The sequence below is a fragment of the Acomys minous genome, assembly GCF_964271855.1.
Source record: "Acomys minous genome assembly, chromosome: 6".
Taxonomy (NCBI): Eukaryota; Metazoa; Chordata; class Mammalia; order Rodentia; family Muridae; genus Acomys; species Acomys minous.
This window is the reverse complement of record NC_140487.1, coordinates 21,498,643-21,642,821: the sequence shown is the minus strand read 5'-3', so window position 1 is coordinate 21,642,821 and position 144,179 is coordinate 21,498,643. Positions and strand designations below refer to the sequence as shown.

The window sequence follows — 144,179 nt, the reverse complement described above, 5'->3', positions numbered from 1 at the left end:
TGACATATGTGAGAATGAGATTAATATGAGAATGAATATAACACGAGAGAGCAGTGCATGAGGATTTAAGTGTTGGACATGCTAAGCCTGGATCTGTTGGACCCTCCTCACATGGCTGTAAACTGTGAGAAATGCCAGAGTTCAGGCCTATACACGTGTGCCAGCTCACGATGTTCAGGGTGGCTTCCAATCCTACTGCTAAAAATAAGAATTTTTGAAAAATATCCTTTTTTTTAATAAGATGAATCAGGGGGTTTTATTTACTTGATTTTTTTAAACTCACAGATGAGGTAAAAGCATGAATCATATTTAACAAGAGAGAAGGGCATCAAAGAGGAATTGATGCACTGGACAAGATTTTCTGGTTCAAGGGTGGCAATTTCTTCAATACATTTAAAAATATTCACACATTATTGTTATATTTGTCCAGGAAATAAAAAAAAATCACAAGTGACATCCAGATAGCTAGTTTTGTTTCTCTTCAGTGGCTTGGATTGAAAAATTTCAATTTGAACAGGAAATTACAAAGGAAAGAAGTGAAGCCACACTGAGAAGGGCCTCAGCTTGGTCCTGCTGCTGGCCTCCGCCTGCTGGGTAGCCGACTGGTGGGCGTGCTGCTTTGCCAAGCTTTGGCTCCTCATCTGAGAAATGAGAAAATTAAACTTGCTTCACAGCCTTCTGAGACCACTGATGAACACCAGACATTGGAAAACTGACTTTCGGGAAGTCCCAGGAGCCACTGAGTTCACAAAGCTAGGACAAGGAGGGGCCAAATTCAAGGCTTGCTCTAGTCACAAAGATGATGCCCACCAACCACACCTACATGGTTTTTTAAACTTGGGGTCTCCTGAAAGGTTTTTAGCTAGGAAAGGTGAAAATAAACATACAACATATGTTTGTTTGTCTTCTACATTTACTGGATTTCCATACAATTTTGTTCAAGAAATCTGTCACAGCCTGGGAAGAGGGCCCAGTAGATAAAGTGCTTGGAACCTCAGCCACATTTGTCAGCACAAGCTGATGACCTCAACAGAGGCAGGAGGATCCCAGGAGCTCACTGAGCACGCAGGCTAGCCAAAACCTGAGCTTTAGTTTCAATAAGAGGCCCTATCCCAGAAAGAGAGAGAGAGAGAGAGAGAGAGAGAGAGAGAGAGAGAGAGAGAGAGAGAGAGAGAGAGAGAGACAGAGACAGAGACAGAGACAGAGACAGAGACAGAGACACAGAGAGAGACAGAGACAGAGAGAGAGAGACAGAGGGGGGGGGAGAGAAAGGGAGGGGGGAAGGAGGGAGTAGATTTCGAAAAGACATCTGGGTGTCAGCCCCTAACTTCACACATACCCAAACAGGTGAGCTCACCCGCAAACATAGCGTGCACACACAAACACACACACACAATTTTAATTTATAACTTTATTTTGAATGTTTGATTTTTTTAAGGTTTGTTTTTATATATTTATTTGTACGTGTATCATGTGTGTGTCTGTGTGTGTGTCTACGTGTCTGCATGTCTATGAACATCCGTTTCTGGTTGTCCCCAGAGGCTAGAAAAGGTGTCCAATTCCCCTGAAGCTAGATCTATGGATGTTATGAGCTGCCCAGTGTGGGTTCTGGAAACTGTACTTGGGTCCTCTGAAAGATCATCACTCTCAACCAGTAGGCTCTTTCCAGCCTTAGTGTATGTGTGTGTGTGTGTGTGTGTGTGTGTGTGTGTGAATCAAGGAGAGGGCTCACTGCATAAAAGGCCTAGCCATGCAAGCCTAACATCCTGAGTTCAATCCCGGAAACCTAAGTTAAAAACAAGATGCAATGGTGTGTATCTATAATCCCACGGTGCCTACTACAAGGTGGAAGGCAGACAGTGGAGAATTTTCCAGAAATTCAAAAGCCAGTGTGCCTGGAATTCACAGCACAATAGTAGAAACAGTTTGAGCTGAGGCTCCTCAGCAAGGGAGACAGTGAGAACAGAATGCCATCCTCACACACACCTTGCACGCATCCTGTGGCACCCTAGCACCCACACTTACACACACACACACACACACACACACACACACACACACACAATCACAGAGAGGGAGAGAGAGAGAGAGAGAGAGAGAGAGAGAGAGAGAGAGAGATGCATAATACAGTGAATTAAAGCAGGAAAAATTATTCTTAACTAGAAATACTCCTGCACCACAACATAAAGCATTTTTCCATAGTGGTGCCATCCTAGCAGCAGTCTCAACGACAGTGGACATGCCTCAGGGTTTCACTGTTCAGCAGAATGACCCAGAGCCATTGTGGCAGTTGCACATTTACCAGAATGAGTGATTTTTGAGCATGTGAATTATCTATTGTAGTATATTTTAATTTTACGCTTAAAAAAACCACACGTGCAGCCTGACTAATATCAGAAAGTCTGGTGGAATAATTTAGGGGGAACGTCCAGGGGTTACCAACAACTTAAACATATCAAGGACAAAACTTTCAGTTTAAGGTAATGAATATTATTTACTAAGAAGAATGGAAAGTCACGGCTATTTCCCTTCAAACTAGGAAGAAAACAGATAGTGTGTTTTTCGTTATGATTTGGCTTTTGATTGTGTTATTTTTCCTGAAATGGATGAGATCTATTTTCCTACAGGCAGGTGAAAGTAGAGCTGAGGGCGCCTGCATTTTCTGCACAGCAGTTTGCCTCCCCTGAAACTGGCATTGTTTGTCATAGTGTTATTTTATATTCAGCTTGACTATAAACAAGTATCAATATTTTCTCTTTGGATGGGCTAAGTGGCAGCCTGATTTCATGTGCTCACTTTGCACTGCTACCTTGTTTTTTGTTTGTTTGTTTGTTTGTTTGTTTGTTTGCATTCTCAGCAGTCCCACGTCTTCTCTAAGGCTGTTAGTGTTCGTCCATCTCCCTTGGAGAATGTTCGGGTGTCTTAACACTCTCTCTCCACTCAGGAGCTTTCCCCACTCTACCAGAGGAAGGCACTGAGGTATGGGACAGCCCAGAGAATCAAATCAAGGGGTTACCTAAGGGCAAAGTAGTCAACTCAAATGCCGACCTCTAAAGGTTATTATTACCATTGTGCTCTTTCCCAGTGGCTGAATAAACATAAAATCATATATCATTTTAATTCTTTTGATTGTTTTCAGAGCAACCAGTGCATTCACACTTCATTTCTCTGCCCATGGGCACCTCCACCCACTCACTTGAGATCCCAATAGGTAGCCCACCTGATGGCAAAGGCAAGAAAAACATTCCTCATATTGTCATTGTCAGGCATTGAGTGAATGCCTGAACAAATATACCACTTAAACAAAGTCTGAGACTCACGACTTCAAAATGCCGACATTATTTCTCTCCGAAGTTCCACGCTGAGCCTATATTAATTCCTTCAGTCTCACGAGGATTAGACATTAAAATAAAAATAATTAGGCCCAGATTATTCCGTTTATTGGAATGAAAGGAAAGGCCAATGGATCATACCTGGATGGTATAATGTAGTGCCCAGAGAGGACACAGAATCTCGAAGAGCAGTGCTCACTCAGCATAACCCACCAGAAACTCAACATTGATGAAGCAGCCAGCAAACTCAGGCTCTCTGCACTCTCACTGTGCTGCTCCCATATTTAATGTGTGGTCAGGGTCTGACACACACACACACACATCCTGAAGGGTCACAGGAACATCAGTGGACAAGATTAGTCTACACACTCACAGAGCTGAGACTTATTTCATAAAGTAATAGATTCTACCCACCATAGGAGACAAGAACAAAAGTCGAGTGGTGCCATGAAGAGTGAAATCTTCCAATCACATTCTGAGGTAGTAGGGTTGACACTAGGAGCAGGTTTGAACAAGAATGGCCCCCACAGGCTCACGTATTGGTGGGTACTTGGTCCTCAGGGGGTGGCACTATTTGAGAAGGATTAGGATGTCTGCCCTTGTTGGAATTCTTGGGGTCTTGTTGGAGGAAGTGTGCCACCGTAGATGAGCTTTGGGGTCTCAAAAGCCCAAGCCAGGCTCAGTGTTGCTCTCTTCCTGCTGCCTGCAGATAGGATGTAGAACTCTGAGCTGCTGGTCCATCACCACGTCTGCCTATGCACTGCCATGCATCCTTCCATAAGGACAATGGACTAAACCTCTGAAACTGTAAGGCAGCCCCAACTAACTGCTTCACACGGGTCGCCATGGCCATGGTGTCTTTTCACAGCAACAGAACACTGACCAAGACACAGTGCAACTCTTGTGGTCTCTTGAGGGACACGGGTCCAATCAACCTCAAAAAAACAAAAGCCTGACTCAACACAGAGACAGCTCTGATTGAGGAAAGGTGACTGCGGTGGCATGGCAGAAGAAACACAAAACCATGACAATGGTGAGCTGGAGAGACTGTTTAGAAGCACAACAGACAGGACCCTGGTGGCCATGTGGAGGAGGGAACAAATGTATCCCAGGTCCCTTAAAGGGCCTGGTTAGGAGAAAGGTGATGAGCACCAAGTGGTGATTTCTTAACTTCATGATTAGTCCGCCTGACTAGAGAAAGTTCCAGGCCTCTTTGTGTGATATGTCTGTGGGGCCACGTGGCAGGATCCCCAGAGGCAGGTCTTCCTTCCCTACTCCTGCTTGATGGACAATCCTTCGATGCTCAGTTGTCATTTACTTGCTTGCTTTCTAAAATAAGATTGCTTCTTTCTGTACAGCTCCATATTCTCTGTATTTTCTTGCTTTCTTTCAGGTGAAATCAGATTTCACACAATGAGAGGGCCTTTCTCTGAAATGGCATTCTTTCTCTTAGTCCTCCTGACTCCTCATGGATATTTACACTTTATCCATCCTTTTATTGAAAGCTATAATCACCACATGGCAGACACAATGCGCATTTTGCTATTGATGCGTATTGCTGTCCAGCTTGTTGTATGCCTCCCACAACAGAACACTGGCTCATGGCGGACAGGGTCTTTTTCTGTGTCCGTCAGTCTCCTTGTTTTAGAAATGCCTGCTCATGCGGTAGAGCAGCCCTCCCTTATCTTTTACACATGGGATTCTGCAGCTGTGAAGGCTCTTACTTATAAGTATCTTCTTTGATGGAAATTCCATTGTCAAGAAAACGTATATTTTGCTTAGCCTCTAAGTTCAAAATGGCCGCCTCACCGTGTGCATGCACTACCAATACGTAAATCAGCAAGAAGCAGAAACTTACAGAGTAGATATGTATTACAATCCCAAGGAGAAGCACCTACAGACCACTACACTATGGTTTTCTCAAAAGCAAGCATCTTAGTTACTTAGTTACTTTTCTGTTGCTTTGGTAAGAAACCATGACCAATACAAACTATAGAAGAAAGAGTTTATTTGGAGCTTACAACAACAACAAAAAAACTTTTAGAAGATTAGAACTCATGCCTGTCATGGCTAGGGCCATTGCAGCAGGCAGGCGGGTATAGTGCTAGCACAGCTGAAGAGAGTTCACATCTTGAGATACAATCCTGAGGCAAAGAAAAGGGAATTCAGAATAGCATATCTTTTGAAACTTCATAGCCCACTCCCAGTGACATTCCTCTTCCAACAAGGCCACACTTCCTAATCCTTCCCAAGCAGTTCCATCATCTAGAGGCCAAGTATCCAAACATATAATCCTACGTGGTCCTTCTCATTCAAACCACAGAGTGGGCATAATGCTGATCAGAATTTTTCCATGTCTAAATGAGACTAAACAAGGCGTACATATGCAAAATCTTCACGGAGAGTGAAGGCCAGTGCAGTGGGCATGGAAAACCAGAGATCTCCCTTTTGTCAAAGCCAGTCTTGGCAAAGTTAATGCTGTTAAATGGGGTCCCCAGTGTGCAAGGGTGCCACTCCTAGATACCTTTCTTAACTGTCCCAGTCTGAGCAGGACTTCCATAGCATTCAGAATTGTCATTTTGCAAAGAATTTTTCTCTCCAAGATTGCAACATCTTAGGAAGTTGGAACTGTACCAAGCATTTCTCCTGAAGCCATGCTGGCAAAGTAAATGGTAGACAGTATTTTCTGGGCATGCTCTGGTTCACTAACAAGTCATCTCTTTTTTTTTTTCCCACATTTGTTTCTCTAATCCATCAGCAACAAGTTTTTACCACTCCCATCTGCATAGCTATTTACAATGATATCGTGTTTTACATATATATGCTCCTTTTGCTTAAACAAAGTGCATTTATTTTGCTGCAATTGTGAGAGAAACGTTAACATCAAGAGCCTAGAATGTCCCATCTGGTGGCAAGTCTCACAGCAAGGAGCCTTCTTGGAAGCAGAGTTAATCCTTTGAGGAGATGTATTTCACAACCCACTAGGATCTGATGGCAACAGAAACACATTTTTGCAAAATGTGGCTCAGATGCCACAGTGCCAAATTCTTAATTTAAAATATAAAACATGGGCGAGGTTGTGGATATTTTTAAGTGAGAGAGAATAGCCTAATTATCAAACACCTCCTTAGCAGCCATGAACCCACGAGCCCCTAAATTTTTAAGTGTCTTGTCTGGAAATGATTCCTGGCTGGAAGGTTAGTGAGAGCTGTGCAGTTGGAGAAGGTAGACTTCACAAACAAATAGGAGAGCACTTCCTTTCTTTCCAGACTACGGTTCAACTCTTGTGTTCTTTTCTCCAGATTCTATGCCCTTTCCGTACTACTCACTCTCAGTTGAACCAACATCTTACTACACACACATACACACACACACACACACACACACACACACACACACACACACACACACGGAAAAAGAAGAGAGGCTGGGAGGGGAAAGGAAAGAAGAGAGAGAAAAGAAACTAGGAATTTCCAGCAGCAGCAGCAGCAGCAGCAGCAGCAGCAGCAGCAGCAGCACTGACTTTTCCAGCAGATCTCCTGAGCTGCCAGCATCAAGGCTTATTCCTCTGTCTCTGTCTCTGTCTCTGTCTCTCTCTCTGTCTCTCTCTCTCTCTTTCTCTTTCTCTCTCTCTCTCTCTCAGCCATTACTGTGGATAAACAGATGAGGATAAACCTAACCATTGTGACCCTCCCTCCTATCTGTTCATGGACAGAGCTTCTTGGAGAGTGTAACCCTTCATCTTATAGGTCTCACTGTCGAAATCAGCCCATGTCCATGCAGACAAACGCAGGGTCTCCCACTCAGGTCTGCTACTGCCCCTGCCTGAATTCTCTACCTCTCTCATACTACAGTGCTACTTAATATTGCCTGTTTATGCCGCCTTCACTTTCTTTCTTGGACTCCCTTCTGTCAGGCATCTGGCAAGCTGAGTCAATCATGGATGATGTCCCTGATGCCTATCAGTACAGATGCGCAGGTGGGCTCTTAGACTTCATCTTCCTTGGCTTATCATCCCAATGACAAAATTGGACACAATAGTCATTTCTGAAATACCTTCTGCACTTAACACTGTCCCCTGGGTCTTCTACCTGCCTCACTTGTCATGTTATTTTCTTTGTTCATTTTCCCTTGTCTTTGCAGCATTTAAATGACTCCAGGGTCCAGCCCACAGATTTCTTTGCTATCCTTTCTCACTCTGAATTGATCTAACACATTTAAAATGCCAAATAAATATGTATTTAAATATTCTCAAGTATTCCAGTATATGCATACTTGATTCATGAATCTATCTATAATATCATGTTCTACAATGCCATTTCATAGTCAACAGGTCAATTTTTTCTTTTTCTTTTTCAGTTAATGTATGTATTAATGTTAACAAAATTGTAAATATTTACTGTGTGCAATATGATGTTTTGAAATTCCCATGCATTGTGGACGCACTTAATCAAGCTAAAAATATGTGCATTGTCTGTCTACTGATCATTTTTGTGGTGGGAACCCTAGAGACCTCAAAGTGATTTTCAAGTATACATTATGCTGTTATTAGTATAGCCACATTGCTGTACAATACATACAAAATTCATTCCAAAACGGAGTTACTAAAGTTTCCCTCTGAAGCTGCTCCCCTCAACAAGTTTCTCTAAAAAAAAAAGAAAAAAAGAAAAAGAAAGAAAGGAAGGAAGGAAGGAAGGAAGAAAAGGAAGAAAATTAATTGTTGTAGTTGCTCAGGGACAAAATACAGAGTAGAAGCTGGTTGTGATTGGATGCTTTTCCTTAGTCCTCCGTACCCCATATTTCGAGTGGTACCCAGCACGTGAGGAGTGATACATCAATAGCTATAAGGTTACAATAAAGAATATTTGAAATAATGGACACCTATTTTTTCTTTAACATGGAAAGGGTTTATTTGCAGAGGAGCAGGAATTCAGTCAAAGAAGCCAAATCCCATGTCATCATCTGATTCCTTGGACTCCTTCTTCTTTCTTTGCCTCTGCTGCATCAGGGACAGAACCAGCAGCAGGAGCTGCAGAGCCAGGGACAGCAGAAACAGCCCCAGCCCCAGCAGCAGGCACCCTGCTGAGCTTGCCAACACCCTGAGCAATGACAGCCTCAGTGATTTTTTTTTCCATTAACTCTCTGATGATTTTGTTGACCTGGTCATCCTCCTCCTCATTGCTCATGCTATCTAGTATCTTCTTGATGTCGTTGGAGCTAGGAGAGAACTTGATCACCAAAGGCGGTCAACAGGTAAGAGGCGACATAACACAAATTGGCTGTCGGACAGGCCACGGCAGCATCGGGCAGTGGAAACACTAAATTAAAAACAAAGCCAAAAATAAGCAAACAACAACAAAACAGTCTTGAATGATATCAGGAATGCAACAGCAAACATACAGGAAGATGGTCTCACAAGAAGAGCAACAGAATTAATAAGTATAAACATTGTGTGGGAAAGTGTGGTACTTTCAGACAGTCAAGCCATGGAGGAAAAGGTCATAAGGTAAACAGTTCAGAAGGGAATTCTCAAAAACAAAGAAAGCTGTAAAGATTCTTTTAAAAGGATAGTAGAAGAAATAAAATTGGTTACCTGAGTATACTGGGAGTGCAGGTTGGTAGCTTTCCAAATGTGAAGATGACAGAGACAGTTTGCTACCTGAATAGTCACCTAAAACTCTCTATAACATTGGGGCATCATTTTCAGCCTTCTGGCCCAATATATCTGACAGACATATTTGTGAAGCAGGAAATATGAGGACTTCCTTACCCTGTCTTGGAAGAGTTTGGCCGTCAACTCTGCCTGCATCCAAGCTTGCCCTTTTTTAGCCAGAATTCTGTCTGTGGTAGAAATGATGACATTTTGCCCAGTGGCTTGTTTGTCACATTTGAAGCCATCTCCATAAGGAGGTTCTTTGATGCTCATCATCCTCTTTGAGTTAGGCTGGGTATTGCCAGGAGTTAACATGCCCCATTGTCAGTGAATCTTTAAAATAATAAAAACATTTTAAATGCTGTATTCTGTATGTTTCTGAGATTTTTGAAGACCTTCTCTAAATATTTTAGCTTATCTTTCTATATAATCATATAGATTGTGTTGTGCCTAAGATATATATTCTTGTGCTAAAAATAGACTAGTAATTGATATGACCATGATTTGATCAACTAACAATTAGCTTCCTTCTCAAGTCTCTGAAGGGGTTGAAGACCAGATAGTTTAAGGATTAAGGTGTTTTTAGGTCTAGATAGATGTTTTAAGTTGATAATGACAAGATATGACAGATATTGATTTGCATTCAGAATTTTAGAAGCACCAAGATAGAAAAGATGTTTTATTCAAGACTGTCAAATACAAATAGCCAAAACATTAAGAATGTAACATTTATACAACTCCTGATTGTGTCATTGTTCTTCTTGTTATAGTTTATTGTATATATGTGTAATAATATAAATGTATAGGTAAAATATTAAAAAGGAATAATTAAAATAGCTGCAAGGCTCTCTTGCATGTAAAATTCACATTGCTAAAGTATCTTATGTTTGCTGTGCATGAAATAAATTCTTTCCATATATGTAAAAAAATGGACAGTAGATTGCATAGAACATTAAGGGTATATGAATGTGCTTGAAGAAACAAAGTGGACAAATGGTAGGAGATGAAGAGATAATGTGGATGGGACATGAAAAGATAAGATAATACGGATATTTGCATCTGTGGTAGCAGTCCTACAGCATACACCATACTACTATGCTAAGGCCTACACCAAGGTGTGATACTGAAATTGGCCAGTAGAGGGCACAAAACTCTTCAACCTCCACAATTCTTACCCCCAGAGCTGCCAAATCTTTTACCACAACTGGAGGAAGTGCACTCTAGCCCTAGCCCTCTCAACTGCTGAGAACCAGTAAGCAAGAGAACAGCCCCAGACAAGGGGCTCTGTATGAGTTCATTTCCTTTGCTAGGTGACCCTATGTGGAAACAAACTAGACATTTGATTCACCATCTTGGCGTTAACTTTTGACGGGATTCCACCACAATGTGCCTTGCTGACTGTAACAGAAGCTGGATATAAAAGACTGGAGGTGAGATAAGATTTTTGCCAGCACTAAAATTTGTCCTCTAGTCAAACTTGCTTCATAGGGGAGGGGAGTAAGGGGAAAATGGGAGGGAGGGAGGAGTGGGAGGATACAAGGGATGGGATAACCATTGAGATGGTATAAGAATAAATTAATAAAATAAAATTAAAAATTAAAAAAGAAGAAATATTAAAGTAAAACTTCAAAGAAAAAAAAAGAAATGAAAAGTGTTTTCTTTCTCTTCTGCTTTCACTATATAGTATTGTGGGGACCTGAGCACCCAGCTCTTACTTGTCCCTATTAGTTTTGTACTGGTCTGTCTATATTCAAGCTTAAAGTAAATCTTAAAGCAAGAGATAGCTTACAAAACTCAATGTAATTCACAAAACTATTAGTTCTGAGAAAGATGCAGTGTTTCTAACTATTAACAAACAAACTTTTGGTACTTTATTAGTGCAGAGAATGGGGTTTCTTGGCTTCATGATTCATATTTCCACAGATCTGTCAATTATTCATTATCACACAGCTTATAAGAGGGCACGAAGTTAACAATAACAATTACATTAATGATAGAGTAAGTTATTAAAATTTATTTTGATAGCCACTATATTTGTGATGGTAATTATGGTTATGACTGACTATGATTACAGCAGCCATTGTAATCATAATAAGCTCAAGGATGGTTTAATGCTAATTACTTCATCATAAAGAAATTACAATATAGTACTATAAGTGAAGGCAGCTATGACTGTTGGGCGGAGGAATGTTTGTGGATATTGGTTGCTGGATATTAACCTTCTCCGTGAAATCAATGACATCTTCTAATAAAACGAAGTTGGTTCAGATGCTATGAGCCAGAGGGGGGAAATGGATGTCATTCTTAATTTTAAAAGTCTTGAATGGAAACTAGTTTGAAATGTAGAAAATATGCTGAACTGATCATGGTGTTTTCTTTAATTCCATATGATCAAATTAGTGGGAGTCATAGAAGGAGTGAGGACAAGCTATCATGGTCATATGGAAATATCCATACAGGGAACTTCTTGAGGAAATGCCTATGGAAAGGTTTTCTGGAATGTTCTCCTGTTTTCACATGAAGAAGAAAGGTCTTCTTGTTAGCTATGACAACGAAGCAGTGCACGTGCCGAGTAATCACAAAAATGGATGTGTGTGATTTAACAATTTATTAGTCTTACAAAAGTCAGTACAATTGCCTTCTGACTGTCTATCCTCAATTCTCCCAAACCATATTTTTCTTCATGTCTCAAAGGCATGTTGTTTTGCAAGATTCCTTGAATAACAGTGTAAAGCTAGCAATGTGGAGCGCGTTCACCTTCAGACACACAAGGTAGTGGAAGGCAAGCTGAGCCAACACGGTCTTTGTGGGGGAGAAGGAAATGTCAAGTGCTGCGTTTTATAATAAACACAAGATACACTCATGTTCGCGCATATTTGTTACAGATGGAAATTTCATTTAATGATGGCTGGTTGTGGAGTCCAGCCAAAGGTTTGTAAATACCAAGAGGATGTCAGTGTGTGAGATATCCTCGCTAATGAAGTAGTCATCCGAATCACCAACAACACCATCAGAGCTGGCTTCTAATAAAACATCTGATAGAGATGATACCAGGTTACTCTCTTCGAGCCCACATTCACTGTAATAGAACCATAGTGAAAACCTTGCACAGTGAAACTTTCCAAGAGAGTTACAAACAAGAGCAATTCCTAACGGGAAAGATCTGGGTAGAAAAGGGAGAAAGGAATATGCCCCATGGTAAGCAATAGAAACCTCAATTCCCAACCTGGAATACAAATGTCAGCCAAGAATCTTCCAGACCTTCCTTGAGTTTCCACCCTCAGGCCACCTCGGCAGCTCTCTGACCAGCAGAGGATGCTGTTCTTCCATGCACAGTGTAGTAGCCCAGGCCATCCCACTACCCAAAGGCCAATCCCAGCAAAAAACGCAGAAGAAAGCATGCTTTCCGCCCAAGTTGTAAGTGTGGTTTTCCACATCAAACAAAGAACAGGACTCCTGTACTGCCTACAATTAATTTGAATATTTCAGTGGTGGCTCTGCAACCTACCGTATTTTAGGGAAGGTTATTGGAGTGATGTAAAAAGGGCAAACGCTGCTGCTGTCTGAACCAGGAGCTTGAGGTGCCGGCTTCTCCCCTGTGGCTCCATAGCTCCTGTTGATGCATTTCCGTAGAGGGAGGGTGTTCGCAGACTTGATTGGACTTCTCCCTGCGCCCCCCCCACCCGAGATTAAATGAAGCCAACGTGAGTTGAGTGGCCTAAAAACAAATGGAGAGGAACCAACAACCAAGTCATTCAAAAAGCTAGAGAAGAGGAGAAACTGATCTCCAAGGGGACATCTTCAAATGAAGACACCATTGGGCAGAAGAAACACCGGGAGAAACTGCGTGCAACAAAAGGGGAAGTGAAAAGGGACTGGTCCCTGAGACGAAGGGCTATGAAAACACAAGCAGGATAGAATTAGATAGGTGCCCTTTCTTTCCCAGCAGAGAGCAGGACACACTTGTCCTGGGAATGTGACTGACACCTGCAAAGAATTCTATGCTGCTACAAGCGGAACAAGCCCTGGCCTCTGGCTCCTGGTTGCAGGCATTGCAGAAACCAAGAAAAGAGATTAGCTGTATTATAAAAAATTTAAAAAAAAACCCTAAGTACAAAGGGGGAAATAATAATTCAAGTGTGGTGGTGCATACATGTAATATCTCTGCCAGGGAGAATGAGGCAAAAGAACTTCAAGTTCAAAGCCAACCTGAGTACAGAAGAAGAGTCTGTCTCAGAAAGGGAGGAAAAAAAAAGCTCTTTTATTTCTTTTTAAAGAAGAAAGTAATAAGTGTCATGAGGAAATAGTTATTAGGTATATAAGTGACAAGAAGAGAGGGGCCATCACCTCAGTGTTGATGGATGAATCAAGGAAGACTTCATAAAAGGTGCAGGCTTTCAGTTCAGCCGCTGAAGGATGACTAGGGTGTCAATAAGAGGATTTCGACATTTCTTATAAAGAGGAGAATGACGCGAGTACAGGTTCAGAGTTGGGAATGTAATTTGTTTTTCAGCTGAGTGTCTGAGGCAAGCAGAGAGAGATAAAAGAGTGCTGAGAGGCTCTCAGAACGCACATCCTGGGGCCTCGGCAAGACAGACTGAGAAGCGTGAACCTCGTTCTTCAGGCATGCAGTCTTAATTTTGCTTTGCACGTAATTTTCAAAGGGCTGGTGAACCTGTCACGCGTTTCTGTGATTGCGTGTTTTTCCTAAAAAAGAGAGGTGCCTCGCTTCATCAGCTTGCAAACCTGGACTTTTCTCAACTTGGAAAATAGCCCAGCCCTCTGATGTGCCCACTCTAGGCGTCTCTTCCCTTGGATGCTGACCTTAACGTACAAACATCAAGATCCTATCCTCTAGAGCCAGGGTCCTGCCTGGTCCCAGGGTCACAGTCCAGTGGTGCTGGGTCCCAGCTCACTTAAGTCTGCTAAATCACAACCTGATGCGTGTAGATGCCTTGTAACCAAAAAATGTAGATTCAGGAATTCAATTTCCATCAGTACCGCGCAGCAGTGAGGGAGTATTGAGATATTTGGTCGAACACATGGCATTGCATGAATTTAATAATCATCACGTGCAATTATAACTAACCGCAGAGCTGAAGAGATGGCTCAGTGTCTCAAGTGTGTGTTGCACAAGCATGAGTTCAGATCCCAAGCATGCACTTTAACACTCAGGTATGGTTAGCACATGCCTGTAATCCCAGTGCTGAGACACAGAGATGAGGGTTCCTGGGGCATGCTGGCCAGCCATCCTAGGATAGTCAGTGAGCTCTGGATTCGGTGAGAGCCTCTGGCTGAAAGTGGAAGGTAGAGAGCTACAAAGCATGTCATCTGACACAGACCCCTCACCTTTGCATTTGCCCACAAGTACACACACACACACACACACACACACACACACACACCTTCAGAAGCACCAGAGTTGCCCATTAGTTCCTGTTTTCCTACTGTCAGTTTTTAGCATTGTATCAGAAATAAATGCAGCCATTTTATCTGTGCAAGGTGTCAAATAGTCATTCCTACCAACAGAACCCCGACTCAGATCCTGTACCATTGAAATGAACATCTAATTGGTTCCTCTTGCCAAAACATGCTTCTCACTGCTCACAAGTAGATTTTCCAATTCACGTAAGATTAGATTGCATATGTTGAAGTAGATATCTTAGCTGACCCATTTTGGATGAAAAGGTCTAAACTTTCAAAGCATTCAAAACATTTCAGAGTTTCGGTCATTGTCTACCTTTTCAACAGTACCTTCCACAAACATTCAAAATCACGGCACTTGAAAGCCCATTGGACTGTATCTCCATAACTTTGGGGCTCTACACCTACTCCTATGTATAGTGGGAATGCTATTTGTTTTCTTGATCTGGTTGTTCACTGTCCATGTCACTTCTATGGCTCTTCCCTTGTCCTGGTGAATTCATCATCTTCCTTGTAGATCCTTGTGGCAGGAGATTTATTATGATTAGAGTCCAGTACAACTATTACTTACTTGTGCTTCCCTTCAATCTTCTATATTTTTATATTTACGTTATAAACATAGATACTTGGGAAATAGGTGAAGTTTCTGCAGAAGGTATCAGTAGGCTAGAGTAAATGGAGATAACAGAACAGGCAGCTGAGACAAGAGGACCATAGGTTCAAAGCCAGCCCGTGTGGCATATTGTGAGTTCCAGGCCAGCTGAGCTACAGAGTACAAAACCCGTCTCCAACAAGAGAGCCATAGAGGAGATCCGGTGAGGTCACGTGATTACTCTGAAAGCATGGCAAGACAAATAAATGGCTTGGTCGTCAGTGTTGGTCTGGAAAAGTCCAAGAAAGTATAAAGTGCTCATTGAGCTCATGAATGAGGGCAACTGCTATGATGCATTGTTATTAGTAATACAGAGAGGAGAGGCTGGAGAAGTGAGAACACAGATGTTGGTGGGGGCAGGGGGAGCAATAGAGCGAGAGAAACAGCATAAGCATTCAGGCAGCAGGAGCACAGGATTTGCAGTCGTAAGGAGGCCTGGACCTAGAGAGGAAAGCCAGCCTGGGGAGACTCAGCAGTGTCAAGAAAGAGAAGAGTCCCTTCCCTACGATACAAAATGGCTATGGATTCAACAATTACTTTGTAAGAAAAATGAGGTCTATTAAATCCAGGAAGGGATTAAGTAGAAAGAACAGGTCCCGGGTGCAATCCATTATCACTCAGTGGTACGAAGAGTTATTTCCATGGCCCTTTATTAAGAACAATCCCCCAAGCAAAGTTCATACAATATAGAGTCAAGACAAAGGTAGGATAACTATAATTTTATAAAGCGGGAGCAGGCATTAGGACATAAGGGCAGTAAAGATCACTCGAACTGTATCTGTTTTGTGTCCAGGGTGCCTATATAATTACATTTAGTTACACATGGGCAGGCTGTGGAAACAGCTGGGTGGGCCTTAATTTAATTTAACTAATTGATTTATTGGTTTCATTAATTGCTGTCAAAGGATACAAATACTGTCCCCAGGGGCCACAGTTTAGTTGGTCATCACTACAGCTTCTAGAAAGTAATTGGATTTCTTAGTTTAGCCCTTAAGGTGAGCTATCAAGGAGCAAGCAAGATTTAGCAATATAGTGCCACTACAAATAAAGACAGAGGACTGCCTACTGGTACAGAAAGTGGCTTCTGGCTTCTCAGTTTCCTCCATGACAAAGTCTTTTCCCATCAGTCTTCTTTAATTCCTTTTCATCACAGCAAATTACTTTTATTTCAACCCCAAGTGATTGCTTGTTCTCTCTCTCTCCCTCCCCCCTCCCCCCATTTCTCTTATCCTTTCCATTGGATTTCATTTTTCAATTTCAAATATGACTTTCCTATGTTAGTTGGTAAACAATTGATAGTGACTAGTTCAGAATCACAGACTGACTTGGTTTTCGTTGTTAAATTTCAGTCTTTGTAAATACTAAAGCTCAGAGTGTTGGGTGGCTGGTGACTATTGTCACATTAAGCAAAACTAATAGTTACTCAATTTCAAAGAAAGAACGATCTCCGAGTCCTATATTTCTTGTACTTTGATCGTTTGTTTTTGCATATAAGATGGAATTACAATGAAGAACAAATCAGAAGTAAAACTTTTGAAATGCTTTATTCAGTAACACACTGGGGCACAAACAAAACCAGGGAGAACAAAGTTTACTTTTATTCTTTTCTCCCACTTCCCTGTCATTCTGTTGTTTCTCAAGGTTGGCATCTTGAGGATTCTAAAGGACCTGTATCATTTATAAAATATTAGCATGTGACTGCTGGCAGCCAATGTGCCCAGCACAGCATGACCACATGAGAAACTGTGATGTGGAGCAATACAGATAGGGGGCGCTGCAGAGTGCATCTTAGGATCTCAGGTCAAGGAAGCAGCTGTTATTTCACACAAGGGAACCATTTCTTGGAGACCTGTCCAAAATATTTGGCAGGATACACATTTTGCAGATGCTCAAGTCTAACATCATTCAAATAAACAATAGCCAATATGAGTGAGATGATACCCATTAACGGGGCCTCCTTTATAATCAAAGACAAGCAGAATCCCAGAAAATTCAGGCATTAGGAAACATATTCTTCGTGGTAGCCTGCTATCCTCCCTCTGAGTGCCATCAGGCCTCCCCATCCAGGGGATGTGGTCAAATATAGGGCACCAGAGTTCGTGTGAAAGTCGGACCCCACTTTCCACTCAACTGTGGAGAATGTCCTGTCCGTTGGGTAGATCTGGGTAGAGGTTTGAAGTTTACTGCATGTATTGTCCTTGGCTGGTGCCATAGTTTGAGCAGGACCCCTGGGCCCAGATCCGACCATCATAATGTTCTTCTTGTAGGTTTCTAGGACCCTCTGGATCCTTCTATTTCCCCATTCTCCCATGCTTCTCTCACCTAGAGTCCCAATAAGATGTCCTCCCCTCTGTCCCACTTTCCTGATAAGTGAAGACATTCATGGCATATGCCCCTTGGGCTAGTGTCCAGATACAAGTGAGCATATACCGTTTGACTCTTTCTGCTTCTGGGTTAACTCACTCATTATTACCCTATGAGCATATACAGGGGGAAGAGGTCCTCCTCAGTCACAGTCATAGGGGAAGGGAGTAAGGGGAAAATGGGAGGGAGGGGGGAATGGGAGGGTACAAGGGATGGACTAACAATTGAGATGTAATATGAATAAATTAATAAAATATTTTTTAAAAAACCAAAAAACAGGAAACATTCTTTCTGTTGTTTTTTTTTTTTAGACACTCAAAACATCTTATTTTATTGTAGTTATTCTGCTATGTAGTATTAAAGGGGAGGTTTTTATATTTACTCTTTTCCTCATAATTTCTTCCTTTTATTAAGAATAGATTTTTTTCTTGTGTAACATATTTGTATTATGATTTCTTCTCCCACTACTCCCACTTCCTCCTCATATCTATTCTCTTGGGATCCACCCCTTTCTGTGTCTCATTAGAGAAGAAATAAACAAGCTTGAAAGGCTAATAATAAAATAAAATGTAATAAGACAAAACAAAAACTAACACATTCAAACTAGACACAACAAACAAGCTGAAGAAGCCCAAGAGAAGACACAAGAACTAGAAGCCCACTCGTGCACACACTCGAGAATCTAATAAAAACACTAAACTAGAAGATATAATACATGTACAAAGGAACTGTAGTGTAAAAATGAGAGGAGATAAATATATGTAAATGAAAGTAAATTGAAATTTTAAAAAACATTTTTTTTAAAAAATGAGAAGTCCTGACACAACACTGTAAGACAGGGACCCACCAAAAATGCTTGAATTTGTAGGGAACACATTCTTTTTTTTTTTTTTAAGATTTATTTATTTATTACTGTGTATACAGTCTTCTGCCTGCATGTACACCTGCAGGCCAGAAGAGGGCATCAGATCACATTATGGATGGTGAGCCACCCTGTGGTTGCTGGGAATTGAACTCACAACCTCTGGAAGAACAGTCAGTGTTCTTAACCTCTGAGCCATCTCTCTAGCCCTCAGGAACACTTTCTTGAACTTCAACAGCACAATAAACTTGGGCTTCCTTTCCTAGTGTATGCTCTCTCATTTGTTATACCCCTTCTATAATTAACGCATGGCCCCCTACAAAATTATATTTCCTTTCAAATGTTTAAAATTATTGTTTCTGAGCTAGTTTAGGACCCCATCTGTTCTGAGATAATAGAGAAAATTATCTTTTTTCTTTTTTGGGAGGGGGCTAGGTAAAAATGTTTTACATATACATTTATCTTATTACACATAAATCCAAGAAACTACATAACTACATACCACAAAACAATTAGGAATTATAGTAATGCTACACTCATAATATTTTGGCTACTTGAATTTGGCGGCCTTGAAGAAAACATCATTCCTATCTTGGTGTGTCTTAAATTCTGAATGTAAATCAAAATCTGTCATATCTCATCATTATCAATTTAAATCATCTATCTAGACCTAAGTATATCTTAAGTTCTAACCAACTAAGCTTAATTGTAAAACTAAACTATCTGGTCTTCAACCCCATTAGAGACTTTAGAAGAAATGAAATTAATTACCTGAGTATACAGGGAGTGCAGGTTAGCAGCTTCTTAAATGAGAAGATGACAGAGACATTTTGCTGCCTGAACAGTCACCCAAAACTATAATGTTGAAGCATCATCTTCAGCCTTCTGGGCCAGTATATCTGACAGACATATTTTTAAGGCAGGAACTATTGAGGACTTGCTTACCCTGTCTTGGCAGTGTTTGGCAGTCGACTCTGCCTTCATCTAAGCTTGCCCTTTTTTAGGCACAGTTGTATCTGTGGCTGAAACAAGGACATTTTGCTTAGTGGCTGATGTGCAACATTTGAAGCCATCTCCATAATGAGGTTCTTTGATGCTCATCATCTTCTTTGAGGTAGGCTGGGTATTACCAGGAGTTAACATGTCTTTTTGTCAAAGAATCTTAAAAATAATTTTTAAAAATCTTTAAATGACATATTCTGTAGGTCTCTGAGGTTTTTGAAGACCTTATCTATTTTACCTTATCTGTTTATATCTCTCTGTAAAACCTAGGATGTATAGTCCTGTGATAAAAATAGACTAGTAATTGACATGACCATGATTTGATCAACTAAGAATTAACTTGTATTACTTAATTATCCTAAACAGCCTGCAATAGCACTTGCTGGCCACAGAATTCCTGTGACTTATTATTAGATGCCATTCCTTGTATGGCAGGAATGAAGATTTACAGATGTCTTTCTTCTGCTCATACAAAGAACAGAGAACCAGCCTGAATTATTCTGTGCATGCCACACACCTCATACATTTATCATTTTAGGACTGTATAATGGTTGTGAGAAATTATATATTTTCAGAACATACCTTTATTCCCAGTACTTGGCAGGCCAGCAGAGACAGATGGATCGCTGTGAGTTAGAGGCCAGCCAGGGCAGCCAAGAGAACAGAGAAACACTGTCTCGAAAAACCAAACCAAACAAACAAACAAACAAACACAAACAAAAAAGAACAAAAGAACAGGACATTGAAGGACATCAGACCTGACAGGACTCATTCCTCTCAGCATGTTGGACACTGACATCCTGTATCCTTCATGTTCCAGCACCAAACGCTTCAGTTGCTGTTCCTCATCAGAACAGGACAGCTCCCGGGACAGCTTCGAAGAAAGCTTCTAATCGCGATTGGTCCAGCATTACAGACTGTACCACACAGGACTTCTATTAAGCCTGGAATTTCTCAACATTTAGAAACTGGACCACAGATGACACTCCTAGCTTGTTTAACCATTTTCTCTACTTTTATCTGGGCCCCTACAAAAGTATTATTCACCCTAAATCAGCCCAAAGAAATGTTAAGAGAAAGATACCCCATTTCCCCTAAGGGAGGTTGGGTAGGTTTTTGGTTGCTCACTTGGGCTACAGAGGTTTATTTTCATTGGGAGTTGGTTATAAGTTATTACTGGTCTTATTCAGAGAGAAAACAAGGCTGGGCTCAGAGATATCCCTCTTTTTCTTTATCTATCTTTCGTAGGTATGGAGATAGAGGTTGAATAGAAAGAAGGGGGAATATAGAAATATATAGGGTTGATAGGACAAAAAGTAGATTATTGAATCTACTCCTCAACTCAAGGCCTTAATTATTACTCACAAGTAAGGTTGTTTTTAATTCATTAGTATAGAATTTTGTATATTGATGTAAAATAAGTTTAATTTTGATACAGCGGTATAGAATTCAAATTTTAAGATCATTCTTCACACAGATTATATACATTTCTACTCTGATATGTGGTATGGTACCATACAAACAACTCAATTATAGTACAAGTTTTACTTCCAGTGCTTTGAGAGAATTATCTTAAGCAGAAAGAATAAATATAGCAATATGCACTGTGATTTAACTCAGGAGTACAATTCCTAAAGGTACAAGGGTGTTCCCAGTATCGTGGCATGAGCTCAGTAGAGAAAAGAGAGGAGAGAGGTCTTGGTGTCCAGAGAATATTCAAACAAGAAACATGCAGGATCTGCTTACATCCTTGGTTCTCAGTCTTCCTATTTACTGTGTCAGCTAATACTGCCTCCCATGGCATCTTCCACTTGAGCAATTTCATTATGTGCACATTCTGGCACTTTGACTATGAAATTGTATTGTTCTCATAATCATATGGAGCTACCAAAATAGTAGATTTAAATCCTCATAAAATAATAATATTACCTTAACTGCCCATAAAATATAGTTTGCATACTGTATTGACATTCATTCACATTTAATCACAATCTAATTTTGCTTCCCACAATTTCTTGAGACCTTTAATATGCTCCTGTACGTTATCATTGTGATTTGCTTTTAACTGTACCTGCACAGATGTAGATATGGTGATTGTTGATAATATGTGTTATATAATGGGCCACATGGTCTCAATGTGTTTCGCTACAAGGCAACAGAAGCTTTGAAACCTGCCTGCGTGGTTCCAAGTCAATGCATTTCCATATCAACCTCAATGTCAATAGCAGGATGACCATGGTTGGGTGTCTTTTTTCTAAAGGACTTGTAAGATAATGTCTGGTGGAAATAGCAGTATACTAAGCTATCAGGTGATCTAGACTCTCTGGAGTAATTAGTCCTTTATAAACATAAATATGAAGATTTGCTTATAGGCTTTCAGAAGTGAAAGAGATCTTAAAATAAAAATCGTCTCTAATAACTTGACTCACTAATAAGCTGAGCCCATTTCTATCCCATACAAAGCACCAGTGTCCCCTTTGTGACACTATCACCCCCACTTCCTGCTGGAACCCAGAACTGCTGCAGCAGTCCAAACACCTAAGGTCCTTCCCAGTTTCACTTCGTGTTTATTTAATGGAAAGCTGGCCTTCTACCCATGTGGCTCTGACTATTCCATGTGAGAAGTAAAGGACACTGGAGTAAAGTAGAGCTTATCTGCAGGAAAATCCAAGGCTGCGCATCATCATCAACAGCAAACAAACAAAAACAAAAGCCAGCTGCCCAGTGCTCGTGCCTTAATAGATTTTCCCAGAGACTGGAACCTGAGCAAACTGATATTGACTAAGGGTCAGTCAACCATGTCATGCCATGAATTGCCTCTAATGAGGAGTCTAACTTGTGCTTATACTTCAGCCCACACCTTATCTTCCTTCGTAACCAACACAAATAATTAATAGTATTTCCTCTGGGCCCTAGGAGGTATGTATAAATCCCTATTGTCACTAAGAGTCTGTCATCCAGGAGGATGATATAGTCTGTTGAGAGAAGTGACGCTATCTTATCATTTTTTATACCTTCAGTGCCTGGAATAGAATATTTAACAAATGTCTGAATGTAGAAGAAAAATGTCAAAGAAAAACACACACACACAAAAGATAGCATACTCTTTTTTAATTGAACATCAGGGGGTATCAAGGAAAGTATATGAAATCTTGTCTCCTCTTTTTATGATTATAAAAGTGTGTGAAAATAGCCAGACAATCTTAACTAGTATTGTAAACTCATTTCTAAAAACAAGGCAAGTTTACATTGCTCTTGCCTCTCTGATAACTCTGGTGAATGTTATTTCAATTGTTTACTGTTTGTTCTGTTAAATTTCAATGAAACATACTGTGTTCCTTCCCCCACCCGCCCAAAGAAAGAATGTTAATTAATTCCATACCTCCGATGTGTACATAAGATGTAGTAAAGTGTATGCATTTCTTTGGTTAGAAACCCCATATAGAAAATGGCGTTTTGTAGAATACCACTTCAACCACGTCATTTTAAAGCATATCGATTTTCCAGCCACTCTCTACAGTTCTTTGCAGCTGTGGTCCTCCGCCCAGCACTCTGTACTGTAGGCTTCACAAAGGAACACTAGAGGGATCAGCTTCATATTTTTCAGAGGCCTTTGTGTCAACCAAGCCAAGTACAATTATGGCTGTTCCCAGAAGAAGGAGTGGAGAGTGTTGGCAACTGGGCTGTACCACCCAGAACCACAAAAAAGAAAAAGCTGCAAATGTAACCAACTTGGGTTCCTCGGCCTTCATAACGGAGAAAAAATCTACGTGGCATTTTTCTAAGGCAAGAGGCAGCACTTTGGGAAATTATCATTTTAAAAAATTGGCCCGAACTCTCTCGGGGCTCTTTAAAGAAAGCTTGCAACCTGGGGGTAGGAGGGGCCTGAAGAAATAAATAAGCGAGCTTATTGCTTAATAATGCTACCAATTCTTTCTCATTCTTCTTCCTCTCTCTCCTCACCCTCCAACCCCCACTCCCAGCCCCGGGACAAAATCAAGAAAGAGTCATATTTTTCCCAGCTGCTAAACACATTTAGATTTCAGAGGACACCACCCCTACCCTGCAAAAAGAACTGGGGCTGAGGATGAGAAAAAGTGAAAAGCTCACAAATGCCTTCTTTTCAAACTAAGGTGGGGAAAAAAAAATTCAGTAACCGTTGGTCTGGACTTTTCGCTCTTCATTTTTGCTTAACCTGTGGACACCACACACACACACACACACACACACACACACACACACAAACACACACGTGTGGAAATGGACCAAACAGGGCTGTGCTGGCATTTGTAGACAGATGAAAGGGGACTAATCAAGCTGGGGATCCAAGTCTGTCAGAACTAACAAGGTAAGTGAATCAGATAAAATTAATGAAGGGGAAAAAAAAACCGTCTCTTGTCTGTAATGTCAGACAACACTGTAGCTTTAATTTGTCGATTTCACAAAGGCCTTCTGGGTCCAGAGCTTATTTGGTTAGTGAATTACCTCGCTTGCCGATTCTCTCCTCCCTCTGGTCCCTGTGGTCTGTCCTAATTAATATAAAAACCATGCTGCTCTAATAATTTGATCATACCATTTCTCTCCTCAAATCTTTGCAGTAGCTTTTAATTGCACTAAAACCGGGAATCCAATTTAAAATCAATACGCCCGGCTCTCAGTCTGAGCTTCGAATGTTCTCGAGCCTCTGACCCTAGCACTGGCCTCCCTGCTCCGCGCCGCCAGGCCTGTCACTCCAGGCACTCAATCTGCTTGACTCCAATAACATCTTGACGTGAGCACCCACCCACGCCCCCCCCTTTAATTGTACCTTCCTCTTCTCCAATAAATAAACACCCATCCGGAGGAGGACGGTAACAGTGGTCTGCTTATGCTGGCTGTGCTGGTTCCTTGTATATAGGATTTCGTGTACAATAAATCTTGTTTTGTTTCTTCTAAACTCCATGGCTTTGTCCCCATTTCTTTCTAAGTCCACAGTAACTAACGCAACCCTGCGGGCTCCATGAAAATGGAGACCAGACAATGAGCTCAAGTCTTTGTCATTATAAGTCAAGAGTGACGTAGATAGAGAAATTTGAGGGAAATAAGCGGGGCTCCCTTCAACCACTCCCACCCCTATCAATCACCTCCTAACGTGGTCTTCCAGTTTTCCTCTTCCGTAAAACACACAGAGCTAGGCCTGGCTTTCCTTCATGATGGAACTTTCCAGCAATGCCCTTCCATAAAAGGAATGGGTCTTGTTTCCGAGCCAAGGATCTGCCTTCCACTATTTGGCCTGGATAGCGGAGGGATATTTTTTTTTCTCCTTGCTCTTTTTTTTTTTTAAACATTCAGACAACGTGGAAGTATCTGGAATGATGCCTGCAGTCCCAGCCGTCTCTGGAATTACTCAGTGTTTCAGGGCTCTGAGCCAGTAGCCACCTCCCAGCCGCCTCTGCCACGTTTACTGGGTTCAGAATAGGGTCTCCCTCACTGAGAAACCTTCCCTTGAGATCTACAGTGATTCCCACAGACATCAGCACACCCAACTCCCAACTGCAGAACTGCAGAGTGGAGCTGCTTTCACTCTGGTCTGGAAGTAGGACTCTAGGAAGCCAGGTTGCAGCCTACCCCATCTCTCCAAGCACCCCTGGATGCTCCACAGAAACAGGGCTGCCAGCCACCCAGGGCAAGGCCTACAGGGGGAGATCTTTTATAAAGTTCTTCCAGAGGTAGGCCCCTTGTGTCAATCACTGCACCTCCCAGAGTTCGCCTTTCCTAATCTTCTTCAAGAGGTTGCCTAGGTATCTCAGACCTACCTTAGCCTTCCAGAGGAAACTGAGTCTGCACACATCTGAATAAGGTCACTTTTCCTTTTCCTTTTCTTTTGAAAGGATCATGCCTGTCCTCAGTGCTAGTGACCCAGTCTGTAGACACCAACAAAGCAGGTACGCCTTAACACCACAGGCCAAAGGGACAGGCTGGAATCAGATCTTTCCATTTAAGATGGTGGCCACTCCCCCAGTAAATGCCTTGTTTCACAAGCACAAGTGCCTAAATTTACTCCCCTGAACTCAGGCCTGGTGCTGCGTACTTGTAACTCTGGGTGCTGGGAGACAGAGATGGATGAACCCCTGGGCCTTAGTGGCCAGCTAGCCTGAATGAATTCTGGGCCAGTAACCTAGTAAGAGAAACTGTTTAAAAAAAAAATAATAGTAGATTGCATCTGAAAAGGACAACCAAGTTGTACCCTGACCACTGCACATATCACATACACATGTATACACATCACACATGTGCCACCCCCAATATAATAGGCACAGGAAAAGGTGAGGCTTTGCAGACTACCTGAGTTTTGTTGTGCACAAGAACATGGATCTTTCTGATTCTAGACAGTCTGACATACAGAATAATCTGTGGGTTCAACCAGCCTCACTAACACACATACACACACACACACACACACACACACACACACACACCTGTACCCCAGGAAAAAAAACTGGGGTTTGAATCTTGCTTGGGTCTAACCCTTATAAATTACACATGTTATTTCATGCCGTGGAACCTTAGTGCTTTCCTCTGTGAAACAGGACAGAACTGATCCTCAGCCTTTCCCCTCTCCCAAAGCCCACGCCACTTTCTAGTATTTTAATAACGGTATTAACTTAACACCTAGTCTATTATCAAGTTAGGCTTCCCTTACCCCATGGTTTGATGATGAGAGTAACGATGATTCAACTCAAAAGAAGAGTCGGGATGGAGAAGCGATGTGCTTCATGTCAAGAATCAGAGACGTGTACCGAAGTACTAGTCCTTCGGTGAGAGCTTATGGTTTTCTTTCCTGAAATGTGAGCTTAGGTAAGCAATGGTGGCTGCCCCTAGGACTCCGAAGCCCCACTCCATTTTTATTTCAAACTATTCCCTTTTAAACTAGTGGAAGTATACCTGTAGCCATCTAACTGGATACCAAGTATGAGAAGAAAAAAAAAAAGAAGAATGAGAAATATGGATCATTTGAATCATCCATAGCATTTATTAAAAATATTACTAATGATATTTTCTTAAAACCCAAAACCACAAATTGAAGGATTTCAACCAGTCACAGCCCTCCCTGGCCTCTCTCTTGTGTATCCACACACAGGAGATCTTTATTTCCTCACACGAAAGGTTAGCTTCATTATTTTCCATCATCAAAGGAATCAGGAGTGAGGATCCATCAGCGGAAATGATACACTTATTCTCTCCATTGTCACTGTCACAGATTTCTATCTGGCCACAGCCACAGTGCTGGGACATGCATCTCCTTAGGCAGGATGTGGTCATCTTGCTCCTCCATAGAGTTTGTAAGACTGACACGGAAGAGCAGTGAACTGTGGATAACCCATATGCTGCTAAATAGTTGCTACATTATTATTTTTCTCACAATTATTCTATCAAAAAAATACCGATTTATTTGGGAAGGCTCAGAACAATGAAATAAATACAGTGCTGATTTCAAAGGCAAATGCCATGTCATTTTGAGATGAGTCATCCCGGAGAAGACAATGCTAAATCAACCAGATAATTTCTGCATGTCAAAGAGTTTTAAAGGTGATAAGCTAGTAAATTGAAGTACACATCAAAGTTTCTCAAATAAAAATGTTAAATATAAGTTACTTCTTCATACATATCTAAAACCTGTCAAGCCGAGGAGAAAATAATCGGTCCTACCCCCACCCATCACCTGAACAGATCACAAAAGTAAATGCATTCTTTCCATATCCCAGGAGTGGCCAGAAGACAGAGATGCTATAGTCCCAGCTGTGTACGAGTGCCATGGACTGGCTTCTAGCTCATCTACCACCAATTGTGCCGTGACAAACGCATGTCCAGACGCAGGTGACAGTGCTAAACACACAGTCAGGAAGCTACTAGGTACAAAAGGTACCCCTAGATCTCTCAGGGCATTAAGCCTGCTGGGGAGCTGAATGGTCAAGAAGTGACACCGTGGCTGGCACTATGGTGACAGTGAGGTGCTCTGAAGCACCGTGCTTCTGCAGGCGGCAAGCAGGATCTTTGACTTTAAGGTGTGGGTGTTTGAGCTCATGACAACACCTGTTTTCACCAGCTGTTGAAGCCTAAGACCCCCCCAGCTTACCTGTGAATGACGTATTTTGAGAAGAGATTTGATGCTACCTGTTGTTAATTTTTGATGTGAGTGGGCTGAGAGTGAAGGAGGAGGAAAAATCGTGACATGCAAATGATTGTTCCTCCCCCTATGGATCAGAGCTTTAATCACACAATAAATATTCTTATTCTTCACGTGGAAGATCCAGGTGACCTTCATTTCACAAAAGCTTGTAAAATCCAGTTTGTGTTTTTCTCTGTTCCCAGGAATCTGTGAGGGAAGGAGTGCGCGTTCACTAAAACTGATGTTAATCATAAACCATGAACAATGCTGCTGGCAAAGGACCAGTCCGGTGTGGCCTTCCCAGCCTTTCAGTTGAATGTTGATACTGTGTCTTTAAGGCAGTAGGGGCTCCCGAGCTTCCTGAGGTTGAACTCTGCCTTCTCAGGCCAGTGAGTCAAACTGTAAAGCTCAGACAAACGGAATCTTTCACTAAAGAGTCCAGGGCCTGAGAGGAGTATTTCCCCAGCCCCCCACCCCCACAGCGAAGCACACAGGCCGTAGCAGACTTCACAGGGAAGGCCACCATGTTCTAAAATTAAAAACATAATTCAGGACAGAAGCAAAACTGATCCGTCGCTCATCATTTAGGACTGTCAGGGGGACGTAGGATGGATGGAAGGGGGCAGCTGTCAATGCTCTTATCGGCCCCTCTAAGTGCTCTCCTTACACCATGACACTATAGCTCTCTCTATATGTTTTGAGGAGGACAAACTGTCAGCACAAATGTCAGGATGAAAATGTGTAAGGAACTATACCTCTTTCCCCAACATGAAAATTAGGAGAAAAAAAAAAGAGAGAGAGAGAGAGAGAGAGAAACAGAGGGGAGGGAAGGGGAAAGAAGAAAGAGAGGGAGGAGAAGATGACAGAAGAAGAAGAAGAAGAAGAAGAAGAAGAAGAAGAAGAAGAAGAAGAAGAAGAAGAAGAAGAAGAAGAAGAGAGAATAAAATGAAAGAACAAACGAAACAGTTTCTTCTCCCGCCCTCCTACATACACATCTACATGGGAGGGGGGCACTTCTAACATTTCCATGGTCAGGTTCTGAAGAAATATTCAAAAGGCCAGTAAAATTCAATGTGAGCACCCTGAAATATCCTAAGATAACAGTTACCTATCCCATCAAGAATGGAGAGTTATAAAACTGGCCCAAGGAGGAAGAGGTGTTCCAGCAAATAAAGAGGAGGGAAGAAAAGAAGAAAAAGAGAGGCAGGACAGGAGAAGGGAGAGCCAGTGGGAGAGAAAGGGGACAAGAGAGAGAGAGAGAGGAGAGAAGAAGAGGAGAAAGAAGAAGGGGAAGAGATGAAAAATAAGAGGAGGAGATTAAAAAAGGGGAGGGCCATGCTTGCCACTCTTGCTTGCAACTCTGTAGCCCTGGTACTCTACTTCTTCTCCCTCTGTATTTTTTAAAGCGCTCTATCCTACAAGGGTAAGGGGAGAGTATCACATATTGTTCTTAAATGTTTCTGTCTTGTATATTCAGAAAGCCTATCAGAACAGAAACAAAACAAAACACATCTCCCAAATACAAGGAAATAATCTGTGTTAACACAAATCACTATGTACAAACTGTGACCTTATTTCGTGCCTCCAAACTGAATAAATGAGACAGGTTGGTAGCAGAAACCAAAGGTTTTCCTGAAGGAAAAAGTTCAAGTTTAATTAATTTGAGAAACATGAAAGTTTTGGGCAGCGCTACCGTTGTAAACTTGTGTTGATAATTAGCTATTTCTTGTCTTGTTTTTGTTTTGACTTGAGGTTAAACAATTAAAATGACTAACAAAAGTCTACTAATAATTCGTTCTTAATTAAAAGAAGCAATCTGAAGCGTAAAAGTATAACTTGTGAGCTGGGGACAGGGTTATCTTCTGTGGTTGCTGTCTTACCAGCTGAGGGATAAATGTATACTCTGCTGTAGTCTGTTCTGTAACTCTATGGGGAAATTCAGGGGTCAGTATGATGGGCTCTTGACCTTCTTACCCATCCTTTCTCCTCCCCAATACTTAACCTGGAACTGAGATCCTCAATGATGTGCCTAAATGCTACCCTGGTTTTGTTTATTTTCCTCCTCCTTCTATTTGTTAATGTTCTGTAACCTCGGAACCAGCCGGATCTATCTATCTACTTGCTGTTTCCTTTTCCAAAATGATGCTCCTTCTACCCCCACCCTCTAACCATTTTGACGTTACTCTTTCTTCAAAGGCCTGAAAAGCTACCCAAGTTCTTCCCAGTGTCTTTTCTTACACAGATATACAAGTTAGACTCCAGTGTGTTCGTGTCTCTATCTTACACTGGTCAGTCGATGCTACTTCCTTTGTCCTTTTCATTATTATATCCCCTAACTTACTTATCATAATCTTCAGTTCTTAAAAAGTGCATAATTTCTTAATGGCACCCCAAAAGCAAAACAGAAAATACTGGTCATCTTAATGCTGATTTCCTCATAGAGCTGATCTCACCATTTAGCAGAAGATTCCTTAGTGTGCACAGATAGCATCACTGGGCATACAAAGCAAAATGTTAGGTCTGGGCTAGACAGATTTGTCAACTGAAAAAAAAAAACAAACCAACAACTTGAATAATCAGATCAAGCCAGATTCCCAGAAATGCTAATCCCCCTTTGTCACCAGACCACCACCTTGTAACTGTGGTGATGTGCCCTGGAAAATTAAATTGAACAAGTGTATCTGTTTGTCTGATTTGGTTTGTCTAATCAATACAAAATAGGTTTCCTACAAAGACCCAGAATGTTCTTGTCTAGTCCTCTAAAAATCTTAAACCTTAATCTATTTTCATCAGAGCATCTACCGGAAATCATTCTTTTCCAGTGTCTCGCACTGGGCTTAAGAAACACCCCACCAAATTTTCCAAAAGGTGGGAAACAATTCACTCGCAAGACCAGCACTGTTTTTCTTTTAATTAAACACCATCTTCCGGTCACTCTTCAGAAGATGGGACCCTCACCCCCCTATAGCTCCCACAATGAAGCCGGTGTCTGCAGGAAGGTTCATGCATTCTGTGAGGCTTTGACAGGTTTGTAGGAAATCGCTCTGCCCCCAAGCTGCCATCTCTCCTGAACCTGGCCTCTCCTCATGTCCAGGGCTCTCTAGGCTCTCTCCCGCCCTAGGCATACTTTCCATCTCTGTTAATGCTCTTTCTCGCTTTCTCTCTGCCTGCATCCTTCCATTCCTGGCCCTTCACTGCCAAGCAACCAGCTACGGGGCTCAGGCCATACAGAACACACTGGCTTGCTTGAGAAGACAGGAGAATTCACCAGTAGTCAGGAGTAACCAAAGAGTAACCAAAGGAAACATACAAATATAGTTTGCAAACAACTTAAAATGACAACCGGTCACTCCAGCTCTTTTGAGAATAAAAAGAGTGGCCTGGATGGGGAAAATAGCATTGCCTCAGGACTGTCCAAACTACAAAGTGTAGATTTTCCTGCATAAAATCCAGTTTTTGGAAAAAAAATATATCGACTGACATATATATATATATATGTGTGTGTGTGTGTGTGTGTGTGTGTGTGTGTGTGTGTGTGTATACATATGTATATATGTATGTATATATACACATACATATATGTGTATATGTGGGATATATGTGGGATATATATATATATATATATATATATATATATATATATATATATATATCCCAAATAACTACCAACTCGAAGAAAAATTTAATTTGCTAAAGTCAGAACATTCTCTGTATTAAGAGATTGTCCTCTCTTGGTATTAACTATTTATGTTCTTCCATGGCCTCAACTGTTCAAAAAGATATCATCTAGAAATGCAGGTAATCACATATAGTAGAAGACACTAGTGTATGGTGTGAGGACAAAGCAACAGTGATGTCCCTTGAGGGTTTGTAGGTGGTACCGACTCTACAAATCAAAGGATCCACAGAGTGAATATCAAAGTTCCCAAACAGAGCAAGGCAACTGATGTGGTGTCACCCTCATGGAGCGTGGCCCAGCTGCGTGTCCAGCTGCCCTTCCCCTGCACATCATCATCTAACAGCAGAGTCGCGGTGCTTCCAACGCGTGGCTGTTTTGACAAGGAATGAAGAAAATCTCTGCCCTTGGGAAGGCAGAGGAAGAAGCAATAAACAAATAGGGTGGTGAGAACTCAGTGGGAAGGTGATGCTGCTCTAGGTAAGTTACTCAGAGAGGACCAGCCAAAGCAAAGACCTGAAAAGATAGTAGGCAGAGGGAAGAGCATGAATGGTGGCCCTAACCTATGGCTAGAAAGTTTTAGGAACAGCAGGCAGACGTCACACTGAGTGAAGGGGACTGTGTTATAAGTTAAGAAAGGCCACACGATTGGGAACGCAGCTCAGTGGCCAAGCACTTGCATAGCATGGACAAAGCCCTCAACTCTGTCCCCATGATACATGCATACAGATACAGACATGGAAGCTACTCATGATTGGATGGACTTTGGACTTCAGGTAATATGGGAAAGTGTTGGGTGACCTTAGAACAGTGGCATGGACTGGAATTCAGACTGAGGCCCTTACATATGGCAAGCAAGCACTGAACCACTAAGCTAACTTCCTAGGCCCCACTTGCTGAGATGATTTTTTTTTCCAACAACAAGCCAAGGCTGGTTTGTGGGATCAGAAATTTCTGATTTCTGAGAACTCACCTCTCTCTTTTTAATTATTCCACCATTCCATCTCTTTCTTTCCAAGACCTCTGGAACCAACGCCCTGAGTTCAATTCCCAAGGTATGAAAGATTTTGGCAAGTTCTTTTGTTGCTGATCACTTCTTTCTGTCTGATATACTCCCAAAACACTTAACCTCAGCTATCAGGAGTTTTGCCTCCTTCCTTTCTTAATTAAGTTGCATCTCCCTATACTTTACCCAGTGTTTGGCTGTGAGACTCAGCATCTATTTTTTTAAATTTTATTTTATTAATTTATTCATATTACATCTCAATGGTTATCCCCTCCCTTGTATCCTCCCATTCTTCCCTCCCTCCCATTTTCCCCTTACTCCTCTCCCCTATGACTGTGACTGAAGGGGACCTCCTCCCCCTGTATATGCTCATAGGGTATCAAGTCTCTTCGTGGTAGCCTGCTATCCTTCCTCTGAGTGCCACCAGACCTCCCCATCCAGGGGACGTGGTTAAACATGGGGCACCAGAGTTTGTGTGAAAGTCAGACCCCACTCTCCACTCAACTGTGAATAATGTCCTGTCCATTGGCTAGATCTGGGTAGGGGTTCAATGTTTACTGCATGTATTGTCCTTGGCTGGTGACATAGTTTGAGTGGGACCCCTGTGCCCAAATCTGCCTATCATAATGTTCTTCTTGTAGGTTTCTAGGACCTCTGCTGGATGGAGTCTCTCAAAGGACAGCTGTCTTTTGTCTATTATAGAGTATTGTTAATAGTGTCAGGGGTTGGCTATCTTCCATGGGGTAGGTCTTGGATTGGTCCAGGCATTGGTTGGACACCCCCTCAATCTCTGCTCTATCTTTATCCCTGCATATCTTGAAGTCAGAGTAATTTTGAGATCAAAGTTTTTGTTCAGTGGGTTGGTGTTTCCCTCCCTCTAGGAGGAATCCTTTTCAGCCTTCAGTCTCCATCACCTCTGCTATTAAGAGTCTTAGCTAGAGTTCCCCTCATATACTCCCAGAAACCTACCCAGATCTAAATATTGGGCAAAGTATAGGGAGTCTTGTGGAAAAGTGGGCAGATGTATATAAGGCCCTGGAGGTGACAGGAGCTCCACAAGGAGACCAACAGAGCCAACTAACTAGGGCCAAGAGGGGCTTGTGCGGACTGAAGCTCCAACCAAGGACAATACATAGACTGAGCCCAAGTCCTTTACAAAGATGTAGTTGCTGTGCAGCTCAAGCTCCATGTGGGTCCTCTAGTAAGGAGAGTGGGGACTGTCTCTGACATGGACTCTGTTTGCCTGCATTTTGATCACTTCTTCTTGGCTGGACTTCCTTGCCAGGCCACAGGGGAAGAGGACAGGCTCAGTCCTGATGCAACTTGATGAGATGGGGTGGGTGAGTATATGGGGGCTCCCCTTTTCTGAGGAATAGGGGAGGGGAGGTGGAGGGGGGAAGAGGCATGGAGGGTAGGACTGGGAGGAGAGGAGGGAGGGGGGCTAAGATCAGAATGTAAAGTAAATACATAAATAAATGAATTTTAAAAATTAAGTTGTATCTCATCCTTGGTGTTAATTTTTCTACAACACAACCATGCATCACTGTTTACCTCATGTTCTGACTAGTACACATATACAGTGAAGGGTCTCAGTGACCCCTGATATTGCCTTTAGACCAATATCCTCCCAACCTGTGTTCTCAAATCCTGCTCACCAAAGCCACTCTATTTGTTCTTACTGTGCTTTAGCCACCCTGTTTTTATTCATGCCACCCCTCTGTCATCTCATGTATGTAGTCAAAAGCTTAGGCGTCTTGACCTGAATGGTTCTCACCCAAGTCTTGTTGAAAGCTGGAAATCTCTCAGTAACCACACAGACCTCACCTTTGCCTGTCCAACATAGTGACCACTCAATTTTTTGGCCTCAGCCCCTTCAATTATGTCATGACTTCCTTTACCAGTTTCACAGAAAAATCACTAGCTCTTCCACCACCCTTCTGTGGTGGTGTAAAGTGGATTAGGTATCCTTTGTCCTTAATTCAACATCACCTGCACCTCCAGTGCACCGACCCCTGTTTCCTCCCATTTAATCAATGATGTCCACCCTTATTTCCCTCCTGAGATAACTTTATTTCATTATTTACTGTTGCAATTGCACGCTTGTCAATATCTTAACATTCTTGGATTTTATCGGCTAAATCCTGCAAAACCCTAATTTCCAGATGACCAACTCCCTTTCCTTCTCCGCAACCAACTACCCACACAAAGCTGAGTATGCAGACAAAGAGCTAGCCACTAAACATATCTGGCTCTAGCTATCTTACTATTTATTTCTGATCTACACCCTTGCTTTCCCCAACAAATTTGACTAAATATTTTATGAAAATGTTCTCCAAACCTTTACCCCATCTTATAAAGACCCTCACTGAGCACATGGTGCTCTCATGTGTGAATTACAGAAAGTAGATGTTTCTCCATGAGCTTTCCTCAGAACTTCTTGACATCACATGCACAAGCAAATCCATGCCCGCCACCTTCCCTCCTTCCTTCTCTTTGCAGTGAAAGGCTATTTCAGAGACTTATTTTAGGCAAGTCTCTCAAGGGTTGCTTTACTCCATCGGCTACCACTGATTTGCCACTCATTTTTAATTATGTCTGATTTCCACTTAGTCTTTCCAATGATTTTAGATTTTAAAAAGCATCAGTATGATTCACACTCACAATTTCCAGTTACTCCAAGGGATCCAATGCTGTCTTCTAGGCTCAGCAGATTACTGCACACACATGATGCATATAGATGTATGCAGGCACACATACACACACACACACACACACACACACACACACACACACTTAAGAATAATTAATTAATTAATTAATTAATTAATTAATATAGAATTACCCATTTACTGGATTTTGGTTATTTAGAATATAATTAAATAATACTCATCTCTAGTTTCAAAACATTTCCATCACCCTCAAAGGAAACCTAATCCTCATTAGGCAGTCATTGTCTTGAACTGCTCACAGCTTTCAGGAGACACTCTTCTGCATTTTGTCCCGATGGACTTACTTTTTCTAAATATGTCACTGTAGGAGAATCATATATCCTGTGACTTTTGTGCTTGGCCTCTATTGTTTCATGTATTTTCAAAGTCCATCCCTACTGCAGCATGTACTAATATTTCATTCGGTTGTTGAATAATATACATCTCATCATAAATTCATGAATTGAACCCATGACAGGTGCCCCAGTGCATTCACCCATTCATTAGTTGATAGATGCTAGTATTGTTCCTTTTCAGTTACACAGAAGAGTACCAATGTCTTCAGTACCTGTGATCCACCTGCTGCAGCACATTCCTATAAGAAGTACTAGTGAGTCATACTGTATAAATTATTACAAGAATAGCCCAGATCATCTGAGTCTCATGCCCACCTCCAGTTTATCTCTCATCTGTTTCTCGGGGCAACGTCTTAGGAAACATTGTCTATTGATTGATCCTTTACACACCCATCAACTATGGAACACCTCCAGACCTTGATCTATCCCTTTCTCCTCTTCTCACCGATTCTGGTATTCCTCCAGTTTCTTCTTCAAATTGCAATCAGTGTGACCTTTTAAAAATGCAAATCTGACCACCCTACCCACATTTCAAAAATTCAGTTGCTTTGGGTGAACTCCAAAGGCGCCCAACCTGCCTAACCCTGTCTAGCTTCCCATTGCTAACCTCGTAGCCATCCTTGACACATATAATTCTAGAACATTTTTTTTAAATATTTTATTTAATTTTAACTTATGTGCATTGGTGTGAGGGTGTCAGATCTTGGCGTTACAGACAGTTATGAGCTGCCATGTGGGTGCTGGGAATTGAACCCGGGTCCTTTGGAAGAGCAGGCAGTGCTCTTAACCACTGAGCCATCTCTCCATAATTCTAGAACTTGGATCCATGCTTTCCATCTCCTACAGGCCTTTGAGCTCACTGTTTTCTACCCCTGGATCATACTTCTATCTACCTTTTATTTTCATTTCTTAATTTCTATCCTTCACGTTTCTACTGACACATCACTTCTCCTATGAAGCAATCCCTGACTTCTACTCCCTCAAAAGTGACTGTGTTTGGAGCAATAGCTTTCAAAAAGGAAATCTGGTAAAAAAAAAAAATAGAATGCTACAATGAGCCTCAATCCAATCTGATGGACACCTACTCCCTCAAAAGTGACTATGTCTGGAGCAATAGATTTCAAAAAGGAAATCAGGTAAAAATAGAATGCTACAATGAGCCCCAATCCAATCTGACTAGTATCCTCCAAGAACTTAGAATGAAGACAGCCTAGAAGAAAGCAGCTAAGAAAAATACATGGAAATCCAGGCAGTGTAGACTGAAGGAGCTAAATACTGATTTGGGGTTACATTAAGGAATTCTTAGTTTGAGATTTGCCAGGGCAATTTTTTTGTTTTGCTTGTTTTGGTTTATTTTTGTTGTGGTTGTTGGTTGTTTTGTTTGTTCCTTTGTTACGAAAATGTTTCCCTACATAGCCTAGGCTAGCCTTGAATTCATGACCTTTCTATCTCAATTTTCCAAATTCTGTGATTATGGGTGAGCCTCACTACACCCAGCACTCTAAGGAATTTTCCAGCATTAGAATTCCATTCTTCAGAAGTTTCTACAGTTCTGTAATATTTCTGAAAACTAAATTTAAGATAAAAATTTGACAATAGCAACTTAAAACTAAATACATCTTTTTATCACAGGATTTTCCAGAAGCCTTTATAAAAAGGATGCATTATTTCTCAATATATATGAGTCCTTGATTCCTTTTTCTTTACAGAGTATATCTAAGGTCCCACTAATATATTTTGTACACTTTGGGAAACCCAACCCCAAAGGATGGTATATCAAAAGGGGAAATAAATTATCATCTAGAAAACTAGGTGTGCATTTGACATAAATCAAAGAATCTGAAAAAATCCCCAGAATACAATGAAATGTCATTTAATTATCATAAAGAATTGTGATCAGAAGTAGGAAGAATTTTAATAGAATGACTCAGTAAATGTGTTATTTGAATATCACCAGGCAGTGAAGCACCTGGTTAAGAAATTGCAGCTTTAGATCACATTTTAAAATTAAATCATTTGGTAACTTTAATTTAGGAACCTTTGGAAAATACAGAATGTACTTAGACTAAAAATCGGTAAAGTTCATCATATCATGTCCTCTTCAATTCAGTCAAGATCCAGCACTCAGCAGAAAAGTTAAATGATCAATTACTTAGGTCATTCACATACTTTGTATGTAAGTCAGACCTGTACGTGGAAATGGGCAACTCCATTGTTTGGAAAGGTAAAATAGCCCCTTTGGTAAGCAGATTATCTCAGAACAGAATTGTTATGTGTAGAATTGGTTATATGTAACAAATAAGCACAAGTCCCTTTTCTTCTGAGAGAAGACAGCAAATAGTCAGTTCAGAAGACGTAGATCTATGGTGACCAAGAGTTCCAGCTCCTTCTACATCACCATCCTGGTACTTGGGTTTTATCTTCCAGGTCAGCTCATAGTCCAACCTGGCACCTAACAGAAGGAAGAAAGGCAGAGAGATAGAAAGATTGAGCCCAGCTTCCACAGAAGTTCCACAGAGCTCATTTGTACTTAGTAGTTCTCTAGAGAGTGACACACATTGCTTCCATTTTTCTGGATGGATGTTGGTCTCACGACCACTTCTAATTCCCACAAATTTAGGAAATGTCTTTCATCCATCCTGCTGCTCCACTAAATGCAAACAAGAACCTGTCACTAGAAAGCTGTAGGGCACCTGGCAGCCATTGAAATGTCACAGATGAGACTACACAGATGAGTAAATAAACTTAAGGCATAGTATTGATTTGGAAATTATATACAGGAGCATATATATTTAAATACATAATAGAATTTGATACATAAAATAACCTATTAATTATTTCTATAATATTCACTTAAATTATATAATTAAATAACTCATTTTAATTCAAAAGCAAAAGAGACTTTAGAAAGTTTATAAACATTACTAAGGCATTTACAAAGAACTTAGGCTTCCCCATATTTGAAAGTTTAATTTAATGTAGTTAAGATTAACTTCAGTAATCTAAAAGACATTATTTGTTAATTAGATAGCTGGGGATTTCAAAAACTTAGCCACTTTAAATTAATAAATTTAGCTTAAAATAGTTAAACAATTTTAATTAATTATGTTTCAAAGAATTGCTTGAAGTGATTGCTGAATTGCTATATTTTAATACAGTGATAAGATTTCTAAATTGTATGTAAAAGATGAAGGGAAAAAATTAAGACAAATCTGCAATACGTTAAGTAGTCATTTAAAAATCCAAGGTTTGGAGTCAGAAAGTACAATGGGGAACATTTGGGTTTCTCTGGGAGACTCTTCCAGACATTTCAGCTCTGTTATTTCCTAAGTAACTGTGTGTGTGTGTGTGTGTGTGTGTGTGTGTGTGTGTGTGTGTGTGTGTGTTTGTCTCGTGTGTGCCCATGTTTACAATAGAATATATACATGGAAGCCAGTAGTCCACTTCAAATGTTGTTCCTCAGATCATGTCTTTAAAGATAAGGCTCTTGCTGGCCTGAAGCTCACCAGTAGGGTATGAGGGCTGACTATGGCTCCCCAGTGAACTGCATGTCTGGTGCCACCATGCCTGGTACACACACTACCAAGACTGGGTTGGATTGGGTTGGGTTGGGTTTTAGTTTCTTATCTGTATTCTTGGGATTAAACACAGATCCTTGTGTTTGCACAGCAAATACTTTACCAACTGAAGTATTGTCCTTTCCAACACATCTTAAAGCATCCATGCCAACACTACCTCCTTTGTAAAAGTCAACAGATAGAAAATCCCAGGCAACATCTCCTGGGCACACCAGTGCATTCAGCCTAGATTCCATTGTGGTTATCTCTCCAAGTAAATCACAAAGCCAAACTATCATACACATCTGAGAGAGAGACTAATACAGAACCGTGTACTTTATAACCAAGCACTCTAATTGCAATTAGAGAGAATGCAATTGAAATGAAATCTTAGGACTCCATTCTGAATCCAGTGCACTCCCAACAAGGGCCAGACATTACCCAACACCATGCCTACTCAAGAAAGGGCAAGTTCTCCTTCCCTCCTAGTTTGCAGTTTCTGTTGCAAATATAATTAAATAAATAAGAAATCTAATTATTAATCATTTTTTGTCCATGATGCAACTAGCATGCAGAAAAAGAAAATTGTCTCTTCCAGCATCTCCTTTCAACAGGCTTTTTAGCTGTGCGCTCACTTGCAAGTCGTTACACATTCTCACAGGAATGAAATGTGTTTTGGTTGGAAAAGATCCTAGCAGACCCAAAGGGTGGGCATTTGATTCCTTGGTAGAAAGCCAAATCCACTGTCTGCAAAGGAGAAAATGAGAAAAAGGCCAAAGGACCATTTGCTTTCAGGGCCTAAAATCACACTGACTTCAGCAACAGCTCTGAGCATGGCGGTGCAGCTCAGCAGAGGAGAAAACTGACTATCCGCAAGCTCTTTATCCACAGCAGAACTTAGAAACCAACTTCAAGTAGTTCCCTAACCCAAGACAATATTTTAAGCAAGAATATATGGGGAGGCATCTTGGCAAGACGCTTTAAAGAACATTTAGGGAAGGAAAAGACGCCACAGTTTCAGATCTCAGAGAGGAAAACAAATATTCACACGACAACAAAGAGCCGTCGATGTGCCTTTTACTGCTGAGATTCTATTCTGTGTGTGTTAGTTCTTCCCTTTTGTGTATACGCATGTGTCCCTTTGCCATCCCTCCCCTCTCTGTGTGTCACTTAATTATACTGTAAAAATCAAGCCAGCAGGAATTGCTTCTTCGCGTTTAATCATTATCCTCCCCGGCTGTTGTAATTTTTTTTCCCTTTTCTTATTATAAAGAAATTTTTCTTTCTATTGCCTATACTGCTCTCCAGCACATTAATTATCTTTCCTGTGACAAGCCCCTAATCCATGTTTCCCCGTGAAACCCATAGCACTTAATGACCGTGATTCTCACTTTGCGAAAAGCTTTAGAAGGAGAGTTTTTCAGACCCTGCCTAAATGAGCCCTCTTAAGTCATCTGATGAGCTTTGATTGGCGGTCAGGTCTCTCAGATTTGATTAGCAGATCCCGATGGCCTGCTACTACTTTCTGAGGCTCTGTGATTTTAGGAGAGGGGGCCAAAAAAAAAAAAAAAAGGAAAACAAGAGTAGCTATCTGGATAATAGCAGGAAGCAGCCCGAGAAAGGAACATACTCCTGCCCCATGCACTCTAACTGAATACAGTCATTAGCCGGAGCTGCCTGGTCATTTGAAATAGGGACCTTTACGTCTCTTATCGTAGGTAGTCTCTGAGTTGAGGCCGGTAAATAAGAGCCTATTCATCTTCCAACAGGACTCGGATTACTCATCCTAGCCTGTGGTTCTCCTTTCCTGAATCTTCCCGACCTTTCTGCCTCTTAAACAATCAGTACTTCGTGATTACGGTACGCTTAGGTCCATGCTTGCTGTCCTTGCCCGAGAAGAGAAAAACATAACGCATTAAGGACAGTCCTGAAAAAACAGACTCTGGTCTGAAATAAGAAGCCATTCTGTCTCCCACAAAGGACTTTGAGGACACTCTCCCCACCTTCCCTCACACTCATAGGAAAGTTTTATTTCCAGCCATATGCATTCAGGAACAAGTACCTTACCAGGTACTAATTAGATTTGAGGCTTCCAATATTCCCTCAAATTAGTGGCTAACACATATCCAAGAGTGTTAAGTCAGATCTGTGTATCTGGCAACTCAGAGATGAGAATGGCAAAACCAAAAGCTGGGGATGAGATTTTGACATTGATTTCTCTTGCCCTGTGGAATCAGATGGTGAAGTAGGGAGTAAAATAATGAGAGAGAAAATAATAATAACAGCATTATTGAGTGTGCTGTTTGTTGTTAGCCTAACTCTTTTGATCATTGCACCAAATCTGTAAAGAAGTATTTTCTGTAAAGAAGTATTCATGTAAGAGATCTGTGGGACGTGAATAACCAAGTTTTGTTACCTTGCTCATATGTTTAGGCAAATGAAATAGAATTGAGATTGGACTCCTTATGCCAACACTTGTGCTCCTTACCACCGTCTCTTCTTCCAGGGTCGCACTATAACAGATACCCAAGATTTTGTGAACACTCCATCCCCCAAGCTAGATCTAGCCCAGGCCCACACATCTGATGGAGTTGCACTAGCCAAGCCATACAGAAGCGAAATATCTATACTACAAAAGGTTTATGGTATAAAGGAGGCATAAATCAAAAGCTAAGCAAACAGGAATACTACCACCTTCAGAAAATTCCATCCTTGGGGACTGCCCAGGGACACTGAGATCCTGCCCTGTGGAATGAGCTCAAATACTAAGCATTGAGATTCCGGCCTTGCACAGCTGTGCCTGTTTACATGGTCACTTGCCCATCACGTTCCCTCACCCTAATGCTGACTTCACTTGAAAGCTCCTGGTTTTGATTCATACTCAACATATAAATCTTTTCCACTATGAATCGTAGCCTGATCCTTTAGGCCAGGAGCAAAGTCCCCATTCCAGGCTCTTCTACCTCCTACACCTGGCGTATTACAATATATATTATCTCTGATCGTGTGTTCATGTTTCTTCATCCTTCTTTACTGGCTTTTAAAATTCTAATCGTCACGTCTGCTTTATTTCCTATTTCAGACTGGGCCCTGCATGAATAACTGCTGAAAAAGAGAATCGGGACTGACTGAAGAAACACTGCCCCTCTTCACAGCACCAAGCACTGAATTTCAAGACACTTTCTACAAGAAAAAGATAGAGATGTCTGCCCTCTGTAAACCCTGCCGAGAGCATCAGTGGTTTCTAAGAGATCCATCTATAATTCTCTCTTTCTCTCTCTCTCTCTCTCTCTCTCTCTCTCTCTCTCTCTCTCTCTCTCTCTCTCTCTCTCCCTGTCTCTGTCTCTCTCTGTCTCTCTCTCTCTCTCTCTCTCTCTCTCTCTCTCTCTCTCTCTCTCTCTCTCTCTCTCTGCCAACACAATTTTTAGATTAATGATAGCACCACGGTCATTATTTTGCCACTTGAGTAGATGAGCGTCTGAGACAATGAATGGCAGGACCAGCCGTCATCTAATCAAGGCCCAAGCAGCACTTGTCACGAGGTATGATGGCAACCGTTCCACTTCTCAACATTATTGCCATTAGACCAGAGAGGCAATAAGGAGTGGGGGGTGTTAAGTAGAATTCTTCAGACTGTGTAATTTTACCCTTCACCACTGATTAATTTACCAGCGGCACATCCTTTGCTTCAGAGTATACAGATTTAGAAGAAAATAAAATCCATGCGAACTATGTGAAGTTGTGCACAAACAATTCTTTTTGTGTGTTCACCTTACAAAAGTCGCTAATTCAGGACATCGCTTTTAATCACTTCAATCAATACTGCTGATTAATCAGCAAGTTTCTCGGAGTCAGATAACTGGACAGACCAATTTCTTAGATATATTTTAACATAATGGAAAGGATATTATGTGTGTTTCCAGATGGATTACGGTCTTTTGAGAATGGATGTTTGTATTCTTTTTCTGTACGACTAACTATAGGACTTGATGGCCCATTGTTGAGTATGCGAACTGGAATATTCAGCAAAATCTAAAACTGAGAAAGAGATGCTACTAACAGAATGCCCTCCTTCTAAATCCCCACAATTCCCAAAAGAAGCCACTTCAACTCATTTTCGAATGAGCAGGCAGAGGCCCTGGTGGAGCCCTAACATATTTTGATAATCTAGTATAAAGAAAGAAGCTAGGCTTTGTGATGAGACTATACATGGCTACAAATGAGTTCCTCTCGATGTAGTGATCACAGAGGAAGGCATGCCTCTCTCCTGGCACCGACAACTAAAAGCTGACAGTGGGATTCTGGATATTGGCCAACCATTGTTACCAAGAAAAAGAACCACTCTGTTCTGGGAGAACCATAGGTATCTTTACCAAAATAGGCACCAAGGTGATTTCTTAAGATGAAAAAGGATGCTGTAGAGGCAGAGGGCATGGGACAGTCCTGTTATCTCTGCCCTCGGGAGGTTGGCACAAGAAGGCCACAGGTTCAACGTGAACCCAATCAACATAATGAGAGCCTACATGAAAAGAGCTGGCGTGGAGGTGCTATTATCAGGAAAGAGAAGGACGTGATAGTTTGGGAACAAAAGATGGTGTCCCATCAGTCATTCAGTTCCTCGGTACTCTAGAACCATCACTAGCCTTCAGTTGTAGACATAATCATACTAAGCATAATGTATCTAGAATATGGTTATATCAAGATAGGTTGAAGTGTCCCGTAAACCAACCTTTCTTGTAGCTTCCTGAAAAACAAAACAAGAAGAAAAAAAAGGCAGTTTCAAAATCTGAATCTTGATGAGATTTTTAATTTCTCATTACCCACCTGTTACTGGAAAAGAAATGAATAAATAAGTAGGAAGTCGACACTAACCAAATCACTTGAGGCAGGAGCTGTTTATCCCTCAGGTGTCAAAACAATGATAATTTCAGTCATGTGTGAATTTGAACCTCCAAGAAAAGGGATAAACCACATCGGTTTTCTTCCTGTTTATCGAGATGGACATCTGTGAACTGGCAGGCAAATGCTCTCTCTCACATTCCTTTGATTTCCTGTTCTCTATGGCGCTGCTTGGCATCCATCCATGAAACACACACTGGATGCTCTCGTATGTATGAGGACAAGAATTAAGACTGCTTTTCAGAGGCAAATAACGGAACTTGAACTCTAAAAGTCAATACTCTATTTCACCACTAACAAAAAATAAATAAATAAATAAATAAATAAATAAATAAATAATGCTAGGCTAATGAGATGGCACAGCAGGTAAGGGCACCTGCCACGAAGCCCAAGGACTTGAATTCATCCCCCAAATGCACCTTCCAGGAGAGGACTATGACACGTCAGATTGACCTCTGACCTCTACATGCCCACCTCCACTGAAAGTTTAAATAACTGTCCTATTTATTTAAAGAAATGCTGGGAAGGGTATTCTCCCCCAGTGGTCTGGCATTACAGTTCATCTGTTTACATTTAGTATGGCTCATCTGTAGAGCAAAGTCTATCTCATCTTTGTCACAACTTGGAGTCACACACATTGTTAAGTCCCAGAAGAAAAAATCCAGAGACCCACGGAGTAAAAATAGTAGTAGTAATAATAATAATAATCCATGAAGAAATTAGGTAGAAGAGAACCCAAATAAAAGTTCAGCTCAGTTGGTCTCCGTGTTCAAGAGTTATTGCTTCTAACTCGTGAACAAGGTGTCTTAGATTTCATTAAAGATTCCTCAGTTAAGTTATGCAAAGGGCTCAGCAATCAGAGAAGAATATAAAACAGAAATAAACTTCTTTCTGCCTCCTCGGAACTACTGAACTAAAATGCAGTCCTTTGAGCCTTTGGCCTCCTCTGCTACAACCAATTAGAGGTATTGCAAGAATACAAGACAATTATTTCTAAACTTTCTCTCTGGGCTTACCAGGGGTGGTGGGACTCTTACAGGCTGTGGCCTCTGTGACTTTCTCTCTCTTTGGTTCAACTGTTACTAAGTCTGTTCTGGTGGGAGGTTTAGCAGAGAACGGACTAACCTAAGAGCCAACACCACCTAAGAATATAACTTTGCCTTTTTTTTTCCTGACCGCAAATAAGGAAAAGGCTATTTTAGTGGTTAATAATTAAATACGACTCCACCTTCTTTCCCGTTGGGCAGACGAGGAAAACAGCAGTGGGATAGCACAGTCTGTAATGCTGTGGTTGGGAAGGAATGAGTGCAAACGTGGCCTCCTCCCTCTTGGAACCAAACCTATATCATTTGGAAAACCTTCACTCCACTGTGCAGAAGCTGCCGAGGGACACACACACTATATTTCTGCTGGTTTAAGAGCCAAACGATTCCAGCAGCCACGTCGCCTTCTCCCTTCCTTCCTCCTCCTCTCTCCATGAACATTTGTTTCCTTTTCCTTCCTTCCAGAAGATTGAATTTCACCTTCTGGAATTTATATTTTGCACAGCCTGTGCTTAGAGAGCTTTTTTTTTTTTTTTAATGGTAAGACCCAGACCCCACTGGACAAATTCAAGCTTGAGGACTTTTTTTCTGACACCTTGCCTTAAAGTGATTAAAAGGCAGGTAGCTGAGCTGGCCCTGGTGGGAAATGCCTGTAATCCCAGCACTCTCAGAGGCTGAGACAAATGGATCGCAAGTCAGAAGCCAGCCTGAGTTATATACCAAAAGCTAAACAAGAAAGGAAGGGAGGAGGGAACGGCTCCTGATGCTCCTGATCTAGAAGGCCTGCCTGCCTGCACTTTGTAGTTAGAACCAGGACACAGGAGGTAGAGGAAACAGCACCCAACTCCCAGGGGGGACTGAACTACCAAGAGAACAGCAGTGTACTCTAGCCCAATAAGATCAAGCACTCTTAAGTTTTTTAGTGTGACCTCATGCAGGACTGAAGCAAAAAGACGTTTAACATGGAGTAATAGGCTAAGACAAAGAAGAAATGCCATAATTTTACAATTATGAGTTTGTGTTAATATATACAAGAGGAAAATAGCTTTCACAAGGGGAAAGGAATTTTAAATGGAATACAACTGAATTCTGCAAAAACAAAACAAAACAAACAAATAAAAACAACAAACAAACAAAAACAAAACCAGAAAGCTCTCAAAAGCCCAGAAACTCACAACCAAAAGTGTTTCTCGGACTCTACCACTGCTCATGAGTGTTTTAGTCTTCTTTAGACCCTGCCTGGTAATAAAGAAAAAGACTTTAAGAGCATCAAGGTTCTACAGTGCAGCTGATGCTGGCCTGTCTATTTGGAGATGCCAAGTGTAATGACATATGATTTCAATCAGGCCCACAGTTCCACAAAATGTTCTCTGTGGAAGATGGGGAGAGAGTTAGAAGGGCTTACTGAGGAGGCATGGATTTACCCATGGGCATTTCAATACATACTCTTTGATAGGTCCCGAATAACAACATGCATCCCCTAAATCTCAGTAAGACTCACATCTGACCATTGTCATGGCGTTATCAGGATGACAAATGGATGTCTAAATGAGTGAATGCCTAACACTGTCTTAAGGCTCAACAGAAAATCAGACTGTGAACATCTGGGTTCAGGAAACACTGGCTTATTTTCTAGGTGTCAAGATTTTTGTCCTATGGATAATGGCCACCTCTCTTTCTTATTCTCGAAAGATCTTTGTGAAAATTGTAGTGGTTAAAATCCCTTAAAATACTTTAAATACAAGAAATGCAAATTTAAACGTACTAGCCTATGAATACCAAGCTTACATTAGGTGCCACATTAATTCCATAATGAATAAAAATGGAAATATTTCTACAAGCTTTTTGGCTAGTCATGTAATCATACCCCAGATGTCTTAAATAGTCAGTTGTCTGAAAGGTATCACTGACAAAACACATTTTGTTCCAATTCTATGCAGAGGTTATCTTTATGTGCCTGTTAAGATTATAGTTTGATAATTATGTTTAAGTAGAGTATCAAATATAAGCCCATTTGTAATTCCTTTCTAGAATGCTGATTTTAGTTTGACATTTAATTACAATTTTCTTTACATTTCATGATCTGAGAAAATCAAGAGATGCAGATGGAAATATGCGAGAAGACACCAGTTGACAACAATTGAGCATATAAAGCATCATGCCTTCTTCCTCGAAGAGCATTTTAGGAAGCACCTGAGATGTAGTTCATGAATATGTAATATCTGTTTTAAAAACAGTATAAGTTAATTAAACATGAAACTTTCCCCTCTGATTATTTTGGCTTATATCTCTATGAGAGTCACTGATGAAAGTCACACATACTAGGGTTTCATCTCCTTCAAGAGAGTACATGGTAAATCCTTAATGAATGCATTAGATCCCTATAGATGCATTTAGATCTCTTACTTATACAATATCTTAATTAACAACCTCCACTTAGGCTTAAGGACCATACTCCTTTAAAAGGGGAGGGGATATTATAGTTAATATGTAGTCGTGGAAGGAAAATCCTCTTAATGCTTCGATTCTAAACGGAAAAAAATATGAACAATTAGAATGACATTGAAGGAGACAGTCAACATGCCAGGAATCATTTTGAAAGAACTAAAATTCATTGTTCCACCCAGAAACACTTGACAATTCATTCTTGTACTGGGCTGATTGACTTTTGCTTTCTCTGCCAAGTCGGCTTCTCACGTCCACTAAACCCTATTTATATTTAAAGGAAACAGAATCTGCCAACACGGGCCATGCTCTCACCAAAGCCATGAAGAAAGCAGCCTAGCTCATCATCGAGGAGTATTATAAGCATATTAGTTTAAGGAGATTCCCAGCCATAATCTCTGAATGAGATAGCAGGATCTGGTTCCTTGGAGAGGTGTCGCTATTGTGTTGCAGAGGGAAAGGGAGTGAATTGACAGTTATGTTCCTGAGATCTCAATCCTGGATCAGGTCATCATGGAAGTAGACCCTGCCCTAAGGCATCGCTGATACTTCAGAAGTTGAGATGACTTTTTGAAATGCCACAGGGAACCATTTGAATCTTCCCTGCTGTTTTGTAATATTGTCAATAAACCTAGAGACACGGACATTCTCCACAGTTGAGTGGAGGGGGAGACCTGGTGGCACTCAGAGGAAAGATAGCAGGCTACGAAGAAGAGACTTGATACCCTATGAGCATATAAAGGGGGAGGAGGTCCCCCTCAGGCACAGTTATAGGGGAGGGGAGTAAGGGGAAAATGGGAGGGAGGGAAGAATGAGAGGATACAAGAGATGGGATAACCATTGAGATGTAACAAGAATAAATTAATAAAATTTTTTTAAAAAACCTAGAGACACCTTAAAAGAGAAAGAGCGAGAGAGGAGGTTGTAAAGCACTACCCATGGCAACCCAAAATGGAGGCAGCTGTTGGACTTACTTTTTTTGGCAGAAAAAGGTACCTAAAAACAGAAAGGCATGTGGGAGGAGGGAGAAAACACAAACAAGACTTATGAGGACATACACCAGCCAAATATGCACACGAGAAATCAAAACACTTTCAGCAGAGACCTTCCTCAATGAATAAACAATCTGTAGATGACATGTGTTTCCCTTTCCTATTCTCAGTGTGATAGACTCAACTGCAAGGCACTAGTCACTCAATGAACAAGGCCCCCTAAGCTTCTGCTCTGGGTCTGCCTGTGCTAGGAACTGCAGGTCCCACAGAGAACCATCTCTGGGCTCTCAGGCAAGGACACAGGGTATATAACACGATGGAGAAGGCTAAGCACTCTCCAAGAGAATCTAGGACTCACTGCCACTGCCATATCACACTTGCATCTCTTCCCAGTGTCTGCCATTGCTCTTAAGCACTTGCTACTTGACCATTCCCTGGTGTCCAGAAGCCTACTGCCTTGGCAGATGATAGTAACACCCTCATTTCTTTCTGCACACCTTCATAAACTACTTGCTCAGAGAAATTCATGCCACGTCCATGTCTGCTCCTATGTTCAAGCTACTGGAAAGAATAAGCCATGTTGTCTGTTATTATGAAGCTGACCTCCTGAGTAGGCTCAGATATGAGCATGAATAATTCTCAAATATAGCACCACAAAACAGCACATCCCCAAAGTGATGTCTAAATGACATTGTTTGAACAACCCAAGGTTAAGGGAGGAAGCATTCAATACAAACAGAAGGACAAAACATAAATGAATCAAATCTGAGATAGACTATTGCGGTGCTCAGAATTTCAACAAGCAGAGATGATAAAGGGCAATCCAATCTAGAGAGACAAACACGCAAGCTCACAGATAGAAAACAGAAGAGAGTGTGGGAGTGTCAAGGACCCCGGGAGAGCCAGGGCATGAAAGGGACAATACACTCAGTCTGTCTGTTTGTCTGTGAGTGCTTTTGAAAATGTACTGTCTGAATATTGTCACCTCTATCACTTTCTGAAAGTATTTCACTGATGAAATACTAGAAGAAAGCTCACTCCGTAAAGTGTTTGCCTTGTCCTCTTTCTAAAAAACAATAAGGCAGGCATAGTGATCAATGTTTGTACCAACGCTTATAATTCCAGCATTAGGGAGGGGAAGAAAGACCGATTCCTAGGGCTCCCAAGCTCCCAAGTCAGCCAGCCTAGCCAACTTGGTGAGCTCCAAGGCAGCTAGAGAACTGTCTCAAACAAACAAAAAAAAATGGCGGCCAGCACCTGTGGAACTACACCTGACTAGACGTTGTCCTCTGGATTACACGTGCATACACATATGCAAACACCTGCACCTACACACACACACACACACACACACACACACACACCCTAATGGAGCACTACCCTAATACTCAGGAAAGCTAGGATCCAACCAGAGTGTCTAGGTGAGCAGAAGTGCATCACGCTGTCCTTTCTGATATCAGATTCCCTTTCTCCTATGAAATAAAGATACTCCTGTCTTACCAGGGCCTGTGGACATAGTATTCTAATGCCTCTCACAACATCCCCACACCACAAACACTATGGCACTCCTTAAGGGACCTTTCCTTCAACCGAGGTACCCAGAAAGATGCTAAGACAGTACAACTACAGGCAAAAGTCTTTATTAAGTCTCAAGTTACCAGAGTTACTTGACAGTTCCACCACAGATCACTTTGTCATGGAGAAGCTAAACGCATTATGACACTTCTGAACATATTCTATTTTCACAAAGTACAGACAAACATATCAACATCATATGCAATATTTAACTGTATTTAAATTTGTGGCTTGAGATTTCTGTTAAGGAAAGATGGTATATCGCTTTTATTAAAAAAAAAAAAAAAGCACAGCATCTAACATGGATGTTATTGCTTCCTGCAGAAATATTACAGTTTATGAAAGTTCAGGATAGTGCCCATAAATTCTTAAAATTAAGGAAGAGGAAGAAGAACTTAGGCAGGATAAAGGAATGGTTAAGCAGCAACGCTCTTCCGTTTCATTTCCTCTCCATATCTGGAAGCAGGCTCCTGCAAAACAGAGAAGTTCAGAAGCAGAGATAAGAAACTTGTTTTCAGCTCATAAGTCAATGCAAACTGATAATCTAGATTTAATAAAGACTCCAGTTTTTAAGTACTCAACTTAAAAGTTGGAGTGTTTTCCCCTTTTCTGAATCACAGAGGCTCTGTGAGCCCGGCCCCCATCAGACTGTCTTAGGAGCAGCAACAGTGGCACTGCATAGACCAGTTTCGTTTTCTACTTTCAATCAGGCCGGAGTTCAAGTTCACATTCTTCTTATGATTCTACTGTAATCATAATCAGATACTGCTAAATGTGGTCAGCTTCCCTTTTCCCCTGTCTAAAAGGAGACCTAAATCTCACTGAAACAAATGGCATTTCGTATGTGTCATGCTATCAGAAGGCTGAACTAAAAACATTTGGTATGAGCAAATACAATAGTTACTGTCCAAACTTTCTGAACACTTGGTATAATACAATGCTTGACACAGAACTCACACAGATTACATAAAGCCCCATGTGGTGGACAAGAAGGTCACACAGAGTCTCTCATGTTGGCACATGAGCTAACGCTGCAGGACATCATAGAAAAGGCAGTAGTTTGGAAACCAGGAAACACCTGTTCTTCCCAAACTGCATGAACATGAGAAAATTCTTATGTTTCTGGGACCTGTTTTCCTTGTTAGCTAAATGAGAGGCTACCCTGGCAAAATTCTCCAAAAGAGATTTACTGCGATTACACTTATTGTTTATTTTCAAGTCATAAACAGGGAAGAGAAGTTCTACAGCCACAGAAAGTTCCAGAACCAAAAATCAGAGAGGAAAGGAGGGAGGAAGGGAGGGAGGGAGGGAGAGAGGGAGGGAGGGCAAGAAAGAGTCATATTGTAAGATTTGTAAGCCTTGGTTTCCTCATCTTTTCTCTCTGTTGTTTCTAGCTATTGGTGGCGTTGGAAAGTAGAGGAATAAAAATTGTGAGAAGAGTTCTCTGAGGATCCTGAAAGACGTTCAAAGGAGAAGCTGCACTGCTGAGCTCCTAGTGGGTCAGCACGCACCTTCTTTTACCATGTCTTCTGCAGAGCAACTGCCTAACATGATGTGCCTCTTCGGGGTGGGATATGGTCCCCAAACGCTCCCCACTGTGGGTTCGCCTACCTCAGGAAGTCTCTGAGCAAGTGGAATGTATTCATGTCCCATAGGGTATATTTTAAAACTATAAACAGTGCTTAAACTTCAAATCAAATATGAAGAACAAAGCATCTTCTTTGCATGGGGAATCTTCTGAGACTTCAGTTTGTCAAGAGGGACTTTTCCTTGCTTACTTTAACAAATATTTGCTTAGGAGCTAATCAATTTATATGGTTGGGAGATCCTGTAACACTTCCCGTGACACTTACCTCCATAAATCAGCATTCATGACCTTGTACTGTCCTCTCCCTTTGACTATAGACTGAGCCCAGTGACTGTGCTTTAATTAAAAGGACATGGGGAAATGATGGGCTCTCACTCCTTGGCCTAGCTAATCCAAGAATCTGGTTGCCATGTTGCTTGGCATCAGAGTCTCTCAAAGCTCTTAATTAAAGAGCTTGCAACCGTGTTGCAAACAGGACCATCGGGAGGCACACAAGGCACAGAGCAGGTGCCTCTGGCCAGAAAGTGCTGTAACCCTGACAAACATGAAAGGGAGCTTGGAGGAGGATTCAGCCTTGAAAGGACCAAAGCCTAAGCCAACGTTTTGCTGTACAATTAGAGTCTAAGCAGAAAGCCCAGTTAAGCCATGTCCAGACTGATGTCTCATGCTATTTGAAATGGTAAGTCTTTTAAAACGTCTGTCTGGACTCAAGGGCCAGTTTACTTAGGGATATGTAACCAATGTAGTTATCAAAGCAATGTGAATCTCAAAGAAAAAGAGGCCGTTTATGAAGGTAATGTCCAGGGATATATAAGCGTTAAGTATTGATTTGCTTTGAAGGTATATTGAGAAAAAAGAAAGAAATCCCTTTGCTAGTCTCCTTCCCACTACTCCAAACACATACATATCTTCAATAAAAATGGGCCCCCAAACTCTTTCTTCAGTGAGCGTAACCTTTTACATCCCTATGCCTTTAGAAGGATCAGTCTTTGCGATGGACAGCAGACAGAGAGCGGAAAGGTCTATTATTATCTAAACTAATGAACTTCTTAAAGCTACGCTCTCATCCACATGCACTGTCTATTGAAGAACAGGCTTTGCTGCTACGGCCCAACCCATTCTGACAACCCAATAGCCGGCCGCACAGTGCTCATGGCTCAAAGCCTTCCCTGTACTGTGCTGGAATTGCATGTTATTGGCATGGTAAACAGCCCAGTCATCCTACAATCACCCTAAACCTACAGAAATGAAGCCTTACACTAATCCTTTTTCTTTGAGTCAAGCCCATACATTCAAAGAAAAGACAGCACTACAGTTGGTGGCAGTCAGCCCTTGAAAGAGCTATTAAATATATTCTTTCTGGGAAAGAAAACAAGTTGGGGTGTGGTGGGGGAGGGAAAGGGAGTAGGGAAAGAAAGGGAGAAAAATGAAGAAATAAACATCTGTGGTTTTCATGAAGGCCCAGTAGTCACACAGCTGCTTTCTGTTCACCGCCTGCTTGTTGCTGCCTCTTTATTTCCTTTGGAGTTGTCTTGACTTTATCTCTGCCATATCCCTCCCTCACTCACCTGGGGGACATTTTGGTTCATATGTGCAATATTTTGGAGCCAGGACATCCAGGCTTAACTCCCTTGAGTTTACAAAGTACACCCAAAGAACAATGGCCCCAGTTACTTATTTATAGGATGATGAGGAACACACCCCCTCCACCCATACCCCCTCCCCCCCACAACCCCTCTCACACCCCCATCCCCATCCCCACCCCCACCCCCCCAACCCCATCTTGGTCTGAGTCTCTGCTGTGTGTGAACTTCTCTGGGGGAAGCTGCCTTGCTGTTAACTCCTGGGCCTTTACCCTAAAGCCATCTGCACTAGAAGCTCACAAAGCTGAAGGTGTGACAGGTACACAGATCCACAGCTCAGGCCAGGGGTTGTATCTTCACTTCCCTTTTCAGCATAACTCCTTCAGCCACTATGAACAGTGCACCACTGGCTGATTCTGAGTCATGTGCACATCACCATGGCGAGCTCTTCCTTTTCCACCTGAAGCCGTTGTTCCCTGCCCTCAGCTTTAAAGTGTTGGTTGGAGCCAAAAAGCACTTTCTCAACTTTGAGGTCTGAGCTTGGAGAAAATACATCTCCTCTGGTGTGTCAGGTGACAGTTCTTGTTTCTTAATAGCGCATTCTGTCACCCTAGCGCTTAAAGACCCTTTAGAGGACTTGGCTAGATTTTCTACAGATTGTGTGTGCCAGGAGGACCAGATGCTATCTTGATCACCACTGTACCCCCAGTGCCCGCAGCGGGTCTGCCTCAGGGTTAACAAAACATCCAGGGCGCTGCAACTGTCCATGTTTTCCAAGCATAACATGGGGGCTAGAGAATGGGAAGTCAAAGAAATTACAATCAATCAAATCTACGCATAAAAACTAAGACTACCAAGAAGAGACTTGATACCCTATGAGCATATACAGGAGGAAGAGGTCCCCCTCAATCACAGTCATAAAGGAGGGGAGTAGGGGGAAAGCGGGAGGGAGGGATGGGAGGATACAAGGGATGGGCTAACAATTGAGATATAACATGAATATACACACACACACACACACACACACACACACACACACACAGGCCTGCAATAGCACATGTGCCCTGCTGTGTACATTCGTTGTCCTCTGCTCCAAGAGTCACACAAAGAGGGAGGCAAACAGCACATTAGCAAGAAGAAGGGCTGGAGTCACAGTGGGGAACTAGGGACTGGAAGACTGATGACAAGAGATGCAGTATTTAAAAAGTTGTGTCTCTGGGACTTAGTGATTTATTATAGGCAGAGGCAAGGGAGTTGAGGAGCATGATGACTCAGAAGATTGGTAAAGCGGGACTACTATGGGGAATAGCTTTGTTTTGCTCTTTTACATCAGAGAGATGAGTAACATAAACAGTGGAGGCTCTGGGTTTCCAAGACTGAAGATGTGTCTGTTGTTTATTTCCCTGAATCTTGATATTGGCAATCCGGTAAGCTATGGGAACACCTGCGCCCCAACAGTCAGAGAATTCAAATTTTGAAAGAACTGCTTTGTAATTAAAATACCAGAAAACAAGCTAGATACTGTCACAAAAAAAAAAAAACAGCCTAAAATCAATCATCCTTAAGTTCTTTAAGGACTGGGTTGTATGTGGAATTGAATCAGTAAATCATGACGCAGAAAAATAACACATCCTCTGCTTCTACCTTCAGATCACAAAGGACTTCGCCGAAGTGAAAAGGAAAATTTTACCCATGTAAAAATGCTGAAGAAAGACTGTGCTAGGGACAGGGAAGACACTTGGGTTGGAGGAGGAAGAGTGAGGAGATCGTTTCCTGAGTACATTTTGAAGAGACTGAAGAGAGCACATTACAGGAAGCTGTTGGCACAGGGGCAGCTGGAGAGCATGGGCAGAAAGCAGAAAACCATCGAGAGTCCTCGTCGTTCTGCATGTGGCGGATGGGTGGCCTGGGTAACACTTCCGGCAGGCTGGTGAAGACACTGCATGCCTCCGGACCAAGAACGCCGCACAGATCTTGGGATCAAAGGTCCCAAGGGCCTGTTTCTCTCTCAGAGGTGACTATGAAACAGACCCATTAAGGCTTATATTAGTTTCCCCTCACCTACAATTACAAACTACCATCAGCTGGGTAATGTGAGCAACAGCAACTTCTCTTACCGTCTGGACGCTTTGAAGCCAGGACCAAGGTCCGGCAGGATCAGTATCTTATAAGTGTCTTACTTCCTGGCACTCAGATGGTCACTGTCACTTTTCTGCGGGGACCTCACATCACAGCAAAGAGTGAGTTTTCTGTCCCCCAATCTCATGGTGGTGGTCAATCCTACAACCTCTTTCATGCTAAGCAAGTACTCTGCCCCTTAGCTGCCTTTGGGAATCTTAACAGCAATACTAACCCGGAACTCTACTCTTATATCCTCATGGGACTTTCTTTAGCCTTGGTCATCCTCATCAATCCCCCATCTCCAAATTCAGTCCCACGAGGACCTAAAAACTTAACTGAGGTTGGGGGGGCGTGGGGTAGGGGAGCGGGGAGGGAGGTCAGTACATAATAAGGGTGTTATAAAATATAGGTAATGGGTTGCCCAGATCACTCAGCAGGAAGCCTGCTGTGCAAGTCTGAAAAATCCAAGTTCAGTTCCTGGTACCCATGTCAGGTGGAAGCAAAGAACTAATGCCACAAAACTGTCCTCTGACCTTCATACATATTCCATGGCACATATCTACCCCACCCCTATACAACATACACACAAAACCAAAGAATTAATAAATAAAATTTGCGAAGATATGAAAAACACGCCCTGTAGCCACGCTTCTTCTCACACATTCACAAACATACAGCTGAGTTAGAAAAAAAAAAATACACTTCCCGGCACTAGAGAGACAGCTAAGAGACTGAGAGGTGCGCTGCTCTTGCAGGAGACCCAGTTTCTGTTCCAAGTGCCCAGATTTGTATGTGGCCACAACTCCAAGGGCTCCAATGTCCTCTTCAGACCTCTATAGACACATGTACATACCCACATACAGGCACATGCACACGCATATGCGCACACACCCAGATATAATTTAGGGAGAAAATGAAAGTAAATATTTTCAAAACTAAGCTGGCACCTCAATGGTACTCACTGGGAATCTGTACTGAGGAGGAGACAAAGTGCAACATTACTAAGACGTACTGGCATTCCTTTCAGGCTAGTCCAGTCACAGAAACTGTGACAAGCAAACAAAACTAGCCTTTCAGGAGAAGGCAATCTCAGTAAGAACATCATTGACTCGAGGAACATCATTTGGCTTGAGATAGATGCTGCTCCTTTTATTCAACATCAACCATGTATATTAGGCTCAAATGTTTAGGCCAAGAAAGACCTGGAGGGACCACTGAAGTACAGAACACACTGTCAGAGAGACTTGGTGTTTCTCAGCTCATATCCTAGAACTTTAAATGAAAATATAGATAGAAAACCACTGTGTTGAAAATCTAGCTAGATGTAGTTTATTTAAGAGACTTAGGCTCTTTCAAACCTACCATGATTTGTTTTTAATTCTGCCTTTGAAATGTCCTAGTTGAAATAATGCCCCACTTGGTGCCACTCTGAATACAACAGTCATCATTTATTTGGCGCCTAAGGTGAAAAGCACTTGACAAATCCCCATCTCCTTTGTTTACTCTTAAAACTCCTGTTGGGTCACTCATTTTTCCCTCTCTTTACAGATAAATAAGCCAAAGCACTTGCCAGAGGTAATGCTACTAAAAGAATCCAAACTTTGTCTGACTGCAAATACGTCTTCTGGCCTTTATGCCAGACTGTTCACCATCCTCAGGGTATAAGAATGCATAAATATGAGTAGGGAAAAATAGCCAGGGTGGTAAGAGTGAGATTGGGAGAGAGAAGAAGAGGAAAGGAGAGAAAAGGAAGGAAAGGGAAAAGGAAAAAGGGGAAAGAAAGGGGGGAGGGGAAGGGAAGGGAAAGGAGAGGAGAGGAAGGGAAGGGAAGGGTAGGGAAGGGAAGGAAAGGGGAGGGAAGGGGAGGGAAGAGAAGGGAAGGGAAGGGAAGGGAAGGGAAGGGAAGGGAAGGGAAAGGGAAGGGAAGACAAAAAGCATAGTGGTATGCATTCTTGAGTAAGTGTATTTATTTTCTAGAGTCATTCTTATGAGTATTTACTAGTTTTTTTTTTAATCACCAGAGAAATGCTGAAGAATCATTTCACCCTTGTAGTCACTTGATCATATAATGGGCTTTTTCGTTCAGAGTCTCCAGCTGAAGAGCCAGGGTGCAATTCAGCATTACTATTTCTAAAGTTGGTGATTTCAGGCAAATTGCTGATATCCTCCTAGACTCCATCTCAAGGGAATTTTATCACCTGTGTCCCAGGGAGAGTTTGAAAATTATATAAACTAAAGTGTGCAAACATGTAGTAAGGTGCCACATTAGCACACCATGTTTATATTTTTAAAGTTAATTAAAAATCACTATCTGTATCTCTATTTCTAAATAAGGGCAAGCAAAGGAAATTGTAGGAATTTCTTACCAAGAACCTCAATGCCCAAGAATTAGGGTTCATTAGCGCATAAACTCCAGACACAGACACAGCTGTCTTCAAGCTTCACCATTCCGATCTAGGTTTTCACCCCCCCAATCCCTGTTGTTTTGATGCATGTTTCACAAACTATGCAGACTTCAACAACACACTCTAATAACACACTCAAGATAATTGGTAGTTTCGCGAAATGCAATTGCCTATACTTTGAGCTATAATTAAAGGCATTACTTAAACCCTCAAGTGGTCTTTGCAAATTTGGAACTGGAAGTTGAATTCATAAATGCTAGAGGGGAGTAGGAAATCCCGGAACCCTAAATCAACAGACCCAACTTCCAGTGAGAATAGCTGTTTCTGGGCCTTTCTTCCTGCCTGGTTCCAGTGGCCAGACTTGCACCACCATCAACAACAGTGCTGCAAGGACTCAGCAGGAAAAGACACGCAGTTCAGTCTACGGATGGAGAAGACTGTATGAACCCACTGAACAAAAGAAGTGACGTTTTACAAGTGAACCTCTTTACTAAGGGGCAGTTATAATTGTGAAGACAGTCCAAATGGGCCTCTGTGGCCTCTGCAAGGCAGTGGTGGGTTTTTCAAATTAGGAATCCATCAGTTGGTCAATATGGCACCATTTGCTTAAATTTCCACAATGGTAATGGCTGCTGCCAGAAAATGACTTGAACACAGTCATGTAGAAAGACTATTAATCATCAGTAAAGACAACCTGAGTTGACAGCAAAATGATGACACACTGGCAATTTCCAATGAAGTTAACGTTGAATCACCACAGTTCCTGGACCAAGCTTTATCTTCCCACCTGTGTGAGCTTTAATTGTCTATGCAATGCAGATATGTATTCAGGTAAATTACATACAGCCTAATTCTACTCTTTATTTATACATAGACCAGTAAGATATAAAATTTAAATCTCTAAATATTTAACTAAATTTCCTTTCTCTGATAAAAACACTGGTTCTTACTTTTCTAGAAAGTTCTATTCAATACACATTAACTTTTTCATGCTAGCACCTAAGTAGTATATTGGGGCCAGGTACACCAAGTAGACTAAGTCATGAAGTTCAACCTCAGACATTCCTAGAAGGCAGGGCGCTTATAACAATTATACTTTGTGGGATACAGTTGCCATGTTGAGTCATACTGTTGGCATCTTTTTTCCACATCTCTCTTTTTTTTTTTAGCTTGTCTCTTAGGTTATCTAATTAGAATTAGGCAGACACAGCAGGAAGACCATAGGTAGATTTCATCCATTTATTTCACCAATGAAGAAACTGAAATCTTTCTGATTCTGATAAGGCAGACGTTAGAAGAAATAGAAACTCATTCTTCTTAAGTCAAGCAGAAGTATATCATAAAACAGAGTAACCTGAAGCAATTGTTCCATACACAGCATGCTGCAAAAGAAATAAAATGGAAGCCCTACAGCAAATGAAAGAGAGAAAGTTCACTCTAGCAGGGATAATAAGCTCTCAGGAACTGCCAGAGTTCTAAGGGCTTCTAGGATGCAGAAGGCAGATGTATGGTTCTGCTGCCCTTTGCCAGCCTGTGGGGACCAAGATAATCACTGTGCATCATAGAAGCTCTTGCTGAGCTCCACTTCTGGGGAACTATTTGAGCACTTAGGTGCTCGCCCCAGCTAATTACTTTCCCACCTGTCTCCAGTCTATGTTAAAATGTGGTCTAAGCAAGAGTTGACCCATTCCTACTTAAAAACTTGACTTTTCCAAACAACAGCCTCTGACTGCTGAATCTCTATCAACCTGGTGGATATTTTCCTCAGAGCCATGTTGTGATCTGAGCCTCTTCCAAGTCAAGCCACCACGGCCTCTATTCTTTCACAGATGTCAAAGTCAAATGACTGAAGAGTCTCGTCACATCAGACACCTTCTACCTCTATTTCTCTGAGGTATTTTCCAAAATAAATCTCTCAGATAGCCAGTTCTCTCCTGGTATTTATTTTCTGAAGACCTATATCTGAACATACCTTTAATACAATCAGGAACATTAGCCAAGGACTCGGTACAGTCTCCTCTGTTGACACTTTCAGACATTCATAGTGCATCTATTAGGCAATAATGTGATATAATAACAAATCAAAAACAAGAATACTCAAATGCTGGAAAAAATAAAATTGAGATACACTTATTTAATGGTGAAGAGAATAGAGCTATAATGTTAAACAAACAAAAAGAAGTTTCAAGCAAAGCCAAAATATGACATAATTTGTTTAAATTTAAAGACAATAGCAACTGTTAAGTTGAGGCAAAGACAATATGAACATGTCTTATAGCAGTCTCTGAATTTTCTATGTATTTGAAATTTTTCCAGATTTTTAAATGAAATTAAAAAATATATTTTATTATAGTGTGTGTGTGTGTGTGTGTGTGTGTGTGTGTGTGTGTGTGTGTGTGTGTACATGACATGGAGGAGTGGAAGACACTTCCACAGTAGGAGTATAGAGGTCAGAAGACAACTTTGTGGAGTTAATTCTCTCCTTTATGGGTTCCAGGCATTGAACTCAAGTCTTGGAGAAGGCAAGGCAAGCACCTTTGGCTGCTGAGCTATTTTGTCCTCCTTGAAACAAATATTTGCTAAAAATAAATAAACTGAAAATTTAAAATATTAAATACTTTTCTTGGCAAAGCAAATTAGGGCTCCTGTGCTGGTACAGTGGCTAGCAGCTTCTGCTGCCTCTGTCCCCATGTGTCTGTCAAGTTAGGAACACCACCAGGTCATGGGCCTTTCAAAGGATTTTTGACTACAGTAGGTGAAGGAAAGCAATCTGTATATCCTGCTGAACTGAGTAATTAGCATCAATATTCCAATGTGAATTTATTGTCCGATAGGAGCTATATTTGGAAAGAAGAAACCCCTGGCTATAGCTTGATGGCTGGGTGGTCAGAGATAAATGCACAGAAAGGAGAATAGTTGGCCTGTGGCCTAATTTCTAGCCTAGAGTTTATGGAAAAGCATGGAGGAGGGATTGAGAGACAAAGATAACTGTTCTAGAGGCAGTTAACGTGCAGCTGCAGTATGCAGGTGCTTATAGAAAACCCACCACCTTCCTCTGCCACTTATGTTGGTTAGAGACCCCACACATCCGGAAGTCATACTCAGGAAGCCATTATACTCAGGAAGCCATTTTGTCCAGAATCTGAACAATACAACTGTTCTCTTCCTTACTATCTTGAGGTTGTCTCCTTCTCCTAGACAGAAAGTGGGAGACATTCTGAGCCTACAGTGTCCCCCAGAGACCAAATGGAGACAGGTAGTGATGCCCCTGTCAAGAAGAATCCAATCCCCAGTAGAAACAGGCACAATGGCAGTCAAAGCAAGGCATACTGAAATATGTTAAATATGGGAAGCAAACAGGCTAATTACCACATACTGAAATAAACAATAAGCATACACTTGTATTCGGGTCTTTTTGTGTGTTTCTATTGTTCCAGGCAATTATTTTTAAAACTTTAAAAAAGCTGAATGTCTCTATACTACTTTTGATTGCATGGGAGTCTGAGGCAAGCATGTCCTTGAGGGTAAAGCTTGGTCTCTTCTCATCAGTAGGTTTTTAAGGCTGGCAAAGTGCTCTGCACATTATTAATGTTTGTTGATTGAATGAAAGGATAAATAAATGAATGTAAGTGAAATTAAGACATATTTCTTACTGACAGACACTAATGACCAAAAAAAGGCTTCCAACAAATGAGCAGAGTTGACAATTAAAGTGTAAATAGGAATCTAATGAATGTTCTAATTGATCTTCACTGCTTTAAAATGTAGCCAGAATTTTTTAACCTTGAGATAGAATGCTCAGCAAATTAGTAGACTGTCCTTGTGTGAAAATCTCTTTAATCAATCTAATAGTTTGTCTGTTCAACTCTAGACTTTAAGTCTGCTGTTGCCAAATTGGTGTTTTGTTTTGTCAGCCTTAACAAGAGTTATGTATTAATAATGTGTGTGTGTGTGTATATATATATATATGGAGCTGTATTTTATACTTATATATGTTTGGTTTGCATGCTAGACTTTTATGAAAATGTAGAATATGGAATACATGTTTTTTGAAAGCTCATTGAGGGGGATAAAGCTAAGAAGGAAAATGAAATTCTTATTCCTTTCTGATGATTTTGCCTGAAAGAAAACAATAAATCAGGCTTTAACAGGAACTTCGAAAATTGACTCTTTCTCTAGTTCTTCAGAGGTCTCAAAAGAACATGGCTCCTCAATGTATCTTTAGGCACTGAGAAGTTAACAGCATTTATAAAAGAGGTATGCTTTTTAAAAAAAAGTTATTCATCCTAACTAGACTACCGACTTGCAGGCAACAAAGGTTGGAGGCTAACTGGTGAGCTGAGATTTTAAACTTGGAATCTGTGGGTGTGGAGATGATGACCCTTGTGCCCCCTTACTACATTCCAGGGAGAGTTTCTGTGTCCCATGTGCTGATAGTGGGACATGACAGTCTCTAGCTGACTTCTGTCTGATGGAAGACACTAAAAGTTGACCCAAGAAAGATGGCAACCATTTCTTGATGCAAAAATTGTGTGTTGTGATTAAGCTAGCCAGATCCCAAAGGGGTCAACCCTAAACACACATAAACACCAGCAACTCTAAATAGACTCAACAGGCTTGCTTATATATACATTTGTATAACTGTAAACATATATAACAGTGATGATTAACAAAGAGGTCATTATCTTGAGTTGGAATGGAAAGGTGCTAGATAAGTTAGAAAGTGTGTGGCATGAAACTATAAAATTAATAATAATAATAATTATTATTATTATTATTGTTGTTGTTGTTATAACAGCAATTACAATAACAATAATGAGCCAGCCTTGGAATTTTCTAAGTACTACCCAAAATAACTGTTAGGGATACAAAACCCTAACACACTAAGTACAGGGAAATCTTCATACAAGTGGGCAACTGCAACTACAGCCTACAGGAAGGAACTCTCTATAAATCAAAGGCCTGAAGATAAGATTCCCCAGGGATTTGAGGCTTGGAGGTTGGGAAGCTTTCAAACAAAGCATTACAATTTGCCACAAGAAAAGAAAGTGTCAGTTTAAAGATCTACCAAACCCTGAGAGAACAGCGTTCTGTAAATCCAGGTGGGATGGATTAAAGCCCTTGTTTTCTTTGAATCCTCCAGCAACCCCCGCTCCCCCTTTCCCAGGCCCATGCCCCTTCCCCAAACTGCAGTTATCTGGCCTAGAAGGAAGTGTGTGGTAGGAAGGAAGTTGGAGGCAGACAGCTGCAGATAGCTGCAGCCCACTGCAGTTGCTTTCAGTCCTTCAGGCCACTCCCCCACCCCACCCCCATCCCCAGTTGAGACTATCACAGAAACTACAGCCTCTAGTGACCAAAGTACCCACCCACCCAGGCTAGAAGGGCACAAAGATGGCTCAGTATCTGAGGATAACCAAAAGAGCTATTGTGTTGTTTCAGGAATCCATCCGGGGGCAGAAACGAGTTTGTCTTACAGAGTGGGTGAGAGGGCAGTGGGGAGTAGAAAAAAGACCTTTGACTCCCTGTAGGGACTTCACTTGTTCATTACAACAAGGATGTTTTTCCAACATCTAGGTTCCAGAACCTTCTGTATGCCAGTTGTCAGGGAAAAGTTGCATTTCATTGTTTGCTGTCTATGTTGTCCAGAAATGCTAAGAAAGTTTGAGAAAGACCCCTGGCCAGTGCCTCCAGCCCCTACTGATCTCCGGAAGCCCAGTTTCTCATTAACTCTCTCTCAGGCAGTTAAACAATAGCATAAATTCATTTTTCTGGGAGCTCTGCACTCCCCCGTCCACCACAACTTCTCCTAGTGCCCCCACAATAACTGAGAAGCTTGTTTTCAGAGGGTAGGCAGGAGAAACCTGGTCTCCCTTACTCCGCACCCTCCCATCCCAACAGGCTCCTCCCTGACATGCTCATTGCTAGTCAGCTACCTCGCTTCTTTTTCCATAGACTCAGCCTCTTTCAGGAGGCTGGTTTGGACTCGCCACACCCACAGGGGTAGTCCCAGCCCACCAAGAAGTTGGGAGTTCAGCCCCAACCCAGCAGATTTAGCGACAAAAGTCTCTGTACGCCTGGAGCCGAACCCCATAGAAAGCCAGGACAACAACAACAGCACCCACAACACAAAACAAAACAAAACTTGGAACTTAGAGGATCTCATTTGCAACTTTTTCTTGTCCTGAAAAGTAGTGCAACAGTTAAAGAAGAAAAGAAGAGAGGGAAATTAGGCTCTTAAAAACTAAGCTCCCATTATTATGTCGAACTAGGAAAGTAACCACAAAGTGTTCTTAATGTTCCTCCAGTGGTTATCATTTCAAATCAGAACAGGACCAGGAAGATGCCAGATAATCATGAAATAAGAGGCACGCCGCGGCGGAGCACCAGTTAGTTCCAAATGTGTTCATTTATTCATTTGCAGTAACGGCCTCGGAAATCAGTGGAGTGGTCTCCCGCATGTAAAGGGGGGAAAATACTTTTCCAACCTTCACAGGCACAGGACTAATTCGAATTTCAAAAGGCACACTAACTTGCTTAGGGTACTATAAAAGAGAAAAGGGGAGAGTGCAAATTCCACCCAGCTTTAATCACCTTCCACAGCAAGTTTCCCTAATGACTTCCAGCTGTCTCCTTTTAGCTGGTTGCTTTGACTGAACCTTCGTACAAACTTGGAACAATTTAACAAGGGAGGGGAAAAGGAAAAAAAAAAAAGGTTTACTTTGCCTTCCACTGCAGTCTAACCAAAAGCAGATTTTTCTTGGATTATATAAGAATGTGATGAGTTGGAATGGGGTGGGGGAAGGGGAGGGCGGAGCCAAAACCCCAGGCTCTGCTTTTTGCGTCTGCACAAACCATTCCACAAGAGGCAAAGAGGAAAAAGTGCAAAGCCTGGAAGCCCACACCCTTCCCTTGTCCAAGCCAAGGGCTACTTTGACTTCAGTGTACTCCTAATTTTTGAAATGAAGAGACCGTGCAGAATTAAGTTTCAAATGGTGTTCATTTAAAAGCTTCCTCCCTCCCTCCCTCCCTCCCCCCCTTTTTCTCCCCCCACTCTCCACCCCCGTTCTTCTCTCTCCATCTCCATCACAGTGTGTAAGTATTTACAGCCCAAACTGTACTAGTTGAACGGCGTGGAGCTAAGTCATCTCCTTGTCTGTCTGCATAGGGGAGGGAGCAGAGAAAAATAAAATTATGGAGAAAAATATTAGAAAAGATGAGATATTAACGTTTTTATTAATGCAGATCTCTCTCTGTTTTTTTTTTTAAGAGTTCTAGAGCTTGACTCCAGGGCTTCATACACACCATCCACACACTCTGAATTAGGTAGTCTATATGAATCACGAGCTGAGGTTTCAAATCCTTTTAGAATTGTTATTTTCTTCCAAATCAGATCGCATACTCTTTAAAAGCAAAAGCCATCCTGTCTTAGGGTTCTCTGCCCTCCCCACAGCTTCTAGCAGTAACTTCACACATTAGGTTGTTCTTCCATGAAGATGTGTTGGAGGGGAAAAAGAGCTGTTGGGGGTGGATCTAGCAAAAAAGGAAGAGAAAGACATTGTGTTTCAATGAATTGATAGGCCATTTCCACCTGTGGTCCCAGCACCTGTAACTCTCAATGTACAGATAAAGTGCACATTTGTATTTGTAGGACAGACAGAAAAGAACTTTGGTGGATCTTCATATTTCTCTACTAAAAATTACCCCAGACATCTGAAAAGGCTATTCATCTTCTGAAAAATTATTGAAAAATTAACCTATTACTACATTTACAAACTAGGTCAGTAAGAAAAAGCTACTTATAATCTACCTTGGATCCTTTATTAATCGTTGCCTGCTTAACACTTAATCCCTGTGAGTGGGAAGTTTTTTAGAAAACAACAAGTTTAATTCTTGGTAGTACAAGGAACAATAGCTAAGTCAGTCTTGGAGACACATCTGCTACTTACCTACTTTATTTTTAACTGTTTTTTTTTTTTAATATTGGGTGAAAGAGATATTGAAGTCCCAATATATTTTCCTCATACATCTCTTCAGAATTTAGGAACATCCAAAATTTAGGCTCCGTAGTATTACATCTGCCTTTTAAAAAAGGAACCTGAGGGTAAGGGTGCTGCTGATTGGCGAGCGTGCCAATGCTTGGCCTCCAGCACTTATATTCCATTGTAAAGCCAGGCTTCGCTCACAAACTGATCTTTCCTTTGGAGAATTCGGGGAGTTATATCTCCCTAAGACACTTGAACTTCTCCCTGGTATAATTTGTTTTCATATTTTTAGTGTATATATTTTAATATTTCCACATTATCTGCATGATTTGCAAGTTTACTGCCAAAAACTTGTGCAGATGCTCTCAAACAGGAGAGACCCTGAGCTAGAAGCAAACAAACCTATCGGTTTGTAATGGCTAGGTTTTGCCAACTGGTAAACCTCAGAAGTTAGGCCAGCTTTTGAATAAATTCTCGATTTCTTTATGACTAGATAATTTCAGCACAGAGTGTCAATCATGCAACTTCTTATTTCCAAAGAAAGAATTATGCAAATGAAATTGGTCAACAATGCAGAATGTCATTGTGCTGTTTTCTACTCAGTTTCTTCTGATTGGTCACTTTAAAAAAAAAAGTATTCTTAATCCTCCTATTTCTTCCTCCATCTTATCTTTCATTAAACATACCAAGTATACAGTATTATTTGAAAAGCCCTATCTCATATTTCTTCTCCTTCCATAGTTTATATGTATTACCTGAGTTCCTTAGTTACGAAGGTAGTGCCTGGTCCACCATTACATCCCAAGGGCCAGCAGCTCCCACTAAGAACATTAAGAACGGCTTCTTCAGTGAGTAAAAGCATTGAACCTTGCACCCTGGGAAAAGAGGTAAAAAAAACAAATATTGAAAGCATTATTAACAAATTGACTCAAAAGTAGTTTCAAATAAACTATTGTCCAGTTCTCGAAGTTCTAACACTTCTGGAAGGTCCACTAAGGAGAGTCAACATAAGGCCGTGGGGGTGTAAACAGCTGAGCTTCTCCCCAGGTTATGATTAGTTTTGATTTATTGCACATGTCCGCCTCCAAGGCTTCTCAGAGCACATGGAGTCACAATCTCCAAAGTCACCGAGTGACAAGTGAGTCCCCGGGCTCCAGTGTTCACCTGGATCAGCAGTCCTCATTTATCTCCTCAGCGTCTCAGTCCCTGGCCTCAAGGCCTAAGAATTTAGGCATTGTCAAATCAAATAGGTGATAGATAACATACAATTTGGGTATCTGATAATTGGGAGGTGAGTTATTTCTATTCTTTTTTGTCATTTTTTTCTCACAAAATAAAACTCTAAATTCATATAGATTTATCCTAAGTTGTCTTTCTTAAGAAGATATATGTGTAGCCTTTGACGCCCAGCACTCAGGGAGGCACAGGAAAGCAGATCAATGTGAGTTCAAGGCCAGCCTGGTCTACAAAGCAAGTCTAGGAAAGCCAGGGCTACACAAAAAAAACCCTGTCTCAGAAAACCAAAACAAAGAAGGAGGAGGAGGAGGAGGACGTGGAGGAGGAGGAGGAGGGCACACACTCACATACACACTCACACAAACACACTATTTACAATCCACAGAGGAAGACATGCTCTCCAAGAAGGTAAAATGCTAAGCTCTGAGCTTTCAAACTCATCCAGTTTTAGCCAGATCAAACCACCTTATATTTAATAGCTTACCTCTTCTATAAAATTTATTTTTATTTTGAGGTAAAATAATTCATAGACAATGCTCATCCATCTTCAGCGGATGCCATAAATTTGAAGAGAAGTTAAACTTTGTGATTTCTCAGTGGAAAAACAAAGTTACCATACTTACTCTTCCTTAATACTCCTTTCTGCACAGTGTTCCTGGACAAACCAAACTTGGCAATTAATAGTCTCATCAATATAGGTAGACTTTCTCTTCTCATCCATTCTTCCTAGCCTCTGCAATGAGAAAAAAGAATGGCAAAAATCAGTTAACCAAGAGCCAAAGAGAAGGCTCAGCAGGTAAAGGAGCTTGCCATCGAGACTGATGCCCTGAATTCAATGCCCGGAACCCACGATGGAGAGACCCAATCCCTGACCTCTTCAGCTTTTCCTCTGGTCTCATGGACTGTGGTGTGTACCACCATGGCACTCATGCCTCCTTCAAAAAATAAACAAACAAATAAATGCAAAGCATTTAAATCTATTTGCCCATCAAGATAATATATGTATCTCCCACTTGACAGGTGGTCAAAGCAGCCACCAGTTTTGAAGGATTTTGTCACTACGCTTCTCAGTCACACAGCACTGACTTCCTTGTACTTAGACACACGCTTTGTTTGGTAAAGAACCCAGAACTTGGAATCAAAATCTGTGTCCAATCCTGGCTCAGTCTATTACTACAGGTGTCATGTTGAACTAATTATTTAAGATCTGTTGCATTTATTCAATGATAAAATGAAGGGCTGACGACAGCTGATGATACTGGCAAAGGTCACCTCCCATATTGTCGAGTGAATCTAACAAAACAAGGGAAATTTTAAATAAGTTTTGTAAAGCTGAAAGGACCATGAAAACAGATTTGTTGAACACATTTGCTAGAAGAAATACTTTTAGAAGGATTTTCTATCATATTAAAGAAAAATATTTTAAAATATGTCTTATAAGAAAGCATATAAATGAATAGTTATACCTGATGCACAGGAGCTTTCTCATTACTAAACACTGTCTGTACCTACTAAGAACAGTTACTTTAACTATTATGATAAACAAATTCTTCCAGAACGTTCCCGTGTTTTGCTTCATTGAGCTTTGGGGAAATATTTTATAAGTTGTAGTCTATTCCTGTTAACCAGGTTCTAATGTGCCTATGAAAGATAACTCTCTGGGTACTCACTCTTTTCAGAAAGTATTTACTTAGAGAAAATTAGAATTTAATTTATACTGGATGATCAATAAAGACCTTTATGCATGCAATACATCTAGTACGCCACTGCTGGATTAATTTCCCTCGTCAGTGATTAATTGCCTACCCTGTCTCTGGTGCTGGCGCAGGTGCCTGGAATACAACTGAGAGCATATTGGGCAAGGTCTCTGCCCTTTGAAATGTCAAATCCATAGTCTCCTCTCAGAGCTCATCTTTCTTGACCCCTTTGTGATGTTTGATTTGGTTGCCACTTTACCTCCTCAAAATGTCCCCCTCTTTCAAATCTGAAGGTATTCCTTTGTCTTCTTTGTTTGCTTTCTTGCTTGTTTGTTTCTGTAACTGACTATGTCCAGTTAGTGCTAGCCACGCATGTGTGTGGTCATCCCTCAGGGCATGACCAACCCACCAATGTCCTCTCCTTTCTTCTGTAGCCATCCACATGAAGGCATGATTCTTGTTCAATGTAGCAGGCAGGTGTAGCTATCAGTCAAATACTCCAATCCTTTCTCCTAAATTAGCAGCCTGCAGTTGGTAGCAGTACAACACAGTTCTTAGCAATTCAATATCATTTCTTCTTCTTCCTCCTCTTCCTCTTCTTCTTCACCATCATCTTCCTTTTTTCTTCCTCCTCCCCCTCCTTCTCTTCCTCTACTTCTTCATCTTCCTCTTCTTCATCTTCCTCTTCTTCTTCCTCTTCTTCTTCTTCTCCTTCTTCTTCTTCTTCTTCTTCTTCTTCTTCTTCTTCTTCTTCTTCTTCTTCTTCTTCTTCTTCATTATTTTTACTGAATTTGAAATGGTGACCTGACTAGAGCTACCCCTGGGCAGCTAAGGGCAATGGTCAGCAGCAAGGGAAAACCAGGTGTCATTGCACTTAATCTGCCTAAGTCTCCATTAACTCTCCATTTCAGAACTTCTTGTTTAGCAGGAAAACAACAACAACAAAAACACACCTGCTCAATTTGGTGGCACACCTCCATCAGCACAGCACTCAAACGGCTGCAGAGAGAGGATCACAAGTTGATAAACAACCTGAGTTACATGGAGAGAGCCTATCTCTGAAAAAGAGTAAAAAAAACAAACCAAAAACACCTTCTATTTGTTTAAGCTACTGTGATCACGTTTTCCTATTACTTGCAGCCAAACATATTCCTAATTAGCACAGATTATCTTTTTTGTCCTCTTAATATTTATTTTCTCCAGAAATTTTCCATTTTTTTTCTCCCTGTTGTTAAAAAAACCAGATTTCTGTGGTCTCCACTGTTCTCTCTATGAACAGTCACAGTACAGCTATTTTTCTCCTGTTGCTGCTGTTGTTCTTTCATTCACTTATTCCACAGATGCAGATGACAGGATGCCACATGCTGACACTGGTCTGTGGATTGGGCCTAGACAGGCTGGCAGTAAAGGATCTACTTTGGTGGCAGTGACACTCTAGGAGTAAAATATATACATCTAACTCCAGTTCACTGCCAGTCTCCGTTTAATTCTGACACCCCAACTCCAAACACTTCAGTTTAAAATAAAAGCATACAGCTCCATACCCTCACAGCATCCTTTGATCGTCGTCACTAGAGCTTCTGCAGTGGTATAATGTGTTAGTTTACCGTGACATGTTCCTCCCATTAGAAAACAACAAGGTAATTATTGTTTTCTATTACCTCACCCATTATCTAACACAGCCCGTGTGCTCAGCAAATACTTGTTAAAATTTGCTCTCTTTCTCTATGGAGGTTCCAAGTTTCATTCTTAGAATCTCTGCCTGAATATTTCAGGGGAAATTTCATTACCAAAGATCAGAAGTAGATGATATTTTCTCTCTGAATTTCCACTCTCAGCTTGCAGCTGCATCAGAGGCCAAAATCAGAAACCTCTAGGTCACGACTGACTTCTCTGCGGTCCCCTCACGTCCAGCCGGAATCCACATTCTGCACCTCCACTCTGTCAACCGTGGATTTCTTAGTTTTCTTTGTCTCCATTAGTACTTTACTGCAGAAACTCCTTATACCAGCATAACCTTCATGTGGCTGTTGTCGTCACAACAGACCACTCACTCACAGAGCATGGAAGTCTCTCCCCTCTACTCTTCAGGCTATACAAACATTATGCACAATTTATAGGTTGAAAACATAAGGCTAGCAGAATTTAAGCAGTTCATTCTAAGTCACCATAGTAATACTGGTGTGGACTGGACACTGTGGTTCCATACTCCTAACTGTAATGTGTGCTCACTTAGGGATCCACTATGATGCCTGTCACTTTTCCTAATGTAGGTCTTCCTCATCTCCTACCCTTGCCTGGTAGAGTAACTGTTTCACTGTAACTATCCCAGGATGAGATAAAATGGCAGAGAAAAGAAAAGGGAGAGATAAAGACAAGGGACTCCACCCAGGTGAGAGCAAAGGAGAAGAAACTGCCTGATAAAGCTTAGGGGAGGAAGTGATGGGAACAGAAGCCTGTTAGCTGTGTTCCACCAAAGAGGAGTTGGCTAATGGTTTACTTGGTTCAACAGGAGGAAAGCTTCAAGTTGGCATCTTCCTCAGGAAGATTTACAAGGGTCAACCCTTGGAATATCCTCACCCAAAGTCAAAGTTAATAGTCACAACTCACTCACCTCTGCTCGAAAAGCTCCGACCTCTCCCCTGGAGATGACAGTACTCTGAAAAGCCAGGCCTATGTGACATAATTCTGATTTTTATCACTTAGAGCTCTGAGAGTAATTGGGGGTCTGTGCTCAGCATAGTAATTTCTCCTCTATAGCAGCTAAAAGCCTTTAAATAAATCAGATAATCAACCTCCTATGCCATTTCACGCAAATACTCTTCTGGAAATTTACCAGGATACCCCCACCCAAGCACAATAATTTTAAGGCAACACTGATTCACATAGTATCATGTTTGTCACAGGAGATGGCTGAAAGGAAACACACCATGGAATTGAAAAACAATGCCGGCTCAATTGGTAGTATGATTGGCTGTTCTTCCTTGTTGGAAATACAAAGACAAAGAAGGCAGTAGGGATAACTACCTACTCCCACACAAAAAGAAGAACTACCATTACAGAGGCACAAGGCAGCAGTCGGCCTGAGTCGGAGGAAAGCTGCTTAGCTCTTGGTCTTCAGGACCCTCAGCACCTTGACACCAGACCATGTCAAGAAAGTGGTGTGGCGTGCAACTACAAATGAGTCCTAAGTGTCCCCACTCTGTGGCTGTACTCCCTTCCTCTTGCTCTGCTTTTCACAACAAATTGTCACCTCTAGCCAAAGGGCCACATGTGCGAGGAAGGCACACATTCTGTTTTGACTTTTTTGTTTGTTTGATGCTTCTTTGTTTCTGTAATCTCAGTAATAAAACACATTAACAGGAGGATCTTCCTCATTGTGCTGGGGTTTATGTGAGAGATGCTTTAAATTTTTATAAATTTACTATCACTTTTATTTTCAGTCCTATATTATTTAGAATTTAAGTGTCCCATTCATGAAATAATAATGACTGACACTTACTGGGCTTTCCACGTGCCAACCTCTGTTCTCAGTGCCTCATGCATATTAATTTTGTCTTCAAAACAATCCTATGAGGTGGGTGCCACTCTTATCCTTCCCCTCTTTGCATATCGAGTCATTGAAGCACAAGTGTTTGAATCGCTTGCTCAGGTCATTAGTGCTTGGAGCCCATACTACAGAGCCTCCTAATTGCAGGCCACCATATGGGTGCCCAACGCTTGTTTTCCGTTCTCCCTGTGTTCATTTTAATGACATCCAATTTTCACCTTTAGAGAACAGCATCCATTTATGGAAAAGACACAGGGACAGGGACGTGTGCCCCAGAATTATGGAACTGCCCCAGATCATCCTTAAGAACCTTTGGTAGAAGCCATAGATTGTTCCTGTAGAGCACTGGAGACTTTGCCTTTCCAGTTTTGCTTGGAGCTGGATGAAGCCATGTAACAAGTCTCTGATGATAGTGTGTGACAGCTTCAGATGTTCAATGTTAGATCAAATAAGGTAAGAATTCATTCTGGGATATAGTAACCATGACTTACTATGGAGGAAAGTCATTGGTGATAGTGGTTAAGAATTTGCCTGTGAAAATTCATTAGAAGTATTATTGACTTGGTAATATAGAGTTCAAGAAATTACTTCAGTAGTGATAACAGAAATAATGTTTAAGGAATCTGGCCAACTAATGATATAGACCCCCTCAAGGCTCTGCCTCTCTTAGCCAACCCACTCAGAAACCCATCTTGTCCTTGTCCTCCTCTGTATTCTCACACATATAGGTCAAGTTCTCCTAAAGAAAACTATTAACCCATCTTCTTTACTACTGCAGTAGTGCCTACCCACAATGTTAGGAATCATAATCTTCAGATGAATGGAGCATGCTTCTGAGAACATTAATTGTGGACTTGGTCATGTTACTGGATTTGGCCAATTGGAAATTAGCAGAGAGAATCTGGAATTTTCCTGAGCAATTCCACTGCATGCACATATCTCCTTGAGTTAGTCCATACATCAAGGATTGCTCAGTGGTCCCTCCACAAACCACAGCTAACTACAGCCTGGAGCCATGTCTGGATACATTAGGTGCTTTAGCCAATGCACAATTGTACTGAGAAGCCAATAACACTTTCATTAGAAGCTATTGATTTGATAGTTACATTGCATAGCCTTATTGTGAATAAAGTTGACTGTGACATAATTTGATTTAGAAAACTTTCAATTCTTCCTTCTAAATAAGGTACCATGTTCTGTCTGTGCGTTCCTCTACTTAATTACAAGTGTCAGATTGTTTCCAAAGTACCATGACGCTGCTCTAACCAAACTCTATACCCCAACCGTGATGTTGGCTCAGTCTCTCTTAAAAATCCGTAGAGTTAAAAAACAACTTGAAGAGAGATTAATGGCTCTGCCCGATCTCTGATCTCCCAGGCCATCCAAGGGGCAAAATGTACATCAAGTATAGCATTTCAAATTATTCAGGGCAGCAATTAAAATCATATTCCTGGCTGCCTTTACGCTGCCTGTGCTGGCTCCTGGTTGAGGCCGTCTGTGTCTAAACTGTATTTATAAATAAAAGGACAACTCAGCATTATAAACAGCTATTTTGTTGCTTCCCTTAGTATTCATGCTCTTTTTTTTTCTAAATCTCTTCCTCTGGTGTATTTGAAATACCTACCACCTGAGAGCGAGAGTGTGGCAGGCAAGGTAGGATTTTATCCTTGGCACCTTTTTCTTACTATCGGTCTCGTCTTCCCAAAGCCCATTTTATCAATAATAGCATACATGTCTGTATATTTTAATTGTTTCATTGGAAGGGCTTGTTAAGTGTGATGTGCTCAGGGACTCATCACGTAAGAACACTGGCTGCTCCTCCAGAGGATCCAGGTTCAATTTCCAGCACCCACATGACAGTTTACTATAACTCCAGTTCCAGGGACTCTGACACCCTCACACACTTAAACAGAAAAGCACACACCAATGCTTATAAAATAAAAATAAATAAATAATTTAAAAAGTGATGTGCTCAAGAGCACCACGCAATTACTGAGCTAATACAGTATAGTAAGACTTGCCCAAATGTCATACAGCTAGCTAGACAACAGAAGGGGACGAACCAGCAGGATTCGACACTCTTCTGAAGCATGTATTTCCCATTTATAATTAGTGATATGTTACAGGGAGAGAGAGAAGCAGACAGAGACAGGCAGAGACAGAGGCAGAGAAACAAAGATAGACAGAGAGGGACGAGCATATCTTGTTGGCTTCTCTTACAAAAATCTTCTTTTGATTATTTTTTCAATATATTTTATCTAAATATCTCTCTATAGAATGCAGACAGCAGTTTTCATATCAGAATTTAATGTAAATGCTCTTGAGGGATTTCAAAAGTCAGTATAACATTTATTCTTTCAAGAGGACCATTTCATAAAAGAATAGGAGAGTGTCATTCCATTGCTATGTTTTGAAACAAACAAAAACAATTTTGTATATTTAAAAGGCATATTTAATCTTTTCATCTGGAGAGTTCAGTACTTTCAGACACAACTCATCAATTCTTCCCTACGTATCCTGGGAAAAGAGAACAATGCAAATGCTCAAAAGTTGCCAATCAATGAAGGTTGCGTAGGTCACTAACACAGTGCCTTTGAAAGGGTTCGGCATGTTTTTTACAGAGTGCTATGAATAATAATTTCCCTAAAACTAGCTTCATTAAAACTGCTATGTTTTATACATCATAATATAACTTTAAATGTTGGCATTGCTCTCTGTACTTATATATAATTATATTGTTATGTTGATGTACATTTACATAATATATCTTATTATATATCATCATATCATATATAATATACTACACATTAACATTATACAATTCACACTATATACAAACATCATACATATTTACCTTAATATGTTAATGTATATATCATATTAGTATATATTATTTATATATATTAATATTAATACTTTGGTACTATAGGTACATATTATAATTATGCAATGATGCTAATATTACTAGTTTCATTTTATAGATGACAAAGAATTTTAGCAATGTAAATATCTTTTCCAAGTTAGGCATAGCGGAATGACTATTCCCAATTGCTAGCAGAGGTCAACGTTATGCTTACAAAATATTACTATGTCAGTGTAAAGCTAGCTCCAGCACTGAAACATGACTAAAGGTGTTCAGAGGTTTAATGGTGGACTGCTATAGCACACACATCTGTTTTGTCAGGGTACTGTGGGGTTTTTATGGACTTCAGGTACTCATGAGAGTAACTTACAAATAAGTTTGCTGTGTTGGGTTTTGAGGATGGGGCTTCCTGCAGAGGGAGGAGTTGCTGTGACCTGCAAAGATGTCTGAGGAGTGCTTCTCAATGTAGGCAGTATGTACATCTTCCTATAGAAAGATGCAAAAGCTTGTTGACCATGAACATTATGCCGTTTCTGTATGTATGTTACATATCATTATAGCTTTTGTTTAAAATTAACCCGTAAAATACCTAAAATATGTTTAGAACAAGCCCACACTCTGGCTCTGAGAACACTGCTTGCATCCACCAGCAGTGAGACAAGTTGGGAAGAATGGCAGAGGTTATACCTGTGGGCTTTGAATCTGATGAGTCTGGTTCATTTCCATCCCAATTAAACATTTCTAAGGCTCCACATTTTTTCCTATAAGAACAAAAGGCTGGAGCTTCGTGAGCTCTTATTGTAATGCTTTTGTTCCTTGTTACCTCTTCTCTAATTAAGACTTTTGTTTGGCTTGTGTGCTCATCCAAAAAAAGACAGCAAGATGAAATTAAATGTGAAATAGATTTATTAGGGAAAGCACCAGAGGAGGCTGGGAGAGATGTCAGACCGCAAAGCAAGTGTGAACTTTGTGAAGGTGAAAGGGCAGGGCTCATCAAAACAACGTGTTTGAAATGAGCCAAGTTGGAGGAGATGGAGAAATAATGAATCCAGCTTTGATATAATGAGCTTGAGGTGTTTTCAGGCATCAATCGTGACATGTCAAAAGGAAGGTACGGGTGTGAGGTATGCTGAGGCCATGCATGTGCGTCATCAGGATAGAGGTTGCAGCTGAAGCCAGAGGCACAATGAGAGAGCATGAGAACTGACCATCACATGAAGAGAAAAGGTCCTTTAGCCCTGAAGCGGTCTGACAGTCCACGTCAGGAGACAAAGGAACAAAAATGGAAAAGTTAGTCCACGGGAAGCAGTGTAGACAGTGTAGACAGTTAAAGGGACATAGGACTGGTCAGTCATGACAGATACGGCTGGAAAGTTGAACAAGAAGAGGCATGGAATGTTCTCTGAGTTGGGAAGCATGGAAGTTATAACCTTAACAGAGATGGCTACAGCTCAGTGCTGGGCGTACTCCAGAACCTGTTAGAGAAAGAGATAAACACGGTACACAAATCCAAGCCCAAGAGACCAGAACACAGGCAGAAAGGAGAATGCTTAGTTGCAGATGTAGGCACAGATACTCATGTTTGCAAATGAGAAGATGAGAGGTCCAAATCTCATTGAAGTTCTCAATTCTCTTTTTCTTTACTTATTTTTTAAGATTACATCCATAGCCAATGAAGGACGATGAAGGAAAGGATTGTGGACAACAGAGTTTGAAAACTAGTTTTTTAAAAACGTTAACGAGGAAATGACCCAAACACACAAGTTAAAAGGCTTATTGCATCTTGTTGACTTCACATTTGGAACAGGCCCATAGAGTGGTGCTGTGCTAGTTTCTAGGTGTTGTAAGCTTTCACAGGAAAGGAAAAATGGATGAGTTCACATGAGACTGCCTGCATGATGGCATGAACAGAATAAAAGGCCAAGAAAGAACGAATTGGTGGCATGGCCATAGTGCTACCTAGGTCATAGTTCAATACCTGACCCACGACCAGGAGGGATGTACTGAGATGAAGGATGACACACTGAGAGACTTTGAGGCATTATGGACAGATCTCCAGAACCTGAACCTCTTTCACCTGTCACTTTAAGTAACTCTTGAGAAGCCATTCAGTTTGATGTTCAAGGAAAACCATACTATGCATCTTACTTATATTTAAAAAAATCAAGTACCTTTATTTTAAGCAAATACAAGCAATTATCCTACCTTCCTGAAGACGTGCTATAGGGAAGTAAGACTAGGGATATTAGTTATAAAGAAATTCACTGTAACAGAAATGAAATGAATTTGAATTTTTCCAGTATTTGCATTAAAAGAAAAACAAAACAAAACCAGCTTGCTTGATTTCTTTGTAATGTTCGCTATCTCTGATGATCATTAATATTGTCTGTAAAGTTTCTCAGAGTGTTTTCTTTTTTTCCAAATGAAAGCAACCTGGAACTTTGCAGCAGAAACCAGGAAGAAGAGTAATGGAAGGCTGAAAGCACATGATAGAAAAGACTGGCTCTGTCCTTTTCCCCTGGGGACAATCACCTACATCTAACTTCAGGGAAGCCACCTCCCACCACATCCAGCTTTTGTTCTGCAAAATCTGTGCTTCCTGCCAGTGTGCATTAGATATGTCTTCTTGGTTAGCAGAGAAAACACAGCATGAATTCTAACTCTGCCATTTACTCAATCCTCTCTAGACAGAAGAAAAGGCAAAAAAGAGAGACAGACAAACAGTGCATAAACAACCTTGGTTTAAAAGTCATTGCTCACAAGGCCAATATTCCCCCAAGAAGAACCTGACCTGGAGTCCTTTAAATTGGTGGTATGATTTTAATTCTGCATCTCTCTTCACTCCTCAAGGGAGCCACCTCCAACGGTCCAATTTGTAAAGCCCCGCCCCTTTGCATTTTTTAGTCTGTTAAAACTTACAACTCCGACAAAAACCAAATAACCCAATTGAGAAATGGGGCTCAGAACTAAACAAAGAATTCTCAACAGAGGAATATCAAATGGCTGAGAAACACTTAAAGAAATGCCCAACGTCCTTAGTCATCAGGGAAATGCAAATCAAAACAACTCTGAGATTCCATCTTACACCCATCACAATGGCTAAGCTGTCGAGGATGAGGAGAAAGAGGAACACTCCTTCATTGCTGGTGGGAATGCAAACTAGTACAGCAACATTGGAAATCTATCTGGCGCTATCTCAGAAAACTGGGAATAAGGCTTCCTCAAGACCCAGCTATTCCACCCCTGGGAATACACCCTGAGGATGCTCCAGCACACAACAAGGACATTTGCTCAACCATGTTCATAGCAACCTTATTCATAATAGCCAGAACATGAAAACAGCCTAAGTGTCCCTCAGTAGAAGAATGGATAAAGAAACTGTGATACATTTACACTATGGAATACTACTCAGCTATTAAAAACAAGGAATTCCCCAAATTTGTGGACAAATGGATTGAACTAGAAATGATCATAATGAATGAGTTCACCCAGAAGCAGAAAGAGTCAAATGGTATATATTCACTTGTATCTGGACACTAGTCCAAGGGGCATGTCCCATGAATGTCTTTACTTATCAGGAAAGTGGGACAGAGGGGAGGACATCCTGTTGGGACTCTAGGTGAGAGAAGCATGGGAGAATGGGGAAATAGAAGGATCCAGAGGGTCCTAGAAGCCTAAAAGAAGAACATTATGATGGGTGGATCTGGGCCCAGGGGTTCTGCTCAAACTATGGCACCAGCTAAGGACAATACATGCAGTAAACTTCAAACCCCTACCCAGATCTAGCCAATGGACAGGACATTCTCCACTATTGAGTGGAGAGTGGGGACTGACTTTCATTCGAACTCTGGTGCCCCATATTTGACCACGTCCCCTGGATGGGGAGGCCTGGTGGCACTCAGAGGAAGGATAGCAGGCTACCAAGAAGAGACTTGATACCCTATGAGCATATACAGGGGGAGGAGGTCCCCCTCAGTCACAGTCATAGGGGAGGGGAGGGAAAGTGGGAGGGAGGGAGGTATGGGAAGATACAAGGGATGGGATAACAATTGAGATGTAATATGAATAAATTAATAATATATATATATATAAATAAAAAACTTAGAACTCATCATTTCTAATTAGTGAAAAGCCTAATTTTATAAACTACTAAACTATCAAAATAGCAATTGGTTTCATCTATAGAGGTATAGTCAGGGTCAACAAAGCAAATTTCAGATCTTGAATAAGATATCGTAGATTTAATAATCTTATGGTAAATCATTAACGTATGAATAGTGAAAAGATGTCACTCAAAGTATTCTACTCATTGGCAGTTTATTATGACATGAACTCAGGAAGAATAACCCAAAAATAAAGTTCCATATTTGCTGAAGAAGCATTCACTCCTATACTTAGCATTTACTGAACACTGAGAAGCTATGTTTCCATTAGTATATTCATCTCATAAGGACAAACCTTTGGATCCATGATGTGATCTTGATGGTCAACTTGATGAGCTTTAGAGTTGCCATGGGGATAAATCTCTGGGCATTTCTGTGAGGGATTTTCTAGATTAGACTAATTGGGAAGACACACCTTATACGTGAGGTGGCAATATCTTTCTATCTGCTGAGATTACATACTGAATTATAAGGAGAAAGTGAGTGGGGCTGGAGAGATGACTCAGAGGCTAAAGGCATTTGATGCTACTGCAGAGGCCCCAGGGTTAGTACTCAGCACTAAAATGGTGGCCAATAGCTGTTTGTGCCTCCAGTTCCAAAGGACCTAGAATCTTCTACTGTCTTCCACACTCACCAAGCATGCACATGGAATACATACATATGCTAGGTAAAATACCATACACATAAAAAAATAAATAAATAAGTTTTTTAAAGGAGAAAGAAAGCTGAGTGACAGCATCTTTTTCCAACTGCTGTTGAAATGTGCCCAGTCCCCTCAAGGCCTTGACACCATCGCTACCCTATCATGACTGCCTATGTGCTTGAACTGTGGCCAAAATAAACTCTTCCTTTTGCTGTTTCTTACCGCAGCAGTAAGACAAGTAGCCAATATGGTATCTCTTTCTTCTTTTCTTTAATCTCCAGATTAGTATACAATACTAAAGAAAGCTAATATAGTCTAGGGCTGGGAATACAGTGTCATTGGTGTAACGCTTGCCTGGCAGTCAAGTTTAACGTTCAAATCTACAAATGAGTAAACAGTGGCGGGGGCAGCAACAGGAACCAAACAGATGGCTTTCTGAGAATGGAATCAGAACCTGGACTGGGAAGGACATGATAGTTATCTATTGAAAAATGATCATTACTAGATCTATCCTACATCAACAAAATTGTTACCATTCGCCAAAATAAAAATGAACCATACTTGAAATCAAATCGGGAAACTATTACTGCCCATAATAAAACATCTGGGTTTCCTGACCCTGTGAGGATTGGAGGATCAGTATGAATGTACACAAATCCCACCATTACCCCTACCAATAACAATCCTCTTTGTCTTCTATAGAAGAATCTTGTTTCTTTTGCCAGGACGCATGAAACTGTGACAGACTTCTTAGTTTACATCAAAATTTAAATATTGAAAACTTCATAGCACTGAACAACAGTCAAGTATGAACAGGTAAGCCAGGCACAGTGGCTCACACCTGTAATCCTAGCACTTAGGGAGGCAGAGGCAGGTGGATCTCTGTGAGTTCAAGGCCAGCCTAGTCTACAAAGCGAGTCCAGGACACTCAAGGCTACACAGAGAAACCCTGTCTCGAAAAACAAAACAACAAAACAAAACAAAGTAGGAATGGGTGGACAGGCATAGAAACTTTTACCTCTAAATGAATATATATGTGAGCGTATGGCGGGTGTGCACGCATGCATGCATGTGTGTGTTGAGAGGAGGGGTTGACTTTGGGTGTCTCCCTCAACTGCTCTTATTTTTGAGGCAGGCTTTCCCTGAACCTGGCTCATAGACTTGGCAAGAGTGGCCAGTCAGATCCAGCGATCCTCTATCTCCATCTCTCTGGCCCTGGGATTATGCTCATGTACTGTTGGGCTGTCCATGGGTTCTAAGGGACCAACTTTAGGTCTCCAGGCTTATATGGCAAATCCTTTACCATGCGAGTCATCTCCCTAGAGCCCTCAAATGCTTACCCTTGATCTAGTAGTCCTTCAAAGCAAGGCTGGAGTGAGGCAGAAAATGAGCGTTTCCCTGGAGCATAGGCCCTGGTTGAGTTGCTGCACGTAGCTGCATTACAGCATTCTTCCTCAGTGGATAGTTTTAGATCGACATGTCCAATGTATCGCTGCTGCAGCTGAGGGATGACATCCAACAGGAAGAATGCTGAGCTAACTTTATTTGCCTTGGTGCACAGTCGAGACTTGTAGAGCGAAAGGTGAGAGCTTGAATTTTATCCTGCACAAAAGAAATATTGAGCACTTGGTGGGCCAAGTGTAGAGCTGGTGTCGTGGCTATCAAAGTGTTGTGATAACAGTCGCATTAATTCAAACAGAGACAAGAACCAAAGGGGACCTACATGGAAAATGTGCTAACTCTGGAAGCTTTGGTTTGAGAATGTTGTCCTTTCTCAACTCCTGGCTCACCTTCGCATCTCTTCAAATGTGTAGCTTCTTAACCTAAAACCCACCAACAAGTCACTAAGGCAGAAATAACCAGGATAATGGACCTGTCGTATCCATGGCTACTCGTTGCTCTGGACAGTATTCTAAGTAAAAGAACCACCACCCAAAACCCTCAGAAAGCTGATTCTCCTAGGAATTTACATGGTATACCAGAGTCTAAATGTACAGCTCATCAAAATAGACGAAACATACTTAGTGATGTTTAAAAACCTGTGGAAAAATAGTTCTGTCATCTCTCCTCACTCTTAAGACTACGTCAGTGTAGATGTCACAGCAAAAGATAAGGGGCTTTCTTTCTGGACCAAGCCCATTTCTAAAGTCAGCACTCATAGATCCTGTCCAGCACAGACAAGCAGCATGATCCAGCAGTCCAAGCCAAAGCCCACGAGTCCAATCCAGCCACCCCTGCGTTGTCCTATGAAGAACGTGGCAAGCTTGAAAGAGCTCCCTCCATTCCACTTTAGATCACACAGTAACCAGTAGACTTCCTCCCTCAATAATATGGTTTAAAAACAACAACAACAACAACAGACCTGCCCCCTGGGAATCGGGGCTTGCTACTGTAGCCACTCAAGGGGCTGAAGCAGGAGGATCACAAGTTCAAAGCCGGCTTAGGTCATGAAATAAGGTCGAGGCCAGCCTGGACAACTTGTTGAGATGCTGATTTAGAAAATTCTTCTGTATCTATGCTATGCTGTGCTGAAGGCTGAGCTATATAAAGGTCCCCTTCACTGACGTAATCCGGAGAGCAGAGCAAAGACTCTTCCAGAGATAACTAATAGTTCCACTCTCCACCTTTCCTTTAAAGTAAACAAAAACATGAATATCTTAGGGAAATGTAATTACTGACCACCTACTATTTTACAGTTTTGCTTTGGAAAGGCAAACCTTGTGTTCTCTCTACTTAAGACTCCTTAAGAAAATAATAATGCTTTTTTTTTTAAAGGAAGTCCAATTTGAAGAGAACTATGTGTTTTAATGATGACTTCTGACCCTTGGGAAATATAAACACAAACATCTAGAAACTGTGACAATAGATTTTCTGTCTTTTAATGCTGGTGGGAAGTATTATTTTGAAGTATTTCAATTCTTAATGAAGATGCACAGCAGGTGACAGCTCCGTTCTTCCTGGCAATTCAATTTTGCTGCCTTATTAAAACCCAGCATTCAGCTCCGCGAAAGCAGGAGAGAAAGCAAGGAAGGTTTCTGCAGGCTTCCAGCCCTACTTTTACCCACTTTAAAAAGATTGCTTGACTTGGCCACTTACGCTGTTTTTTCTGGAAACCACTCCTCCTTTTTCTGGGCTGCACTCCGAAACCACTGGAAGTCGTCTGGCCTACCCAGAGTTAGAGTCCAAGTCATTTTTTCTTTTTCTTTCTTTCTTTCTTTTTTAAAAATGACATTACCGGCTCTCTATGAGCACCCTGCATTTCTACAAACAAAAAGCAAAGCCCGGTTGGTTCACAACTTCTTATATGGAGGTGGAGGGGGAGGGGGGTGTCCGTCCGTTCTTTTCAAATTTTACCTCAGAAGAGTAAGCACTGCTGAATCCAGCTGGTGACTCCCATGGAAAACTTTACCTCAGAAACATTTGCAATCAGTTAAGAAGTGAGTCCCAGAATGCTTAGCAAAAGAAGCTGAAAACGGTTTGGAAGGGATATAGAACTCTATGTGCCAAACCTTAGAGCTCAGAGTTCCAGAGTCCTGCTTGAACGGTGTGCACTTTCGGCATTGTTTGGGTGCCTGGTGAAGGGAGGCTGCTAGGGATCTGTGGACTTATGGGCAGCTTATATGCTGTATTTGTGTGGGCATCTGTGTAAACCATTATCAGCCTCCTGGCAGGTCACCAAGACTTGTGCACATCCGTTTCTGTTTTCATTTTGGTCCATTCCTCTCAGGACAGGAGGGCTGGAAAGAACTGGCCACGCAGCCATGAGACGCGGGAGACTCTAACCTACCCACATTTCCATGCCTACCCAACTCTCATTCTTCACGCAACTCAAAGTAATCACCATGGAGTAGAAGCTTTGGTTTACATTCTTGAAAATGGCCTTTTGAGGGGGCAACGTCGAGCGGTCTAAACACTGAGAGAACTAGCTTTTCCTGCTGAACTCTTGACCATTGAGGGGGCTGCTCTCCAATTTCAGCAGAGTTAACTCTTCTCTGGGCCTGCCACTGACTTGGCTATCTGGATAGCTAGATTCTCTCAAGCTTTTTTACCTAATAAAATGAAGCCAACATCTTTAGGCTGTAGTGGTGATGAACCATAAGTACATGCCACGTGCCTGGAAAAGGAGTGTTATCAATAAAGGACTGTTCTTACTAAATTCTGTGACAGCAAAATGTACCATTGTAGTCACACTCCACAATAAAAAGTAAAGAAAGAAATAAAAACAACTTGCTGGTTATCATCTGTATGAAACATCTGTGTGGAATCTAATTATTATTGTAGCGCTGGTTCCATTCTGCCCGATAGAATGCCCCTGATTATCGTCAAGGGTGCAAAGTTTGCTGAGGCAGAGAAGTTTGATTTGCTTAATGTGAGAGAATGAGTCTAAAGGCAACGCAGTTACATTCAGAGGGAAACTAAAGAAACTCCCACAAAACCTCCAGCACATGGAGCATAGCACAGGAAACGCATTCCCAGCAAGCATGGAGAGTAAGTCCTGGTACCAAGGATGAGGGGGACACTGTGGCTGACAACAGGAGACTGGACGGTGGGCCCAAATAAGATGGTTATTAAGACTGACCAAAGGAAACCGGTGCCTATCTCTCTCCTCAGTCCTCTTGACTATGATCAGCTTTGCTTCTAAACGGGAGAGGTTCATGGAGGCTGCAGCTAAGTAAACCCAGTACTGGTCTTCGTTGACCATTTGTGGTAACGAGTGGCCTTGCTCAGACTGTCAATTCTGGCTTGCTTTGCAAGCAGTAAAAGCAAGGAACGGAACATACCTGCCTGCCTCTAGTTCACTCAGAATTGTGAAGCCACGGACATTTAAATAAAAGAAAGAATGTGAATATGGCTTAAAAGAAAGTGATCTGCTGGTGTTTAGTTCATTTGCGCAATCAAGGCAAGTAAGTTTATAGCGCTGTTTTGCTGGGCTTTGGACCAGCCACCTTAAAAGTTTGCTTTGCTCATGTGGGTGACAGTGTTCACTCTCTCTCTCTCTCTCTCTCTCTCTCTCTCTCTCTCTCTCTCTCTCTCTCTCTCTCTCTCTCCCCCCCCCCCCTCTCAGGAGGGATTTATGAATCTTGTCCCCAAAGCTGCAATTATTTCCTGTGTTTCCTACCAATTTCTCAGGTACCCCTCATAGACAGCCACAGTCATCAGTCCAGTCTATAGCCCCTCCCACTGTTCCTTAGCCCCTCCCACCGTCTCAGGCAAGGCTGACATTCATAAAGAAAGACAGCTCTGACAAACATTGGAATCCTTTCGTTAATCAGTTTTCCTGCCTCTGATTTGGTATCACATTCTTCCCTTTGGGTCATTTCAATGAAATTAGACCCCACCATGCCACACTAAATGAAGGGGGGATAGACTATGAATTAATGAAATTTGGGTAATGTAATTCTTTTAATGAAATTTGGGTTTATTGCTTTACAGAACCAATAGTAATTACAACTCGGCCGAGAACTGCTTCATTGAGATTCAGATTTAATAAATAACGAAGGAAGGTTTGTAAGAATATCATAGCTGAGCACCTGCACAAACACTGCCAGCATCGACAAAAACTCCATGTGTGTTTTTTATTCATCGCATCCGTTCATTCCTTCAACATAAACTTGTTGAACACATATTATTTACCAGCCAACATGTTCAATGTCAGGGGCACTAGTGCTAAGCAGACAGAATTACTCCTTCACCTACTTGTTTCTTGTCTACTCAAAAAATTTTCCTCTCATTAATCTTTGCCCTTATGATCCCATTTCTATTACTTGGTGTATTCACATAAGCACAAGCTTACAATTAAGTTAAATTAATGAGTCTTTATTTACTTCAAGGGCAGAAACTGATCAACAACTTTTCTCTTTTTCTACACCTGTGCATTAAAGAGAAGAAGCTGTGTAACTTGTGCTCTTTTCCTTTGACAACATGAGTGAAACGGATGCCTTTGACCAGGACGAGGTCATCAGTTCAGTCTTCCATTTCTGTTATGCCAGTCATTACTAGAGCCCAATCAACAAGAAGTTAAGAGTAATATTGTAAAGAAAATACACCATTGCAATATATATTTAAATCTTCACACACAAACACACACACAGCGCACACACACACACCATCACCATCACCACCAACACACACAATAGAAAGAAACTTGAAAGAGTTTGAAATCACTAGCAATGCATAGTGATATAATTGTCTTGGGAGGCAAGACAGGGAGCAGTGTAGGCAAGAAAGAATAAGGCTTATAGCTCTCAGAAGCACATGTTACTCTTCTGCCCTCCTAGAAGGAGGACTTAGTCTGTTGGACTCAGGAGTCAGTCCATCACCTCCAGAAGAGGTGGCTTACTTGTCAGCACCGTGGTAGAAACAGGTGTTTCAGGTCAGTGCCTATGCTGATGAAGCTCTGGCATAGGTGGTCCCTTCTGCTAAAATAGTGTATCAGCCAATGGAACCTACCTTGTTCATTTCTAGAATTACAACAGAGTCCAGAATTAAATCCCACATAGAACTCTTTTTCAAAGGTGTCCTGATCGCTACTCATCCCACACTCCTGCACACTATTCTTTGAGGGGATCATCAAGGAGAACAGGAGCACATGTTGAAACCTCATCCTCAGTGTTACAATGTTTAGTCTTATTTGAAAATAGGGTTTTCAACGACCTAATAAATTTTATGAGGGGTTGTTTGGGTGGGACGGGAGGCAATTTTAATGTCTTCATAACACAAGGAAGGTTATGTACTGACTGACATGGGGATAAACATTGTGGAGACACAGAAGATGGAGTTCCTGAGTCAACTGGAAACCCTAAGAATAGCCCATCCCCCACCCTGGTAGACTGCTGTGGAAGACCATAGGTGAACCCACACCTGGAACTTAAGCCCCTAACTTCCACAAGGGCGAGACCATGTGTTTGTCCTGTTGAAGCCACCAGGTCTATAATACTTGGTTAGCACAGCCTTAGCAAGTGAGCACACCCAGTGAGTTAGTTTTCAGAAAGATGGGCTATGGATGCGTTCTACCTATGCCAAATACCAAGAAACAGGGGCTCAAGTCCTAGATTCATTGCATATCCTAAATACAAACCTCAGGTTGTATGTTTCTCTCCATGGTTCCTTTGCCTGAGTTTCTCTCTTCCCAAAGCAGCATGCAGCAAACTTTAACTAGAGACACAAGGCCAATTTGATGTAAAAGACTTAAGTCTTATTTGCCCATGGTTCTCTGTCATCTCTTTTACCCCCAGTATATTCTTCTCTGTGGCTGTGTGTTATAGCTGTAACCCCTGAGAGGCAGAATAGTCATCCAAACATGTGAGGTCAGTAGCTAGGGCCTCTGAGACATTTGGGAGCAGACTGACATGATGAAATGGTGCTTGCTGTAGATCATTAGTAACAGTACAGAACAGAACTACAAGACGAAAGAGGGAGAAGCTGAGATATGGCAATTATTGTAACTACTGAGTCAGGTGAAATGACCAGTAAACACCAGTTAGGAATAGAATCCATTGGAGACCTTAAAGTACTGGTCACTGAGCCTACCCCTGAAATCTTTTGACTTGTCTTGAGTCAGGTCCAGAAGGCATAAGAATACCACCTTGATTATAAATATCCATGCAAAGGTCTGTCTTATTTGGGGTGGGGGTTGTTAACTAGAATTGGAAGCCTCGGAACCAAAACCCAAGGAAAAGACCATGAACCAGTGTCCTCAAGTGTGGCGGCTATCTTTAGTTCAAGGTCTAAGTGGCACCTTTCCTAGTCACAAAGGATGCTTGTACTCCTCACTCTACACATGTGGGCGAAGAAAACATACTCTGAATTCACAGATAGAGGAGGCAATGCTGAGTGGGGATCCTAGCCTTCTCTTGTCTCTGTTCTTGCCAGAATTTTAGTAATTTGCCAAAAGATTAATAACCCAGCCGCAGAAGTTACTACTTAACTCACAGAATCAGAGCAACAGGACGCTGATCATTACATTCACACAAGCAATTTAAAGCAAAGCGCCACACAGAGTCAGTTAAACACAGCCGATCAACACTAATGGACTTCTCCCCATGATAAATGATGGGCTCTCTGTGATCATCTATCTGATGGGAGGGATCAAGTCTGTCTCTCTCTCTGTGCTCTTAATTCTTCTTATACAAAGTAGCCTCACTGTACAGCTTCAGCAAGTAGTTCCTTAGAAAACGAGGAAAAAGAAGTTTCTCTTTTCTGATTCCCCTCAAGTTCACGGCAAGAAAATTCCCAAGAACTGTAGTCTCTATTAAGTTGAGAAGACAGACGTGTCATGGGGAAAGAATTCTGTTCAACAATAGCAGCAGTGCCACATAGCTGACCAGTTGGAAGCCAGCCTAGCCAACGCGCCACAGCCCTCCCCTTCCAAAAAGAAGCCAGCGTGGCTCAGGAGACGCCTCCCAGGGGAACCTTGGAGTTCAGCCTCCGTCCCAGGGCCACTCTTTGTGTGCATTTGCAAAACTTCCATGATCTTCCTCCTTCCCCTCGCTCCTACTCCCCGCTCCTCTTCTTCCTCTTCCTGGATCACCCTCCCCTCCCTTCTCCCAAGCTTCAGCATAGAAGTAGCAAGTTAGCTCCGTTCCCATTATCCCTGAGAATTTAATTCTTTTACTCAAAATGTAAGGATTACTCTTTCCCCCTTTATCTTCAAGAGAGAGGGGGAGATGAGGAGAGCAGAAGAGGGGAGAACAGGAGAGGAGGAGAAACTGAGAGAAAACAGGAGGAGAGGAGGTGGGAAGGGGGTGGGATGGGTAAGGGATTCACCATTCTAGCCTCTCTTCCTGAGTGCTATTTAAAGTGCTGTTCTCAACCTGGAGAAAATGCAATGTATACTTCCTCAGTGTGTTTAGTTAAGGACCTCATGAATCTTGTGGAAGCCTCCACAGCTAAAGTGGTTATTATGCTGACCCGAGGGTGTGCCTTTTTGGTGGACACTTCATCTTTGTGTCCCTGTTTATTTGTAGCAAGCAAGTTCAGTCCTGTAAGACACTGATTAGAGAGGCAATGGAAGCTGTTATCTACTGTGAGTTGTGTACAGCGAAAAGCTGCCCACTGTTGCTCTGATAATTGAGTGTGTGGAACTTCCCAGCTTGCAGGCGACTGTTGTCTGGGGTCTTCAACTCTACCTCAGTCTCTTTGCAAGGCCGCCACCGCTCACCTTGAGTGCTTCCTTTCAGAAAACAACACAGGAATGTTGTTGCTTCTTGAAGATTGCAGAGGAGCTGGCGCCTGCTTTTCTTAACTCAATCTTGTGCTTAACCGACCCAAAGCTGTTGCCTTTGTTTATACCAACTTTTAGCTTTGCAGGGAATCTTCCTAAGTGGAGGGAGCTGGTGGGGGATGGTACTGGGGGTGAGTCACTTTCTGCAACTCTGAGCTGAGTGTGAGGCAGATGCTGTACTTTCAAACCAGCTGTTCTACATCAAGAAGAGACAGGCTTGTGTAACCCTTTGTTGCCCTGCACATTCCAAATAAAAGCCAGTCACTTGGCTTTGTAAAGATTTTCCTGTGAAAACATACACACGGCATAATTCTATGAAATAATTCATGTGTAAATGTGGTTAGTACTGTTTGGTATTGTTTGTGTCTGTGCCTTGAAATATCACAAGTAAGTGTGAGCCCTCACCATCCACATGGCACTGCCATCTGCTTCCCCTTTGAAGGAAATCAACCATCTTCCCAAGAAGTGTAAGAAAAAAAAAAACAGATTCTAAAAAGCAAAGAGAAGTAGCCTAGGGTTGAACTTGCTTCAGCTAAAGCCTAGAGTCTATTTAAAAACCTTTCCCTGAAGGGTTAATGTGCAGCACCTCCCAGGAAATGACAAATGGCTCCTCAGGCCAGAGTTCTGCACACTGCCCTGCCCCCATCTTCCAGACATTAAATGCTCCGAAACTGGTTTGAATTGGTTCCTGAGGTTTAGACTCACAGACCACATTTTTTTAAACCTCCTTTCCCAGCCTAGTACCGGGAGGAGCGGAGGTGGGGGGTGGCTAGCTTGAAATTCTAAAGATAGAATTTCACAAAGTTGTCCACGTTGCTTGCTGGAGGGAGGGAGGGAGGGAAAGAAGAGAGGGATGATAGAAAGAAAGGGAAGAGAAAGGGGAAGGAGAAAAAAGAAAGAAGATGGAGAGAGAGAGAGAGAGAGAGAGAGAGAGAGAGAGAGAGAGAAGACAAATCTACATGAAGTTATGACTCAAAGTAGTATGTTTCAATTAAAGATATTTGCCTCCAGTTTTTTTTTCTTTGCATCTTGAATTCTTTCTGTAGCTTTCATTTTATGGTTTTTCTACTCCAATAACTTCATTTAATTTTATCCCTATCCCACAGAGTTATTCTGTGACACCTGTGGTCCTTAGGTGTCCTTAAGCTGGTAGGTCAATCAGGAAATTCTTTTTATCTTTTACATGCTTAAAGCCCACCCCAACAAGTCTTATTCTGGAAGCTGGAGAGATGGCTCAGAAAGTAAGAATATTTGTTGTTCTTACAGAAGAACCAGTTCATTCCCAGAGTCCAAAGGAAGGTACCCAACCATCCATAACTCCAGTTTCAGGAATTCTAAAACACTCTTCTAAGCCTCGTGGGCACCATGAACACACATGTTACCTATACATAGATGCAGACAAAGCATTCATATACTCGAGATAAAATAACTAAACACTTTAATTAAAAATTGCATTCTATCCAAAGTCTATTTTGGCATCTTGGGAAGTAAAATTAGTCCCTCTAGTGAGGTTAATGCAGAGATGTATTTTGCACTGTACACACACACACACACTACACACACACACACACACACACACTACACACACACACATACACACACACACACACACACACACACACACACACACATACATGCATAGAGAAGAACATTTAATGCTGATAGTTTTGCTTATAGGCCTTAGAGCTGTAACTCAATGGTAGAAGACTTGCTTAGTATATAAGATTCCCTGACTTCAATCCTTGGCCCCATAAAATATTAAATAATAAACAAATAAATAAACAAGCAAGCGGTTGTGTGTAAGTCTATTCTAGAAACGCTCTCGTTTTACTTTCATTGCTAAACTTAGGAAAAGGGGACCCTACTACTCCCACTTTCTGACCACATGGTTCATTCACACTGGCTGATAGCTAACTTCCTTCGGATGCCTCCTTCCTCCGTGGTCAATAAGTCAATGACATCTGTAGCTTGTAATTTTAAGGCCATGGATCTCCTTCAGCATATGCTCCCTTTCTTATCTTGAGAAGTCATTCTCCTAGGGATCTTGCAAACCTACTACCCCTATGCCTCGTCCTCTTTTTCTTTTTAAAAAAAAACCCTCATCTACCTTCTGTTACAAAAATCCTCATCAAATCTACCATTAAGTAATTTTAAATGCATCTTCACAGATTCTGCTCTGGACTGTTTAGTCAGCCATACAGCTCCAGTGAGAATTTCCTCTCCAGCAAACTCCAGGCCCTGTATCTCTCCATCCCACAGCCCATCCCTCTCCCCTTACAACTTCCAAGACTCTTTGACTTCTCTTTCCCACCACACCTCCAGAATAGCATGTTCTAAGGGGGCATCGAAGGGGGCATCGTCTTCCCTCCCAGCCCCGCTGTTCATCTGATGTTTCTTGAAGCTCAAAACTTTCAGCTGTTGGGAGCAAAGTGAAACCGTCATCTCTGGGCTTCTTGACCCAAACAGTTATCCAAAGCTGCAAATTATTCCACGCAAAGACCTCAACTCAGTCTTTTTCTTTATATTCCCATTACAAGACTAAAAAAAGTAGTAACATTATGTCTTAAAAATAAGGAAAGCAGTTTTTGAAGACTATAGAATCCATTGAAGGATTTAAAATGGTCATTATGCACCTTGGATGACCCTTGAGTGTTAGGGTGGAGCCTGATGGGAAGATTTAAAACCAGTGTGGGTCCAGACCCACTCAGCACAGGTGAGTACAATTAAAATTTGCTTGAACCTGGTGGTGGTGGCGCAGGCCTTTAATCCCAGGCAGAGGCAAGCAGATCTCTGAGCTTGAGGCCAGCCCAGTCTACAGAGCAACTTCCAGGACAGCAAGGGCTACACAGTGAAACTTGGTCTTGAAAAAGACTGAAAGACAATTTGTTTGAATACAGTCAAGTGCGTTCATTAACCTTCAAAGGGCACTCCTTAACAAAATATGCCCCGGAGTAATCACACCATTATACTCTCTTGTTATCTCTCAGTTGGCACTGGATGTGTCCTTATCATAGAATACAATGGAAGTGTCAGTATAAAACTTTCAAGGATAAGAAGTCTTACAGTAATCTGTCCCCTTTCTTATAGTATTCTCTTTGGAATCCAAAGGCAGGGGTTCTCGCTTTTGTCTTGAGAGCCAGAGACAAGCATTTCAGTCAATAGTTCAGCCTTCTAGTTAGCTCTGCTAATTGTCATACAGGTGAACAAACCATCTTGGGTGCTTCATACCAGGCCAGTTGCTCAGTGATTCAACCCCGACCACAGCCAATACAAGGTAAAGCAGACTTACTCAAATTCCAGGTCCATAAGCTAAAGGATATAATAATGTTGCTTTTATAAGCCACCTGATTTTAGTATAATTCCTTCAGCAGCAGTAGATAATAATAAAGCATTCTGTTGAGAGGTAGAAAATAAAGTTAAGTACATCACTGTACTAGTTTTTAGAGACACTCTCTACAATGTCAAACAAAGATGCTCTTCTTGCTGATGAAGAACATAGGGAGCCAATGAACGTTTTTGAGCAAGAGAATTACAGCTGTAGCATAGTTAGTTTGGCAGAAATGCATAAAGTGAATGATGGGGCCCCAGTAATTTGATTTAGAAGACATAGGGCATCAACTTGGCTGCTTGCTGCTATTGACAAAATTGTCAAGCATTTCCCAAAGGAACATTATCATGGCTAAGTGGATAATGTATAGGACATGCTTTGAAAGATCATTCCAAACACTATGTAAAGTAAACTCTTGTCAAACATCATAATGATCCTAGAAGCAGATAGGTGATCTAGCCAGCAAGTTGGAGTGACAGCTTTTGTGTGGAGCATCCCTGTCCTGGGATGCTGATATGCCCCTGATTGAGCAACTTTCCATTATTCTAGCTATGGTAACTGTGGAGGGTCCACTTGCCATGCAGGCCCTCTGCCTCCTTCCACGTCCTCCTCCTCCTCTTTCTTCTTTGTCATTCCCCTCCTATTCATCACTAATACTTTGCTTTTCTTGTAAACTTTTCCTTGACATTCACGACTCCAGTTGGTTAGTCTTTCATGTGGATGGCCACTGCACATAGTAGTCAGTCATTTTGGTTTTTTATTTGCCCTTTTGTTAGTCCTATACTCTGTTCACTTCTGACTACCTGGTACATTATAGGTGTCATAACCACTTTTTACTTTCCTTTTTAGTAAAACTAGAGGTGGCAACATAACAAGGGTGAAACAGAGCCCTCATAAATGGAAACAAAATGACTTTACAATTGACATATGAGGAACCAAGACTATAAAAGAATTGGAAGTGAGGTTTTGTTTGTGGGCATCTAGAAAATCATTAACATACTAAAAGGACCCAGGAAAAATAATGAGGGCTATGAATATTATGGAAGAAGTTTGAAAAGTAAAGATGTGTCTAGGTCAAATTGAGAAAGTGGTGCAAAACCTAAATAATAATCTACAGAGATAATTATGTAAATAAGGCCAACATTGATGACTCACATTTTGGCCATGGGAAATTACATGAGAACATTTCAAACAAAACGTGCCTGGCAAGATAACTCATTGTATTTTGGGGTTTTTTTTCCAAAACCTCATTATCTTCTTTCCACCAGTATTCTTTGTTTCAAAAAGTGTTACTACAAAAAGGCAGAAACCCAGAATTCAATTCTGACTCATCCTTAGTCTATATTCTCACACCCCAGAACTAGCTAGTTTTCTTCATCCATTCCCACTCTGCAAGCCAGAAAGAGGACCCTCCTTGTGGACCAAATTCACTGGCACCCTGATCTTAGACTCTTCTCAGAAACCACAACAGAGACAAGTAAGTGTCTGTTGATTAAGCTCCCAGGGGTGTGGTAAATCCCATCATTGTAGCAGGTCAGCTGACAGAGATGCCACTGAGTTTGTCATTTCCTTATAGATCCTCTCTATGTGTCAAGTCTTTGTCACATGTTCCCATACTATCCTGCATGCTTGCTGAAAGACAGTAAGTCAGCATTTACTGAACAGGCTGTTTAATGTCTGGTTTTCTGATAGGCTGTAAGATCAGGATGGACCTTCTGGCCAGATTCTCAGTGCTTGCCAGAGTGTCTGAGACATAGAAAGCATAAAATGCATATTTAATGAAGGAATGACAGTAAAACTTGATTGTACCATTTTATTGTGCTTTTTATTTGTCTTGCTTATTTCCTGGAATATAAGCCCAGCAGATCCTGGCCTATCAAGGCTTATCCTTTTCCCTTGGGGAATGACCTTAATATTCTCTGGACAAGTTAGAAGTCTCATTTCTGTTTGGCCGCACAAAGACCTTGAATACAAATCTGTACGCGTCGTTTATTTGTCACACGTTCACACATAGTTACGGGCACCTGGAAGGCAGTTCTCACCAGTGTATCCTCCCAACCCCCTATCAGTGCCTATGGCTCGATACATGTTTTGCTAGAGGAGAGAATGAGTGATTCACTCAGTAGGAAAAAGGATGGAGCTACCGTGGCCACCCCTCCAACCTTTCCTTACTATTCCCTCCATAAACCTGTTGCACACACACACCCCTTTTTTTGTATTTGGTGTTGATGCTGGGAATCTGAGGTCAGGTTATATCACACTTTCCCAACAGGGCCACTTCCAGAGCCTCCTGCCTATTCCTTAATTTTTGAAAACAAGTTAGGCATTTGAGATTTCATAATATTCTTCCAGAAAGCATCTGAAACATTACAGGGAATTTCAGTGCTCTTTTAAGTTTTCACTACTCGGTTTTTAGACAAATTTTTGAATTCTGAAATTCAGCTTATTACTGCTATCCTTTGCTTTCCCTTTCTGCCAGTACCTTGGGGACGAAGGCTATAAATGTAAAAGATTGAAGTTCCATAGACCCGGTGAGCCTGCCTATTTCAGACCTCTCCTCTTGACTGGTCACATGACATTGATGGAGCCACTTATGTCTCAGGATTATCTCCATTATGCCTCACATGAAGTGTAGCAATCAGCACACTAAAAATAGAGAAAATGGTTTCCTAACTCGCCTCCCGCTCTCTGCTGCCGCCATAGGCTTTCATTGTTGCTGGGGCCTTATCCAGATAATTTCTCAGTCTGAAGAACACTGTGTATTACCAGAGACAATTATAGATTGCCCTCGCTGATTCACAACACTTTCCCTGGCCTTTCTCATAAGAATGAGTACTTCCTGTAATTATAAAAGGAGCGATGTGTCCAATTGAAGCTCCAAAGTGGTTTTTGTTGTGTGAATTAGCTCTCGTAAAGTAAAGTTAACTAATTTCACGTGTAAAATTCTGTCTCCTCTAGCACACTGACAGTGCAGCTCTACCATAAGCACCACCTGGAGCCAGAATATTTTTTAGCATCCTCAAAAGAAGTCTCGTGTCCATTAGGAAGTCATTCTCCATTTTCCTCCTTCCTTGGCTTCTGCCCGCCATTACAGGTTTCTGTCCCTGTGGCTTTATCTATTCTGGGTATTTCAGGCAAGTATGGCATTAAATATCTTAGCTTTTTGTTGTTGTTGTTGTTGTTGTTGTTGTTGTTGTTATTTTCATCAGCTGGCATCTTTTCAAAAGTTTGTCCATTGTATAGTATGCATTACTTCGTTTTTCCCAATGAGTCCATGCAAGACTCTCCTTGACGAATACACCATACACACTACATTTAGTTTATCCAGTCATCTCTCCACAGACAGAATCGCTTCTCCCTTTGTCTGTTGTTACTAGACCATGAGCATGGCAGCATTTTAAGAATTGGGATTATTTATGTTGATATCCTCAAAGCTTAGGCAATGGGTTAATCAAATATCGGTGGAGTGTGGGGATCTAAATTAAAGCTTTGACAAATGTTCAAAGACAAACTCATGAACACAAACATACAAACCCTGATTCGTTTCCTGTATTCCTACGTAATAATCCCAACACCCAAGTCCAACACCTCATCCTATGTTCCATATGTCCTCTTTACTCATCTCTGCTGCTCATCTTCGGGCTACATCTTCACCATCTCTGGTGTCCGAGGTAGCATTAACTGTCAACTTGCCACAGTTTAAATTATTTGAAAAAGGAAACTCAACTGAGTGACTGTGTTTATTGGGTTGAGATAGTGGCATGTCTGTGAAGGATTGTTTTGATTGTTAACTGAGGCAGGGGAATACCATCTCTAAGTAGGTGGTTGTGGGCCATATAGGCTAGGGAGGTTGAGTGAGCCAGAAAGTAATTCCCCAAGAAACCTTCCTCTGTGGTTTTTGCCTCTTGTTTTTTGGATTATCCTGGCTGATAAACTGACATGCAAGTGTAAGCCAAGTAAACACTTTCCTCCCAAGATTGTTTTTGGTCAGAGGTTTTGTGTTGTGTTGTTCTATTTTATCACAGTAAAAGAACAGTAACTAGCCTTACTTGGCCTGCAGGATTATGGTCCCTTACTAAGGAAGCACCTGGTCTCAATAGGCAAATACTTTTCCCATGGAACAAACCACCTGAGGCAGAGACTGTTTGATGGGAGATCACTATTGCAGTGATGCTAAGTAAAGAGCAGTGGGCTCTTCCTGCTCCTGTCTTGTTGCTTACTGAAGCAGAAGTCAGGTAGTAACAGCCTCTGGCATAAGAATCCTTCAGTGGTTTTCCAGGCGCTAAAGGAAGATTCCTGAATATACCACCAGATGCTCTTCCCAATTTCTATCCCCCTTCCTAACCACCTGATTTTCCAAATACCCTTTAACTAGGCCTCAACTATTAATTCTAAAAACCTATTGTCTCTGATCTCTCAACAAATGTCACAGGAGTGTCAATAATGACTCCAAACATGCTAAGGTCTCAGCCCTGAGGAGGTTTGCCTTACTCAGAGTGTCAATGCTGCCGTGGGCATAGGGAGTCTTTGTGTGAGGTTGACGAGTGTTGAGCAGTTTCCTGGACTTTCCCTCAGACATTAGCTGCACACACTCTTCTTGTGCCTAGTCATGACCATCAGCAATGTCTCCAGATGTTGCCCACAAAGCTTCCCATGAAACAAAATCACCTCACTCTGAAAGCCATCGTTGTAGTGAGCGATCACTGTAACAGTGGTTATTTGAGTGTGCGTTATGATGAATGTCACCTCCTCCTACACACATGGTGCCGTCTCCCTGGAAATCTTTGCCTTCTACCTCTTGAAGTCTTCCAACACTTCCACTAGCTCTTCCTCCTAGGAGCTCCCTCAACTCTTCCAAACAGAACCAGTTGCTTCTCACTCTTTTTTTTTTCTGCCTTATAAATTTCTTTAAGTCATTTGAATATATCGCTCAATGCACAGACACACAAAAAAAATCTCTGTGCTTTAGAAGAGGAAAGCACTACTCTCTCAGCTAGGTAAATGCATCTGTCCCCATTAGTGAATTACCTTCACTTTAAATTTTAGGGAACAAGGGATTTCAGTAAATGCACATTTAGTTGTATTTGCTTTCTCCCGGCGACAAGAAATTTTGCCCCAACATATAAGAAGCATGAGTCATTCCTGTTGGGGATAATCAAGGGGGAAAAAGGAAATTGGGTGTTGAGATGAAAAACATAGAGTAAAGCAGATGGCGTGGCAGTAGCAGAGGGGTTTTGCCTCTAGGCTTTAGGAAATAAGGGAGTCAGAGGAGATGTAAACCAGGTCCTTAAAAGGATACCCCCACAGCTACAAGGAAATAGCAAAGTGGTATTTGTGAAAGAATGACCTGATGGCATGAGCTTTGGAGAGTTATTTGTGGGACTGAGTATGCAGGTGTCAACGGCTCCAAATCATGAAATCAGAAAGGCATTGAGCACTTGCTGGTGGGGGACTAGATACTGGCAAGATGTTTTCACATAAATATTGCCTTCAGCAAAACAAAACAAATTTATGGACATTTTGCTTAAATGTTAAAAAATTTCCATAGCCTCACAATTGGAGAAAATCTACCATGCAAGTGATAGTCTCCCGAGGCTGGAAATTCTATCTTATCTCTCCGTCTCCACATCCACACCTGCCACACAAGACCTTCACAGTTGTTTGTTGAACATACAATTCAAACAAGATATGCGGAGGGCAGAGGTTTTGCCAAAACTCACCCCCCTCCCTTCTCTCAGATGGAGATTCTGAGAGAAAAGTTGAGGTTGGAAACAGGAACAACAGAAAAAAACAGGTGCAACAAGCAGCTGAAGTTAGAAGCAGTGAACACTAGAGACAATATTCCAGGACTGTCATGGGGGGGGAGGGGCCGGGGCAGGGAGGGGCCTGCAAAGGTAACTGCAGATGTTAGAGCTTGTGTTGAAACAGAGAGCCCTGGGGAAGAGGCCCAGTGACCCAAGCAGGCAAGTCTACCATGAGCACGGAGGCATGGCATTGAAGCTTAAGGGATCCCACCTTCAATGCAGAAGGAATGGATGAGGTTAGGAGAGCTGCCAAGAGCATGTTTTGGGCCCAGTATCTCATACTGTGTCTTACACAGACTAGCGTGACTTAATTGACAGAGTGAACAAATGAATGAACAAATGAATGAATGAAGGAATTGGTTTTTCGTCAGTTATAGAGAAACTAGGCATATCACAGGGAAGAAGAAGAGGAGGAGGAAGAGGAGGATGGGGGAGAAGAGGAGAGGTAGGAGAAGGAGGAAAAGGAGGAGGAAAAAAAGAAAGAAAGAAAGAGAGAGAGAGAAAAGGAAAAGAAAGGAAAGAAATGCCTATAACAAGACAAACTAGAAGGTAAATTGTAAAGACTGTGCACCATTCAACTCAGACAAAAGAACAAGGTCAATTGCAACCAAGATTTAGAAAATGCTAGACATTTGAGCATTTAAGCAAGAATTGGGCCTACTTAGTGTCTGGGCAAGAATGTCTCTAGATGTACAACTGTGAGGCCCCATCAAGGACTCACAAGCACAAATGATGACTTTGGTGACTATTTTAGTTTTGCATCTTCCACAATTTGCATGTCTTTTGGATGCTTCAGATGGAAACATCACCACCACTGTTCTTTAAGTTTCTGAAGTTCCGGTTTTATTCAAGTATTGAAAACTGACATAGAAACAACAAAATAAAGGTATGTGTCTGTGGGGTGTCACCTGAGCCCCTGCGGGCACCTTGTAGACCATGTTCTGGGTTTGGAGTTAACCAGGAGTCATCCTTCCCTTAACTGATTTACTCAATAATGAGGGATGACACCCCAGGTTCACGGTGTGATGTCACGTGATGTACTGTACCAGGGATAAGTCAAAAGGTAAGTGAAGTTGCTGAGGCTGCCACCTCAGCAGCAGCATCACTTGTCGCTCCACTCACTCAATCTGCTTGAAGACAGAAAGTATGTCCTTAGGCATCCATTTCCCCCACGTAAACCATGTTATCCAAGTAATTCCAGGCAGGCTCAGAATCAACACGAAATTATTAAAACTGGCTTCCTTTCACATTACAAGTACTGCCATTAAGGAACACATCATAGACTTTCTACCCTATAGGACCAAAGAGAAGCAAGAATGGATTTTTAAAGAAGAAGAAGAAGAAGAAGAAGAAGAAGAAGAAGAAGAAGAAGAAGAAGAAGAAGAAGAAGAAGAAGAAGAAGAAGGTGTTCAAGTGGTAAAGGAGTGGGGAAAAGGAAACCGTTATCTAAGAGCAGAAAGTGTTGTTGAACAGGGATGACCATGGTGGCTGTAATTATGTTTATATTTTATAGTATATTATACTTTTCAGCCTAACTTAGAGAGAAAATGTGAATGCCTATGTACTAACACATATGTGGATGTATAGGTGTGCAAAAAAGCATGTAGAGAACCGAATAGTGGCATTCCTTAGACACCAAGCAACTCTTTATTTTTTGGGGGAGACAAGGTCTCTCATTGACTGGGACCTGGTCAAGTATAGTAGGCTGGCAGGACACTGGCCCTCAAGGATATGCCTGCCTCTGCCACCCACGCACGGGGGATAACAAAGGTGAGCCACCACTGTCCACACTTTATGTGTGAGTTCTGGAGATCAAACTCCATCCTCATTTTTGCAAGGCAAACACGGTATGGCCTGAGCTGTCTCCTCAGCCCCCTTAGATGTGCTTAGCATGAAGAAATGCTGCATATTGAACTGATGGTTATGTTAACTGGCCTCATTTGATTATTTCATGGTAAACACACAGAACAAATCATATCTTAAACATATGTCATTATTACATATGGTGTGGGGTATTCTGTGAAACCCAGAACCTCAGACATACTAAAGCACATACCTGCTGCTGCCATCTGTATGCCACATCCATATTATTAGATTTTTAATTTATTTTTTAAGTTTTAGAAACAAAATAAAGGTTTTCAAAAATAAGCAGCAAGTCAATAGATAGCTTAATAGTGAATACAACTAAATGGAAAAGTGGACTTGGGAAGTGAATAGGAACAGAAAAAGAGAACTGCCCTTGTAACTGGCCTCTCCCATATTTGCCTTGTATAGCTCAGGTCTACTCTCCGCGAAGCTATCAGAGTGATTTGTCTTGATCCAAGTTTAACTGAAAGGCCGTTCTTCAATACCAGCAGCTCTCAACATGTAGCCTGATCACAATCACCTGCTGGATGGGTTAAAGCATAGATTACTGATGACCCAGAATTCCTAATTTGTTGGGTCTGACACAAGACATGGAAATTCGTGATTTTAACAAATTGTAGTGTGATGCCAATAACAACCAGTCCAGGGACCACACTTGAAGAATTGCAGTGGTAGAGAAAGGCTTTATCTTCACAGCGCTCATTTTTCTCCTTATAAAAGAATAGATATTCTCTGGGTTACGTTACTGCGAAGATTAAATATTTTTAAATGTCCTATGCAAATGTTCAGTGTTGTTTTAGTTTAAAGGAAAGAGCCAGAGACAACAATAAGAGATCAGCCATCTGGTTAACAGATAGATCTACTATGAACTGGCTGGTCCCATCCCTCTCCTGATTTCTAATTATAAAATGTATCAAATCGTGTAACTAACGCCTACTGAATGGCTGCTGCATTACAGGCCCTTGTTAGAAATAGGGCAAAAGCAAATCTTGACTCCATATACTTTACCTATAATAATTCAGAAGATGTTTGAGCTATCCTTCAACCCTTCAAGCATCTTTTTTTTTTTCATACATTTGACTTAACAAAATGAAGGGTCTATAAAATATTAGGAAATAAGTAGATGCTACTTTTCAGTGAACTAGCTTGACTGGCCCTCTGTCAATATTTTTTTAATGTGTGAGTTGAATAGTAAAAATACTAAAATACTAACAATAACTGACGGAAAGCAGCTAGTATTTGTATTTAACCCCGTAGTCTCCAGTTACGTCATTGCCAACTCATACTTCATTGTTGGCTAAATTGTAGCTGAGTATCTTTAACTAAGTAGGTACTTTGCAAGATCTAAGAACCGGTGAATGATTTAAATGGGCAATTTCTGTGCAACAAATGAAGCCAACCAATAAACAATTTATCCTGTCAACTAATCAATCAATGACGAGACTTGTGGTAGATAGCAGGTATTCAATATTAGAAGAATAAAGAATCTTAGAAATGTGCAGTGTGGTGGGGAGTGGGGCCTGTAGTGGCGTATCAAGGAAGTCTTGGGTAAATCTCTTCATCCCTCTAAGTCAGAGTGTTTTTTCTTATATAATTGGAAGAGAATAATAAGATATGCTACATCAAGATTCGGATAATAATTGCTGATGATTTGAGATAATTTAAATTTTCTAAACAGTACAGAATTTAGCATACAATGCAATAGGTGGTTGTGATGTCCATTAATAAATTGAAATTTTTAGATATTAACAAGCTCATTGAGACTATTGTTAATTTAATTTGCTAGTTATTTTCAATGAAGTATGATTGTATTAATACTAAATGTGTGATAGCACATAAAATTAAATCTTTATAATTCTTTCTTTATATATAGTGTATTAGCCACAGAATATATATATACATATATATGTATATCTTTACTGAAGTTCATGGTTGAGTCAATCATTTATTCACATCTAGACTCTTTCTTGCAATTTCAATAAAAGTTTAATTTCCCCCCTAGTCTCTTGAAAAGAATTTTAAAGTTAAGAGTCTGAAAAGCAAAGTTCTTATAAGTCAGAGAGGGTATCCAGAACTCATCAGCATTCTGGGACTCTTAAATTGAAGAATGGCTCAGAAACTGGCTGAAGAATGGTAATCAGTATCTTCTCAAAAAAAAAAAAGAGGTGTGCTTAATTGAAAGTTGAGATTTGTGAGCCCCAGTATGTCCCTCTGAGATACAGAGCTGAGTACAGTCAATACCAAGAGACTGCGAGACAACCATTTCCGTGCTGTCTGCACACAAGCACACTCCGAAAGGAGGCATAAACAAAGGCATAGTGTCTAGTCCATATTTCTAAGCTTGAAAAATGGGACACTGCAGATGAAACTGGAATTTATAAGAGGTGAGATAAATTTTCTGTCTACTCACTTGAAAGAGATTTCATGAGAAACACTTCATTATTCATTCAGCACCAAGTTGGAAAAATCCATATGTACTTAAATGTCCTTTGCCTCAGTACCAGAAAGCAAATGAGACTGTGTGAGGAAGCTGAAGGTTGCCCTGGAAGACTTTAAAGTGGGGTTTAGCATCAGAATTACACAGCTACTCCTGGGCGATCTTATTCTATGTGAGGATAATCCCCTTGGATATTAACTCAATGTCACCCTTAAGCCACACCGGCTTTCCTCCAGCCATCGATGTAAGTAGAATTCAGGGGTACACGGTTTATTGCCCAACCTCTCTCTTCTTCCCTTTCTCTCCCTTGGATTCCATTCCTGCGTAACTCATTCATCAGTTATCCTACAAGATGATGACTTCTTAACCTTCATTTGGCCTCTCAGATATGAAACTTTTCAGCACCACAAAACTTTTGCTCTTACTCTCTCCAACAACATGAAGCCAGCCAAGGAATCATTTATCCTCTCAATTAATCAATCAACTAGTCTTGTGATCACTAGTAGATATTCAATATTAGGAGAAGGCCCTCTTCTACTCTTCCCTTAAACGTTGGAGCTCATCAGGGTTTTTTCCTAATATTCTTCTATTTTCATACATAGATGAAGCCTACAGGATTTCATACCATGATATCAGGAATCTAGTGGACTCCTTTACCTACACATCAAGACCAACCAGAAGTATGTACTTTGAAACATAGATGCTGTCTATGAGACCTATCCATTTCCACAGCCCACGGCCGGCTGAGTCTGTATAGGAACTCCTCGTCCTCTACTTTCTCACCATAGTCATCCTCTTCTCAAATGTTCCCTACTCTAGCCAGTTGCTGAAGCCGGAAGCCTGGTGGTGCTCCTGACATCCTCTTCCCCCTCCGTTGCCACAATCAGACATCAGAGCAGTTTTCTTTCGCCTCTAAGGTATTCCTGCAGTTCAATATCTGCTCTTAACTCTGACAGCACTACCCTAGTCCAGGCTCCCCCAATTTCCTCTGAATTACTCCTCACTGTGTTCTCATCTCTACTGAGCTCTCCCCTAATCATTTCTCCAGCATGCAGCCTAGGTCTTGGTTTTTCAAACAGCCTTTGAAGGCATACTTTTTCCACTCAAAATCACCCACCTGCACACTTTCCCAAGGCTTAAGAAAACATGGTCACCAAAATACAGCTTAAAGTTCCATTTTAATACGACCCCTGTTAAATCTACCGTCTTTAGTTGTAACTCCTTCCTCATCTCTTAACTTTTGCCTTTACAATTTCTTTCAAAATAAAATGCCTCGTGCTGCTAATACTTCTAGAACTTCTGTGGTGTTTGTTTGGCAGAGTCTTGCTATATATCCCAGGCTGGTCTTGAACTTGAGACCCTTCTACCTTAGCCTTCCAAGTGCTAAGATTGCAGGAGTTAACTACCATATTGGTTCACCATCCACTTTATAAGAAGTCTTTATACAATTCGGGTGCAGTGGCGCACGCCTGTAATCTTAGCACTCTGGGAGGCAGAGGCAGGGGGAATCTCTGTGAGTTCAAGGTCAGCCTGGTCCACTAAGTGAGTCCAGGACAACCAAAGCTACACAGAGAACCCCTGTCTCAAAAAGGGGGGCTGGGGAGCTTTGTATAGAGGCTTGAACGAGACATTGCAGCTTCAGAGCAGCCTGACTTGCTTCTACTCCCTGATTCTAGACCGCCCATAAATAATCTCAGCATGATCACTGCCCTTTGTCTGTCCTCTAGCAGACTACAAGGCCCCACAGGGCAGTGCCTGGTCATTCCATATCTTGTCCTTCCAACTCGCACAGTGCCTAGCACAATCCTAGACAGTGTTTGGGTGGCCCAGGTTCTACTCGGATAATCAGTGAAACATGGTGTGGTGTACACCAGGCATCGAGGCCTTCCAAATAAATACAATAGCAGAAGGAAGGCAGCCAACAAGCCTGCTCGGCTCCCACCAGGTACTAAAAGCGTGGGATGCAGGGACATGAGCACAGGGGTCAGTTGCCTTGTAGCAAAGCCACAGGAGGCTCTGATTATTCCCTGCTTCCTTTCTCACTTCATTTTTATGCCTTCCCTCCCCCCTTCCTACCTACTGTCTGGGCCAGGGTCAGTTCAGGTTTTGTTTCTACTCTACCAAGTCCTGCAGCCCCACCCCCAGCCCCCAAGGGCACCAACAAAGAACTAACTGAAGACATTTGTTATTTTAATATACACACTGCTTAAGCAATATCGAGAGGAAAGTGTTAGAGAATGTTGGAGAATGCCTCCTTTCAGACAGGGACATAGTGAACTGTCGTCTTCCCCAGTAGGTGACAGAAAGACTGTCCAAACTATCCATAAAATGACTGGAATTCCAGGCTGTCTCAGAGAGGGGGGCAGAGAGAGAGAGAGAGAGAGAGAGAGAGAGAGAGAGGCAAACATACCGACAGAGACAGAGACAGAAGGAAGAGTGAGAAGAGAGAGAAGAGAGAGACAGAGAGGCAGAGAGGCAGAGACAGACAGAGGGAAGAGTGAGAAGAGAGAGGAGACAGCAACACAGAAAGAGATAGAGAGACAAAGACAGGTAGACAGGGGGCAGAGAAGAGAGGGAAAGAGGAAGGGAGAGGAGAGAGAGAGAGAGAAGACAGAGACTGAGCAAGAGACTGAGACAGAAACAGAATGAGGGGTGAGAAAGGGGAAAGAGAGAGAGAGAAAGGGGTAAGAGAAAGATAAGAGGCAGAGGGAGGGAGAGAAGGAGAGAGAGAGAGAGAGAGAGAGAGAGAGAGATCCTCCCTTACTCTCACTAGCTCTGCCTGGGCTTCCCACCAGTGCTGACTCTGCCTGCTATAAACCCTGCCACATCAGCAGGGAGGGAGCCTTGCAGCATTTGGTATTTGCATCAGTTCCCAGGAATGTTTTACAAGTTATCAGTTCAGCCTTCGGCCCAGGGTGGAGGGATTTATGTACTTGTGTTTGAAACTTGGTTTCTCTAATTCTCAAAAATCAAGAGGCTTTTTTTCTTTCTCTCCTTTATTGTTTTTTTTCTAAAAAGGAAAACATCACACTTTCAAAGGGTGTTCTTGCCTCTCAGATCAGGGTTTTAACTGGATTAAAATAATTTTATTGAAATGTTTCTCTTCTATTTCTGACATTTTTTTTCTTTTAAATTTAGCAAGAGAAACCCGTTAGCCACCCCCTTTATACAGTTCCTTTAGCTTACAGCAGCTGCTGATGGAGCTAGCCTTAGGCACAAATTCTTCCTCACCAGGAAACAGAAAGAGTGGGGCTGAGGAGAGGGGGGATTCCCAGCCATTCCTGGTTCAGGGACATAAAACTGTCCTAAAGAATCTGTTTCTGTGGTGACTTCTGGACAGAATGAGACTCTGAGTAGGTCTCTGCAGCCTCATCAGGCCAGAAGAAGCCTGGGACCCTGGGGGGCTCGGGAGAACATTCCAAGGCACTTTGGGAGGGAGCGCTCACTGCCACCACCCAGGAGAAGCTGAGTCTCCCAGCCCAGCTTCAGAATCCCAGCTTTATGCCAAGGTGTGGGGGAGTGGAGCCCCTTATGAAGGCAAGGGAGTGCAGCGCAGGAGAGTCTGTGGTAGACGGGCAGCGTGAGACCTTAAGGGAGAGGGGGTGTATACCCTAGGCGCAAAATAAAAGATTTTAGCAGTCATTTCCATATTCTCCTAAGGAGAGGTGTGAGGATAAAGGCAGAGAGGTGCTTGACAATGGCTGTGAGAGGGCTCATGAGTGTGCCGCAAGGCCAAGGGGGCTTGATGTTCACTGGCAGGCTTGTCTGATCCAGACTCAGCATGTGGCTTGACCAAACCAAGTATAGTGATGCTAAGCTTATGTTGGTGAGCATGTTCCCCCCTATCAACAGAGGAGAGGGAGAGAGAGAGAGAGGGAGAGAGAGGGAGAGAGAGAGAGAGGGGGGGAGAGAGAGAGAGAGAGAGAGAGAGAGAGAGAGAGAGAGAGAGAGAGAGAGAGAGAGAGAGAACATCCCCCAAAGCTGAAGAAGGAAATCAGGAGGGGGGAGGGGAGAGAGGGGGCGCGGGAGAGGAGGCGGGGAGGCGGGCAGGGTGGAGTCGACCCGGGAGGGCTGCTCTAGACCTCGCCACGCTGTCACCTTCCATCTCTCATGCCCCAGCCCCCCTCCAGTCTGCAGATGGCCCTCAGGGCACAAGGTGAGGCAGGACTGGACAGCTCCTGTTTTTAATTTTTTGTTTTGTTTGTTTTTTGTTTTTTCACCTTTGGCCTCCAGGTCCCTCAACACCTGTCTTGCTGCTGGCTGCTCCGAGATCTGTGAAGTGCCCACGTAGGTGTCCTAAAGTGCTTCCAAACTTGGCAAGTGAGGGAGAGGGCGGGTGGCTGGGGAGGGCGGAGGTATGCAGACAGAGAGTCAGAGTTTCCCCCTCGAAAGCCTCAAAAGTGTCCACGTCCTCAAAAAGAATGGAACCAATTTAAGAAGCCCTGTACCCAGGTCCCTCCCCCCCTGACTCCCTCCGCTGCGCCCCCGCAGTCTCCTCCTAGCACAGAGGCCGGGCCCCAGGCCCCAGCCCTCCCATTGGTGGAGACGATTTTGGAGGCACCCTCTGGCTGAGGAAACTTTTGCCATATAAATAGGGCAGGTCTGGGCTTTATTATTTTAGCACCACGGCAGCGGGAGCTTTCAGCTAAGTTGGAGGGACCGGTCACGACTGCATGCCTGCGCCCGCCAGGTGATACTTCGCTGGTGACCCAGGGGTTCTGCGACACAAGGAGTCTGCATGTCTAAGTGGTAGACATGCTCAGCTTTGTGGATACGCGGACTCTGTTGCTGCTTGCAGTAACCTCGTGCCTAGCAACATGTAAGTGTCTTCTGCTTGTTTGGGGGAGATGAAGGAGAGAGGCTGGATAGGTGGGCACCCTGATCTGATCAGAGGGCAATTTTGCCCTCCCTCCCACACACAGCATTGTGAGGACGTTCTCTGGCCTGTGGGGAAACACCCCGGTGTATGAGATGCAAGGAAAGTACTTTAAAAGAATAAATACATGGAAGGCTTGACTGTTGCCAAGAGTTGGGGAACTCCCCCTCCCCTCCCCCCCGTAAAGCTAGGCTGTTAGCCTGGAACCCCAGGTTGGTGAAGCTCACCAAGAGGCAAGGAATTTTGCCTAAAGATAGAAAGCACTATTGACAGGGTGAAAGAATCAGAGGACTCCACTCTTCAATACCCAGAATTGTGCTCATGGCCACCTTGTGGAAGTTGAGGCCTAGTTTAGAAAGCCCTTGAATACAACAATACAAAACTCACCCCGACTCCATTTTCTTGCGGGCATTAGAATTGGTCTGGATGACTTTAATGGAGATGATGACGATGACGATGATGATGATGATGATGATGAAAAGGCGCCCCCTGGAGGGAGGGAAATGAAAGCACAGGGACCATGCCCTAAGCGCATGGAATTCCAGTTAGGGACTTCCAAGGTCCATGGAGCTATTTACATTTCTGAGTCATCTGTGGAGAACTCAGTGGATATATCCTGAGAAGCGGGCTGTTTAGATCTCTACGTTTATCTTCTGAATAATTAAAGTAGCTTCCCAATTCATTGCCTAGTCATAGAAAAGATAACTTTTAACTAAAGTCAGTTGTTTAGTTACATATCAACTCGTTACTACCTGGAATCAGACTTGAAATCAGCAGATGTGAAAAATATCAACCTTGGCCTTAGATTCTGATTCAAGAGTCTGGGATTTTTGTCATGGGTCTCCTACTCACTTCCCAAGAGGCTCCAAATGAATCTACTGGGCCTTTTCTAAAACGTGGGCTGCAAATTAAATGTGCCAACTTCAAGGTCATGTTCCATTTCTAGGCTGTATGACTAGACTTCCATGTCAAAGAATGAAGAAAATCAGTGGAATTTCATCTTGAAAATGGCTGCCCAATTTAACTAGACAAAGCATCTTGAGGAGGGTTCAAGGATGCCTGGCCACACCCAGCACTTCAAAAGCTATCCCCACCCCCAACATGCCATGTGTCTACCACTGCCTGATTTCTGATGCATATGTGTTCCCTTCATCCATTTTATAAATGCCCACTGAGGATGCTAAGAAGAGATGCAGTGAACAAGTTAATGTAACAAGTTAGCATTAGACGAAATCAAAGAGTACAAGAGAGGACCGCCACAGAGAAATCGAGTAGACCTAGGGAAGGTAGAGGTTTCGGATATCAACATTCTTCCTAATCAGCATCCAACCACTATGTAGAATTGTTATCCAACACCCATTGTCCAAAATGGGCTCACAGCTGAGTAATAAAAATCCTGTAGGAGTTAGAGTCTTCTGCTAGTGCAGGCAAATTGTTCTTCCTCTGATGGACACAAACTAAATACACCATTTATCTAATTCTACAGTAATTCTCATCAATTGCCCTTAAATGTCAGTGCTGGATATGGTCCACTCTCCTGAATGGTGACCATTGGAGCAGATGTTCTCATTCCAGATGACACACTTCGTGACCACCACATTCAAGCAATTTTTAGGGGTGACTCATCCTGGAGCAAGGCTGACCACAATTATATACCACATTACCCTATAATTTTTATACCATAGGAAGTGAATTCAATGTTTAAAGTCTTACAGTAATTGTGGCAAGGGAGTGGATATTTGTTTTTCTCATTATTTTTCAAGATTTTAATCCACAGTTTTCTCTTTATATAATACAATCCTTCCTAGGGAACAAATCTGATGTATGTTAATCAAATGACCTACCTAATTTTAAGTGAACTATTTATAGCAAAAAATCAGATTCCTGAATCAATTTGCTTTTGTATTTGTAAATTAGACCTTTTGGGGGGAAAAAAGGCTAAGTCACTTCAATGTTTTATGAAAAACAAGCTCTGCCTTAGGGTGCATACACTCGTAAGTTTTCTTAGATTCATATGCATTAAAGGTGATCTCGACCATGAATTATTTCCTCATCAATCACTTGGTGTGAGAGTCAGTGATTCATCTAGGCCACTTCCGCCGTAATTGCTGAGCATTCGCAGTGTCCTCCAGGCACACTAATAATTCAGATCATTTCAAAAATAGTAAATAATTAACCATTTAATTCAACATATATTTACATATTAAAACTGTATAAACAAATCACCCTGCTGGTCTCTGCTATGTTTTTTTGTCTAAGTAATTTCGAAGTCATTCGGATAGTCTGAAGAGGAAACAGAAGAGGTATTTTAATCAGATAACTCAACTTTATAAACCCATGTATCATTTGTTAATTACTGCTGTTGATCAATGAAATGATACCAATAACTATTTCCTATTTTCTTCTTTCCTCAACAGCTTCACAAACGGTGAGTAAAACTAAGATGTCCATACTTGATTGTCATCTGAGTCTCAGCAGTTTCTTTTCTGGGGAAGGAAGTTGGCCAGTTTGGCTTCGTGAGGAAACTGTGAAGGGGTACAGTGGTCTAAACCTTTCTGGCCTCTACTGAAAGTACTCACCTCCTTTTCCAGAGTGGGAAGTGCTACTGAGAGAGGCTGGCCTCCTAAAACACCCATAGGGAGGAGAGAATAAATGGTCCAGTTAAAGTTTGGGTTTTAGCACCAACTACTCTGAAGCACAATAGCTTCCTGTGACATTTTTGTGATTTCCTAGGATTCATTTGCAAAGAATTATGAATAAACTCTTAGCTCATGAATTGAAATTGCAACATAGTTACAGATAAGTATATATATATTTGTTTTTGTAAATAATATTTTGTTTATTGGTAAAATTTTAAATTTTATTTCAAATTATTAGATTAAGATATTAGAAAAGGAACAATGCAGTGACATCTATAGATATATTTGTATATAATATCAAAATGAAGCAACTTTTAATATATGGATGTATATATAATTATTCTTATGAGAATCATTTATCTTTTCTTTTCTAGGAATCTATAAGAAAGGTAAGAGTCTTGCTCTTCTTCATAAGTACTTAAAATTACCAGAATCATTTCAGTTTGACAAAACTTAATATGAAGTATAAGAGAAAATACCTTATCAAGATTTTACCCAAAAGAATATGTATTCACCAAACGATAAAACAAAGTAATGTTAATATTTGATGTAACAAAATTTTATCATCTTCCAGAAGCATCTCTAATTACATTTATTTTACACAAATTGATGATTTACATACTAAAAACTTCCTAAATATTTGTTTATATTCTTACAAGGGGATGCATATTATATTAATTATAGACAATAAATCAAAAACGTACTTTAAAAGACTGACTCTATAATGTGATGTTAAGGTGTAACAAAATGGTTTTTGTCTGTAGCTATCATCTTACTAAAAGGGCAATGGATAATATTGGTTTGACCACTACAGACCATAGCATCCTCTTAGACCCTCAGTTTGAAAAAAAATTACATATAATTTTAACAAAAACAATACTATTATTGTCTTATGTCACATCTTCTGGCTGCTGTTTAGTAATATTTTAGTCAGATCAGTCTTAACAATGGATTATTTTCAAAATTGGTTTGCTTGTTCACTATAAATTTCTTATACATATGGCCCATTGCCCTTCTTGTCTTCCTTTAGGGGCCCCCTGGAGACCGAGGACCACGTGGAGGAAGGGTATGTAATTTTTGAGCCATTAAAGGGCTTTGGCCTGTATTTGAATAACTACACATTAGAAGCTACAGAAGACCGACAGTGTGTGAGAAGATTATGTATTCAGATAATTATACCACCTTTTAAGTAGATAATGTCCTCCCGAACAAGTAAATGAACATTATTACATATAATCAATATTCTTTTTCATTCAAGATTACCCTTTAGTAAAAAGAAACACTATTACAGGCAGTCATATTCTTTGCTGAGTCTATTTTTCTTTGTTTTAATTTGGCCTGCCCAATACATGTATAATGGAAACCTATCCCCTACCTCACAATCCTCTTTGTAAGATGTTTTGATTCTTTTGGAGGAAAAAGAAAAGATCTCTATATACATTGAAATAAGTGTGAATCAGTAGGCTGTAACTTGTTTCTCTGTCTTCATTTATACAAATCCATGCCAGTTTGCCATTCTATATGCTACATTTCTTTGATATGTGTTTTTAAAAAATATTTATTTATTATGTATACAGTGCTCTGCCTGCTTGTACACCTGCACACCTGAAGAGGGCATTAGATCACATTATAGATGGTTGTGAGCCACCATGTGGTTGCTGGGAACTGAACTCAGGACCTCTGGAAGAGCCATCAGTGCTCTTAACCTCTGAGCCACCTCTCCAGCCCTGATATGTGTTAACTAAGTGATTTTGCATGGCTTGCATCATAGAACATTTTTATCACTATATAAATAATGGCATCTTGCATCTGTCATGAAATGTGGACTTACACATATCCTACTCAATGTATTAGTTGTATAAACGTATCTGTAAACTATCCTAACAACACAAAGAGTGCTAAAGCCGTGTTCTCATCCTGTGATAAAATGACCTAACCTGCTGTCTTCTTCACACATCACCTACCAAAACAATGGAATACCTTAACAAAAGTCAGAGACAAGCATAGATCTTCATAGTGTCTTTTTCTACAGCATAAGAAAAACGTGCAGTCCATGGGATCAGCTTCATTATGAATTCAGTGTGTACACTGTGTAAGCTACCACTTGCTGTCTTTGCTCATCAGCCATTAAAGGTCTTTCTGAACTAAGCCTATGTCACAGGTGCATGCCCATCAGTGACGGGGCTAGCCTATTATACTTCCAACCTTTCACATCAACAAGTCTGAAGAACTGACCTTAGTGTGTGTGTGTGCTTTTAGGACTCTCTTTGCAGGGATGCTGTAACCTTGCCCTAATCCCCTGTCTTTCTAACAGGGTCTAGCAGGTCCCCCAGGCAGAGATGGTGATGATGGTCCCAATGGCCCTCCTGGTCCCCCTGGTCCCCCAGGGATCCCTGGTTTTGGTGTGGTAAGATGTCTTATGTATTTTAAATTTATATCTGACTTTAGTGTCTTGCTATGTTGGAAAAATACTCACTTTATTTTTAGAAGTTAAGGGGAAATTTTTCTTATTTGGAAATTAGTATATTTTATTTCATTTCTTTGGTTTCTTCATTTAAGTTTCTGCTCTGCGTGTCTTCTTTGAGGCCTTGTCAGTTACAGGCCTGGCTATTGGGTTCCCTGAAGGTAGCAGCCGCCATCAGCACCATTATTTAATTTGGGGATTTAATATCTTTTATCAGTACAGCACAAATAAGAGGTGTTGCCTTATTAAAGAGTTTGATTTGATTGAATTACGTAAGTGAAGCCCCTGATCTTAAAGCAATTTCACAAACATCTGACCCACTTTATTCTCCTTGCCTTGGAGTCTGCTGAACCAACATTCAAAGCGGCTTTAGGTTTAATTTGCTTGAAACTAAATTGAGAAAAGTACATTTCCCCCTTTTCATTAATGTCTTCTTTTAGCTTTATGTCTCTGACAATGGTATGAGGGCCAAACGGCCCCACTGCAGGAAGGAAAACATATTTGCTTAATTGGTTAGCACTGTGAATCAGATCCCTGACTCTAACACCCAACTGTATGCCAGTAAAATAAGACCTTTCTCTCCCAAAGGTCTTATTATGATTGCTTGTCTACCAAGTGCATTAAAAGCGCCTTCTTTTATACAGTGACCACTTGAAGAGAGATCTTTAACAGGGAAGTTCCTGTGAACTACTTTTTTTAAAAGTTTAATCTTCTAAGGGCCATTTTAATTTTCTTATAATTTGAAAACTCTTTCTAACCATTTTTTTTTTTTTTTTGGAAACTCCAGACAGAACAAAGAAGTAGCTTGGTGGTTTGTGGCCCTGGGGCGGCGGCTGCTGATACAGCACGTTTCCCTGAGCTCCGCTTCACTTGTGAGGGTTCTCAGGGACTGTAAAGGGTTAGGATGCCATCTTTGCTCACTCTAGAGATAGGTAGTGAGGACATAGGAAAGTGAGTCTGAAGAATAAGAGAAGGAAGATCTCCACTTCAGTCTATGGTGGGAAGTTAGTACTGACTTCTACGTCATTTCCAGTTGAGACATGGCTTTCTTTTAGTATCAGGAAATTCATTAAAAGCAGAATGCAAAATTTCAGTGTACGATCACTAACATGTGCATGTGTGCGTGCGTGCGTGTGTGTGTGTGTGTGTGTGTGTGTGTGTGTGTGTGTGTGTTTTATTCCCTTCAGTCATTTGCTGCTCAATATTCTGACAAAGGAGTTTCATCTGGCCCTGGACCAATGGTATGCTTGTCTTTTTTTTATTATAGAGGGAAAAGGGATACTTACAGGGGGGAATAATAATAATTAACACTCCATTCGTAGATCAAACGACAACAACTCCTTTTTCTACCCTTAAATATCAAAGCTCAAATGCAGGTTAAGGGTTTCAATTTTCTCTGAAAACATGCCTCATAAAAAAGGAGGCCAGATATTTATGTCTAAGAAATGATCTTTGGATATGGGGACCATAACTCAGGCAAATGGATTTAACTCAAAATATTAGCATCTATACTTTTCTCCAGACCTTTCCACATTCCTCAAAACATGAAGCAGCAGGAAGAAGCAGAATAATTCACTGTGCTCCCTGAACCTTTTGGAAAGAACCAACAAGTTCTCTCCAGCTCAGCACAGGGAGTTAAGGACAGAATCAATCTATAGGCAAGATTTATAATAGACAACATATGGTTCATGTATTTAACCCTTGGATAGAATACTTCCTTGGTCACACGAGTGTACCAGGTGCCCCCAACAGGGTCAGAGCTACACCATGGCTCTACTCAGTTAGCAGCAGATGATAGCAATATTTTTTATTTATTAAACAAAAAATAAAATTAAATTAAAAAGAAAAACAATATAGACAAGAATGAGTCAAATTTAGCACTTATGTCCCTCATCACGCATACACATACTGTCATTTGTGTGACAACTTATAAAGCTTTCCTGTGTGTCAGGGTGATGACCTAGCTAGCAAATGAAGCTTCTACCAAACATTACTGAGATACGATAAAGAAAAAATAGGCATGATCATGAAAAATGTATAGCAGTTTATATAAAAGAATGAAAATGCCCCAGAAATAAAAACCATTAGATTGATTAACTGCTCTAAATTTAATACACATGCACACAGTTTGGTGATTCTAATTGTGTGTTTTCCAGAGGCATTTATTTGTTAGTTATCATGGTATTTAAAACAGAACTTTTACCTGGGCCCTCCAGCAGTGCTCTATCTTCCCAAGATATTCTTCTGAAGCTAATGGGCCGAAATAAACTAATATTCTAGAAGGGCAAGACAATATTTTCTGTAAATTAAAACTCTCACTTGTAAAATAATGTAGCTTTAATTGATGATTTCCAATTTCCTGATTTTTCCCAGTAATTTAAAATGTTCATATCTGAAGTGACAAATTGAAGCATTCTTTTGGCTTTGTTTATATTAGACATTTGAAATGAGTTGTTTCTGCTAGCGGTGGACATTACTCAGCTGTAAAGGTGAACCCATTTCTCAAGACGAGGCAAAGTGGGAAATAAAGGAGGAGTAGATGTCATTTTATTTTAAAAATTAAAATGGTGGACATACACTGGAGAAATTAAAATGGATTTCAGATTCCCCTTGTCCTTTTAAAATTAATTTATGTATTCACTTTACATTCCAATCATAGCCCCCTCCTTCCTCTCCGAGTATCAAGCAGAATATTTCTTTTTTAAATATCAGTGAAATATAATTTAAGCTTGTATGTCTACACACATCCATGAACATATGCAAGCAACAGATATGTGTTTAACAAATAGAGAAGATAGGCAGCAATAAAGTGTTAAAATAACTTTTTGTGTTGGAAAAAAATCAATAAGTACAAAACCCCACAGGGTCCTTCTCTGAATTAATCAGTTCGTCCCATGGCTTCCACAAAGTAAAGTATCCTTTATGTAAATGAAGTTGTTGCAAATACAGAGAAAGAGGAATAAATATAATTAAAAATTCATGATGTCAAAGGAAATTATATTTAATGGATACCTGAAAAGTACTTTTATTGAAAAGCAACAGCTTCTTTTAACATTGAAGCTGTTTCTGAAGCAATTTCTGAAACAAAATAAATAATTCTCATAATTAAAATAATGTGCTTCTTAAAATATGTAGCATCTCACTATAGTCATTTAATAAAGTGGATAGGTGCAACTGTGGAATCCTCGTGATTTATGTAGTATATAAGCAAATTACTCAAGACTTATGCATAAGGTATTTTTTGCTGTATGGGAAATGGGTTTCACAGATGAGCTTACGTAAGCATTGAGTATTAGAGGTAAAAACAAATTTACATTTAGCTCAAAATGAATACCATTCTGTTTTTACTTTACATTCGTGCTCCAGAAAAAAAAAAAAAAGAAGGAGAAAGAAAAGAAGCTATTGTCATTTGTGTTATGTTTTCAATATCCTATGATAGAGTTCTCAGGCTGCCTCAATAATAATTTATTTTTCCTTCACCCCTCATTACATCCACTTTTGCTTGACATTTTCATCAGTCATCAACAACCCTGGATAGAACTTTAAAGTTATAATAAACCTCCTTTTAATTATTAAGAAGGACTTTTGATCCTTTTCAATTTATGCCCCTGTGGCAATACAAATATCGATTTCTTAGCTAAGTATGACATGGAAAGATGACGTATGATGAAGGGAATCTAACCGAAATTCTGTGTCAACCATTGTATTTTCTGTTCCTGTGCAAAGATCTGTCTACCTCATTGCTTTAGAATGACCTCCAGGTACCCAGTTTTGCACATCTCGAGGAACTTATGGCCTCTCCCACCCAGTTCTTGTTGAGCTCTGAAGATTGGTTGGTAAAAACAGAGAAGTGAAAGGCATGAAAGAGCACAGAAGATTGGGGTTCTTAAAACCCTTCCATCAAAAAAATTCCAGTAGCTCAGCGCTATCTTCTCCAAATCCAGTTTACCCGCTTATGGAACTGCAAACAAGGACATGTGTTTTTAGTACTAACTGTGTGTATCTTCTTTACAGGGCTTGATGGGACCCAGAGGCCCTCCTGGTGCTGTGGGAGCCCCTGTAAGTACCAAAATCATATAGTCATTCTTATATAAAAGGAGAACATGCGATGACGATGTTGCTCAGTGGCAAACTATTTGTCTAACACTCAATGGCCTGAGCTTGATTCCAGAACTTCTAAATAAGTAAATAAGTCTTCCTTCTACCCTACTTTAGGGACCTCAAGGTTTCCAGGGACCTGCTGGTGAGCCTGGTGAGCCTGGACAAACGGTGAGAACATTTTCTCCCTAGGTGAAAAACAATGTTTTTGAGGGATGGTTTGTGAACACAGTCTTAACCTCAATGCATCACCCATTTCCTTAGGGTCCGGCAGGTTCTCGTGGTCCAGCTGGCCCTCCTGGCAAGTCTGGTGAGGATGTAAGTGTCTACCCTCAAGCTCTTCCAAAACAACCTCTAAATACTTCCATCTCAACAGGAGTATCTAGATCAAAATTAAGTTCCATGCTGAAAGCTCCTTATCCCTGAGTCTTCTCCTATGGGAAATATTACTTTAATGAAATATTAATTAACTTGCTTGTACCCAAGAGATATAATTGTTAATAAAACATGTATTTGATCTCACATTATTATGTGTTCCTTTCTCTTGTGACGGTCTACCAAGTGAAAGTTGACCCTAGGCCCCCCCCTTTCTGTTTTAGGGTCACCCTGGAAAGCCTGGACGACCTGGTGAGAGAGGAGTCGTTGGACCACAGGTGAGGTTGTTGACGGCAGTATGTGGTCCAGGGTGAGTTGTCAGTGAGCGTGCGTGAGACGCAGCTGATGGTAGCAGAGATGCTACTGATACCTATGGCATTCAGTGAAAGCATCTGAGAAAGGAAAGACCCAAGAAAAGGATGCAGATGTTTCATTCATTTTCTTTGTAGAATATCAGTGACGGCGGACTATGAATAATTAAGCTGTGCTGTCCACAAATGCCACCATCTTAGCTATTCACATCCTTGCTATTCGTTTGTAGCTCCATGCTTAGTACCAGCCTTTGACTCCAAACTTGAGCCTTGAGGAGAACTGGTTGGGAAAGAAGAAAGCATTGCCTTGTAACTTCTACGAAGACCTTATTCGTCTTGTTCTGATTTTCCCCCCCAGGGTGCTCGTGGTTTCCCTGGGACCCCTGGACTTCCTGGCTTCAAAGGCCATCGAGTGAGTAAATTCTTCACCTAAATAAGAGGAAAAAAATGGTGATGGTGGGGGTGGTAAGAACTCAACTGTATTTAAATCCCTGGGTGACACATCTAGCTCCCATGACTCTGAAATGTGAAAATGCCATACGTTAAAGTGGGACCAAAATTCACCGAGAACTGAGAATAACTCAGAAAAACTATGTAGATTATAGATTACGTATAGATTGTGTATATTTTAAGTACTTAAAACTATCTGGAAACCAGGAGATTATCAGGGTGACAAGGACACAATGAGGCTTCTCCAGGATTCCCCCCCGCACCCCTTCTTACCTGCACGCAGGCAGAGTGGTTGAGCTGGGGTGGTGGAGCCAGCTCCCTTGAGCTGGAACACTGGACTCTGTCCTGCCTCAGCAGCCAGGAGACCTGTCTAGGAGATGTAGTTACGGCAGGCAGAGGTGGGAGGCTCTGGTCTGACTGAGATCACAACACGCCAGCATTTGAAAAGTGCCCGTTGTTTTTCAGGGACACGTTGGTGTGGACGGAGTGAAGGGACAGCCTGGTGCGCAGGGTGTGAAGGTAAGTGCGGGGTTAGGAACACTATCAGCCAGTCGTCTCAATCTTCCATTACTCCCGAAAAGGCTCTTTTACTGAAGACAGCCCACATTTCACAAAGTATCTCCTCATCCTATCCTTCACATCCCTCAATGGCGGAGCAGGGAGAGTCTATGACAAAAGGCCAGTTACTAACACTTATTTAGCTTAATGTGTAGTTAAATAATCAAATGAAAAAAAATAACGTTAAAATTCTCTTTCTCCATCTCCTTCCCTCCTCTTATAATGTCACTCAATCTCTGTAGCCAAAATAAAAGCAAATCAGCATATAATCAAGCATTAGAGCATGGCGTGCTATTTTGAAGTGTAAGTTCTCCTTTGCCTTGCACCGATTAGGTAGGTATATTCGTGCCACAATACACTTTTCAGCCTCTTTTCTCTGATTTATCTGTGCACACTCAAAAAAAATTTTTTTAATTAGGTAATTAAAACCTCAGGAGTGTGTTATCTCTTGGCTAGCCTCTTCTCTGACAGTGTTCTCAACCATAAAATATTCTCTTTCTTATTAAGGAGATAATGTGATATTAAAGTGAATACCAGCGTAATTACAAATTAATGAGTAAGGAATGCTAGGGTGACCAGGGATGGGCACGAAGAATATGGAGAATCTGGTGGAACTTCCCAGCTGCCACACAAATGGATAAGGTCAAAGCTATGCTCTCACGAGTCCAGTGTTATAGATCAGACTGCTAAGCTCAACATCGTAAAATGTTAGAACTAAAAGGCACTTTGCAGGTGTCCTCATTTGGGAGAGACTGAGGTTAAGAAGAGCTAGTGACTTGACCAAGGTCACACGTCTAATGGTTAAAAGGTAGACTCGGCAATCTCATGACCTCCTTCTTAAAGAATACTCTTCATGTAGAATCTTAGACCTAGAGCCAGAGCAACAGCTCAGTGGTAGAGCACTTGCTTACCTTGTACCAAGCCTGGGATTTATCTCTCAGCATCACTCTCTAAACTAGAATATCTTGAGGGAATTTTTTACAGCCCCCAAATAGGAAATTACCCACCAGGATCTAGCACTCAGAATAAGAAGCAAATATTACGGCTCTAAAACCTATTCTGATGCTTTGACTTTCCATGTATCTTAGTAAAAACAACAACACTGAGCATTCAAATTTGAAGAATTTGGATGTACTGAAAGAAAATGTATCATTTGTTTTCTCTATTTAAATAATATTCCTAGGCTGGGTGGTGCTAGGGAGTGCCTTTAGTCCTAGCACTTGGGAGGTAGAGGCAGGTGGATCTCTGTGAGTTCAAAGCCAGCCTGGTCAACAGAATGAGTTCCAGGACAGCCAGGACTATTACACAGAGAAATGCTGTCTCAAAAACTCATCATCATCATCATCATCATCATCATCATCATCATCATCATCATCCAACTATGGATCTGATTCTAAGTGCCTAGAATATAAAGAAAAAAATGGAGAGGAGTACAATCAAATAATCACATTGTTTTAGTACCTTAGCCTTTGGTATATTTAAACAAAGCTCATATCATATTTTTAAAAACATGTGTCCGAGATCATTGAGAAACAATCTATAAGTATAAAAATATGTTTTAAAATGCACAAATGGCTCTAACTGGTATAATAGAGTAAAAATTGCAAATCAGAAAAAAATTTATATATATATATATTGAACAAAGACCACATTTTTCTTCTGCATATAGGGTGAACCTGGTGCCCCTGGTGAAAATGGAAATCCAGGTCAAACAGTAAGTATTGATCAATTCCTTGGAAACCCAAATGTACACTCTTAGCATACTAGAACTTCTTCTTTAGAGTTTTTGCTGATTACCATTTCTCTTGGCATTGTAGTCTTGATATTTTTCTCATCTCTCTACATATCCAACTTTTACTTGGTGTTGGAACTTGTATCTTCAGTGAATTCTTACACGTGTTAGAAACTGAACAGAGTTAATGCTGCCTGTGCCTTTTCAAGATTAGCCATCTGGACTTTATTAATAATATTTCTGCTTCTAGGGAGCCAGAGGACTTCCTGGTGAGAGAGGACGTGTGGGAGCTCCTGGTCCAGCTGTAAGTAGTCCAGTATTTTTCTTCCTTTTCAATCTTCTTAAAACACTGTGTAATGGGATCTTCCTCATTTCCACCTGACGGTCTGTCTGTCCTTCCTTCACAGGGTGCCCGTGGCAGTGATGGCAGTGTTGGTCCTGTTGGACCTGCTGTAAGTTCTGATACTGGGGTTGAAAATGGAGGTTGAGAGCTGGGAGTTTCCATTTATAAGTAGCATAGGTTACTTCAAATCCCCTAGAGTGATTGACTGACACATACCGTAAAACTCACCCTCTGTTGGAAACCTTGAATGTCTTCCCTTGGTACAAGTTCAAGATTGTTTTCCTAACCTACTTCTTATGCCTTCTGCTTTGATTTCAGGGTCCCATTGGGTCTGCTGGCCCTCCGGGTTTCCCAGGTGCTCCTGGTCCCAAGGTAAAAGCATTGGTTGCTGTCACCACGTTGATAAAGTCTTTAGTATGATGTGAAATATCAGTATTGTTTGCAGGGGAAAGACAACTGCAGAAGAATTCCCTTAATCAGGCCCTCCTTTTTAAACATGTACAGAAGACTTTCTCATTCTAAGTTTGCACTAAATCTCTCTGTACACTGTGTATTGATAGAGTCGAGGGCTAGAAACTGACTCCCTGGGTGCCCCGAATAATGTGCATCCCAGGCCAGCCTGGACTGTGCGGGCACTAAACCACAGTGACAACAGGGATGGGGCCAGAATGTCAGGGCTAGGCTTGCAAATTAGAAAGTCAACCCCAAACTTTGTGATAATAAAGCCAGATAAGCTAAGTGGTTGCTGGTCTGACGAAATTCCCTAAAAGTTGCTGTTATGCTGAATAAGAGAGGTATGCTGTTTCAGTTTTTTGTTTGTTTGTTTGTTTCTTTTTACTGCTAATTCCCACCCTGTGTCTTTCACTTTTAGGGTGAACTTGGACCTGTTGGTAACCCCGGCCCTTCTGGTCCTGCTGGTCCCCGTGGTGAAGTGGGTCTTCCAGGACTCTCTGGCCCCGTTGGACCTCCTGTAAGTACTCACTGATTTTAAGGCAGTTGAGTAGAAAAGCAAAAGATGGGCTCAGACAAGGTAAGAAATACTCCGATGCAGAGAGTGTTCCCTTCTCGTTTCCCTCATAGGGAAACCCTGGAGCAAATGGTCTCACTGGCGCTAAGGGGGCTTCGGTAAGTACAGACGGGGAGCTTGCATTCGCTGCTCTGGGCTAGAGGCACTTACTGAGGGTCTCGGTATCCTGCCTCTTCCTGCTGAGGGACTTTGGGTTATTTTTCTTCCCACAGGGACTCCCTGGTGTTGCTGGGGCTCCTGGTCTCCCTGGTCCCCGTGGCATTCCTGGCCCCGTTGGTGCTGCTGGTGCTACTGGTGCCAGAGGACTTGTTGTAAGTGGTCACCCGTATGACGTTTATACCCCTGAGATATTAGCTGCATGCTCTGTCGCCATGACTTTTTCTTGCAGTTTTTTTTTCCCTCAGTAGTGTTATGCAAAGGTTTACAATTCCTGTATAGCTGCATTGTGTGCCTGCATAGTCTCTCCTCTGCTTGTGGGCATAACCTTTTTCCTTGTGCTGGCTTAGAAGCTTGTAGAAGACTCAGTGTGTGTCTTACCCTTCCACATATACCGGTTTCCCACATGTGGTTTGTTTGTGGTTTTTTTGTTTGTTTGTTTGTTTGTTTGTTTGTTTTAGAGAACTTAAACACCCCAAGAGACTTGTCTGCTAGAGAGTCTTGTCACATTTTTGTCATTTGGCCCCTGTTTTGCTTGTGTCTTAGGGCGAGCCTGGTCCTGCTGGTTCCAAAGGAGAGTCTGGTAACAAGGGAGAGCCTGTAAGTGCTTGCATCATCACGACTTTGTTCACTTATCTGTCTCAATTTTCAACCCAGCTTCCGTAGCTGGATATGATACGAAAATATTTTTTGACTCTTCTCAATTTTTATTTTTTGACACAGGGCTCTGCTGGAGCCCAGGGTCCTCCTGGTCCCAGCGGTGAAGAAGGGAAGAGAGGTTCCCCGGGAGAATCTGGGCCTGCTGGCCCCGCAGGGCCTCCTGGGCTGAGAGTAAGTTCTGAATACTCCAGACATAGCCAACCATGATGCTGCCCCTTGGCTGGGAATCAGTCAGGATTTCTGTGTATGTTTCCTGGATGAAAGAGCATCTGCCTTCCATCTGTTTTATTAAATTAGTGACTCTCAATTTGATATGTTATTAAACTGGTCTGGAAACGGCACTGACCTATTTTTGCTCATCTGTGCATTCCCTTGGCGTGCACCACTATCTTCCTCTTATGAGAAACCATGCCCTGGCTTAGGAAAACTCTAACCTATGGGATTCAAAGGCGTCTCTAATCCCCACCGCTGTCCCGTGTCTTTTCCTGCAGGGCAGCCCTGGTTCTCGTGGTCTTCCTGGAGCTGACGGCAGAGCTGGTGGGATGGTAAGCTGTCCTTCACTTACCTCCCAGGAAGGGCCTTGACAGTGCTGGGGCCGGATGGATGTGTCCCTAGCACTCCATGAACAGCCCCCCTTATTTGGGCCCTCTCCTTCCAATTAACAGGGCCCTCCTGGCAACCGTGGTTCAACTGGTCCTGCTGGAGTCCGAGGTCCTAATGGAGATACTGGTCGCCCTGGGGAACCTGGTCTCATGGGACCCAGAGTAAGTTTGAGAGAAATCCTCATAAAGCCCTATCTGGAGCTGGTGCCTTCTCAGTAACAACAATCACATCTAAGTAAGTCTGCTAGTAGACTTGTTGATGTTTGCCTTTTTAAATCAACTTTATCAGAGCCCCCAGAAGGCTCTGGGCATTTGGCTAGTCCATAGGTTTCCTATGCAATACTCAAATCGGTAACTAAGAGGGTTTAGGAAAACCATATCTATTTTAAAATATCAAATGAGTTTGGTTCTCTTATCAGCACATATAGCTTATTTTAATCTGAGTTTTATATAAGGTATTCCTGAAATGTATTAAGGCTATACATTATTAGTTGATTAGATTCATCAGTGAAACCATTTTTCCAGCAATCATAAAGTGCTATAATGTATTCAGCATCACACCAGCTTTAAAAGAGTGACCTTTTGGTCCAGAGATACTCAAATCCATAACAATGGAGTCATTTTTTCCTCCATTATCTCTTATGGGTGAGTAGTGACTATAATTTTTCACTATAAACAAGTAATTGGGAGCAACAAATATAGCAATAAAAAAATCCACCTTGGAAATTGCTTACCCAAAGCATTAGGTTTTTTTCTTCCTACCATGGAATAGAAACCATGATACATTTTTCCCACAAAGTAGATTGCTTAACAGTTTCTTCTGATACCTATGAATGAATCAGTTGAAAAAAATTAAATACAAAGGATGGCAGATTCACAGAAACAAAAAAAGAGAAGAAAATAAAAGAAAAAAGAAAGATTTCAGAGTTCTTTTCAGACTTTCTAGCAAGGCCAATATCTCTAATGACTCACCCTTGGAGGCAAAAAAAAAAAAAAAAAAAAAAAAAAGGAGAAGACAGTGCTGTGTGAGATTTTAATTAATTTGAGCCTTGAGTGTGGGAGCTAAAGTACCAATATGAAAGGACCCTCATTTATTTTATAGGGTCTTCCTGGGTCTCCTGGAAATGTTGGCCCATCTGGTAAAGAAGGACCTATGGTAAGTATTGCTCATTTTCCATTACATTTTCAAGAACACTTATTGCACCGTCATCAAGTCTATTTTTATGCCTTATTTATACATGAATACATTGAAAATAAATATGCGCCACCTCTACATCATCTGGGGACAGAAGGTAATAGATTGTAATTATGGAGTCTAAATGGATGTAGAGCTGAAGGCAGAGAAGGGCTGAGAAAGCCATGGCTGGGGAAATTGAAGCAGGTGACAAGGGGATAGAGAGGGGCAAATTGCATACATGTGAGACGGAACTGACTGTCTGTGTCCTGGCATCCTATTTAGAACAAGGAAATGGAGTCATAATTTGTTGACGCTTTATCCAGGAAGCTTTGTGCACTCAGAAAACTACCCTGCTTTGTCATTTGACAACATCCTAAGCTTGATAGTTGAAAACCGTGGGGATGGTGAGTAAACCTCAAACTCTGCTTTCAGGGCCTCCCCGGCATTGATGGTAGACCTGGACCAATTGGCCCACCTGGACCACGCGGTGAAGCTGGCAACATTGGATTCCCTGGACCCAAAGGCCCCTCTGTAAGGATCATGGGTCCCTCGCCCTCAATACCTGTTTGCTACGTCTCAGCACAGTTTAGCTCAGAGCAGGTCCTTTTAAGCCAAGAAAGCTTTACAGCTCCCTAAAAGCTTTACCTCCACTGTGGTCTTGCGCACTGCTGCAAATCTGAGTTACACACCTCCACAGAATCCTTCTTGTGCCGAGCTTCGTGCTGTTTGTTGTGTTAGGCCTTGGATGACAAATTCAAAGTTGAGAAATATCAGTAAAGCATACACACAAGCAACAAAATCAACATTCCAAAGTTGCCATTTGTTTAAAAATGGACATAAGGGATGGCACGTTGGCTCAGTGGTTAAGAGCACCACCCTGCTCTTCCAGAGGTCCTGAGTTCAATTGCCAGAACTACGTGGTGGCTCACAACCATCTATAATGTGATCTGATGCCCTCTTCTGGCCTGCAGGTGTACATGCAGTTAAACACTCATGAACATATAAATAAATCTTTTTTAAAATGGCAATTTATATAAAAAAGAACTTTTAAAAAATAGACATAAAATCTTCTCATGTTCTGTCATACATCATTTCCCCCCTCTCTTTCCCCCCGCCAGCCCCCCCCCATTGTATCTGACCCTGACTTAGCTTCTTCTTGATATCTTTCTTGTGTCTATGTGTGTGTGTATGTGTGTGTGTGTGTGTGTGTGTGTGTGTGTGTGTGTGTGTGTGTGTGTTATTTTGGGGGTTTTAATATTTTAAAATTTTTATATGTATCACTTTTTATAGGGTGATGCTGGCAAACCTGGTGATAAAGGCCATCCTGGTCTTGCTGGTGCTCGGGTAGGTGTTCACTTCTAAATATGCATCTTCTTTGATGTCATCTGCTATCATTATGTTGCCTTCGAAAGTGGCATCCTAACGGTCCTTTTACCAGGATGAAACGGCTTTATTTTAAACTACATGGAGAAGGCAGGAAACTATAGCAAATCAGAACATGGTATTCAAAGATGCTGATGCATCTGGTCTTTATGGCATTCATAGTATGATTCAAAGGTTATGAGTTTGTGCTAGTATTCTCTGTCATTTGTAAACTGCATCCTGTCTCTGGACATCTCTTGAACTACATCAGAAGTTAGTAGGACAGCATTTTGAACTTGGTGAAACTCGCAATGGGTTTCTTTAATTTTAAAATGGTAAACTTGGTCTTGGGAAATTAGCCTTCAAGGTGCTTTGAAGGTCCTTAAGCTATCTCACTTTGTGCATAACCACGAGCCTTTCTTTTCTATTAAACATTTTTAGGGAGCTCCAGGTCCTGATGGGAACAATGGTGCTCAGGGACCTCCTGGACCCCAGGTGTGTACCGCTCCCTGCTCCTTTCCAAAGCAAAGTAAGCCTTGTCCTGCAGACCATTCTTTCCATAGTTAAGATAGCACATTGACATCAATGCTATCTTCTCTGTCACTGATAGCAATGCTATCTTCTCTGTCACTGACATCAATGCTATCTAATTTGACTCTATAGTACTATTGTCTTTTGTAACTTACCTCTGGCTTCCTACGTATGTGGTAACTAACAATGTAATAGGAATACTTTGATTTTTAAAAAAAAAACATAATCTCTATAGCTAACCTAATATGTATAGACAAATAGCTAGCTTTTCCATCACAAAACTGAACTCGACTCTTAACATCCACACATATTTTTATGAAGTCAATGGAGCAACCACTAACTTCAGTGCTATCTCTTCTGCCACTTTCAGGGTGTCCAAGGAGGCAAAGGTGAACAGGGCCCTGCTGGTCCCCCAGGCTTCCAGGTGAGTCGGCAAGCATGTAAGACTCTGATTTCTCCACACTGTCTCCACGCAATTCACTGTAACACCACCAGCACCAGCCGCACCCAGCTATGGCTTCAGAACTCAAGCAAAAGGCACAGTTACTCAAAGCAAACTTTTCTGGAATAGTTTCATAACACGTGACAGCATTCGTGATGCTTTTGCCTTTGTAAGCCCCCAGTTATTAGCAGTCCCCCTGAGTATGGCGATAAGATTGAAGTTTCCATGTCTCTTCATTTAGGGTCTCCCTGGTCCCTCGGGTACCGCTGGAGAAGCCGGCAAGCCAGGAGAAAGGGTGAGTCAACTGATTGATGGTGACTTCACAAAATCTAATCATTTCCTTCTTTTTATTTGCCCTATTGCCATGTAATTACAATCCAAAAATTTCATAGTTCACATACTAACGATAGCAGTCTGGCTTGTTGGTACTGAACAAGAGAGTGAAGTGAGTTATTTACACCTTGTTCAAATTGCCTTATTTCATGGATTGAGTGGAACATCACAATATGAAAGCAAAACCTATTGACTATTTCACGTAATAGCTTTACTTTTTGTTTTGTTCTTTGTTATATTAAGATACAAATTATTTCCTTTCCTCTTCTATGGTGAAGCCATAAATGCACCAATTTTCCATCAGACCAGAGCCTGAAAAAAATTGCTTTTAATGTTTTTTTTGGCATTCAGACATGACACTGCTGTCCACAATCAGAGCATGAGCTCCGAGTCATTTTCTCTAATTGTGATGAATGCGCCTCAATTTAGTTACATTCTGTAGCCTGGGCTCCTTTGTCAACAGTGGGCCACATTAAAGAGACAGCTGGTCAGTAATAAAAGAAAAAGACACATGGGTATACAATTGACTAGGGAATGTACAGAATATGATAATTTCTATTAAGATGGCAGTCCGTTATATAGCTAAAATATGCGATGCCTGCCTGTGTTTGTTACTACTCATCAAATTATCAAAGGAGATAGTCTGTTTTGTCCCTTTTTTTTTTTAAACAGATAGTAAGCTCAATAATTGGAAACAAATTTCCTGATACCAGGTCTGGAGCAGACATATCTTTGACATCAGTGGTAGTCTTTTTTTGTATCTTTCTATAGAGCCAAAAGTTTTGTTATACCTTCTAGTCTGTGTGCCAAAGCATTGATGTGAGTAGAGTCTAGACAACTTCATTTTACAATTCAGAGTATTTTAGATATCTTAGCCACAACTAACTGTAAGAAGCCACATACGGATTCCATGATTTGTTTACTGTTGTGTTTTTACCTAGGGTCTTCATGGTGAATTTGGTCTCCCTGGGCCTGCTGGTCCAAGAGTAAGTGTCACCTATTTAAATTTCACTAACATTTGACAGCATGTTTTAAAAAGAAGTAGTGTTTTCCCCTCACACCACTGGTTGCCTCCCTTAAAAATATTTCTTAACCTTTTTCATAAGCATCATTAGGTTTTTAAGTTAATAGTGAAAATTTCCTGCTCAATAACCTTATGGTTAGAAGAAACATAAATGAACAAATGTATGTGTTATAGTAAATAATTTATATAGGCAAATGTGACATGCTCATTGAAGTTGCTGATTTTTGAGCCAAGTAAACTAATACCTAATCTCTAAGGTGAATATCTGTAGAATGTGTTGATGTCGAGAATCTAAAGCTAAATTCATGAGTATAGTTTTATGAAGGAAAAACTACTTATTTGTCTATGTATATTACCATATCTAGAATGACTAGGGTTGTTTTTCTTTAATGAAAAAATCCCATTATGTTGTTAGTTATCACATACATAGGAAGCCAGAAGTTAATTTCAAAAACCAATAGTGCCATAGAACAAGTTATAACAAAGCCCTTTAATATAATTACAGTGTAGAACTACAAGATAAATATTCTCGGTCATAACATGTAATGTGGTGGTGATGTTTAGGTGAAAAAATCAGAGGCATTCAGCTATGCGGGCACAAATGAACACCCATCTACATATATGGCCTCTGTTGACTATCCTACCACACCGTTACCATGTGGAGTTGTAAACGGGCAGTGATGTGAGAATATATAACCTTATCCATTCATGACAAAGCTATTCAACTGAAACTCCATCATCTACCCTTTGGCTACTAAACGCATCTGACCTTGCCTGTGAGTGCAGCACAAAGAAGCCCATCCCCTTAAAAAGCAAACAGATTCCGAAGGTTGGCTATAACACTTCCCACACAACAGAATGTGGAATTACAGTCCTAGAACATTAGAAGAATACGACATCCTAGAGATTATCTCGCACTTCTTTCTGTTCATTTACCAGGAGAAAAAAAAATGAAAAATGGGACAACGTGTTAATTTGCTAACCTGTGGTAGAACCTGGTCTAAAACTCTAAGCGAGTACGGATGTGTCGGGTGGTGCCTGGGACTGATGTCTAGTCGCTGTCTTACAGGGAGACCGTGGTCCCCCAGGTGAGAGTGGTGCTGCAGGCCCTACTGGTGCTATTGGAAGTCGAGGTCCCTCCGGAGCCCCAGGGCCTGACGGAAGCAAGGTAAAACTACAATTCACAGATAGATGGAAAAATGGGCCCCATGTATTCCAAAATTAGTAGATTCGGTAGAGGAGTGATTGTTTTTGCAAATTTGTATTTATTTCCAGTTTTGTAGTAATCTCTACCTCGGTTACTAACAATATGATTCCTGTGAATACTGATAATTCCAAAAGGAAACTTGGAGAGGGAGAGAAATCTTTGTTCTAGAAACCAGCAGTGAATCCATACGGCTTTGCTCTGTTCTAATGACACTGTTTATGCTTTGAAATCTAGAACCATCCTTTACTTTCCTAGAAAATTTTTTTTCTGTGTCTACATCCAACCCCATACCACAAAATTTCTAAAAAGTAGTCTAGATTTTAATAGTAGAGCATATAATGATTTAAATTAGCTAAATACCACATGGACACCCACCCCCCCGAAAGGCACAGTCTAAAAGTTTGTGTTCCAAGGTAGCTTTCTAGTTTAGGCTTTTAAAAAAAAAGTAAGATTACACATTTCTGACAACCCCGGCAACTCGCATGGCTCCCAATTGTTACCTTCAAGGGGGGCGGGGGGGGGGGGCGGGAATGTAAAGAGTGGATTCAGAAAGGTATTTCATTTATGTGGAAGGGTATGGGGGGGCGGAAGCAGCACAGGAGGGTAGAGGAAAGAGAATATGGCGGCACTCAGGGTGCTTTTACGGGATCTGTTCATCTCAGCACCCCGCCGGCAGCTTTTCTGTGTAGAGAGTTGAGAGGCTTAATGCAGTGATGGGCACTATGGAGACAATTGTCTCCCGAGTTGATGAGGTCTCTTTCCATGCCACTTGCCTGGGCTAAGGGACTTTTCGTTGAAAAGGTTTGTGAGCAAACATATTTTTTCAAATCTCTCCCTCCCATTGTCGCATCTTCTTCTTTTCCGCCACCGTCTTCCTTAAGAGGCCGGGCTGCAGGTTGTAGAAGAATTGGCAGCCACCCACTCTCTGCGCTCTTCTCTTTAGCCATATCGTGTCATTACTAGGCGGCCCCCCTGTTACATCCTTCCTCCTTTCAACGGTGGTGTTCCTTTGTGTTCTCTACGCAGCCAAGGATGCCATCTATTACGTGTTTAAATTGGACTTCTTCAAGAGTTTGTGCCCTGCCTTTCTCCTTCTGCCTCTGAAATAATTGATTTCACACGGTTCTGATTCCAGGGCGAAGCTGGTGCGGTTGGTGCTCCAGGCACGGCTGGTGCCTCTGGCCCTGGTGGGCTTCCAGGAGAGAGGGGTGCTGCTGGCGTACCCGGAGGCAAAGGAGAAAAGGTGCCGCTCAGTTCTGGGCCGTGATACACAATGTCCATAAACTCCACGCAAGAGAGCTGTACAAGGATGCACAGTTGTTTCCAGTCCTTAGCAGGCAGTCTGGTAGCATTTTGACATCTATGTGCATTTTTTCCCCTCTGTCACCTAGTACCTTCCCATGTCTAAACTCACTAATCTGGCAAAATTCATTGCTACCATGGAATTTCATGCAAACAGATGGTGTTGAGTAATACATGAGGCTCATTTTAATGCCACTAACAATGATGCCTCATCCTGCCCTAATTAATGGAGGAAGCTCTATCAAACAGCTGTCAACCGTGCTGTGGCATTCGTTATGTTGTACGAGTGACCAGGCACCACGGCCCGTTGCCATGTTGTCTTGTGAGTCCATCCTCATCTATTTGAAACTTGCTTCATTATGAATCAGAGGAATATTTATTTTTTAATATTCAATAATAATCTGAAAGGAGCCGTGAAAGATGAGTTTCATACTGTTTTTCTCATTTAGCACCCTATAGAGTGGTAGGAAATCGAAAAACACAAAACTTCTTCACTGATGGCCAGCACTGCAGAAACTTTTATATTAGTATTTACAGTTCATTTTCACTCAAAAGTTTAGTCAGAAAACAAAATGTGGCTCTTACTCTGTCCTTGCAGGGTGAAGGAGGGCTCAGAGGTGAAATTGGCAGCCCTGGTAGAGACGGTGCTCGTGTGAGTAGAATTTTGTTTTTAATGTTTGTTTGTGGTTAAACTGTTTGTATTTTTTTTTTTCAGTTTGAATCCACCACACTTTCAAAGTAGAGCTTTTATAAAGAATTCAATTTTAGTAAATTTGCAAGCCATTACTTCCTGATATGATTTCACATGCTCCAAAAGAAAACTTAAGCATGACACATCTTTGAAAAATCACATCTTTTTCCCCCCTACCTTCTTCAGTGTCCAATATGCCAACCCTTAGCTGCACAGGAAACACTGTAGGTTTGGAAGGGTGGCAATTGCTTTGTTTAAGTGGCAATAAGGCTTTTAGAAAAACAATTCTCTTACATTTTAAAAAGCCGTAACCTTTAACAATACCTGCCTGCCCCAGGATTTGATCTAAGGCCAGGCCCCTAGATAAGCTGTGACTCACCATAGGTGTCACAGATGACCCCCAGGAAGGATAATTACCTTCCTGAGCTGCCAGAGCTGTGGCGCTTCCTGCTCCTGTCACGTCTCCTTCAAGCTGATAACCCTCTGTAACGCATTCCTGGTGCTCTCTGCCTTGAGTCACCTAACCTTCACAGTTCCAAATAAGGCTATTCATTTGTTTCCCTGCAGGGAATTTTACAGGAGTAAGAGAGTTCAGAACTCCCAAATTCCCCTCCTGCTCAGGCCTTTCACATTTCCATTACCTTTATCACCTCTCTCCTCACGTATTCTGCAGTTCCTTCCTCCTGAACTGACTTCTGGGAGTCCTGATAACCAGAACCAACAAAGAGCAGGGGCTTCTTTTTTCATTATTATTACAAGTGTGTGTGTGTGTGTGTGTGTGTGTGTGTGTGTGTGTGTGTGTGTGTGTGTATGTGTGTGTGTGTCTGTGTGTGTGTGTGTCTGTGTGTGTGTGTGTGTATGTGTGTGTGCTGATATTCACGTGTGCCCACTGAGTGGCTATGTGGCTGTACCATGGCTAAATGTGGAGATCAAAGGATAAGTTGTAAATGCTGCTTCTCACATGTGGGTCTCCCAGGGATCAAACTCTGCTCCTCAGGCTTGCCTACAAACACCACTCACTGCCTGCTGAATCATCCTGCGGGCCCCTCGGGAGCTTTTTTAATGTTCTACCACAATGTGCAATGCGGGTGTTCCAACACCTCATGAGCACAAGACAGTCCAACCTGGATTCTGTGTGTTGTTCTTAGTAAGACCTGTTTCCTTTTGGGTCCTAGGGTGCTCCTGGTGCTATCGGTGCCCCTGGTCCTGCTGGAGCCACGGGTGACCGGGTAAGTGAATTCAAAATGAGCTGAGTTGTAACTCTCTGAGCTGATAGCACCATGTAAAAATTCCTTGCTCACCATAGTCTGAAAGAGCCTCAGGGGGAAAAAAAAGTGTAGCTGTTGTGAGAGAGTACAGGGAACACATGCCGCTTGTTTGGTATTCTCTCTCCCTGCCTGTGGACGTGCCAGCTGCCTGATCTACACCTTAATCCCCATCATTTGTTTTAAAGACGTTCCCTGTTGCCCATTAACAATATCCTAATGCACTGAGCCTTCTCAAAGCCTTCAATTGTAAGAAAGGGGGAAAAAAATCAATAAAATACATAGTGTGCCCATTTTACATCGAGCAGTCCATTTAAAATAGACCTTATTTATTGTATTGCAAGGATTGCAGTAAATAGATCAGTCCTATATCCATCTAAAAATTAAAATGTCCTCTTCCTGGTATTATGGGGACTGATTTATAGTGTTTCTGCAAGTGAACAACCAATACCACTCCACCTTTTAAAATGAATCCAGCCTTAAGTAGAGGAAGAATTCACCTCATTTTATTCTCTGAAATGTCCATTAGTCTCTTCCAAGGTAACTGCAAACTCTGAAAATGGCCCTCTGTCTACTTCTTCTCTTCTCTCTTCCTCCCACCATCTATGAAAGGCACATTAAGCAACTCATCATTGGTCTTTGGTGCCATTACAGGGTGAAGCTGGTGCTGCTGGTCCTTCTGGCCCAGCTGGTCCTCGAGGTAGCCCTGTAAGTAAAAAGCACAGTTTTTTTGGGGGTTTGGTTTTTTTTTTGACACTCCTATTTCATGGTTTACAGATCTCCATGCAGCTGCAAATGTAACAGCATTGTTCTCTCCCACCTAGGGTGAACGTGGTGAGGTTGGTCCTGCTGGCCCTAATGGATTTGCTGGCCCTGCTGTGAGTATCACATAAGCAAGATTCATCTGATGTCCCCATGAGTCAGAAGGCCAGCGCTCACTGCAGTTCCTCCCAACAGGGTGCTGCTGGCCAACCTGGTGCTAAAGGAGAAAGGGGAACCAAAGGACCTAAGGGAGAAAATGGTGTCGTTGGTCCTACCGGGCCTGTTGGAGCTGCTGGGCCATCTGTAAGTTGAATTCACTCTTGTTCAACATACCCAAGCATGTTTATAATCCAATGCATGCCCATTAAGGACCCTACTGTCTACTAAGCATTCCAGATAAAAGATATGTGTGTATAATATATCAATAAATACATATTAATAAATAATAATATATAATAATTTTATGAGACAGGGTATCTTTTTGTAGCCCTGGCTGTCCTGTCTGTAGACCAGGCTGGCCTCGAACTCATAGATCTTCCTGCCTCTGCCTCCCAAGTGCTGAGATTAATGGTGTGTGTCACCATGCTCAGCAAGATTTTTTTTTTAAAGAATTCACCTTTAAATGTCACTTTTGTAAAGTTTTGTGAATATTTTATTTTCATGTAACATAGATAATTGTCTTTCGTTTCTAAATTACCCTCAAGAGTAGAGGAGGTGGGTGAGAACCAGCCATCTGTAAACAAGGGAACATTTGTAAGAGTTACTTGTTTGGGGGGATTTGATGCCACCTTTTCTGCTTTACTTTTAGGGTCCAAATGGTCCCCCTGGTCCTATTGGAGGTCGTGGTGATGGAGGTCCCCCTGTGAGTATTTACGAAGGACTATGCCCTTGTCTGCATTCGAGCTGCATTCTAGCAACAATCTGAAAGCTGTAGAAGTTTGAAAAATTTGAGCTGTGAAAAAGGGGATCTTGAGAATCAAGGTCATTCTAGCCTAACCAGAAACATGAAGAAGTTCAACAGTCCTGAGATGAGAGACAGCTCCGGGGGTGGGAGGTGGGCAGGGGTGCAGGCGGGGTAGGGGTGGGGGCGCGGGGGGGGCATCAGCTCAGTCCCAGCGGCAACTCAGAGCAGCAGATGGTGCTGTGGCCCCCAGGAGGGAGTGAGCAAGGACAGACCCAGGCAGTCAAACTGGGAAACAGATGAGGTGTTTTCCGGTACCGTTTATCCTTTTGTTAATGCCTCATATCTTCTGACTGACCAAGTCTCCTTCTTGCCCAAGGTTCTCACCCCAACTCTCTAGAGACACTGAGGTCCCCAAGAATGAACTCCTCTAATGTGTTTTCCCCTCCTCTGGTAGTACTTAGTCTCTGGCTCATTTTAATACTTCATTCTAGAAACAACACTCCTTCTTGTAGTGTCCCCTCCCTCTCACCCAGCCAAGTGGTCAATAAGCATTCACATATCATAATGAAAATATCGCATATTCTGTCTTATCACCATCAGATAATCTGTTAGTATTTTAAAACAGTACCAACGATCTTAATGTCAAATGCGGGCATTACAACTACTAGCATACTTCTAAGATGTGTAGAGGGGAGCTTCGGGACCTTAGTTAAGTGAGCCCCCACCTGAAGCTGAGCAACACCTCTTCTGTGGCCATCTCCAGTACCATGATGAGTTTCCAAAGGGAAAATGTCTGTCTTATCCTAAATCTCGGAGTTGATTTGACTGTGGAGTTTTAATGTGCTTGGCTCTTAGGGTATGACTGGCTTCCCTGGTGCAGCTGGACGGACTGGCCCTCCTGGACCCAGTGTAAGTACATAATGCCAAATGTGTCATCATTTTCATTTACCATAAGACCGGGACTCTGGTAAGAAACTGGGGGGGGGGGGGGAGGGAGCACTTTCTATTAAAAATATCTGCTAGTATATTTCCAATTTAAGATTATCTTTGATGAATGATTAAAACAAAATCATTATAAATAATATTTTAAAATACCAATATAAGTAGCTGTTATTTATGTAAATACCAGCACCCTTTGGACTACACAGTCTTTTTAAAAAGAAAAAAACAACAACAACAACAACAGCAGGAGCTGTGACGACAGATCTAGCACTTCCATGTCTAACCACCCTTTCTGGCTAACATTCTGCCTCCATTCTAAGGCTATAATTGTTGCTGAATTTAAAGGTAGTTTGTCCTCTAATTTAATTCTTATTCAGATGCTCCTGTCAGGGCTCAAGAGAATTTAATTAATTATCAAGGATTAAGTATTCCAGTTAAAGTTTCAGAGAAAAAGAAATTGCAAAGATGTTGATTTCTTGGGATTTTTTTTTTTACAGATTTATAATAGAAAAATCTTCATTCCTTGTAGGCATTTAATTAAACCTAGTCAAGAGCATATGCAATTCCTCAGTTGTGAGCCGAATGCCAAGGTTGGCTTTGCTTAAGAAGAAATGGGCAGAGTGCGCAGGAATCCAAAGTCCCCTTCAACTAAGACTTAATCAGCAGTTTTAGATCTCCTCCTGGTTCTGATTCCGCTGTGCAAGGGCACCAGTAATAAACCATGCACTGCCTTCATCACTAAAACTTCCCACTGGGTCTGCCTCCTCAGCTAGCTTTATTACAGCAGGAATCACTTCTTCCTAGGAGAATCTTAAAAGGTCCAAAAATGGCTTGCGATATTATCTTTCTGCATAGCCATGCTTGAATCCTAGCATCTAGGTCTGGAATGATTAACAGAAAACAAATGGCCATGTACATTTGATCACAGGGTATTACTGGCCCTCCTGGTCCTCCTGGTCCTGCTGGTAAAGAAGGGATTCGAGGTGCTCGTGGTGACCAAGGTCCAGTGGGCCGAACCGGAGAAACAGGTGCTTCTGGTCCCCCTGGATTTACTGGTGAAAAGGGTCCCTCTGGAGAACCTGGTACCGCAGTAAGTGATTCCAAACTCCTTTTTCTCAATACTTATGTTGAGTTAGAATAAAGCCCCTTTACAAAAAATCCTCAAGTGGCATATATATCTATTAGCGAGTGATGCAGGCTCTCAAGTTGAGCTCGGTTGAGCCAGAAAATCTGTCCAGCACACAATAAGGTGTTATGGTGATAGCAGATCCACTGAAAGCTCGTAAAGAGAATGACAGAGGATGGGAGAATGCAGCCTCGCTGCAGCCACCCTTTCTGCTCTCTGGGGACTTAAGAATGAGAGCCGAATCCTACTGCTGGGGCCATGCTCCTGAAAATTAGCCTAGCTTCATAAGATGCTGGTCCCCCCAAACATCTGCAAGGTGCTCATGCAAGACCTTAGGAGTCAAGGTCAGCATTTTCATCCCTGCATAGAGTCTGTAAAAATTAATCTCCCCCTCCTCAACACAATGGCTCTATTACTCTCAACTACACATATACATACCAAAATGTAAACTTACTGTCATCTCAGAAAAAAGACATTCAAGGATGTGTCCCACCAATTAGAAGTCACTGGCCCGTTCCTGAACGCAGGCGCCTCATATTCGCAGTCCTTGAGCTAATCCGTATTATAAGATAGGGTCTTACCAGTAATAATCAGTATTATTTTTCTCTCATCTAGGGACCCCCTGGCACTTCAGGTCCTCAGGGTCTCCTTGGTGCTCCCGGTATTCTGGGTCTCCCTGGCTCTAGAGGTGAACGTGGTCTGCCAGGTGTGTCGGGTTCTCTGGTGAGTGCACCATTCTGATTCCCATTAACATAATAAAGGATTTAAAAAGCTGCCACTTCAAGTGTGACAGACTGATCACTGAATAACTGCACTTAAGATCTTATTTTTTTTATTCATGGCATTTTCTTTATACAGATCACATGTCACTTATCTAGGAAGCTTTAATACTACCTTACTTAGACACGCACTATAAAGACGCACCTTAACATTATGCAGAATGAGTTTTGTTCTTTCTACAAGCTTAAGAATGATACAAGCTCTAATTGCATTTACTTCTCTGCAACATGAAATGTAAAAAGAATGGGACTCTGGAAGTTCATGAATCACTCCATTTAACCCTACACATGACCGCAGCTAGGAACCATCTTTTATCTAGAAACTATCAACTTTATGAAATAATTTTGCTTGAGATGTTGGGTGCCATCAGACCCTCCACCCCCACCCGCCCACATAGACAACCCCATGCACACAACTGCCCCCTAAGTGTGGTGAAGACAGGACAAGGGATGATGGCATCAAGGGGGTGACTCCACTGGTGATTCCGACAACGGCATGGTCCATCACTACTCAACTTTACCCTCTCTCTCTCAACTAGAGTTTTCTGGGAGTTGTTTTGGGTGGGTGAGCTTAGCACTCCTTATGATAGTGATGCTATTTTATCTTCTCTGCTATTCTAGGGTGAGCCTGGTCCTGTGGGCATCGCAGGCCCTCCTGGGGCCCGTGGTCCCCCTGGTGCTGTGGGAAATCCTGGAGTTAATGGTGCCCCTGGTGAAGCTGGCCGTGATGTGAGTGCAACCCTTGGTTTGTAAATAAAAAACAAGCAGGATTTTCATTGTGACTTCTAGTGTTGAGATGAGGTTTCATGCCCTTAGCTCCTAAACGAGATAATCTGCTTCCTCGTATAATGATCTATCTTTGCTGTAAAACTATGGGAATTACTTGGCTTTGAAAATGGTCTTTAACTAGCATTCTTTATATTGGGGCCCAAGTATTTAAAATAATTTCTTTAAAATATTAAATTGGGAGGTTCTTGCTCCTATTTTTTTTTAACTGTCTGTACTGTGTCAATAATGAAGGCAGAAGCAGTGACGCTAATGGATGTTGGTTTGCATGGTGTTCTCATAGGGTAACCCTGGCAGCGATGGTCCCCCAGGTCGCAACGGTCTACCTGGAAACAAGGTCAGTATACTTTTTCATCTTTTTATAATGTAAGAGTGGTTAAAATACCGGCAGATCAACGCTAAGCTTTGTTTTTGCCTCTGATAGGGAGAGCGTGGTTACCCTGGCAGCATTGGTCCCACTGGTGCTGCAGGTGCTCCTGGTCCTCATGGTACTGTGGGTCCTGCTGGGAAGCATGGAAACCGTGGTGAACCTGTAAGTATATAAAGTTGTCACCCTTGTGGACTTCACACTTGGGGGCTGTGGGGCCATCAAAGGAGGATCTTGAACTCGGCTCATGAGTTCTGCTTTTCTTTTCTAATTCACAGGGTCCTGCTGGTTCTATTGGTCCTGTTGGTGCTGTTGGTCCAAGAGGTCCTAGTGTAAGTACATGGTGATGATTCACATTTAAGAATTGAGAAGGATAACTCCAAACCATCTACTTAGACAACAGATAATATGTAGACTAGACTTTGGTACTTTAGTCCGTGCTGAGAAATGATTCAGATGATGTCACTGACTTTCTCTTTCTTTATAGGGTCCTCAAGGTATTCGAGGTGACAAGGGAGAGCCTGGTGATAAAGGGGCCAGAGGTCTTCCTGGCTTCAAGGGACACAATGGATTGCAGGGTCTTCCCGGTCTTGCTGTAAGCCAAATGTGACCATCTTGCATGAGTTCTAACCTGAATGATCTTCAGCTCAGGGGGCCCTGCCTGAGATGCCCACTGTTACTATGTACAACACCCTACCTCCTTTAGCCATTCCAATTCTCCAGCTCTGTCTACCTCTCTCATAGAGGATATGATTTCATATTCTAACACAAAGATGTAAGGGTTAAAGGAGAAAGAGGCATTCGTATATTAACATCTCCTGGCAACAGTGTCCTTCAACCCCACTTAAAATAAATATGATTAGAGGGATGACTAATATTGCACCGTTGAAATAGCTGTGGAAAAAAAATAATTGAACATAATAGATATAATGGGAGAAAAGAGCCTCACTTTACATTTTCAATTTTCTCAACCCAGAGTCCATTTAAACTAAAGTTTTCCATTCAATTTGGGGAGAAAATGTCCACTGACGCATGTTCTGAAAGTATGATTTATTTTTCTCTCTGTTCTCTCTTTAAAGGGCCTACATGGTGACCAAGGTGCTCCTGGCCCCGTGGGCCCTGCTGGTCCCAGGGTAAGAGAATTAAAATTAAAGTTTCTCTTGAACTAAAGAATTGCCCTGGGCAAGTATACCCTGGGCCACCAATACCTGTGGGGTTTCATTTACAAGCACTTGGTATTCTTCTTCATTAGGGTCCTGCTGGTCCTTCTGGCCCAGTTGGCAAAGATGGTCGATCTGGACATCCTGGACCTGTCGGGCCCGCTGGCGTTCGTGGCTCTCAGGGTAGCCAAGGTCCCACTGTAAGTATGATTTGGAAGAATAGTTTAGGGTACCTTTGACCAGGTGAATGGTCTCTTCAGAATAAACTGAGGAGACTTTGATAACTCATGTGAGTGGCTCCATTTGAGATGCTCGCTAAGAAGTTTGTAAATTGTCTATATATGACAGGCTTCTTCAATCCATCTCTGTGTGACTGAGACTGAGTAGTTTGTTTACATACACTCATTTTTTTTTGTCTCGTATTAGAATGTGTTTCAATACAAAGCACATCTGAAAGTGTCCCATCCTGGCTGCCTGTCCCATCAGCACTCAGTGTAAAACTGTTTCTCTGACTCTTACCTCACAGGGTCCTCCTGGTCCCCCTGGTCTTCCTGGGCCTCCTGGTGCCAGTGGAGGTGGATATGAGTTCGGTTATGAAGGAGACTTCTACAGGGCTGACCAGCCTCGCTCACAGCCTTCCCTGAGACCCAAGGACTATGAAGTTGACGCAACTCTGAAATCTCTCAATAACCAGATTGAGACCCTTCTCACTCCTGAAGGCTCTAGAAAGAACCCTGCACGCACATGCCGGGACTTAAGACTCACCCACCCAGAGTGGAACAGCGGTGGGTAGAAATGTTCAAATCACACTGGTCCCTCATACAGCGGAGTTTTCCAAAATCAGTTTTCAATGATGTTTAGGACAAACGTGTGTTTGGGGCCAAAAAAAACTACACTATCAAAACCTAGTTAATGAGACATCATTTTCTTTCCTTCAGCCCACACTCATCCTTAAATCTGTTGAGTCGTTTATTTATTTACTCTCAGAGGTTAAATAGAAGGCCTAGGCAAGTGTCTAACACAGAGCTACATCCCCAGGACACATTTTACGCTTTGTTCTGAGCAATGTCTCACTAAGTTATCTAAGATGGCCTGGAATTCACTCTAGTCTTAGCAGGCCTTTAAGTTTTGATCCTTCTGCGCCAGATGGTATAAATGTCTTAGTTGGATGTTTAATGAAGAAAAGGGGGAGCCTTAAAATATATACCCTCTTCCCATTAACTGTGGCATGGGTGATGTAACAGCACAATCAAAATGTTTTTTTATAAGAATCAATATTATTGACAGATTATTATTAGAACCAACATTTTGCAGTCAGAAGTTTACAAGCTGAGCTTTCTTTTCTGAAAAGATTACTACTGGATTGACCCTAACCAAGGAAGCACTATGGATGCCATCAAAGTGTACTGTGATTTCTCTACTGGTGAAACCTGCATCCAGGCTCAACCTGTAAGCATCCCAGCCAAGAGCTCATACAGCAGGGCCCAGGCCAACAAGCACATGTGGCTAGGAGAAACTATCAATGGTGGTAGCCAGGTACGGAATCCTCCAAGTGCTCTTCCTCCTCCTCCTAAACATGATTTCCTTAGGATCATTTTCTCTTTAATGACTTGGGCTTTAGAATCCTTTACCTCTGGGCTTATTCAAAGAAATTGCTCCTATCACAAGTTCAATTCTATCATAGATTGCACACTAAAAGACTGAACACATCCCTCTAATTCAACGTTATTATTCAAATTTGACTTAATGGGTAATCATTGGAAAAATGGCTAATGGCATTTCAAGTAAAGGTGTACCAGCCAGCGGATAGCCACCAGCTATGCATATGTATTTCAGAACACGAGCAGCATTTCTGAATTTTTAATCAAGCCTTTCCACTGACATTACCAAATGACACTAGAATTCAGTACATTACAGAAAACAATGAGGTCGGCCTCCATCTCACAGTTGCAAAACTCTAATGAAGGGGCATTCATGGTAATGCATTCATGAGTCAGGTGGCCTTTTTGGATGATCTTGCCCTCACAAGGTAGATCTTATGGTGCTTAAAGCAACTAATGCTTTAAAGGGGCATTATTTCCTTAAAACGCATCCATTTTCCTAAGCCCGGACAATGACTCCATCATTTCTCTTTGTACCAGACTCTCTTTAGTTGAGTTTTAGTATGAGCTGTCCACTTAACAGGTTCTACCTTCTTCTCTATAGTTTGAATACAACAGAGAAGGAGTGACCTCCAAGGAAATGGCAACTCAGCTGGCCTTCATGCGCCTCCTAGCCAACCGTGCCTCTCAGAACATCACCTACCACTGCAAGAACAGCATTGCGTACCTGGATGAGGAGACAGGCCGCTTGAATAAGGCTGTGGTTCTGCAGGGCTCCAACGATGTGGAGCTCATTGCCGAGGGCAACAGCAGGTTCACCTACAGTGTCCTTGAGGATGGCTGCTCTGTAAGTAATGGGAAGACATAGGGAGAACCTTTAGTTTGGGAAATGGGTTGAAAGAGTCTATCTTAGACTATTAAAGGAGCAGATGAATGAAGGACCTAACTTAATTAACCTTTCTTTTTTTTTTTTTTTAAATAAGCATTTTCAGTTTGGCCAACAATTCTCTGATCAATACAGGAATTCTTATTAAATACTGCCTTCTGAGCTGACATACTTAGCTGACTCCTATGCTCACACAGTCATAGCTTTTCCCTTCAACATTTAGGGCTACTAGATATTAGCATATCCTCAGAATTTAAAACTTATTGAGGTTGAAAACACTGAGTTACACCTTAGAGTATGGCCTATATTCAAATTTGGTAGAACGTTTCCTTTATAAAAGAAAAGTATGTGACCTATTTTACATGAAATGCTGTAAGTAGAATAAAATATAAAATGTAAAATTACTGCATACTTACTCAACTTTACATATACCATATGCACTCACATGCACACACGTGCACACGCCTGCACATTCATGTACATCACACACACACACACACACACACACACACACACACACACACACCTTAAAAATTATATCATAGAAATGTCACTGGAGTGTGTGTCCAAATGCATGTGAAGCTTCTCCTAAGTGAGAAGCCTTCCTGAAAGACATCCATGATACTCCTTGTCCACAATGAGCTTCTTAGTCAGGAACACATCTTCAGGAAAGTATGGACCTGCCAAGCAGTGGCTCTCCTACACTCTGCTGCTTAGATTGATGTCAGATGCACAGGTGATGCTGCTTTATGTATTCTCTTCCTTCCCCATTTTTTTAAACAGAAAAAGACAAATGAATGGAGCAAGACAGTCATTGAGTACAAAACAAACAAGCCATCTCGCCTGCCGTTCCTTGACATCGCTCCGCTGGACATTGGTGGCGCTGACCAAGAATTCACTGTGGACGTTGGCCCAGTCTGTTTCAAATAAGTGAACTCAACCTAAATTAAAAACCAAACAAAAATACCTGAAAAACTTTCTCTTCCGCCATTTCTTCCTTTAAAAAAAAAAACTGAGAGCTGAATCCTTCTGTGTCTTCTATGCATCTAAATCTTAAACTGTGGGCAAAAGAGAAGGATTGGTCAGAGCAGTGTGCAATATGATCCAGTGAAGTCCCCTCCCATAGCCCCACCCCCAGAAGTCCCCTCCCATAGCCCCACCCCCAAAACATGTGCAGTCTTGTTTTTATTTTGTTTTTTTTTTTTAACACTCTGACACCTGCTGTGGAAATTGTCAACCTTTGTAAGAAAACCAAAATAAAAAAAATTGAAAAATAAAATAAAAACAAAACCATGAACATTCGCACCACTTGTGGCTTCTGACTATCTTCCAGAGGGAAGTTTAGAACTCAGACTTGCAAAGGTTTAAACTACCTCAAGACACTTTCCTGGGAGTGTAGAGGACCTCGATGAGAGTAGACCCAGACAGACATGACCCGAGGTACTTGCTCTGTTTTGCTTGCGATACAAAGGTGCTAACAGTACTTCAGATACTTGAAGAATGTCGATGGTGCTAGAAGAATTACAGAAGAAATAATCCTCCATACCGAGGTGTATTGTGTGGGTTTTTAAATTTTGATTTAGCAGAGTCCTAGTTCCCATCGTATCCCCCACTAAAAGTGTGCAGATCGTTTGCCCAAAGTTCTTTCCTCTTTAGATTCAGCATCTGTTCTTCGCCAGTCTAGTTCCCATCCTTTTCTCACTGCTTCCAGAGAAATCTTGTTTCTTGGACAAGCAGAATCAGTAAATTGTACCTATTTTGTATATGTGAGATGTTTAAATAAATTGTGAAAAATAAAATAAAGCATGTTTGGTTTTCCAAAAGAGAATGCCGGGTAAACTTCCTTGCTTTGATGCTCTTTGCAGTGTGAGTATTGATCTGTTTCAGCCATTAAAACAAGTGCGCCTCACAGGAAAGAAATTATACCAAAAAAAAAAAAAAAAAAAAAGGCAAAAAGAGCAGAGAACAAGGAAGAACTCAGAAAATCTTAGCCCCAGTGTCTGCTGTGCTCCTTGGAGCTAAGTGACCTTCAGCCTCTAAGTCTGGTTTTCTGCTTCCGGCCTGATAGCACGGGGGGAGAATCCTGTCTACATTGTGGTGCATTTGTGTTCCTCAGAATCCAGGGTTGCTAAGCAACACAATGCTGTTGGTCTCTGTTGTCTGTAGGCCAATGTCCATAGAAACTTTTCCCTCACTATCCGGCAAGCACTTTGTATCCATGGCTGAAAGCTGGTCTGTGCACAATTAATATTAACGAAAACAGTTTCAAATATTCAATAAAAATGCCATACACTTAAATATGATGCAACTGAGTACAATGGCTGTTAAGGGGTAATGTGTGTGCTGTCAATCAGCACAGACAGTTGTGGATAACAGTACCAAGAACACCTACCTGCCAAATCAAGTTCACTTTCCTCCCCCTGCACCTTTCAATGACATCTTTAACACCCTTAAACATAGTAATGTGTCAAGTCAAATGTTAAGATTCATTTAGAACTTATTCCCTGTTGCAGAACGTAATTGTTATTGTAATATTTGCCTCCTGTTATAAGTCATCTTGAGATTCAATTAGATTAGAAGCAAAAAGAATGAACATGAGGGAAAATTTAACATTAACTTTAAAAAGTTAGCAGGGTCTACTGGTCAAATGGTAATGCCAAATTGAGACTTTTCTCCCCCTGGAATCTGAATACTGGGGTACTTGCTGAGGTACAGGTGCACAGTTGTCATCCACCAAGCCCAGATCTCCCCAGAAGTCAGCGTTTGTACCTACCATGTGTGAATCTGATTCTATACCAAGTAAGAAACAATTTCCTAAAATCTCTGCAAGCCCTTGGGGTCCCTCACATTCTATGTCTAACAAGAAGGAGTAGATATACCTAAATCACCTTCTCACACAGAGAAAACTAAAACTCCTGTCACCAAAATGCCAGGACTTCCTCAAATTAACAATTGAAATAGTAAGGGCACAGTTGTGTGGTAAAGTTATCAGAAGTCTCTGGGTTGGTTAGAGTTATGGCTTCTGGCTTGTGATATGAGGAAGAGAACAGCATTTCA

The 144,179-nt window shown here is 41.6% G+C and overlaps 2 protein-coding genes across 9 annotated transcripts; one reads left to right on the top strand and one right to left on the bottom strand.

The window, feature by feature from the left end:
- Nucleotides 1-49,744: 49,744 nt before the first annotated feature.
- Nucleotides 49,745-109,469, bottom strand: LOC311598927 (uncharacterized protein). Of its 7 annotated transcripts, none has more exons than XR_014779711.1 (5): nucleotides 88,687-88,816; nucleotides 80,867-81,128; nucleotides 67,234-67,343; nucleotides 66,130-66,249; nucleotides 49,745-50,165 (listed from the first exon to the last, which is right to left on the bottom strand). XR_014779711.1 is itself a non-coding variant. In XM_084784507.1 (4 exons), exons 1-4 carry the CDS (start codon nucleotides 69,285-69,287, stop codon nucleotides 50,135-50,137), a joined length of 288 nt encoding a protein of 95 aa, XP_084640633.1. In that variant the 5' UTR covers nucleotides 69,288-69,292; the 3' UTR covers nucleotides 49,745-50,134. The 7 variants fall into 7 exon arrangements, 2 of the variants coding, with proteins under 2 accessions (XP_084640633.1, XP_084640632.1); XR_014779714.1 differs by lacking the exons at nucleotides 80,867-81,128; nucleotides 88,687-88,816 and adding exons at nucleotides 59,365-59,442; nucleotides 69,261-69,292; XR_014779710.1 differs by lacking the exons at nucleotides 80,867-81,128; nucleotides 88,687-88,816 and adding an exon at nucleotides 107,448-109,469.
- Nucleotides 106,806-142,424, top strand: COL1A2 (collagen type I alpha 2 chain). 2 transcript variants are annotated; one of them, XM_084784505.1, is made up of 52 exons: nucleotides 106,806-107,003; nucleotides 109,478-109,488; nucleotides 110,074-110,088; nucleotides 110,730-110,765; nucleotides 112,014-112,106; nucleotides 113,351-113,404; nucleotides 116,178-116,222; nucleotides 116,379-116,432; nucleotides 116,526-116,579; nucleotides 116,861-116,914; nucleotides 117,306-117,359; nucleotides 117,863-117,916; nucleotides 119,625-119,669; nucleotides 119,938-119,991; nucleotides 120,095-120,139; nucleotides 120,349-120,402; nucleotides 120,902-121,000; nucleotides 121,111-121,155; nucleotides 121,270-121,368; nucleotides 121,760-121,813; nucleotides 121,937-122,044; nucleotides 122,365-122,418; nucleotides 122,539-122,637; nucleotides 123,578-123,631; nucleotides 124,085-124,183; nucleotides 124,943-124,996; nucleotides 125,456-125,509; nucleotides 125,916-125,969; nucleotides 126,229-126,282; nucleotides 127,262-127,306; nucleotides 128,414-128,512; nucleotides 129,687-129,794; nucleotides 130,452-130,505; nucleotides 131,720-131,773; nucleotides 132,464-132,517; nucleotides 132,634-132,687; nucleotides 132,767-132,874; nucleotides 133,380-133,433; nucleotides 134,331-134,384; nucleotides 135,346-135,507; nucleotides 136,159-136,266; nucleotides 136,944-137,051; nucleotides 137,392-137,445; nucleotides 137,533-137,640; nucleotides 137,754-137,807; nucleotides 137,963-138,070; nucleotides 138,555-138,608; nucleotides 138,728-138,835; nucleotides 139,162-139,420; nucleotides 139,987-140,171; nucleotides 140,841-141,083; nucleotides 141,906-142,424. In XM_084784505.1, the coding sequence occupies exons 1-52, from the start codon at nucleotides 106,940-106,942 to the stop codon at nucleotides 142,050-142,052; spliced, it is 4,095 nt and encodes a 1,364-aa protein (XP_084640631.1). In that variant the 5' UTR covers nucleotides 106,806-106,939; the 3' UTR covers nucleotides 142,053-142,424. The 2 variants fall into 2 exon arrangements, with proteins under 2 accessions (XP_084640631.1, XP_084640630.1); XM_084784504.1 differs by lacking the exon at nucleotides 109,478-109,488 and having other exon boundaries at nucleotides 106,806-107,020.
- The last annotated feature ends 1,755 nt before the right edge of the window (nucleotides 142,425-144,179 follow it).

Excerpts from the sequence above, each read along its gene's own strand:
- COL1A2 (XM_084784504.1), top strand. The coding sequence starts at position 106,940 with ATGCTCAGCTTTGTGGATACGCGGACTCTGTTGCTGCTTGCAGTAACC. Across the intron at positions 119,670-119,937 it reads ATGGAAATCCAGGTCAAACA|GGAGCCAGAGGACTTCCTGG; the intron begins GTAAGTATTGAT and ends TTCTGCTTCTAG. Across the intron at positions 135,508-136,158 it reads CTGGAGAACCTGGTACCGCA|GGACCCCCTGGCACTTCAGG; the intron begins GTAAGTGATTCC and ends TCTCTCATCTAG.
- LOC311598927 (XM_084784506.1), bottom strand. The coding sequence starts at position 69,287 with ATGGAGGTGTGCCACCAAATTGAGCAG. Across the intron at positions 67,344-69,260 it reads TGTGCCACCAAATTGAGCAG|AGGCTAGGAAGAATGGATGA; the intron begins GTGTGTTTTTGT and ends TTCTCATTGCAG. Across the intron at positions 64,923-66,129 it reads TTCGTAACTAAGGAACTCAG|ATCCACCCCCAACAGCTCTT; the intron begins GTAATACATATA and ends CTTTTTTGCTAG.